Below are 138,715 nucleotides of genomic sequence, written 5' to 3' on the forward strand. Positions count from 1 at the left end.
AACCCTCCAGAGATGGAGAACTCACAACTTCCATCAGTAGACTATCCCACTGTTGGACAGATTCCTTACATTTCATTGAAATCTAGGTATCTGTAACTTACACCCATTATTTCAGATCCTAATTTCTGTGGCTGTGGAGAATAGTTCTTGGCTGTTTTCCCTGCGGCAGCGTTTGAAGTACCTGAACTCGGCTTACAAGTGACGTAGTATCGCATTTTGGGGGTGCTTCTGTGAAATCTCACAGATTTCACAGAGAAATCTGTGTTTCACAAAACAGACAGTCAGTAAATGAATGCAGTAGAATCTTTTGCCCGGTCGTGTGCTTTTTCACTCTGTAAGGAGTTCCTTAAATGTGCAACGTTCAAAAATGAAACCTACTGCAGTCCGTTCTGCCACTACCCTTCTTTGCAGGAATAAAGGCTTGGGTGTCTGCCTCTCTGCCATCTGTAATGTTTCCTATAATAAACTTTCGGGTATATCCTTTGCCGATGGCCGGCCTGTTCTAACGTCGTTTCTTACTGTGATCAACCTATAAATGAACTTTTAAGAGCCATGTAAAAGCTGGACGCTGACGGTTTCCCACTTTTATACACACATAAATATTGGCCCCATTCAGAAGACACCTTAAACCATGGCTTTAACCACGGTGTTTAAGCCAGAAATCCGGGCTGTGTTCGGAAGACACCTTTAACCATGGTGAATAAAACAAAAAAGCCTTACCACGGTTCACGCCGTGGTTTAAGATGTCTTCTGAACACAGCCTGGCTTTCTGGCTTAACCAGCCATGGTTGAAGATGTCTTCTGAATGGGCCCAATGCCAGCTTTGTGAGATGTGGCTACCTTAAAATCCACCCTCAGGAACAGGTGTAGCAACGTTACAGCCGGGTTAATGGGGCCACGTTTTTTCCACAGGTTTACCTAAAGAGTTGTGTAAGGCTTTACTTCGTAGCTCCGGAAGAGTCCGCTGCAAGAATATTTGCCTTGCAGAAAATATTTACTCTCCAGAGATTTAAGGGCCCAAGGAAAGGGGAATTGTTCTAGGTTAAAGACAGGCATAGAAAACCAATTATCCGACAACGGATTGTTCAAAGAAGGCTACAGCTGCTGCAATTTATGGGGTGGGGGTGGGGGACTGTATGCTACATGGTGCCTCCGTGTCCATGTGTGCCAGCATCAACATCCGTGTGCATTACAGACGATGCATCCATTCCCCACTCAGGTATTGAACTGAACCAGGGTAATCAGGAGTCTGGAAACAAAGCCCTATGAAGAGAGACTGAAAGAACTGGGCAGGTTTAGCCTGGAGAAGAGAAGATTGAGGGGGGACATGATAGCACTCTTCAAATACTTAAAAGGTTGTCACACAGAGGAGGGCCAGGATCTCTTCTCAATCCTCCCAGAGTGCAGGACACGGAATAACGGGCTGAAGTTAAAGGAAGCCAGATTCTGACTGGACATCAGGAAAAACTTCCTGACTGTTAGAGCAGTACGACAATGGAATCGGTTACCTAGGGAGGTGGTGAGTTCTCCCACACTCGAGGCAGCTGGACGACCATCTGTCAGGGATGCTTTGAGGTGGATTCCTGCATTGAGAAGGGGGTTGGACTCTATGGCCTTTAGGCCCCTTCCAACTCTACTATGACTCTATGAACTGAACATCTCCCAGATGTAAGGCCATGCCTTTGAATTCCCATGAACGGTGCTTGAACAGCTGTACCCCACTTTCCAATCCCATCAAGATGCTAGTCCACACCTTTTCATCCTCAACAAAGCATCTCACCTGTGAGCTAACGTTTCCTCTCGAACTCAGAATGGGCCCTGGACCGTGCAAAAGAAGCCAACCCCCAGGCTGTGATTTTCCAAGTTGCTTCTGAAGTAGGGATAATGTAAATAAATTCAGCGTTGGGCTCTGAGCCCCAAATCACGTATTTGCTCCTGCAGAGAGCAATAAAAGACCTATTTCACAGAGCAAAGGCGGTGCTCAGAGGGAAGGAGGCTGTCCCCTGTTGGGAACAGGAGGCTAGGCTAAATGAACCTTGAATCTGATACAGCAGGCTGTCGACCCCTGACCTAACAAGCCATGCACCATGTCTGTTTGAGAAACTGCAATCGCCTGCAGGTTTACTTGGAAGTAACCTCAAGCCTCATTCACAGGGGTTGCAGTAAAAGGGAACCAGAAGCCAAGTTTATTTTCTCTCATATATTTTAATTAACACAAACCAGGAATAGATGAATTTATTTTTTAAAAAACCCTTCGCTACCGAAAGGCAAAAAGACAACAGGTTGAAAAGGTGTGGAGCTTTGCCAAACCGTGTTTCCAGTTCTCCATCTCTCTATATCGGGGGAATATATTCTCCCAAAATGCAACAGGGCTTGATTTCAAAACGAACGTGGTAAAAGACAACGCAAACAGACCCCCCAAATATCTGGATGCCGGTGGTGTTATTTGACAAAAGGATGTCGAATTCTTTTCAAGCAATCGCGCCTTCACTTCGCCGACGCGTCTTTTCGCGGGAGCCCGGAAGCGATCCAGAAGCGACTCTTGTTGGTGTCGGCCAGAACCCCGCCAGAGGAAGGCGAGCGTCCCCTTCACCGGCAGCCGCACTCGTCCACCACCATGTCCTCGTAATGCCGCAGCACCACGTTGTCGTTGTTGTCGTAATACAAGATGGAAATGGGCGAGAGGCGCACGGGGACGCAGCAGGGCTGCGGCGTCCCCTCGGGGTCGAGGGAGTGCACGATGGTTTGCAGGACGGCGTGGTTGGTGCTGTTGAGCTCTACCGTCAGAGGGAAAGGGCATTCCCCCAAGCAATAGTTGGCCATGTATCCTTGAGGGGCGATGATCCAGTTCTCCCAACCCACGTCGCTGAAGCTGATGTAGAGTTGACGCGGCTTGCAGACGTTGCTGACGGCTTCGGGCACGAAGTAGGGGCTGCGCTTCGGCCGGGTGCTTTTGCACTGTCCCGGGACGAGGGAGACCACCAGCAGGGAGGTCTCAAGGAAGGAGCCGGAGCAGAGGGTCCCGTTGGGCGAAGCTGGGGCGCTGATCTCCAGGATCAGGCCAGGATTCCCGTCGGGGCCCCGCCACTCGTTAGCCAACTCCGTCACCTCGAAGAGGAAGGACTCGTGGAAGTGGGTGAAGGGTTGTTCCACCAAGACCTGGCGGCCGGACCCGTGGCCGGACACCCCCCGCAAGGCTATCTGGGGTGCTCTGTAGAGGCTCAGAACGTAGGGGCGAGCTGGGCCTGAGGCCTGGTACAGATTGTGGCTGAATTTGATCTCCAGTTGGGCCATCGTCGGCACTTCTTCTTCGTCCAGGGCGGAGAGGTTAAAATACAGCCGCTTTTGGAGACATAACCAGCTCTGGGTCTCCTCTCCATGAATATCGCCACCTAGAAGGGAAGCGGAAATGAACAACGGTAAACGTTTCATATCTTCATGGGTCGCGAGTTATTGAAACAATTTGCAATGTTTTATTTCCGACCCAGCAATGCGAGCTGGTCGAGGCGGATATATCAGCTTGCTTGGAGGCTCGGTGAGGGCAGCTGGCTAGGCAGAGTAGCCGCGTTAGAACATCTTGCTGACTGACCCAGGAAAGCACATTCTGCCATCCAGTCTGGGGGTGGGGATGAAGTCAATCATGGGCATGTGCTGCCAGCTAGCAGATGCCAGGCAATTGATTAATTACCAATTTATTTAAATAGTTTCAGAACAGGGACAGCACAATCCATGACCCTGTTCAGACAACACGCTAAACCATGTTGATTAAGCATTTTGAGCTAAACATTAGGGCTTAGCATGTCATGTGAACCGTGACTTAGCGTGTCGTGTGAACCATTCCTAACCACAGTTTAAACATGCTCACTAACCAAATTTTATCAATATTTATTATTTATTACATTTTTAAGCCCACTCTTTCACTGAGAGTTGAGGGAGGGAGTCCGACCCCTATCTCATATTATCTTCACGGCAACCCTCTGAGGTAGGCCAGTCAGAAAGAAAGTTCTCAGTCCAAGGCCACCGAGTGATCTTCGTTGCTGAGTGGAGATTTGAATCCAGGCCTCCCGGTTTTAGTTTGGTGCACTAATCAGCCTCTTGGCATGCTAGCTTTCTACATGCAGGGAGCTGCACACATTGCTGTCTGCACTTAGGAGTTAACTTAGCATGGCCTCTGATTACTAGCAGTCCTGAAAGACAGGTGGACTGAAAAAATCTCTAGATTTACAATTAGATCGCTGAATTAATTTCCCCTAGCCCATGACTCCCAATTATTTCACAATAACAGCCACAAAATTAATCTCCCCACACACACCCCTGGCCTCTCTTGCCCTAAACTATCCTGCTGAAATGAAGAAAACTTCAAACAACCAGGACTGGATCTTTTCATAGAAATTCTTGTGAGACTCATTCCTTTCTGGCACTGTAAACAATTCCCCGGGCTCAAAATGCTTTTTTTTCCCCAAGCGTGGGTCTTTTGCACTCGTCTCTGGTTGGTGGATCTTGGAGTTCTAATAAAAACACCCACAACATCCAAAACAAAATCTCTCTCATCCATGATCTGATTGTGGATGAGGGGGCTGACCTGGTATGCATTACTGAGACCTGGGTGGGGGAACTGGGAGGGGTTGCTCTCACCCAGCTCTGCCCTCCTGGGTACTCGGTGCAGCACCAGCACAGACTCGAGGGCCGGGGAGGGGGGTTTGCCGTGGTCTATAGGAATACAATCTCCCTCACTAGGCTTCCTGTTCAGTCGAGTGCTGGTCTTGAGTGTCTGTACTGTGTGTTGGGTACTCGAGACAGATTAGGGATTCTGCTGGTGTACCGTCCACCCCGCTGCCCCACAGTCTCCCTGCCTGAGCTGACGGAGGTTGTCTCGGACCTGGTGTTGAGAACCCCCAGGATGGTGGTTCTGGGGGATCTCAACTTCCATGCCGAGGCTGCTGTATCCGGAGCGGCTCAGGACTTCATGGCTGCCATGACAACCATGGGGCTGTCTCAACATGTCATCGGCCCAACACATGCAAAGGGACACACGCTTGACTTGGTTTTCTCGACTGGGCAGGAGGATGGTGATCTGGAAGTGGGGGAACTAACATCTACCCCCTTGTCATGGTCGGATCACTTCCTACTGAGGTTTAGACTCTCGGCGGCCTTTCCCCTCTGCAAGGGTGGGGGGCCTATTAAAATGGTCCGCCCCGGGAGGCTAATGGACTCCGATGGATTCCAGAGGGCTCTGGGGGATTTTCCTGCTGATATGGCCGGTGCTCCTGTCGAAGCCCAGGTCGCTCTGTGGAATGCAGAGATGACTCGGGCGGTTGACACGATCGCACCCAAGCGTCCTCTCCCTCTGAGCAGAGCCCGGTCAGCTCCTTGGTATACACCTGAGCTGAGGGCAATGAAGCAAGTGGGGAGACGGCTAGAACGCAGGTGGAGGAAAACTCGTGCTGGGTCTGATCGAACACGGGCTAGAGCTCACTATCGAGCCTACTCTGTGGCGGTGAGGGTGGCAAAGAGGCAGTTCTTTTCCACCAGCATTGCGTCTTCTCAGTGTCGTCCGGCGGAGCTTTTCCGAGTGGTTCGCGGCCTGTTACACTCTGGGCCAGGGCGAGAGATGGTGGAACCCTCGGTAGCACGCTGTGACGAGTTTGCACGGCACTTTGAAGATAAAGTCGCTCAGATTCGTCATGAATTGGACACCACACTTAATGCAGCACCACTAGTAGAGGCATTCAGAGCGCCGTCCGGTTCAGTTTTATTGGATGAGTTTCAGTTTTTGAGGCCCGAGGATGTGGACAAGGTGCTTGGCCAAGTCCGGTCGACCACCTGTGTGCTTGACCCTTGCCCCTCGTGGCTCATTACATCAAATAAGGAGGGGATCGCCGGCTGGGTCCAGGAGGTTGTAAATGCCTCCTTGAGAGAGGGAGTGGTGCCGGCCTCTTTAAAAGAGGCGGCAATTAGACCACTCCTGAAGAAGCCTAATCTGGACCCGGAAGATGTTAACAACTACAGGCCGGTGGCTAATATCCCTTTCCTGGGCAAGGTGCTTGAGCGGGTGGTTGCAGGACAACTCCAGGCACTCTTGAATGAAACGGATTATCTAGATCCATTTCAATCGGGTTTCAGGCCCGGTTTTGGAACGGAAACTGCCTTGGTCGCCCTGTGGGATGACCTCTGTCGGGAGAGAGACAGGGGGAGTGCGACCCTGTTGGTTCTCCTGGACCTCTCAGCGGCCTTCGATACCATCGACCATGGTATCCTTCTGGATAGATTGTCTGAGCTGGGAGTTGGAGGTACTGCGTTGCAGTGGTTCCGCTCCTACTTGGATGGCCGATTCCAGAAGGTGGTGCTGGGGGATTATTGCTCTGTGCCGTGGCACCTAAGCCACGGGGTTCCACAGGGCTCTGTCTTATCCCCCATGCTGTTTAACATATACATGAAGCCGCTGGGGGAGGTTATCCGGAGATGTGGACTGAGGTGTCATCAATATGCGGATGATACCCAGCTCTACATTTCCTTTTCATCAAACCCAGGTGAGGCAGTGGCTGTTCTGAACCAGTGCCTGGGCACGGTAATGGACTGGATGAGGGCTAATAAACTGAAACTCAATCCAGACAAGACGGAGGTACTGTTAGCGGGTGGTTCTTCTGTCCGGCGAGGTGATGTTTGCCCTGTCCTGGACGGGGTTGCACTCCCCCTAAAGGATCGGGTCCGTAGTTTGGGGGTGCTCTTGGATCCAGAACTGTCACTTGAGGCACAGGTGAACTCAGTGGCAAAGAGCACCTTTTATCAGCTCAGGCTGATATACCAGCTGCGCCCTTATCTGGACAGAGATAGCTTAGCTACAGTTATCCATGCTCTGATAACCTCTCGTTTGGATTACTGCAATGCGTTATACGTGGGGCTGCCTTTGAAAACGGTCCGGAAACTTCAACTGGTGCAAAACAGGGCAGCAAGGTTATTAACAGGGACTGGCCGGCGAGATCACATTACGCCAGTCCTTTTACAACTTCATTGGCTGCCAGTCCAGGTCCGGGCCCAATTCAAAGTGCTGGTATTGACATTTAAAGCCCTAAACGGTTTGGGGCCAGGTTATCTGAAGGAACGCCTCCTCCCATATGTACCTACCCGGACCTTAAGATCATCTACAGGGGCCCTTCTCCGTGAGCCCCTGCCAAAGGAAGTGAGGCAGGTGGCTACTAGGAGGAGGGCTTTCTCCGCTGTGGCACCCCGGTTGTGGAACGAGCTCCCCAGAGAGGTCCGCCTGGCGCCTACACTGTACTGCTTTCGTCGCCAGCTGAAGACCTTTTTATTCACTCAGTATTTTAACACTTAATTTTAACTTAAATTTAAATTTTACTGTTTTAACTCTGTATTTTAATCTTATATCAACTTTGCTGTGTGGTTTTATCCTGGTTGCGCTTTTTATATTGTATTTCATAATTGTGTTTTAACCTGTTGGGTGTTTTACTGTGGTTTTAATTTTTGTGAACCGCCCAGAGAGCTTCGGCTATTGGGCGGTATAAAAATGTAATAAATAAATAAATAAATAAATAAATAAACTTTTAATTTTTGTGAACCGCCCAGAGAGCTTCGGCTATTGGGCGGTTTAAAAATGAAATGAAATAAATAAACTACCCAAAAGCAGATATTGCAACATCTGCTTCCCCCTGCTCTAAGCAGAGAATTTCATCTATTTTGTTTCTTTAAAGCATTTCTCGGCCACCTTTCAGGGTAGAAGCCCTCTTACAACAATAAAACACATAAAAGTTAAAATATTCAAAGCCATAAAAACATAATCACAATCAAATTGCAATTAAAAGCAATAAAACTGACCATAAAACCAAGAACAAGAACAATATCAAGGGAAGGCCACGGCAAAATAAAATGTTTTTAAGGCTGCCTTGAAAGCCTGCAAGGATGGTGCATGGCAGCCCTCCGATGGAAGTTTCTTGCAGAGGTTTGGGGCCACCCCAGAGAAGGCCCTCTCCCGTGTTGACACCCACCCAATTGCTCTCAGAGGTGGGTAAATCTGAAGGGCCTCTCTTTCTGATCTTAAAGTGAGGGCAGGCTGATATGCGTGAAGCCAATCCTTCAAAAGTAACTAGGTCCCAAATGACTTTGTCTAGTCCTGTTCTCCCAAACCCCCTTTTTAACTGGAGATTAAACCCGGCATGTAAACTATGCATTCCGCTCACTGAGTTTGGGCCCTGTCTATGCACTGCAGCCAGGCCTTTAAAAACAGCTTGATTTACAGACGTTTAGCAAGCGATAATGCAGCTCAACAGGGGAATGAGAAATCCCACCATTCTGTCTCCATGGGCCAAGCTACTTAAAAGCTCAGGAGCAGTCCAGCATGTTTTTACCTTTTCAGTTGGCAATCTTTTCTATGTGTATTCCACCAGGCTAGACAGATGGAATGAGGCGATAACAGACTTGTGTGCTTTTGCATCTGGGATGGGGCAAGCCCTAGTTAATGGATGGCCAAAATACCAGTGAGGGTAAAAGCATCTTTTATTTATTCAAACAGGAAAAACCCAGACAATTTGCAGAGGGGGGCTCTTTTCCCTTGCAAAGGTCTCCATATCTCACCAAAGATCTGCATGCTTAAAACCTTTTAATTTGAAGCATTTGGGGGGGGGGCATAAAAATATTTGAAAGCACAGGAATGAAATACATAAGTAGGTTAATAAATGCACAGAGAGTTAAATTCATACATTAGTAAATCGGAAAGAGGGAGAAATTAGTAAAAAGATTGGTGTATCGATCCATCAGCAAAACAGTGCCAAAAACTATTGTAAGAAGAGCTAAAAAGTAGGAAAAGGAAGATTTGCAGGTAACCCTCGACGGTCTACTCAGAAGTAAGTTCCACTGAGTTCAATTGGACTTTCTCCCAGGTAAGTTTGCATAGGATAGCAGCTTTAATAGAACACCAGGTAAAAGATTAATAAAATAATTGGTTCTAATAAAGAGAAGAGAAATTCTTAAGACATTTTGCTTGGCGTTTCAATACTCTCGCTGAAGCATTCCTGAGAAGTTCCCCAAATTTATTAAAGCACGTCTCCCCACACCCCGCAAATACACACAGGTGTGTCTTTTTAAAAAGGGGGGGAGGGGGAACAGGAACTTTAAAAGAAAAGTCAGCTTGCAAAAGCAGAAACTGGCAAGTGTAACACGATGCTGAAATTTAGCCAGGAGGTACAACCTTATACATGTCTACTCAAAAGTAAACCTTGTTGAGTTCAATAGGGCTTACTCCCAGGTAAGTGGGTACAGGATTGCAGCCTTAACAGTTCCAGGAAACTCTCAAAGAAAGAAATACTCCAGAATCTAATTTAATCCAATCAATCAATCACAATTGTGCCAAATCTGGTTGCTTTAATCAGCTGGAAACAGAATTATGGGCATGTAGCATGCATTTCAATTCCCCATCACACACACACTGTTGTTTTTTATATTGTCGTTTGTAAACGCCTTGGGGCAGAGATCTTTCATTTATTTATTTATTTCGCTTGTGAACTCTGCAAAACCACGATATACCCTTAACACATCCTGATCATCTTTCTTCTTGCCCATATTTTCCACACTCATGGTAACATCACCTGGGGTTGTCCCGTTACATCCACACGCCTGCCTAACTTACGTACCATTCATTCCAATGGATCTACTCTACGTAGAGCCAATTGGATAAAGTCCTACGCATCTATAAATTACAAATTCAGCTCAAGAGTAAAACCCGTCGAATGGCACTTATGAACCGGATTGTACTACTTATTCATTTGCTGCAATTAGTTTTATTGCAGTTTTATCGTTACCTTATCTTTGCTTGCTTGTTTTTAAATGTGGCTTTAATGGTTTTACTGGTCTCATTTTGTAAGCTGCTTCAAGGGCTTTGGTTGAAGAGACCTAATAAATCGATTCTACCAAATTTGTTCCCTTGGGGTTGTATACAGCGTGATCCTCTGAAGCCCCATTCATTCCAATGGGTCTACTTACATAGTACCAACTTTGGATGCAAACGATCCTTCGTCGCTGGAACTAATTAACTTTTAATTCTCATTTTTCCCATCTTATAACGTTTTTAAAAACCACCACAACACACCAATCAAATGCATTTGTGAAATTAAAGGATGAAGAAACAAGCAAAATTTTCCCACGTCAGAAATAAGACTGCTCCCCCAAAACTTTTCACCGTACCTTGATCCGGGAAGACACGAACAATATTTCCAGGTACATTAAATTCTTCGACCCAGCACCGTCCCTTGGACTCTTTAGCAGAAGGCCCAGGGTTGGTTCTCTTTTGGAACATTTTCCACAGTAGCGGAGGAACCGGGCCAGGAGATTTGGGACTCGGCTTGGCCCTGAACCCCAGAGATTTTAAAAGCAACGATTCCTGCGATTTCACATCCAGGCCTCCTTCCACCAAGACCCAAAACATCCCAGTGTAGAAGATGAGAGAGAGATGCAAAAGTCCCATTTTCCTTTGGGGGGGGTGTGTGTGTCAAATAAATAAATAAATTGGAGGCGCTTGAGAGGGGGGGAAATCTCCCCTTGCGAACAAAAGAGAGACCCACTCTGCTCAGTTCCTGGAAGAGGAAGAGGAAGATTGACTGGGGTGTGCTTTTTAACCAGCAAGGGAAGAAAGGGTGGAGGAGAACTCCTGATAAGGCTTGATTGGGTGATGAGTCTCTTTTGATCTTTGGGAGCTCACATAACATGGCCAGAAACCCATTCTTTGATGGCTGGGTGATAGGCCAAACCAGTTAACCCTTCCTTCCCCAGGACTGAGGCCGATTCCAAAACTACGTGGCCCCCAGTGCGTGGCTGCTGGAAAGCAGGCAAACCCCACGTTAGGAATAATTAGGAAAAGGACTGTGAGTAAAACTGGCGGTATCATACCACCTTTGTGCAAATCTAGGGTGCGACTACACTGAGAATATACTGTGTACCGTTCTGGTCACCAGAACTAAAAAGTATATATGGTACAGCTGGAAAAATCGCAGAAAAGGGCAACTCAAATGATGACGGGGCAGGAGCCTCTCCCCTAAGAGGGAAGGTGACAAAAAAGGTGGACAAAAAAAGGATGCCTAATGAGGAGAAGGTGGATCTAGGGGGACATTTCTCTGCCGTGATACTAGCCTCCCATGAAGCTGATGGGTGGGCGATCCATGTCAAATAAAAGGAAGGGCTTCTTTATTTTATTTATTATTGCATTTATGCCCCACCTTTTCCCCTCCAGGGAACCCAAGGCGGCGTACATAATCCTCTCCAGTTTATCCTCACAACAACAACCCTGCGAGGTGGGTTGAGTTGAGAGTCTGTGATTGGCCCAAAGTCACCCAGTGGGTTTTCATGGCCGAGTGGGGACTTGAACCTGGATCTCCCAACTCCTAGTCCAACACTTCAGCCACTATGCCACACTGGCACAGAGTTATTATTATTATTATTATTATTATTATTATTTATTTATATAGCACCATCAATGTACATGGTGCTGTATAAGTTCACACAGCACAGAGTTAAACTATGGAACTCCCTACCACAAGATGTAGTGATGGCCACCAAATTTGGACGGCTTTCAAAGGGGGTTGGATCAATTCCTGGAGGAGAAGGCTATCCATGGCTACTAGCCCTGATGGCTAAATGCTACCTCCAGTATCTGGGGCATTAAGCCTGTGTGCACCAGTTTCTGGGGAACATGGGTGGGAGAGTGCTGTTGCATTGTGTACTGCTTTGTGGGTCCCTGGTCAACAGCTGGTTGGCCACACTGGTACAGAGTTCACACAGCGCAGAGTTAAACTATGGAATTCACTACCACAAGATGTAGAGATGGTCACCAATTTGGATGGCTTTCAAAGGGGGTTGGATCAATTCCTGGAGGAGGAGGAGGAGGCGATCAAGGGCTGCTAGCCTTGACGGCTCTGTGGTAGTTCCATTACCAGAGGCAGCAAGACCGTATACACCAGTTGCTGGGGAACATGGGCAGGAGGGTGCTGTTGCACCATGTCCTGCTTGTGGGTCGACAGCTGGTTGGCTGCTGTGTGAACCGAGTGCTGGACTAGATGGACCCTTGGTCTGATCCAGCCTCAGGGCTCTTCTGATGTTTTTATGTTCAAGCATGATCTGCCTAGCGCAGCATTTGGGGAGAGGTCTGGTCTACACCAGGCTGTGAGAAAGACATTTGAACAGGGACCCTTTCCCGAGGGAGTATCTGTGTGAGTCTATTGCAGCAAGGACCACAAAGCGTCCTGTGGCACTTTGAAAGAGGGACATGTTTATTCCGGCAAAAGCTTTTGTGGGCTGCGTCACCTCATCCAGCTGCCTGGGGTGTTACAGGGAGTTTCAGGTTTATAGACACCGGGCCAAGAGGGCAGGAATTTTTGTGAACCGCCCAGGGAGCTATTAGACGGTATAAAAATGCAATAAATGAATGAATAAATAGGAAACGATTAAACAGACAGAAATCTGACATCAGGAATGGCAAAATCATCATCATCATCATCCAGCACAGCACTTCAGCCTCACAGGTGTAGCTGACCTTAAAGTGGCCCGTTGTGAATCAAATAAACTTCAACGGTAGATTTGCAGTGAGACCGCTGGATTAGAATTCATCAGCGAGTTCAGTTCAATCGCCAGAGGCTTGAATCAAGATAAAGGGTGGTGGTTGTTTTTAATCACATTGCATCCGTTAGTGGGCTCACCCAAATTGTGTTTGGGTTATCAGCAGGAATTGCACTGTGAATGACTGCTGTTGGTAATGTGATTGTCACTGCCAAGGTCTCTCTGCAATACTCCAGATGTAATCTGATGTCCGCGAAAGCTTACCCTGCGATAAACGTGTTCGTCTTTTAGATGCTGCAAGACTCTAAAATGTGGTTTTAATGGTTCTGGCTTATTCTATTGCTATTAAGGATGGAAAATGTATGTTCCTCCAGATGTTGTTGGACTGCAACCGGGAGTAGTTCTCACCTCCAATTTACACCCTGCCTTTTCTCCAAGACAGCACATGTGGTTGTTACCTCTTGTGATGAAGAGGGGATTCCACCAGGTTCTCCATATATGCAAAGGACACCTGCTGAAATTCCCTTTTCTATGCAACTGGTAAAGATACAGGAGCCCGGTCCTCCTTTTCATAGGGTCACCCTAACTACCACAAGATGTGGTGATGGCCACCAATTTGGATGGCTTTCAAAGGGGGCTGGGTCAATAGCATGGTGTAGTAGTTAAGAGTATTGGAGTAGGGATGGGTGTGACCTCTCTTGAGAAGCGTTTGTCCGTTGTATTCCTGTATGAGTCTTTGTTCCAATTTGGCCTTCCAATCAGAGGCTGGCCCAGATCAAAGATCCAGAAATATCAATGCCCTATTTGTAACTTCAGCCATTTTGCCTTTACGCATTCTGGCTTGTGAAATCATCTTCGGCGCCAAAAGGTACTCTGCATATGGTCAAGCACATTTCCCCCCTACGTCTTTCATCATACTTTCCCAGCAGTAATCCAGTTAAAAGCAAGCTGTGGCTGAAAACAGCCCTCCTTGGTTTTCTCTTAGCTCCTCTGTGCAGGGCGTGGTGGGGCATGTTGCAAGCTCCATTTCGATCTGCTTGGAGTTGAAAGAGGAGCCGTGCCGGAAATAAAAGTTGGCAACTACAAATGACATTGTTCAAAATTTTGCAGCCGTGTGGGTGAGTGTCTTTTAATGTCTTTGCTTAATGTGTTTCATTGTAGTTCTTATGTTACAAAGTGCCCAAAGCACACTACCACAACACGATATATAGAGAGGGATAGATGGTGATCATTAACCTTATTTATTTGCAAATATACCTGATGCATCACCTGCACGGTCACAGATGGCAACCTCTTCCCTAGCAAAACGGTGCATTCAATTTACTCATGAGACAATCATCTTTTTACAATAAATACTTTCTGATACGCAATATACATACGTATAACACAGTCGCAGTTTTTAGATGCAGTCAAGTGCTGGTAATGACATCAACGTAGTACTGTTTCAACTATATTTATAGGACAGGATTGTGTTTATTATTTTCTTGATTCTTATCAGCATTATGAACTTGACAGGTCTCCGGTTTTATGATCCTGCTTACGCTGTCGCTTCAACAGAAAAAACACTGTGACTGTGGTATATGTATATTGTGTTTCAGAAAGTATTTATTGTAAAAAGATGATTGTCTCATGAGTAAATTGAATGCACCGTTTTGCTAGGGAAGAGGGTGCCATCTGTGACCGTGCAGGTGATGCATCCGGTATATTTGTAAATAAATAAGGTTAATGATCACCATCTATCCCTGTATATATATCGTGTGGTAGTAGTGTGCTTTGGCCACTTTGTAACATTAGATTGTTCATACTACTGCCTTCCTTTTTTTGAATGAAATCATTGTCATTCTTAAACATGTGTAGTCCGCCTTGGAACCTGCTAATCGAATCAATACATTCAAAATGGCGTAGCCCATATTACCTTGCTGCCATAGGCTGCATCTCCTCTGTAAGGAAAGCCATGTGGCTGGTTGGCCCCATTTGTACGGCGCTTTATTTTTGCAGTGTTTTTTAAGGCGAAGTATATACTGGAGCTGGAGGCTCCATTGAAGTTGCTATCTTGGCTAACCTCATCTCACGCCTTTTTAAAGAAACCTCAGGCGATCGGCCACGATGAATCCTGTAGCAGGGAGTTCCGCAAGCACATTATCAACCGCCCAGAGACCTTGAGAGAGAGAGAAACATTTTAAATAATAATATTCTGGGGTGAGGAGGGAGGGGAAGTATTCCTTTGACTGCTCTGAAGTTTCTGTCCCAATAAACCTCCTTGGGCGATCCCCGTTCTGCCCCTAGTATTATGAGAGGGACAAACCCGGGACTACCTTTCAAGTTCAACCTGGATGGGCAACTTCACGCGGGCAGTGAATTTGACAAACGTATTTCACTCATTCTCGCTGCCACCATCTTCTGTTTCTGGAAGCAATTCAGTGTCTTTGTTCTGGCTGACACAACGTTACACGCCTTGGAATCCACCCTCCTCCCTTATGTACCTACTACTTCTCGCGCCTGAAGATGATTTATGGGGTTTGCTGTCTCCCAAGTTCCCCCTCGTAATACGCGGGGCCTTTTCAGCTGTGACCCCTCAGCCTTTCGAAACCAGGCGGAGGCCTTTCGGTTCTTCCGAACCCTTTCCAGGCATTTGAAGATCATGCGGTTTTAACCTTCGGGGCCTCGGTAGCGGATTTCACTTCTGTGTTGGCTGTCTGTCTTTAAACTCCTGTGATTTGCGGCAGCGTTCTTTGTTGTTAGTATTGTGAAAGTTTTACCACTGCTCATGCACTGGACTTTGATTTATTTATTTAAAAAAAGACTGTTTGATTTTTAAAATGGTATTATGACATTTTAATCTATTTAATCCGATATGTAGAGAACCTATTTTTAAGGTGTCTAAACCCAGGGATGAACAGACCGTGGTGCATGATATGCTGGCTGGTATTTCAGTGATTCGTAAAATACCAGCAAGGCTTTCTGACTTTCGCAGAAGCAACAAGAGGGTTCCAATCCCCACTGCTAAAGTGAGCTGTTAGAACCTCTGATCTGTAGCTACTCAGCTGTAAACGTGTAAGGAAGTCGTCCCATGGATACTTTCCCAGTTACCTTTCATTTACATCTTACTCGAAACACAATTTTGCATTTGGCTTCAATTGGTGGATGTTCTTATAGTTCTAGTAAAACACACGCACACAATCTTGACACAGCAAAGATCTCTCCCTGTCTAGGTTAGGCTATTTGGACTGATTCAACAGAACACACATTCATATGAAAGGAATTGCACTTTGTACGTGGTCAGAGGTAAGGACACTCCAGACATGCCCATGGGAGGCCTGCTCCTGCTCAAATTGAGCCCTGCATGTGCAGTGGAAGAATCCCATGGGGCAATGAACCCCACCCAGATGGGTCCATCCACCAATACTGCACAAGATGTGCCTTGAGGACTAGACCCTTGTTTCTTTTTGAACAGCATGATGGGATTGTGTGTGGCTGTAGGGATCTTTAGGAATCCGGCCAGGTTTTAGACCATTTGGGGGCACAGGGAGGGGGGGGGGAGACATTGAAAACTCCAGTAAATCTCTTACAAGTGGTTTTGGGTTGTGGTTGTTTTAATGAGAGTTCTTTCATGAAAAGGTTGGCATTGAAATAACACAACAAACAGGTACATGGACGGAATACCTCATCTGGTTCACGTGCGGTGCAACGCCCCAAAGCAGCGAGGCCCGGAGCAAAAGAAAACCGGTGTTAAGGCAGCGTGAGGTGTACACCAAACTAAACCAGGGGATGGATCAGGTCAATGTTGTCCACCCACCAAATGAGGATATTGTATGCTTGTGTGTGAATGCGGAGATTTGTAAGAACCAAAACCGGAATTCCCGTTAAGGTAGACCTCCTCAAACTGGCACCTGCCCGATATTTTGGACTTCAACTCCCATCCCGCCTCAGGCTGCACGGCCAAGGGTCAGGAATCCTAGAACATGTCGCCGAAAACACTGGGAAGGCATCCGGTCGGAGATGCCATCTTTCAAGGGAAGAAATCGCGTGTGGTTTAACTCCGTCCGTCCCCTCAATTTGGTACTGAAGCTAGAAAAAGATAATCTGCCATTTGGCCACTCTGCTTTTACATCACGCCCCACATTAGGGGCGGGGGGGGGGATTTCACACACTTACGAAGGGGGTCAGTTTCTGCCCAACCCATGTTAAGTTTTTGCCTGGGTTAAAACCAAAGCAAGAGCCAACTGCAAAGCTCACATTTCCATAAGCATCCCTTCCCTGTGCAGAATCTGGTGTGGCTGCTGAAGCTTGCACATTAAAAACAAAAATACTCTATAATTTTTTTTAAAAAAGTATTATTCTACAACCGTATTTTCCTTTTTTAGGGTGAGTTTGACATGGCTCAATCGGCAGACATATGCAAAATCCCATGGGTCCCTGAAGCTAACCAGGAAACAATTCTCGCTCCTGGGTGCAGGCCGCAATTTAGCAGCACCGGGGGGATGCGCAGCGCAAATCTGGTTGCAGAATCTGGCTTGCCGCGAACCTCGGCCCAAGGTCCTGGCCCTCATGAACGCAAAGATAAGCTTGGATGTGCGCATGTGCTGCCTTGCTTGCTAACATCTCGGAGGAGGCGGGGGAAGGCATGCAGCAAATACTTCCAGTGGTGGAGGGTGTTTCATGCTCTGCATGACTACAAAACCCGGAATTATGCAGGTTGCAGAATCTAACGCAGAATCTTAAAACGACGCCCATAGGTGACGCGGGAGAGGTGCCTTTTTGAACCTAACAACTGTGTAATCAACTTTTTTTGAGGGGGGAGGGACATGACATCGTAAGTGAAGAAGAGCGCTACACCACGGTCACACAGGAACACGCGTCTCTGGCGGCACGGATTCCACAGCTGCCTCTAGTTTCTTGAGCACCCTGGGAGTGAGGCAGCAATAGGTCTACTCCATCTTTGGCACGGCAGCCCTTCCGATATTTTAAGCCTGCCGTCATGCCTGCCTTTCATCTTCGCAGAGCGAAACAGACCCAGTTCTTCAAACCGTGCCTTCCAAGGCCTTGGGTCCTTTCGAAATCCTTCGCCCTCCTGTTCTACTCTCCTTGGAACCAGCTCCAAGAACATAACATCAGAATAGCCATTGATAGCCTTCTCCTCCAGGAATGTATCCAGTTTGCCCATGTCGGCTGTGAAATGCTAAAAACCTGCACTGAGGGGGAAGAATGCGCATTTGCAGGACAAATGCCCAGCCCTTGAACTCCCACCAGAGCTCTTAACATAAATCGCAAATGCAAAGCGGTTTAACGCCTCCAGAACCTTGACAGGGCCACCACCAGCCTGCGGCCACTGCCACAGAGGATCCTGGGGGGTCTTTTGAAGGCTGTGTCTTCAGTTCAGAGCCTCCCCCCATGCTGTCACCTCAGCATGAACGCGCCCAACGCTGCCCACACCTCTTCAGCTGTGCTCTACGGAAGGAGAGAGCCATCAACAAACTCATCCTCTGAGCACCTTAACACGTTTCAAAGTCCCTCAGCTCCATCCTCCTGACATCCACACACCAGCCCTGTAAGGTAGTACACATCATTCTCCTCATTTCACAGACAAGAAGGGCGAGAGGTGGCCCTGATCCGTGGCAGAGATGTGATTCCAATGAAGAGACACCATTCTGGTCAGTTTTCTTTGCCGTTTTGTTGTTTCCATTACTGATCTCCTAACCCATCTAGACTTCCTCAATGCTCCAGATGCTTTGGACTACAACACCCATCAGAAGTGCCCTGATGCTGGATTAGACCAAGGGTCCATCTAGTCCAGCACTCTGTCCACACAGGGGCCAACCAGCCATCGGCCTGGGATGAACAAGCAGGACACGGTGCAACAGCACCCTCCCGCCCATGTTCCCCAGCAACTGGTGCACACAGGCTGACTGCCTCGGATACTGGAGGAAGCGCAGAACCATCAGGGCTAGTAGCCATGGATAGCCTCCAACCCCCTTTTGAAGCCATCCAAGTTGGTGGCCATCTCTACATCTTGCGATAGTGAGTTCCACAGTTTAACTCTGCATTGTGTGAAGAAGTCCTTCCTTTTATCTGCCTGAATCTCCCATCACTCAGCCCGTTGGGGTCTGGTATTACGGGAGAGGGAGAAAAATGTCTCCCTGACCACCTTCCCCACACCAGGCATCATTTGCAATGTGCCCATCATTGCAGCAGCCAGAGCGCCGGATCAGGGCCAGGGAGAAGCCAATTCAAAATCTCCACTTCCACGCAGCTTTTCCTCCCTCCTAGGAGAAAACTGGGGAGGGGAAAAACTTTGTACATTGCTCCAACCTTGTTAGATAAAAAATATAATGAATGCCATTGATAATCCCAACGCACGGCACCCTACTTCCTCAAAGAACGGGTCTTTCGGTCAGGGAGTGTGTGGGAGATGAGCGAACCTAAATTTTGGGTCGTTTTTCAACCCAATGTCCACGGGGGTTCATGAAGGCACCTCTCTGCGGGGGAAATATCAGCCGACTGACACTTTAAACAGCACCCTACTAAATCAGCCAGCTCTTTCACAGGCCCTCTCATCCTCACTTTCCTGTTGCATGGGGCAGGTAGACTGCATCCCAGGAAGGAGGTTCTACTCTGCCGTTCGCTTCGAGAGCCATTGACGGGCTGAGCGCCACCGAGAGACACGTCTGATCACAACTATATATAAACAGACAATGGGGATTATCTGCCTCAATTGCTTTCCCCAACCCTGTCTGCTTTCTTCTTCTTTTTCTGTTTAAAACATTTTTGAAAAAAAAGCTTTAAAATAAGCCTCTTTTTGGAGCAAATTCAAGACAAGGTCGCCATCCCTGTACTTAACACAATTCAAGGCTCGCTTCACATATAACGCATCGGGGGGGGGGATTCATATCCTGAGACAAGAGAGACGTCACCCCTTTCCCCAACCATCCTATCCAGAAATATATTTAAATAAGGGTCAGCGCCCGGGGAACAGCGTTAAAGTACCACATTGTGGGATCCTCGTCCTCAGCCCCCGCCACCCACAGGGCTGAAAATGTCATCGATTCGCACATGTGCTTTTTTCCTCTCCCCTTCCGCTGATTGGCTGCCTGGCGCTTCGACGGGACGCCCTCGCGTTTCACCGAACCAATCAGGGCTCCGGAGACGAGAGCCAATTGGGGTGTGGAGCCGTTCCGCCCTCTCGGGCCCATCCTGAAAAAGGCCCTGAGCGGGGGAGGGACTGGCTGAGGCCAACGGAGTGGACACGGGGAGAGGAGATATTTCCCCCCCACCATCCGTTGTGTGGGTCTTTTTCTGCCGGGCCCACTGAATCGCCGAAGGCGCTGTCGTCTGTTCCAGACAGAGAAAACGCTGCTCCTCAGCCTCCCAACAGTTCCAAACACACCGGATCATGTCAGTGGAACCCTGATTCGAACCCCAAGACCCCATGAGTCTCCAACCAATACTCCCCCCTCCCACCAGCTCTAGATTTCAACGTTGGGAGTCGCGGGGTAGAGGTGTGTGCCAGCTGTCTTTCCGTGGCTGTCCAAGCAGGCAGTGGTTCGAATGGCGGGCGTCCTGGCGGGTCCCACGAGATCCCTGTGGCCGTGGTCCGGCGGGAGCTGTTTATAACCGTTTGTCTTTCACAAGGCCGTTCTTCAAATGTTTACTACGGGGGGGAGAGAGAGACAGAGAGAGAGATGATTGTCAATATGAAAGGAGAGAGTCACACCATTCCATCACATTCCAGCATGAGGAACACCCTCTTAAACTCTGAGGATGGCAACAAGGCAGAGGGACTTTTCAGTGGTGGCCCCTCAATTCTGGAAGAACTGGGCAGATTTAGCCTGGAGAAGAGAAGATGGAGGGGAGACATGAGAGCACTCTTCAAGGACTTGAAAGGTTGTTCCACAGAGGAGGGCCAGGATCTCTTCTCGATCCTCCCAGAGTGCAGGACACGGAATAACGGGCTCAAGTTAAAGGAAGCCAGATTCTGGCTGGACATCAGGAAAAACGTCCTGACTGTTAGAGCAGTACGACAAAGGAACCAGTGACCTAGGGAAGTGGTGGGCTCTCCCACACTAGAGGCCTTCAAGAGGCAGCTGGACGACCATCTGTCAGGGATGCTTTAGGGTGGATTCCTGCATTGAGCAGGGGGTTGGACTTGATGGCCTTGTAGGCCCCTTCCATCTCTGCTATTCTATGATTCTATGACCCTGTGGCTATTCTTGCCTGCCCTAAGACAAGTGTTGGATTCAATGTGTTGTTTATATTTTGAATCTTTCAAGTATTTAAAAATGCAAGCCGTATATATCTACTATCAAGGTGCGTTCCACATGCCAAATGTGTTGGTGTTGAAATCTGCACCAGGTGAGTTCAAATACACCTGATCTTTGAATCACAACAAACCTGTTTCTATAGCTATTGGAGTGTCTTCTACCTTTTACAGTGTGGGTTCTCTGCTGCGAAATATAAAGTATTCATTGCCTACAACAAAACGATATATTTAATGTGAACCGCCCAGAGAGCTTCGGCTATTGGGCGGTATAGAAACGTAATAAGTAAATAAATAAATAAATAAATAAAATAATATAGGAGAGTTTTAAAAGGCACTTTTCGAATCCCCCCCCCCTAAATATGGACATTCCTATCAAAGCGTTAATCAAATGATAGGGTTAAACTGCTTTTGGGTGTGTGTGGATGTATATAAGCACAGAGGCCAATGTCTTCAAAATGGAAAGACTTTTGATCACAGTCATTTTTGAAACAGCCGGTTTTGTGTGACTTCATATCAACCCTTCTTTTGGGTCGTGTAGAAGTATTTCTCCGTAATACTGTACATCTACTACCACTACGCTGAGTTTCTTTTGGCTGAGCTCGTTTTTGTACCTGCAATGGAAACCGCCCAGAGAGCTTCGGCTATGGGGCGGCATATAAACGTAATAAATAAATAAATAAATGGAAAGTGCCAGGTTAGTAAAGGTTATTTCACTAATGTTTATGCATGCTGAGTTAGGTCAAATGACTTATGTATTTTTAAATGCAAAAATAAATAAATACATTTTAAAAAACTGTCCCGCTTTTGAGGATTCAGAATATGGCAACCCTAAGGGCCGTGCCTTCATTAAAATTGTAAGCCTGCGGGGGCAGAGACCATCTCGTTCCACATGTAAGCTGCTCTGGGAGGCTTTTTGGCTGAGGAGCAGACTATAAAAAGAAACAAATAGGCATGACAGCTAAAGAGGGGCACCTGTGCTTTATCCCAAACTACCACTTTGTTGGGGGGTAAAAAAAGAAGAGGCCTGTCGAATTCAAGCCCCATTTGTTAAGCTTCCGAGAAGCAGCTGGCTGCCCGCTGCCGGAAACAGGGAACTGGGTCTGTCGGCCCGGAAACAAATCCTTCTTTTCTCCTTCCCGCTCCTCCTCGGCATCATTACCCCTCCTTCCAGGCGCTGGGGATGCAAAGCGCCCGGTCTTTCTCCTTGGACCCTGCGTCGATATCGTATTCCCTGACGTCGTTCACTTCTCGCACTTGACCCAACACGACCTTTGCCACGAAGATGATGATGTACTGTGGAGAGGAAAGCGAGTCAGCTCACTGGGTCACACATTTCCAATCAGGGGGCACTTGACTTCCCCTCATGTCTTTAACCCCCCCCCCCCGCCCTGTCCAGGCACAGTAAGAGCTTTAAGCTACGAGATGCTGGTTTTTCAGGCCCTGCCCCTTTCACCTTTGGCCACGCCCACTACTGGAACGTGGCCCCCGAGGGATTCTCGGAAATCGAACTCGGCACATGGGCTCAAAGAGGTTCGCCACCTGTGCTTTAGGTAGATTGCTTGCCTGCGTACTGCTAACAAGAGGAACAAGGCTGAGAGCAAATTGGCCAAAATTTCAGGGTGCCATCCTACGCATGTTTAAACAGGAACATGCTGGGAGTTGTGGGACTTTCCTCCTGTCAAAATGTGCATGGGATGTCGTCCTGGGTGAGCTCACCACAGAGGTGAGAATTCGAACTAGGAGCTTTCCAAGATCTCTCCCTCTTTCTCTCCATCTCTCCCTCTTTCTAAAATGCTAGGGTGATGTGTGGAAACCCATGGCACAAAACGTTGTGCGCTGGAGTTTTCTGAGGTAGGAGAAGAACTTTGTACGCTGGAGGTTCCGAGCTACGAGAAGAACTTTGTACGCTGGAGGTTCTGAGCTACGAGAAGAACTTTGTACGCTGGAGGTTCTGAGCTACGAGAAGAAATTTGTACGCTGGAGGTTCCAAGCTACGAGAAGAACTTTGTGTTGTTAAGCAATAGGATACATAAACACAGTTAATACAGTTGGCATTGAAACATATCACTGCAGAACCAGCAAGGTGTGGGGAGCAACTGGGGGGGGGGGGGGGAGCCCAGAGAGGAGGCTGGGTGGCTACTGAACAATATGGTAGCGCATGGGTGGTTTGCATGAGTCAAGGTAGTTTATATATAGACCATGAAGTTTACAGAGACTATCCACACCATTCTGAAGCTGAGGACGCTGGGTAGAATCAAAAGCGCACGTCCCTGAAATCCTGGAGGAAGCCTTGTTGTGTAATTTCGTGGGTCAATTGCTTTTTTAAAAAGCAAAACGTTTAATTAGCTAAAATTAAATAAGAAGTGGGTTCAAATCCTCACTGAACCATGAATCTCACTCCAGACCAGTTGCTCCCACCCTTGCTCCTCCTAACGCACCTGCCGCACCTACCTCACTTCAGCGGGACTTACTCCTGAGAGAGGCAGTGTGGTGTAGCGGTTAGAGTGTTGGCCTGAGACCCGGGTTCAAATCCCCACTTGGCCATGAAACTCACCGGGAGACTTTGGGCCAGTCATGGACTCTCAGCCTAACCTACCTCACAGGGTTGCGGTGCGAAAAGCACAGATAAAGAAATGTCCCAATGCGTAACAAAAAGAGACAACATGTACTGTGTTTTCAACTTTGTATACCGCATTGTAATGTTTTTATTTAATCCTTGTAAACCGCCCAGAGAGTTTTTGGTTGTGGGGCGGTAGACTATAAAGGTTATTAATTAAGGGGAGCAGAGCCATGAATCTTGGACGAAGAAAAGGGTGACGATCTGTACTGAATAAATAAATGGGAATGCTTTTGGCTTTGGAAGTATTGGCTTTATCCACAAAGCAATTTCACGGAGGCTGAAACTGACGGTTCAATCAGTGAGAAATGACTAAGATTCGTACGACCGATTGACCGATTTAAAAAAGAACCGAAAGGACATTTCGGTCCCCGTATTGATCGGTATTGGGTCCCCGTATAGGCCGGATGTACTTGGATCAGGGGGAAATTGAGGTTATGCTGACGGATCACGGCCACTTACCAGAAACCAGTAGATATTCATCAGCAGGAGAATCAATAGCAAAGCGTTGAAGAAGAAGTAAAAAGGAATGTTTGGGACGGACTGCAAGCTGGTGTGACACGTGGCATAGAGGACTTTGAGGGGAAACCAGTAGAGGCGGAACCAGAACCTGGAAGCAGGAGAGGGAAGATGGGAAATGGAATTGCAGTGTGGTCCATCAGAAGAGCCCTCCTGGATCAGACCGAGGGTCCATCTAGTCATAAGAACATCAGAAGAGCCCTCCTGGATCAGACCGAGGGTCCATCTAGTCATAAGAACATCAGAAGAGCCCTCCTGGATCAGACCGAGGGTCCATCTAGTCATAAGAACATCAGAAGAGCCCTCCTGGATCAGACCGAGGGTCCATCTAGTCATAAGAACATCAGAAGAGCCCTCCTGGATCAGACCGAGGGTCCATCTAGTCATAAGAACATCAGAAGAGCCCTCCTGGATCAGACCGAGGGTCCATCTAGTCATAAGAACATCAGAAGAGCCCTCCTGGATCAGACCAAGGGTCCATCTAGTCATAAGAACATCAGAAGAGCCCTCCTGGATCAGACCGAGGGTCCATCTAGTCATAAGAACATCAGAAGAGCCCTCCTGGATCAGACCGAGGGTCCATCTAGTCCAGGACTCTGTTCACACAGTGGCCAACCAGCCATCGGCCAGGGATGAACAAGCAGGACATGGTGCAACAGCACCCTCCCACCCATGTTCCCCAGCAACTGGTGCACACAGGCTTATTGCCTCGAATACTGGAGGTAGCACATAGCCATCAGGGCTAGTAGCCATTGATAGCCTTTGCCTCCTCCTCCAGGAATTTATCCAACCCCCTTTGGAAGACATCCGAATTGGTGGCCGTCACCACATCTTGTGGTAGGGAGTCCCATAATTTAACTCTGCGCTGTGTGAAGAAGTCCTTCCTTTGATCTGTCCTGAATCTCCCACCCATCATCGCCATGGGATGACTACCTTTGGGTTCTAGTATTACGGAAGAGGGAGAAAAAGGTCTCCCTATATCCACCTTCTCCACACCAGGCATGGTTTTGTCCACCTCTAATCATGTCTCCCTTTAGCCTCCATTTTTCCAAGCTGAATAATGCCGGCTATTGTCACTAGGGCTGTACACCAGCCCCCCGAACCACTTCGTAGCCCAATCCAGAACTTTCAGATTGGGCCCGAACCGGTTTGCGCTGATCCGACCCTCCCCTGACCCGCTCCGGATCGGATCCCGGAGGCAGGTAAGTGGGGAAGGGGGTACAAAATGGGGGCAAATAAGTCCCCCTCCCCCCTTACCTGGCTCAGCCATTTGCCGCAGCTTGCTCTTCCGGTTCGAGGCCTGGCCCTCAGCTGAAGCCGGTGCCGGACCGCGACGAATGCAGTTAAACACCCCTGCTCCCTTACCTGGCTCTGTTGCCGTCGCCAGGTAAGCCCCCCTCCCCCCACACTTAACTGTCTTCGGAGCTCCGGATCGAGGCAAAGAGATCCGCTTTGTCTCGTTCCACAGCTCGCCCGACCCGATCCAGCTCCGCCTTTGGCGAAGGCAAATTGGGCTGCTCCACTATCGCTTCTATGAAGCGAAGCGGAGCACAGCCCTAGTTGTCACCTTCCTTCCTAGGAGAGATGCTCCAGCCCCTGAGTCATTTGAGTTGCACTTTTCCGCACTCTGTGACTATTCAGCCTTGCTTAACTCTGCTCTATGACCCACCACGGGGACTTCAATTTAAGAAAATTTCTGCCACGTTAAAAATAATTACCATTTTAAAGCGCATCGCCTCATCAGAGACTTCCTTAGTTTTCTTCCATCTCTTAATCTAGCTCAGGGGTGCCTCACCTTTCGGCCTCGGTGGGCACATTGGACATTTCGAGAGGGAGTCCTGAGCGACCTTCACAGAATGGCTGCCATGGGGAGGGGCTTGGCTAGGGAGACCCTATGGAAAGGAGGACCGCGCTCCTGTATCTTTAACAGTTGCATAGAAAAGGGGGATTTCAGCAGGTGCCGTTTGTATATATGGGGAACCTGGAGAAATTCCCTCTTCATCACCACAGTGAAAGCTGCAGGAGCCCTGCCTAGCATGACTAGATACAAGAGGGCAGGGCTCCTGAAACTTTAACTGTGGTGATGAAGAGGGGATTTCACCAGGTTCCCCATATATACAAACGGCACCTGCTGAAATCCCCCTTTTCAATGCAAATGTGAAAGCTACAGGAGCCCGGTCCTCCTTTCCATAGGGTCACCCTAGGCTTGGCCAATCATAAGGCAAACTGGAAACGCAATAAGAAAAGTAAGGTGCCCAAGAACCTGCTTAGGAGGCAGAGGCAGAGTTGGTGGGCGGTGGTTACCTGGAGCTGTTGGTTACTCGCCCCCGGCGAGCATCTTCCCAAACAACTCCCAGCGTCCCTCACCATCGGCCAGAAGAAGAAATGATGCGGGACGGGCAAACTCACCAGCTGACGCTGAAGGAGATGCAGCCGGCGTTGGAGATGATGTCGTTGAGGCGGTGGAAGGTCCCGCCGCGGTTCTTGAAGTAGACGTTGAGCTTGGTGAACTCCAGCTGCACGTCGCTGATGTCGTGGAGGAACAGCACGAGAATCCCCACGTTGTGGTACCTGCGGCGCAAGGCGGGGCAGAACGTGGCAAAGGGGGGGACCTCAACGGCCTCCGGTTCGATCCCCACCACCTCCAGTTGAACCAAGGGTCAGGCACTAGGGGACGGAAACCGCTCTTCTCGGCCGGAGGTGAGGACTGGGTTCACGCCGCACGACAAGCCATGCTCGAGCAGCCCTGTGGGTTGTCGCTATATCTGAACCCCGCATGACGGGTTAAGTGTGGCCCGTCACGCGGGGTTCAGATATAGCGAACTGACATCTGGGGAACTGATGAGGTGGGTTGTCCCAACAGCCTGTGCTGCTCTTCCTAAGGGGTCTGTATGTCTTGCCTGGAACCCACGGTAATCGAACCTGTCACCTTCTAACCTACACCACAAAAACCACGTTCTTATTAACAACACCTGCTGAGCCCAAATTCTAACAATCTGGCAATATATCAGGACTTGCGATTTTAAATCTCTTTAAACTAATAGCCGGGAAATTAGGATTTCATGAAGAGAAAGCCAACACTCGTACAAGTAAAAACTGCAGAGACTAATTTTAAAATGCGGATGTTCTAATCCTGTATTATGGGTATCCAGCGTCAATTTTAAAGCTTTGGAAGAAATCTGAGTGCCTAATACATTCTTTGCGGTGATGGTAGTATTTGTAATACGTTTCACCAAAAATAATGGAATAAAACGTAATCGTATGTAGGTATACATCCTTTTAAATATAACTCAGGGGTATAAGTGTTTCAGAGTAACTGTTTTTAACTTTTGTAAACCGCCCAGAGAGCTTCAGCTATGGGCCGGGATATAAATGCAATAAATAAATAAATGGCTTGTTATTGGGCTGTGAGTTGTTTAAAACCGTGGGTTGTTCTGATGTGTGAACCCAGCACAATGGGTTAAGTGTGGATTGTTAACCATGAACAAATGGTAAGAACGTAAGGAGATAAGAGCCCTGATGCTGGATCAGACCAAGGGTCCATCTAGTCCAGTGGTCTGTTCACATGGTGGCTGACCAGCCATCGGCCAGGGATGAACAAGCAGGACATGGTGCAACAGCACCCTCCCGCCCATGTTCCCCAGCAACTGGTGCACACAGGCTTACTGCCTCGGATACTGGAGGTAGCACACAGCCTTCAGGGCTAGTAGCCCTGGATAGCCTTCGCCTCCAGGAATTGATCCAACCCCCTTTTGAAGCCATCTAAAGTGGTGCCCATCACTATTTTCTTTTCTTTAAATTTATTTATTTAAAACATTTGTATCCTGCCCTATATCATTAAGCTCTCAGGGCAGCGTACAGATAAAAGCATACGGTACGAAACAATAAATATACACAGCTAAAACCAAGTTAAAACCATAAATATAATTTAAAAACAGTTAAAACAATGTGCCATCTTCGTGCCTTTGCTGTAACGATTTCCAGGGGTGTGTGTGGCCCACCTCTCTCTCTCCGCCCACCGCCAGCGCAATGGCATTTGTGGACATTCCGTGGCATCCCAGGAGGCTCAGCCCATGAAGACGGAGGGGAAAGGGAGGCCCAGAGGGGACGCACCTGAATATGTAGGAGAAGGCGATGAGCATCAGAGTGACCACGTGGTGGATGAGCATGACCACGGAGTCCTTCCGCCACGCGTCCATGTAGAGGGTGGCATAGATGGAGTGGCCGTAGAAGCTGCACTGCATCAGGTAGGCCGCCGCGATATCCACCGGCACCTCCATGCCTTTCTTCCAGTCTGGAGAGGCGGTCGGGAAGAGACAGGCCGCGTCAACCCAACAGAGCCAAAGCCCTTCCAGAACGGGTGGGGGTGGGGGTGGGGGTGGCTGTGGTTCAACACCTCCCCCTGCACTAAGCTGGCTTCAAGAGCCCAGATATCCCAAGTGGGCATTCCCAGCTGTGGCCACTAGGCAGCACTGCTGCAGTGGCATGAAAAAAAACCCTCGATATCCACCCTTGGGCAATGGTTGGATTTGGGAACCAACCCAAATCCCACTGAACTGCACAAGCTTCCGAGTCCCCCAGGACTCCTCATCAGGCCAGGTCGAGTTGGTGGCCCTTCAGACGTTTGGGACTGCAACTCCCAGCATTGGCTGAGGCTGATGGCCCACCAAAAGTCCAGAAATTAGGATAGATGTTGTGCAAGTCAGTCCCAAACCCAAAGATGGAGATTTCAGATTGTGGCTGTTATCAGGTAATACCTTGGATTCATTTCTGAAAACATTCATACGCATCCAAGATGCAGGGTTTGGGCGGTTTTTGTTTTTAAGACTTCCCCAACCTGATGCTCTTCAGATGTGTTGTACTACAATTACTATCAGCCCCAGCCAGAATGGCAGTAAAGACTCCCACCCAGCTAGCTATCCCATGACCAGGACTGATACCGTTTGCAGGACACGGATTTCCTTACGTTTATGTTTTGCGCAGTACGTATTATCGTTGAATACGTTCTAATTATAATCCTACAAACTCAATCACAGCTTTTAAAACTCAGCTAAAAACTTTTCTTTTCCCTATAGCTTTTAAATATTGAGTTTGTTCTAACTCCATACTGTTAGCTTCACCCTACCCGGTGCCTGTTTGCATTCTCCTTCCCTCTTTATTGTTTACTACAACTTTATTAGATTGTAAGCCTATGCGGCAGGGTCTTGCTATTTACTGTGTTATCTGTACAGCACCATGTACATTGATGGTGCTATATAAATAAATAATAATAATAATAATAATAATTATAATAGTAATAATAATAAAAAAGTAGGGCTGTGTACCGCCTCGGGCTGAAACCCCGAATCCAAGGCGAGGCGGGATGATTTAGCCTGCCTTGGCCTGAATACGAGGTGGTACTGGTCAGCCCGAAGCGCCCCGAGGCAAAGCAAATCAGTCTTGAAGACCTCGGGCCAATTTGGGGGTGGGTGGGCTGATCCCCCTACCAACCTGGAAAAGCCGGCATGATGCTTAGCATGAGGTCATTGGACTCACCAGACAAACCTCCCCCATCACACCTCAAATCTGCTGCCGCCACTCCCAGGACTTACCTTTGCCAAGCATCTTCCTCCCTAGAAGCAGTGATTTAAAATTAAGATGGGGGCTCACGTTTTCTCATAGATCTATAGTTGCACACTAGGGAAATGGCCCTTTACGGCTGCCGTACTTTGGGGCCATAGATCTATTAAAACAAAAGAGAGCCCCAATCTTACCTTCAAATCGCAGCTCTAAGGGAGGAAGATATATGGAAAAGCTAAGTCCCAGCGTAAGTCTACTTCTTCTTCAGGCTCTGAGTCCGATTCGGGATACACACCGGGGAGACCGGGCCTCATCCTGACACCACGTCTCTTCCAAGGCTCAGTTACTGGAGCTTTCAAGTCCAAATGGGCTGGTATTTTTTGACCCCGCCCCTTTTGCCTTAGCCCCATCCACCACCGGAATGGGTCTCCCGAGAGCTTCTCCGGAACGGAACCCGGCCCTCGGGCTGAAAGAAGTGCCATGGAATAAACTCCCCAAATGGCAAGATGTTCTCCAAAATAAAGCCCTCTCTGCCGCTGCCACCACCCTCATCACGTACAGACAGCTCAGCTCACCGTAAAACACCGAAGGAGGGTCATAGAAAAATGGGTAGCCGGCAAAGAAGAGCAGGTAGGTGCCGTAGGACCAGGAGATGGTGTAGAAAGCCAGCTTCCAGGCGCTCTCTGGCATCTTGGCAGCATCCCTGGGGAGGAGTTGACACCAGGCAGCGAAAGGCTACGAGAGACAGAAGGTTGAGAAGTTCCACAGAGGCGTCTGGCATATTTTAAGACCTCCCCCTGCTGCGAAACTCCACAACAGGGGTGTATCTGCGTATGCACACAGGGCTACGATGTAGCCGCTGTGGGTCCTGCAACAAAATGCTGCAGCGCATAGGGCTCCTGGTCAGGGTTCCAGCTCGTGATTGTTTGCTGGTCCTTTACATGATGCTGTCAACCTCCAGAACATCCTCCTGCATTTCCCCCCTTTGATCCTGCCTTTTTTTTTTTTTTTTTTTTTTTTGCATATCGATTTTTTAAAATTGTTTCATAAATATACATGACATAAAAGCATTACATAGAGACATTACATCTAAGGAAAATGAAAACAAGAGAAAGATAAAAGAAGAAAGATAAGGAAAAGGAAAGCAGAAGAAAACAGAAAAAGAAAAAAACACAAAGACTAAGGTTAAGGTGCATTTTCAGCACTCTATCCCGCTTTCAAAAAGATCGGAGATAACACTGTAATAAAAGTTAATCGAATCGGCAGTGTGAAACACCCGTGTTGCGCTACAATTCAGCCACCAGATGGCGTTGATTCATTGCACCTACAGAGCAATGCCAAGAAGGGAAGTTTTCAATTCCAAATCACCCTCTAAAAAAGCCCATCGTAAACCTGGAACGCCTCTGGAAGAAGAAAGCCTAATAAGGGTGTGGGATTTTTGCTTAATGCAGAGAAGCTCTAAACTTGCCTCTGGGTCTGAAAGAGATTCAGTACCCCTGGTCTAAGTGATACAATATTGCATCCCTAATTATGATGGCCAATATTTGTTGAGCCAGTTGGCGAAACCTTTTTTTTATTATTTGTTGAACAACCAACCCCACGTCACCATCTGGGCCACCATTAACACCCCCAAAGCTAGGCATGTTTTATTTATTTCCCCTCCCTCAGCCAAATATATAGTATGTCTGGCTACTAGCCCTGATGGCTATATGCCACCAACAGTATCACAGGCAGTATGCCTATGTTCTCCAGTTGCTGGGGAACATGGGTGGGAGGGTGGTGTTGCACTCATGTCCTGCTTGTGGGTCCCTGGTCAACAGCTGGCTGGCCACTGTGTGAACAGAACCCTGGACCGGATGGACACTTGGTCTGATGCAGCATCAGGGCGTTTCTTCTCTTCTTACAGTAATTTCAACACTTTGAAACAAACAGATTATCTTTCCCCAACCAGCTGCCCTCCAGATGGACAGAAGGGGAAGATGGGAGTTGTAGGCCAACACACCTAGGGAAGGCTGAAACGGATTCTCTGTTCCCGCCGCCTTCCCATCTGCAGAACTGATCTCCCACGACGGGATTTTGCGACAAAAGGTGAAACGTTTCCGGGCCCCGGAAGGGCAGAGGGAAACTTGAGCTGGAAATAAAAAACCAACTGTGGAAGCGAAGGGTGTGCTCAGCAAATTCTTCCCTCGGCTCCCCTCCGGGATGCTATATTAAGACCCCAGCAGCTGCTGTAGCCGGGGGATGACCGGTTCAAAGCCGGGGCCCTGAAAACTCCGTCCGGTTTGTTTATTTATTTATTTATTTATTGCATTTCTATACCACCCAATAGCCGGTTCACAAAAATCAAAGCCCCAAAGACAATTCAAAATATAAAACAAGCCATAGTATAAAAACACCACATAGAAGCCCAAACCGGGAATAAAACTGAGCAGCAATGTAAATTTTAATACAGATTTAAAATAGAGGTTTTAAACAGTGAAGTTGCAAGATTAAGATGGCAAGCTGTTAAAATACTGGAGAAATAAAAAGCTCTGGCATGGGGGGGGGGAAGTATAACGTTGGTGGCATGCTGAATCTTTCTAGGGAGCTCCTTCCACAGCCAGGGTGCCACAGCGGAGAAGGCCCTGCTCCTGGTAGCCCCCTGCCTCCCTTCCTTCGGCAGGGGCTCACAGAGAAGGACCCCTGAGGATGATCTTAAGGTCCGGGCAGGTACATAGGGGAGGAGGCGTTACTTCAGATAACCCGGCCTCAAGCTGTTTAGGGCTTTGAATGTTAATACCAGCACTTTGAATTGGGCCTGAACCTGGACTGGCAGCCAGTGAAGCTGGAAAGGGACTGACGTGAGATGACAGCAGGCCACGTTGTGCTCCACTCTGCCGTTTCAAGGCTGCACTAAGCCCAATCTAGGCAGCCAACAGAGGAGGGTGTCTTGCTGTCTCTCTGTATGATGCATACGGGTCTTGATTTCGCCACCTTGCAGGGCAGCTCTTTCAGCCGCGTTCGGAGGGATTGAACGACCCAAACTGCACAGGTGTGAAAGACCCGCTCGCCTGTCGAGGAGGTTGCCCCGCTGCCTCCCTGCATGAGTCCTTGCTCTCTGGCCACGCCCCACCCCTCGAGGCAACTTCTTTGTAAGTCAACCCCACGAAGATGGGTGCCTGTGCGGTGCAGCAGATAGCAGGCCAGGCACAAATTGGGGGAGAGCTGCTTTCAAGTCCCCGATCGGGCAAGGCGCTCGCTGCGCGGCCCCGGGAAGCTTTATTGTACATTCTCTCTCAACCTTACCTACCTCTCAGGGTTGCTGGGAGGAGAAAATGGGGCGAGGGGAAACCACACAAGGCGGGATCTGAATACCATGAAGAAATCAGGCCGCCTATTCAGGGAAGAAAAAAATGGGGACCCGCAGTGAACCCTGCAGGAGTTGGTCAAGAGGGCTTCCTGGCGTGAATACTTCTGGAATGGACTTTGGTTCTCCTCCACATCGCTCTCAGTCCCCTGTGTTGCCTGGGAGCACAGTGACCTGTTAGCCGGACCATTGAGACTTTGCTTTCTACATGGGCTGGCTACCTTGGACTCTTGAACTCAGAACTGCTAGGCTCAGACGCTGGAAACGTGGCAGCACTACCCTCGCTCAAAATACTAGAACCCAACGGGGGTCATCCCACGAAGATGATGGGTGGGAGATTCAGGACAGATCAATGGAAGGATTTCTTCACACAGCGCAGTTAAACTATGGAACTCACCGCCACAAGATGTGGTGATGGCCACCCATTTGGATGGCTTTCAAAGGGGGTTGGATCAATTCCTGTAGGAGAAGGCGATCACTAGCGCTGATGGCTATGTGCCACCTCCAGTATCAGAGGCAGTAAGCCTGTGTGCACTAGTTGCTGGGGAACATGGGTGCGAGGGTGCTGTTGCACCACATCCTCCCTTGTTAGTCCCTGGCTGGCCACTGTGTGAACACAGTGGTGGACTAGATGGACTCTCAGTCTGATCCAGCAGGACCCTTCTGATGGTCTTACCTTCACAGGTGCAACAACGTCAATTTTTTGTGGGTTTAGTTTTAGCTGTCTGAAATCTTGGAAAATCACATCCAGAGGGGCAGCTCTACAGGCGCTCCCAACACCAACCCACCTTTCTCCTGGGCTAGAGAAGCAGAGCCACTAGACGGCAAGTCCTGACACCAATTTGGGGGAAGCAGGGCCGCCCCAAGACGTTTTGCCGCCTGAGGCAAAGACCAAGACGGCACCCTCTCCCCTTCCATGTACGAAAGCTGACCGGATTGCTTGTTCAACAGTAATAGCAGAACAGCGTTTTATTTATTTAAGAACATCAGAAGTGCCCTGCTGCATCAGACCGAGGGTCCATCTAATCCAGCCCTGTGTTCACACAGTTTTATTTTTGGTTTTATTCTGGTTGAACTTTTGTATCGCGGTTTTAAGCTTTCGTCTCAGATTTTACGTTGTACTGAAGATTTTAGTTTTTGTAAACCGCCCAGAGAAATTCAGCTATTGGGCGGTATAGAAATGAAATAAATAAAATTAACCCTGGGTTGCATCCAATGGTAGTCTAAGTTGCCCCATTCATTTCAATGGGTCTACTCTTAGTAGGACTAACCTTGGCTACAGCTGATTATCTGTGACATGCTGGGAGGCATGGAATTAAGGGTGTGTGATCGTAGGCACACTTTCCTGGAAGCAATTTCCTAGCACAAGTACATTGTTGGTGCTCCATGTTAGGACACGGAATAACAGGCTCAAGTGACAGGAAGCCAGATTCCAGCTGAACATCAGGAAAAACTTCCTGACTGTTAGAGCAGTACGACAATGGAATCAGTTACCTAGGGAGGTTGTGGGCTCTCCCACACTAGAGGCCTTCAAGAGGCAGCTGGACAAGCATCTGTCAGGGATGCTTTAGGGTGGATTCCTGCATTGAGCAGGGGGTTGGACTCGATGGCCTTGTAGGTCCCTTCCAACTCTGCTATTCTATGATTCGAAGGAGGAGGAGGAGGAGGAGGAGGAGGAGGAGGAGGAGGAGGAGGAGAAGAAGAAGAAGAAGAAGAAGAAGAAGAAGAAGAAGAAGAAGAAGAAGAAGAAGAAGAAGAAGAAGAAGAAGAAGAAGAAGAATTTACACACAGCTCGTTACACAATTCCTTTCTTCCAGCAGGCTAAATAACGAAACCACCAACGTTTGGGTCTGAGCAGAAGAGAACAGGAAAAGGAACTTTACGCCCTGAACTGACCCTTGCCGGCACGAACTCTGTTTCCTTGGGAAGCATCCCAGAATATCATTGTTCTTGCCTTCCGAAGAACGGCCAAGCAAAACCGGGCTAAAGCACTTCTTGGCCTGCTGCCTTTCCTGTAAGCGAACTATTATTAACTATTAATGTGGTTAATAACAATAATAAATTTATTTCTTACCCACCTCTCCATTTTGATTGAGGTGGAGAACAACAGCAAGTATAAAATACAGAAAATCATTTCGGGGTTCTCTCCGTCAGCTATGTTTTGTGGTTTTTGTTTTTAGCGTCATGTTTATCAATAGATATACACTAGCTGATATACCCAGTGTTGCCTGGACCCTTAGGGCAGCGGATCTCAGTGGATGTGGGGGTCTCCATTCAAGGCATCCTGGGATGTCCGAGATCTTCAAAATGCCTACACCTCCCAGCGTGCCTTCAGTGGCTGGGAATTGTATGTATGTATGTATTTATTTATTTATTACATTTTTATACCGCTCAGTAGCCGAAGCACGTCGGTACAAGAGCGTGGCCGGAAACTCTTAGGATTCATTAGCCCAATTGGGTTGAGAGATCTATTAAATGTTCAGCTTTATGTAACCAAGCCTAAAACAACCAACGCTCTGCACAAAGGTAAACCAAGTATTGGACCAAGGGAATGCAAGACCGATTTCGCTGAAATTAAAAATCCTTCATCCCGCCATCCTGACCGTTAGGAATTTATCTCCCGCTCTTTGACGATTCGGTTTGTTTTTACAACCCTCCCGGTACGAAACGACTTCCTCGCTGGGGCTGAAATCTTGCAGTCAGAAGCATCCTCATCCACTGCAGTCCTGGTTGCCCTGGCAACAGAGGCCTTCCTGTGCCGTCGCTACGGCAACCGCTGCAGCCAGCCAGCCAGGGGTATCCTCTGCTGTCATTGCATTTCCTGCAACGGAGCCTCTCCAAGGAGATGGAGGAGAAATGACCCCCCCTCCCTGAATTTAGGGTCTGCCTCCCCCAGGGAAGGCGGAAGTTTTGTTTGGCTTATTCTGCAATGTGGGAATGGGGGGCTTTTATAAAGCACCCAGAAAGCTTCGGCTATGGGGCGGTATATAAATGTAATAAAAGAAAGAAAGAAAGAAAGAAAGAAAGAAAGAAAGAAAGAAAGAAAGAAGCCAGCGCAGGAAGAATAACGTCCAGGCAAGAAATTGCCTCTTTCCCGCCCCCAATTCTCCAGAGTTTTCCTGTTCTGTTGCCGTTGCAACTTCTGCTGACTGAACAGAGGTGGTTACTCTCCTCTCTGTGCGTCCATTTTAGACAAATCCTCTTTGTAAATTGTAGGATGACACGACAAGCCTGGAATTCCTCATGACAGAAAACTGTCTTTGGGATTAAGGGTTTGGCCATCGCAGCCTCTTTATCTCAGTATTGTCTATTGTCTCGGAGCAGTGCGTCCTGTTTAACTTCCAGATTAACCCGGGAACAAACATGATGAGAAAGCTAGCTTGGCACACAAAGGTGATAAGGAAAGTTGATTCAGCACGCAAACAGGACAATGGAAGTTGACTCAGCAGAAGAGGAGGGGGGGAAGAAAAAGGGTACGGGGATGACTATATAAACTCTCTGTGTGTTCATAATAAAGGATGATTATCATTATCACCTTCTGCCTCTCACATCGGTGCGAGTTTCCTTCAGAGAATGTTCTTGAGGACTAGAAACCCTTGTGGGTTTACTTCCTCTCTCTCTCTCTCTCTCTCTCTCTCTCTCTCTCTCTCTCTCTCTCTCTCTCCAAGCTATATATCCTTGCAGTATTCCTCTGGGGCCACCACCAAAAAGTCCCCAAACACCTCTCACTCTCCGCCCTTTTCCTCGTTGGTCGACTGGGCCTCACAATGCCCCAGAAATCTGCTCCCTCAAACGACTCCAACCACTCTCCCTTGCTGCCCCTTCTCCTCGGAGCCCCTTCTCAGAGTCCCATAAGTACCCTGGCTCCTTTAAATGCCATTTCATGCCTTTCGTTCCTATACCGCCCAACGGCCAACATTACAGCCCCCAAAACACAACGGAATAAAAACCTAACAATAACCCTGCCTTTGCGGCCTCTCGGGATACTTCTCCATCTTCTCCCCTTTGAACCCTTCCTGAAAAATCTAGTTTCCACCTCACCGCTGAGCTCCGGGGAACTAGAATTCACAGGCCTGGTCTCTTCCGACATGACTTTGTGAGGTGAAAAGAGCGTTGAAAAGATTTCAAGGCCTTGACATGTAGCTATCTGGAATTACAATGATTACAAGACCTAGCTTTGCAGTGTCAGCCAGAAAACTGCTCTCTTCGTGCTTCTGCGTGATATGAAGAACGGGCCACTGTGATAAACTTGTTTCATTTTTTGTTCCGACATCTACATATAGGAAATAGAAACCAAAGGCACAGTTACAAGAGGGGGGATACTTGGCTCAGCAATACTACAAACGAGAAGGATCTTGGAATTGTTGTAGATCACAAGCTGAATATGAGCCAACAGTGCGATATGGCTGCAAGAAAGGCAAATGCTATTTCGGGCTGCATTCATATAAGTATAGCTTCCAAATCAGGTGAGGTACTGGTTCCTCTCTATTCGGCCCTGGTTAGGCATCATCTAGAGTATTGCGTCCAGTTCTGGGCTCCACAATTCAAGAAGGACGCAGACAAGCTGGAGCGTGTTCAGAGGAGGGCAACCAGGATGATCAAGGGTCTGGAAACAAAGCCCTATGAAGGGAGACTGAAAGAACTGGGCATGTTTAGCCTGGAGAAGAGAAGATGGAGGGGAGACATGATAGCACTCTTCAAATACTTAAAAGGTTGTCCCACAGAGGAGGGCCAGGATCTCTTCTCGATCCTCCCAGAGTGCAGGACACGGAATAACGGGCTCAAGTTAAAGGAAGCCAGATTCCAGCTGGACATCAGGAAAAACTTCTTGACTCTTAGAGCAGTACGACAATGGAACCAGTGACCTAGGGAGGTTGTGGGCTCTCCCACACTAGAGGCCTTCAAGAGGAAGCTGGACAGCCACCTGTCAGGGATGCTTTAGGGTGGATTCCTGCATTGAGCAGGGGGTTGGACTCGATGGCCTTGTAGGCCCCTTCCAGCTCTGCTATTCTATGATTCTATGATCTATCCAACCAACGCCTTGAGTTTTGATTGGGGAGAACTCTGTACGTGGGCAGAGCAGCTCCATCACTGGCCAAATAAAGCTTTCGGCATACGTTCTCAACCCGAAACTTACAAGCAGACAAGATTTGCTTCCATGGCCCACAACTAAAATGGAGCAGAGGGCATGGCATTAGCTCTCTGCTCCTTCCGTTTTCACCACCCCTGAAATATAGATTTGCACCGTGTACATCAGCAAGCTATGAGGGGACGGGGCGTTGAGCTACCAACGGAGCCTCTCTCTCTTCCGACCTCAGTCTTTCCCTTCTTAGAAATGGGCATAAATTGCACTTGATCTATTTTTTTCCATAGGGCTGTTGCAAGCATTACAGCAAGATTCATCAGGTTGACGTAAAAGGTAACGGCTTCGACGCATTTAGAATGTTATCTGTCACTTGCCTGTGTTCAAACCTTTAAACTAGTATTAAATAATCAATCGTGATATTTCAGAATTATTAATATACTAATTTAATATTCAATAACATCACTGCAAAGGCGTTTTTTCTTAACAGGGAAAAATGATGGATAGAAGTATAAAATGTTATTCATGGTGTGGATAAGAGCAACATAAAAGCAGAAATCCGGAGATTCAGGACAGACAAGAGAGACAAGGTGGTGTAGTGGTTAGAGCGTTGGAATGGGGAGATCCAAGTTCTTGCCGCTACTCAGCCATGAAGCTCAGAGGGTGTCTTTGAGCCTGTCACTGACTCTCAGACTAACCTACCTCACAGGGTTGTTGTTATGAGGATAAAATGAAAGGAACAGGGTTTTATTTATTTATTTATTTATTTCATTTTTATACCGCCCAATCGCCGACGCTCTCATTTAAGCTGCCTTGGGATCTTTGGAGGAAAGGTGAGATCTAAACGTAACAAATAAGTAATGAATTAAAGGAAGGACGTCTTCACACAGCGCATCGTTAATCTATGGAACTCACTGCATCAAGATGTGGAAATGGCCACAGGTTTAGATCGAGAAGGAATTAGAATGGCTAAATGGAGTTTCCAGTTGCCTCCCAGATACCAGTTTCTGGGGAGCCACAGTAGGAGATGGCTACGACCACTGAGTCTTGTTCGTGGGCTTCCCAGGGGTCTCTATTTGGCTACTGTGAGAACAGAACACTAGTCTAGGTGGACCTCTCGCTAAGATCCAGCATGGCTCTTCTGTAATCCAAGTAGCCATTCGCTGGAGGGTGTGGGTAGGTGGTCAGAGATGGGGTCACAGAAAGATTGCCATTTATCTGTTGAAAAATGTCCCCGGCAGAAATAGTGCATAAATGTCTGTGTGAGCATGTATTTAGATACATACACACACAGCACATCAGTAGTTTGCACCAAAATTGAAAAGAAATCTTTGATAGAAGCAGGGGTGCTGACATCATGTGCCTCCACCCCGGGTTTCCTTGTTCCCTCTGAGATTAGCTGCAATCCTCACTGTAGCTGGAGGCGGATGCATTTTCCCAGCAAAAATAAAGAAGGTGCAACGAGAGAGAAAGGACGGAAAATAGGGCCATTCCCCCAGCTCTGCTGAAAGTCTTACTTAATTTTTTTCTCCTCCTCCCTCATCGTTCGTTCCTTCGGTGCCATGTCTTTTTTTTAAAAAAAAACTTTGTAAGCCTGCAGCAAGGGGCAGTCTTGTTTTACATCCTGTAAAAAGGGTCCCTGTTTTGAAACTCCGCACACTTGATTTATTTATTCGTTTTATTAAAACATTTGTGTCCCGCTCGATCTCAGGGCAGCGTACAGAAGGAGGAGGGAAAAAATCAATTCAGACAGTTGTAGCTCTTGCAGGTAAATCACGGATGCTTTGACCGACTTTTATTTCGATGAACAACAGGAATGTGAGGCTTAAAAGGGCAGAACGCTGGGTGAGTGTGGGGCACTCAATGTATTATCTTGCACTGCTGAAAGGATAGATCTCCCTGCCCTGTTTCTCCGGGCTGAGAACGCTGCTGTAGTCCGACTCACCTGGGGGACGTCAGGTTGTGGGAAGCAGAGTGCAATGCAGCCACCTGGACAATGTGAAAACCGCCACCCGGCTTCACTTTACAGTTTCTGGCCTTCTCACACCTTTGGCCGTAGACGCATGGGAGCCAAGCGCTATCAGATTCTTTTTTCCATGGGCTGCGTTGGATCTGGTCGCAGGCCTCGCCGGTAAGGACACACGGTCCCCGCCGTAGCCACGGAAAGTCCGTTTCCATCCCCCTCTGGATCACCTCCGCAGCCCGTCAATCGGGGAACGCCGACTCTGTGCTGAAAACGCACAGTTAAACCATGGAACTCACTTCCACAAGGTGGAGGGATGGCTTTAAAAAGGGACCGCGCCTACGCATAGCGACCTGCCTGTGCCTTCAGCTTTGGTAAGAGAAGTTCATCGTGGTGGCACAGAGCCTTAAATCACCCAGCCACAACAAAATACTTTGTGTCGCTACCACAGTAGCTCCCCACGATATTTATTTATGTATTTATTGATTGCTGGAGCTGTTTACATACAGTCTGTAAAACAAGACTTGCTGCAGGCTTACAAAGTTAAAAGAAAGAAAGAAAGAAAGAAAGAAAGAAAGAAAGACACAGCACCGAAGAAATGAGCGATGAGGAGGGAGGAGGGGAAAAAATTAAGAAAGATTTTCAGTAGGGCTGGGGGAATGACCCTATTTCCCTTCCTTTCTACCTCGTTCCACCTTTTTTATTGTTGCTGGGAAAATGCATCCTCCTGCAGCTACAGTGAGGATTGCAGCTAATCTCAGAGGGAACAAGGAAGCCCGGATAGACAGATGATGTCAGCACCCCTGCTCCTAGAAAAAAAGCTTGAGGCCTGCGCTCGCCACTGACACCAACACTGTATTCTTTTAGGCATCCAGTTCAGACGTCTTCTATTTGCCTGGGTGTTCTAAAACCGATCAGGGCGTAGAGTTCAGCCCATTGATGAGTTCTGTTTTAATTCCTCTCTGTTTTGGCGGACCGGATGCGCGATTTGTGTTTTTCATTACACCGCACGTGTCACGTTGACATTCGCACCCTGCTCGGGGAGGGGGACCTACTTCGGTGCGGGGGAAAGGCACTCTAGAAATCCTTAAAATTAAACCAATACAAAATAAAATAAAAAAATTAAAGACCTCCATGTTTCAGGGCAGTCTATCTTGAGGACTAGCTGCTTGGGAAATAAATGGCAGAGAAGGGCTGGTGCCCGTGGAAACCGCGGAGCAGGACATGAGGACATCTGTTGAGCCTATTTATTTATTTATTGCGTTTATATACCGCCCACATAGCCGAAACTCTGGGCAGTTTACAAGCTAAAACAGGCGTATTGAACGTTTTTCACCCCGAGGGCCGCGTTGCATTCCAGAGAAGCTCTTGTCCCAATACTGGGCAGAGCCAGAGGCAAAAACGGGTGTGGCCAGCCTATTGTAGCTTAAAGCTCTTACGGCCAAGAACTCAGCCAAAGGACAGGCACCATTTATCAGAGGCAGAAAGCCTGTGTGCACCAGCTGCTGGGGAACATGGGCGGGAGAGTGCTGTTGCACCGTGACCTGCTCGTGGGTCCCCAGTCAACAGCGGCTTGGCCACTGTGTGAACAGAGTGCTGGACTATTAGGGTGACCCTATGGAAAAGAGGACAGGGCTCCAGTATCATTTAACAGATGTACAGAAAAGGGCATTTCAGCAGGTGTCCTTTGTATACATGCAGCACCTGGTGAAATGCCCTCTGCATCACAACAGTTAAAGCTGCAGGAGCTGTACTAGAGTGACCAGATGCAAAAGAGGGCAGGGCTCTTGCGGCTTCAACTGTTGTGATGAAGAGGGGATTTCACCAGGTGCTGCACGCCTACAAAGGACACCTGCTGAAATCCCCTTTTCTGTACAACTGTTAAAGCTACAGGAGCCCTGCCCTACACCACCCTACACTAGATGGACTCTTGGTCAGATCCAGCAGGGCTCTTCTGATGTTCTTATTTCAAACTTTCAGAACTCCCAAAAGCAGGAAAACACCCAAATGAGGGACTTGCACATCATCTTGGGACGGGTGCATCTTCTCGTCCTTCTCGGATGCTCCCGCACCCCAGGCAGGAAGCAGGGCTGACCGATGAAACATCTCCTTTGCGTGGTTGGGGTGAGGGAATAGCATCCAGAGAGGCGCGTCTCAGCCATGCAGTGCAACGGAGAATTAATTTCACTTTGCAAGCTTTTTGCAGTCATTACGAGGCTAGAGGAAGGGAAAACTGAAAGCAAGCCACTCCAACACTTTGCCGTTCAGAAGCCACGTTTTATCGCCTTACACGGTAACCGCAGGGCCACGGAAGGTGACCTTCTCCCAAATCAACCAAGGAGCAATCAATAAAGCCAGCGCTCAAAAGCAACCTCAGCTGGTCCCAGAGGGGGATTCCCCCCCCCCCACAGGCCACTGGATAGGCAAAGTCTTACAATTTATTTATTTGTTTCAAAATGAGGAGGGACGCAAGTTCCTAGTCCTCATGCAGAGGTGAATTTCAAAACCAGTGATGGGGAAGATTCCCTGCAAAAGGGTCGCCAACTGAAGCTAGAGCTGCAATACCTTTCATAGTTCTGTAGAGCCTAGTCATAGTAAGGAACAGCCTCTAGGACAACTGCAGAAAACAGAGAAATAAAAGCCAAACAAATAAGAAATAAAAGCCAAACAATGAGGACTTGAAACTTAAAACTTCTTGGCTTTGTCCCTGACAGCTGGGATTAACAAAGGAAAAGAAACAGGTTTTTGCTCTAGTGGTAGCTGGCCTAGTAAATTTCACTTTGTAAGTTTCATTCCCCCCCCCCCGCCCTTTCAGGATGGGAGAGGTTATTTCTAAACTTGTAAAACGTAATTTCTAGTTGTGCAGCCTCCTCGCAAACCTCCCTTTCGCCGCTCTTGCCAGGGATCTTTGTAGCTGGTGAGAAAAGTGAACTCAATGCAACGAAACTCAACACAACACAACACGCAACGGTTGTGCAAGAACTCTGCTCTGGCGCAGCGAAACTTTGCTTGTTCGCCCCAAATCATCCAAATTGTCTCTGTCGCATCTTTAGAAGGAAGTTGGAGTCCTCCCAAGCCTCTTCTACACCCCAGTAAGAAAGGGTGGAATGGATATTCTTTTATGCTCCCCATATGCCTGGGTAAATCATACCGAAACAGAGGTGGAGTAGAAGGCAAGAGAAGAGAAAGCAGGTCATTGCAAAGCTTATGTGAAGAGAATTTATCTATTTATTTCATTTCTATACCGCCCAATAGCTGAAGCTCTTAAAATGCATGCTGATTTAGGGAAGGAAAATGGCTCCACAACCCACGCTAAACTTCGCTCTTCTGTTTTGCTACAAGGCCCCTTCAAAAGCCCACCTCCAGAGACAACTAAGACCAGCCGGAGGGGAAAGAGTGTGAGTGAGTTGTGTTCGAATCCTGGCTCGGGCGTAAAGCTCTCCAGCCGGGCCTAGGATGGAGATTTTGTTCCATCTACCTTCCGCAGGGAACACAAGAGCTCTTTCAGGATGCAAAAGGCCAGACAACAGTGCGCAGTCCAACGTGTATAATGTTCGTACAACGGTTTGAAATTGCAAACTTAGGTAAGTTCATTGCCCTGCGCTGACTGCGGTAGACTCTGGGCACAGGGCTAAACAAGGAACAAGGCAATGAAGCCTGCAGATTTTTGAGCATGCAGGCTTCTCTCCAACGCAGCTTAGGCAGGAGTGTTCACGATAACAGGCAGAGGTCAAAACACAGTCACGCAGTCAGATACGTTACACAGTCCAGAAGAAGAGTCAAGAGGGAGGCAAGGGTCAGGAGTACAAAGCATCAATCACAGGGCAAGATCTGGGAGGCAAGGTAGGAGGCAGACACAGAAGACGTTTAACACCAGCCCCTGCTGAGCCCCACCCAGGGCTCAGCTGCAGTACAGCACAGCTCTCTGGTCCGTGCCCTGCTCACAAGGAGTTGCTTTCTCCTGAGGAGTCCTTCTTTGCAAGCGAGAACTTCTTCTCACTGGCCTGTCGCTTGAGGCAGCAGTGCTCCTGGGGGCCAGGGTGTTGCTCAGGAACAGGCCCCCACAAAGTTCGGCACGACAGCCAACAGCACAGAAGACAACTGGGGCAGCAACGCAGTTTCTGGGCGGCCATCCGGGTCCCAGAACCAGCTCTTCCCATCTTCCAGGTGGAAGGCGGCCAATCGCTGTTCGCCTCCCACCAGGCTCCACCCCCAGGTCAGTGTTGATGTCGCTCCCTTTGAAAGAATTGGGATAAATCCCCGACTTTTTCAAACCAGACCTGCGGTGGCTGTAAACCTGTGTCTGCGTCGTCTAACCGACGGGGCGCAGATCCACACCCACCGCGGGGCTTTCCCCACATGTAAGCAACCCCTGGGACAGAGATAAATACAAATCCCTGTGTTTTGGTACAGAGTCAACGTAAAAACAACTTTAAGCAATCAACCCTAAGAACCAATCCGGGATTTTGATGAAAAACAATCTCAAGAAATAAAATTAAAATCTGGAGAGGCAGAGGTGGGTCAAGAAAAGCCCTGGATATAATAATACATTTATTTCTTACCCACCTCTCCATTCTGATCAAGGCAGGGAACAACAATAAAAGATAAAATACATAAAACTGAATTAAAACATAATATACATTGTTAAAAACATCCTAAAAACATCTTAAAATTCCACTGGATAGGCCTGCTGGAACAGACCAGTCTTGATAGCTTTCTTGAATGGCAAAAGACTGTCAAGCTGACGAATCTTGTCCGGCAGGCCATTCCACAGTCTGGGAGCAGCAGAAGAGAAGGTCCTCTGGGTAATACCTGTCAGCCTAATTTTGGCAGACCGAAGGAGATTCTTCCCAGAGGACCTGAGTGTGCAGGGAGGATTGTATGGGAGAAGGCGATCCCGCAGGTAGCCTGGACCCAAACCATGTAGGGCTTTAAAGGTGATAACCAACACTTTGTACTTCGCTCGGAAACCCATTGGCAGCCAGTGGAGTGATGTTAATGTTGGGGTAATATGCTCACCCCTAGATGTACCGGTGACCAACCTGGCTGCCATATTTTGAACTAGTTGAAGTTTCCAGACCAGGCACAACGGTAGCCCTATGTAGAACGCCTTGCAGAAGCCGAGCCTCGAAGTTCCCAGCGCATGCACGACCGTCTTTAGGTCTTCCGCCTCTAGGTAGGGGCGCAGCTGGCATAGCAGCCGAATCTAGGCACACCTGGCCGTCGCATCTATCTGGGCTGTCATTTGGAGCAACGGATCCAGAAGCACCCCCATGCTGCGAACACAGTCTTTCAGGGGGAGTGTAACCCCATCCAGAACCAGTTGACACACCTCTAAACTCGGGTTGTGGCCTTTGACCACAAGTACCTCCGTCTTGTCTGGATTCAGCTCCAGTTTGTTTTTCCTCATCCAGCCCATTACCAACTCTAAGCATTCATTCAGAGGAGACACGCTGTCCTTAGCTGACGCTGTTGTCGAAGGCAGAGAGAAATATATTTGGGTGTCATCAGCATACTGAAGGCACCCCGCCCCATGCCTCCGCATGATCTCTCCCAGCGGTTTCATGTAAATATTAAATAGCATTGGGGAAAGGATGGCACCTTGCGGTACACCGCACAGCAGCTCCTTCTTTGAGGAGCAGCTGTCCCCAAGCATCACCGTCTGGAACCTGCCCGAGAGGTAGGACCGGGACCACCGAAGCACAGCGCCCCCAATTCTCAATCCCCTCAGCTGTTCCAGAAGGATACCATGATCCCAGAGTGCAGGACACGGAATAACAGGCTCAAGTTAAAGGAAGCCAGATTCCAGCTGGACATCAGGAAAAACTTCCTGACTGTTAGAGCAGTACGACAATGGAGCCAGTGACCTAGGGAGGTTGTGGGTTCTCCCACACTAGAGACCTTCAAGAGGCAGCTGGACAACCACCTGTCAGGGATGCTTTAGGGTGGATTCCTGCATTGAGCAGGTTGGACTGGATGGCCTTGTAGGCCCCTTCCAACTCTACTATTCTATGATTCTATGAAAAGCTGCTGAGAGGTCCAAGGGTACCAGCAGGGAGGGACGCACTCCCCCCTGTCAATACTCAGGCGTAGATCATCTACTAAGACGACCGTATCGGTCTCAATTCCGTATCCTGGGCAGGATCTACTCTACTGCTTTAAAATGCTTTAAAGTGCTTTATAACAGTTTTAACAACTGTTGGGGCCCAGGACACACTGCATGTGCAGTTGTCAAAACTGTTATAAAGCACTTTAAAGCAGTAGTGTAGATCCGGCCCTGCTCTGAAGCCGGCTTGAAATGGGTCTAGAAAATCTGTGTCATCCAAAACTGTTTGGAGTTGGTTTGCAACCGCCCTCTTGATCAAATGGTAGATTTGATATTGGTCTATAGCTATTAAGATCCAGGGGGTCCAGGGAGGGCTTTTTTTAGAAGCGGCCGTACCACCGCCTCTTTTAAGCATGCTGGAAAAGTCTCCTCCCTGAGAGATGCGTTAATCATATGTTGCAATTGCAATCTAACCGCTTCACCTCCCTGGCCGACCAGCCAAGAAGGAAAGGAATCGAGAGAACAAGCCATCTTTTTCACTTGGACAAGCTGCTCACTAACTGAACCTGGTCCAGTGTAATCCATTGGACGCTCCATTGTCGGCTTCTGCTGTAATGAGCACGTCTACGTTGGCTCTTATCCAAGAGATTTTATCTGTGAAATGATCGTTAACGGCATCACAGCGAACATATATTTGCGTTTTTAATCCAGGCGTCCTCTTTTGAAACAAACAAAACCCATCCATGTTACAAGGAACTTCTAAGAACTATTGTCATGGCTAAGGTACTCGCAAAGTTGTTACAACGTCTTGAAAAACGCCACGACAACTGGTTGAAAGATGACCTGATCGCATCCTTGTTTTAAAAGTAACACACGCACCCAAATATCTATCCCCCCCCCCAACTGGTTGATTGTTTAAAGTTGTTTTTTAGATATATGTTGTCTCAGCATCTTGTCTGCTTTGTGTGTTTTCACGTGAATGTTTTTTTTTAAAACTTTGTATACTGTATTTTTAATGGTTTTTAATCTTTGTAAACTGTCCAGCGAACTTCAGCTCTGGGGAGGTATAGATATGTTAATAATAACACCGCTTTGCCTTCTGGGAAACGGGAGCCCTGTGACTGGCTGCACCCACCACGGCAGCCATTTTACAAACAGGCCAGCCCCCACCACAGTAACCATTTTGTGAGAGTGCCCACGGCCCCCTGTCTAAACCGCAAAAGTGCCCACCAACGCAAAAACACACACATTGGGAACTCTTGGTGTGCCTGTGTGCATATAACTGAAACGCATCACTGAGTTTTGACCCGTAACAACGTCCATTTCCCTCACTTTTCCCCTAGGAAAATATCGTTCTAGATGTGAACCCCAAACACCTGATCTTAGATTAAATCCCCCCAGCCCATAATGCAACAAAACAGACCACCCACTCCACAATACTTTATTCTTTTCCCTCTCCGCAACGTTTACGCAATAGCAGGCTGGAATGGATACAAAGCCCTATTTCAACGCCCATGAATGTAACGCCACTCCACATTTTCCTCCACAGCAACACCGGATCTGATTTTTACCCAGCAGAAAGGCGACCTTGTAGCGACCGGGGCGGCAACAGTATCTTCCACGCGTCCAAGGCTAGGCAATGGCAAAGAAGGACCCAATGTCACCCCACCTCCGGACAATGCAATATAACGTGATGCGCCTCAGTGACCATGGCCACCCCATGCAAGGGTCAGGTCAGGCCATCACCGCAGCGTCATGCAGGTTTTCACCCTCTACTAAACAATGACCCACTTTACTCTCCCCCCACTCATTCCTCCCTCTCTGACCTACAAGCCTCCCCCCACCACCAACATCCGTCTTCCTGTGACCTATTTCAGTTGCTTGCCCATGCAATGCAAGTCCAGATTTTGAAGTACACCCGGCCCTCTTGGTGTATAAGGCAATAAGGAGCCGCCTTTACACACGCACGCACTAATTCGTTAGCAAATTTAGCTCCCTCACACGCAAACGCCTATGCACCAGATCACTCCCCTCTTGCAATGCAACGACATAGGCCCAATTTTTCTTGTTTGGGTTTGGGGGGCAGATTTCAATGTAAGGCCAAATTCTTCCCTCCAAAAGGCAATTCAATGACGAAACCCTCACCCCATATCTCTGTCTTTGTCACACACACAGATAGACACCGGATCACCCACAAAGGCCATGGAATGACCAATTATACACGCACCCCTTCCACTCAAAGCTAGATTCCGCCTTCCCCCAATGCATGGGCCCGTTTTAACACACACACACACCCCGCAATCCAAAGCCAAATGTATACAACAGCGCCCCCCCCCAAAAAAAACACACACAAGTGAGGCAAAGCGAAGCCATGACTAATTTCAGGGGGGGGGTGGATTATGATTTATTATATAATGACGTTATACCCTCTTGCAACGCAAAGCCCATTTATAGCCCCCCCCCTTGTAACGCAAAATAATAGCAGTGCAAAGCCACGAGCGGCGTTGTGCCCTCTTGATGTTACAACAAATAATGCAAGAACGTTATGCCCTCGTGCGATGCAAAACGGCAGCCCAGAGCAACCTGCGACGTTCCGCGCCTTTCGCACCCCTTACGATCACGGCAGCAGCAGCAGCAGCAGCAACCTAAGGCTCGCTTGCGCTCCCCTTGCGACCCTTCTAGCCCTCTAGCAGCAGCCCGAGGCAACGAAGGACACGTCCCGTTTGGATTCCTTCTCGCGCGCACAGTGCGGAACCGCAGCCCTGCGCCGCGCCCGGGGGCTTTTGCGGGGCCAAACTGCCGCCCGAGCCCGGCTCCCTCCTCCTCCTCCTCCCCCTCCTCCCCCCCCCGAGGAGGAGGACGCCCCTTCGCGGGCGCCCTGCGAAGCCCCCTTCCGGCTCGTGCCGCGGAGGGGGGAGGAGGGGAGCGCCGCGCTGCCGCTTGGCCGCGGGACGCGCCCGGGCTCCCTGAGGGAGGACGGAGGATGCTGCGCGCCCCTGCCCCCCCGCCCGATCTCCCGCCCCTCCCCTCCGCGGTCCCGGGCTCCCGGCTCCCGGCTCCCGGCACTGACCCGAAAGAGGCGGCGGGTGGCGGCGCGCCGGGCGGCGGTCCAGGCGAGGGCGGCGAGCAGGCAGAGCAGCGCCTCGCCCCAGGCCAGCCGCGCGCTCTCGGCCCACGTCCGCCGGGCCAGCTCCCAGCCGCAGCCGCCGCAGCCCCGCGCCGCCTCGGCCAGGCTGCCGTAGCCGCGCCGCGCCAGCTCCGCGTAGCTCGGCAGCGGCGCCGGCCCCGGCCCCGGCCCCGGCCCCGGCCCCGGCATCCTCCGGGCGCCCCGCGCGCTGCTCTGCCTGCGGCCGGGGAAGGGGCGGCGCGGGCGGGGGCCGTCGCGGTCAACGCTGCTGCTGCCGTCGCCGCCGCCGCCGCTGCCGCAGCCGCGCCGCGCCAGCGGTTTTGCAGCTGGAGCCGCCCCCGCGCCGGCTCGCTCTGCGCAGGCGCGCGGCCCGGGGAAACGCGGGGGGGGGTCCCCCGCAGGCGTCGGACGGGGAGGCCGCGGCGAAGCGCCCCGAGGCCACGGCCGCGAAAGCAGGAGCCCTTCCCGCAGCCCGCAGGGGAGCGGCCGGCCCCTCTCGCAGCCCGCAGGAAAGGCCGCCGGCTCGGCTGCCTTTACGCCCGGGGAAAAGCCACGCGTGGAGGATCGCAGCCCCGCCACCACCACCCCACCGCTCCCTTGAGCCCAAGGAGGGAAGTGGGGTACACGGGGAGGTGGCCTCCGCCCAAGCTGGGAGCCTCCGGATGGCCTGACTGCAAGTCCCAGCATCCCCCAGCAGGCACAGGTGCATTTACTCCCGGGTAAAACCTACGGGTTGAGGCTTGCAGCCCCCCTGCTCCGCTGAACCCAAGTAACCGCCCAGAGAGCTCCGGCTATTGGGCGGTATAGAAATGTAATAAATAAATAAATAAGTAGGGAAATGGGGTACATGGGAGGCCTTCGCCCAAGCTGGGGGCCACCGGATGGCCTGACTGCAAGTCCCAGCAGCATTTACTCCCGGGTAAAACCCACGCGTTGAGGAACACCACTCCTGTTCCGTTGAACCCAAGGAAGGAAATGGGGTACACAGGAGGCCTTCTCCCAAGTTAGGGACCTCCGGATGGTTTGACTGCAAGGCCCAGCATCCCCCAGCAGGCACAGGTGCATTTACTCCCAGGTAAAACCCACGCGTTGAGGATTGCAGCGCCCCTGCTCCGCTGAACCCAAGTAGGGAAATGGGGTACATGGGAGGCCTTCACCCAAGCTGGGGACCTCTGGGCTTGACTTCAACTCCCAGCATCCCCAGCCAGCAGCACAGATTTATTTCATTTTATTACGATGTTTCTGTGTCACCATTTCCCCCTCTTCCACCACACCTTACGCTGTCCGTCCTCTGCTCCATTTTATCCTCACAGCAACCCTGTGAGGTAGGTTAGGCTGAGAGTCTGTAACTGGCCCAAAGTCAGTCACAACCACACTGTCCAATCACCCGTGTATTTACTCAGGAGTAACTCCCCTGAAGTGAAGGGGGCTTACTTCCAAGCAAACGCCGCACACCCCAATTGCAGAAGTAAGCCTCTTTGAATTCTACACAGAAGTAAGCCTCTTTGAATTCTAGAGGGCTTGGGTTGGATTGGGACTTAGTCACACTTAAGAGTAGACCTACTGACATCAAAGAGACTTGGGTCACTCGTGGCGCACTTGCGCCCTCGGTGCTAAGGAGTCTGCCCCAACTCTGGATCTGGCCTGTGCAAATCGCAGATACGCAGCCCACGCCACGATCATTTGCTCTCCCGTTGTGCACCGTTCAATGGAACGCTGCTCCGAAGTAAGCACACATGCACGGAATCGTGGACCGGCAGCTCAGTCTGGACCGGAGCGGCACCGACGTGAGATCCATTCACTTCAACTAAATCACTTAGGATCCTGGTAGTCTTATGGCCCCATCTTGTGCCTGCTTCCTCAGGAGTCAGTTCCATTGAATTCAGTGGTGTTGATCACCAAGCGAAAGGTGCCAGCCACTGCAGCCTTTGGCAATTTTCAGCCTTCCGCAACTGCGGCCTCCGCCCTTTTTCAGCCTTCCGCAACTGCGGCCTCCGCCCTTTTTCAGCCTTCCGCAACTGCGGCCTCCGCCCTTTTTCAGCCTTTTGCAACTGCGCCCTTTCGCAACTACGGCCTCGGCCCTTTTTCAGCCTTTCCCAACTGCGGCCTCCGCCCTTTTTCAGCCTTCCGCAACTGCGGCCTCCGCCCCTTTTCAGCCTTTCCCAACTGCGGCCTCGGCCCTTTCTCAGCCTTCTGCAACTGCGCCTTTCGCCCTTTCTCAGCCTTCCGCAACTGCGCCCTTCGCCCTTTTTCACCGCTGCAGACTCTTTCTCTCCCCCGCCCTCCGCATTTACTAGTGCCTGGTTGAAGAGCTCTGTGGGAATTCAAAAGCTTGCCCACTTTTGTGGAATTTCAGCCTGCCCAGGGCTATCCAGCTCGCCCCCTTCCCTTAACCCCACCCACTGATATCTCGGTATTTAACACACGCACCCCAATATTCTAAAAGACTAAAATTCCTCTTCTAAGGCTTCGTTAGTGGCAGTCACCACTTTGAGCTAAAATAGGCTGTTATTTTGACTCCGCCCATTCTGCCTTCAGCTCTGCCTACTTGTTAATATACAAGTATTTCCCAACTATAAATCCCGCTTTCTGCTTTCCTAGTGAAATCAAGAGGATTGGGCTCTAAACTAGGGTGACCCTATGGAAAGGAGGACCGGGCTCCTGTATCTTGAACAGCGGCATAGAAAAGGGGATTTCAACAGGTGTCATTGTTATGCATGCAGCACCTGGTGAAATTCCCTCTTCATCCCAACCGTTAAAGCTGTCCTCTTTTGCATCTGGTCACTCTAGTATAGCTCCTGCAGCTTTCACAGCTGTGACGAAGAGGGCATTTCCCCAGGTGCTGCGTGCATAACAATGACACCTGCTGAAAGTCCCTTTTAAAGATGCAGGAGCCCTGTTCTTCTTTCCATAGGGTCACCCTATCGAAATGCAGCAGCCCACACCGTACAAGGGCCCAGCGACGGTGCAGGCAGGGGCAGCTGAGCCAGGTGCCACCTTGCTAAGGATTCACTTCCAGCTCTGCAAAGTGCGCACAAAGAACAAACTCGTCAACAGGCCCTCAGGCCTAGACCAGCACACACACACCACCAACCTAGTGGGGGGGACGGGACGGGACACCACTGGCCCCATCACCATTGTCTGGGCCTTTAAAAGTCTATTCATTCCACACAGCCCATCAACCCGGGGCCAGAAGCCCTGAGAGACACAAGCACACACAGGGCTCCTCTTGTAGGTCTCCCACCGGCCGCCAAACAAAGGGGACTTTCAGTTCTCGTCGGGACCTGCTAACATCCCCCCCTACGCTGCCTGGCCTGCCAATGGGCCTCGGGGTTATGACAATGGGCCCATTGAGGAACGCTGCAGAGTGAGGGGGATACAAAGGCATTACAGCTGGGGGGGGGGGGAGCACACAGGGGGGACTTTAAATCTCCCCCCCACATACACACAACCCAACTCCCCCTCTCCCCGAACCTTGATTTAATGCAGCAACAAGAAAAGGGGGGGGTCCCCATGCCCCCCTCGCTGCCTGAAGAACGATTCAGGGAAAAGTCAAGCTTGGGGAGCGGCGTGGATGTGGACTTTGTCAAGAACTTTGTCAGGAGCCCGGGCTCCGGGGAGGGGCAGATCGGATTTGGAGTGGAGCCCGGGGCCTCTCTCTCCAACTTCAGTACGTTTCAAAGACGAAGGATACGTCTGAGGCATGAAGAAGGACGTGCATGGGCTGGGTTGGGTGGAGAGAAGTTGGGCGCAAGGCAGGCAGAGGAAAGCCCCGGGCAAAATCCGGCACCCGGAAGCTTTCCGTGTGGCTCCTAGCGGTTTCGCCCCCGCACTGTTAACCAACTTTCCCAAGCTAAGGCAGAAGTAAATGGGTGGCCGGGGGTGGGCGGGGGATGCAGCAAAGGACTCATCCACTCATTCCGTCCCTCCACTGTGAATAGCAAAGGGCTCTTCCACCCCATCTCCTGGAGGGGCAAAAGGCTCTGCCTCCCACTGTGGGTAGCTAAAGGACCTTTAGAGGACCCAAAGGGCTCTTCTTCTCCATCTTCTGTAAAGGTCGGTTGGCAAAGGGCTCCTCCGCCCCTCATTTTTTGATTGGGTAACCTCCCTTGTGGATTGCGGGAATGCTGTGGACGTCATATATCTTGTTGTTTAACATTTACACGAAGCCGCTGGGTGCCGTCATCTGGAGCTTCCGAGTGTGCTTTCATCAGTATGCTGACGACACGCAGCTCCATTTCTCCTTTTCATCTTCAGCAGGAGAGGCTGCGGATGTGTTGAACCGGTGCCTGGCTGCGACAATGGACTGGATGAGGGCTAATAAACTGAGACTCAATCCAGACAAGACTGAGATGCTGTTAGTAGGTGAATCCGCTGACAGGATGGGGTGTGTTCTACTGGTTCTGGATGGGATTGCACTCACCCTGAAGGAGCAGGTTCGTAGCTTGGGGGTTCTTTTAGATCCATCATTGTCACTTGAGGCCCCTTCCAACTCTACTATTCCATGATTCTATGTCAGAACCTGCAAGAGCTGCTGGATCAAAAGGACCGCTACGAAGGACAAATCCCCAAATACTCAACACCCGACCGGGTTTCGCGCCCGCTGACTGTTCACAGGCCAAACGTCGCGGCCCTGCTTTTAAACGGGACCTGCCCTTTCCAGGCTGCAAGAGGAGAACAAAAAGGTAACCCCATTTCTGGGAATGTCAGGGGGAAATAAATAAAGCCAGAAATCACCTTTTCACTCTAAAGGAGCCTCCTGTATAACCCTGTACTCGTTACAAATGGCAACCAGGGTGTGTGTTTAATTTTATTATGTTAAACTCTCAAGGTAGCTGAGGGACCCAGTGCTTTCTCCAGAGCCATGAGGACTGGAATCTTAGTTTTGTCTTTAAAAGAAGGGCCAGAGCCCTTTGGTAGGGCAGTGGTGTCGCACGCGGAAGGCAGTTCATACGTTCAACGATCAGAAATAGGTAGATAAACCTAGCGGGGGCTTTATTGGGAATGTTGAAACGGGGGAAACTGAGAAGTCTCTATTCCCCGCTGGGTTCTCTCATAACAGGAGGTTCGAAAGACATCGCAGCGGGAAAGAACCGAATTTCTACAGCGCCTGTAGCCGGCGCGCGTCAGGGAACCCCAGCTGAGGTTCGCTCTACGGGAGAGGCGCCGATTCCTGGGGGCCGCCAGCGCGGAATCCCACTCCGCAGGGACGTCGCCGGCCGAGGGATCTGTCCAGCAACCCTCAAGCGCAGGGAGCAAACTGCACGGCCAGCCGATCAAATTCGTTCTCCTTCAAACGAAAACACACCAGAGTCAGTTTTAATTTTAAGGGGAAAGAACAAAAAACAAACACCTTTGATTGAATCGGATCCGGCGAGAGCGTGAGGCTCACGCAGTGATCGCCAACGGGCTGCAAGAAATCAAATCATAACAGAAGCTTCTCAGGATGGAGCTGCCTGTTGTGTCTCTGCATCACTTGCTGCTCCAGCCTTCCTTTCTGCCACAGGGCGGTGTGAGACTGGACCACTCGATTGCTTCTGATGCAGCTACACAGTAGGATTACCTACCCTTAAAAGGGGGCTGCCCGTCGCCTCTCTGTACACATTACACCCAGATCAGAGACTCACACAGAATCTCAGGGCAAGTGCCGCGAACAGCAGGCAGTTATTTTCTCTATTTATATGTCACCTCTCACTTCCATATCAGCATCAATTATAAATGCTATACCACCATTCGTCAGCACCTGTCAGTGGTTAGCATATGGTTTTAGAGAGACGCAAAGGGTTACAGTGTCCATCATTTGCAGCAGAATCATAGAATAGCAGAGTTGGAAGGGGCCTACAAGGCCATCGAGTCCCACCCCCTGCTCAATGCAGGAATCCACCCTAAAGCATCCCCGGCAGATGGTTGTCCAGCTGCCTCTTGAAGGCCTCCAGTGTGGGAGAGCCCACACCCTCCCTAGGGAACTGATTTCATTGTCGTACTGCTCTAACAGTCAGGCAGTTTTTCCTGCTGTCCAGCTGGAATCTGGCTTCCTTTAACTTGAGCCCGTTATTCCGTGTCCTGCACTCTGGGAGGATCGAGAAGAGATCCTGGCCCTCCTCTGTGTGACAACCTTTTAAGTATTTGAAGAGTGCTCTCATGTCTCCCCTCAGTCTTCTCTTCTTCAGGCTGAACATGCCCAATTCTTTCAGTCTCTCTTCATAGGGCTTTGTTTCCAGACCCCTGATCGTCCTGGTTGCCCTCCTTTGAACACGCTCTAGCTTGGCTGCCCTCTGAACAGAGGCTCCATTCAGACGACACCTTAAACCATGGCTTTAAGCATGGTGGTGAAGACAGAAAGCCAGGCGAGGCTGTGTTCAGAAGACACCTTTAACCACAGTGAATAAAGCAAAAAGTCTTATTCACGGTGGTGAAAGCTGTGGTTTAAGGTGTCTTCTGAACACGGCCTGGCTAGTGGGATACCATCGAGAGGCCCGGGGCAGGAGAGAAGGGAGAGGAACTGTCTATCAGTTGGATTTTACTCAACTTCACGGGAGCCCACAGTCACGCAACGGCGCAGTTAGAACAATCGAAGCAGCAGCCTCGACGGAGGGGGGAAGGAAGGAAGGAGACACCTTACCTTGGCCTGGTACTCCTTGACGAACGGGTGGTTTCGGTGGGCGTCTTTCAGTTGCGAGAGGTACCGGTTGGTCACCTTAAAAAGGGTGAGGAGGATGGAGGGCAGAAATAGGGGGTAGGGTGAACACAGTGCGTGTGCATGCGGGGGGGGGGGGAAGCAGAGAAAGAGGGAGAGAAAGCAGAAGAGAAAAGGGGGCGGCAGAGAGCGGAAGTTACAGGTTTTACAACGAAGAACCCTATTTAATAAAACCCAAGGGGAGGGTTGTTTTAGCTTCCCCAAAAGGATGGAGATCAGCAAGGACAGGGAAAAGTGGGGAAGACAAATGATACGCCCCATAAAAGCTTGCTGTTTCAGCAAGGGGACCAACCACGGCCATGTCCGCCTTGGGCCTCTTTCCCCTGGCGCAGGGAATCCCGATTCGTGTTATCACGGGAGCGGAGGACTTCAGGAAAGCCGCCCAGGAACACCCCAGCTATTCTGGCTGAAAGTACCCAGAGTCGGGTGGGCTGACTGAAAACAGACCCCCCCCCCTCGCTTTGCCCTTCCAACCGCCCCCTGCCCCGTCTTTCGGCAGAAGGAAAAGTCAGCCTCACCTCCGGGGGCTTGCCCAGGTGTTGCGAGAGGACCACGAAGTTGATCAGGGTCTCAGGGTGGCTGCTGTCCTGTAGGAAACGAGGAGGCGGACCGAAAGAGGTCCGGAAGTGGGGTCAAGCAAGATGACCTCTGGGGTCCCTTAAAACTCGTATGGTTCTGGGATGCCTGCCTTATACCAGACTATTCCTGCCCTTAGCCCACAATGGTCTATGCTGACCTGCAGCTGCTCTCCAGGGTCTTTCCCAGTGAAATCTCTTCACTGGCTGCCGATTAGTTTCCGAGCGAAGCACAAAGTGTTGGTGATCAGCTTTAAAGCCCTACACGGTTTGGGTCCAGGCTACCTGCGGGGTCGCCTCCTCCCGTACAATCCACCTCTGGGAAGAATCTACTCCAGCCAACAAAACCAAGGCTGACAACTATTTCCCAGAGGACCTTCTCTTCTGCCGCTCCCAGATTACAGAATGACCTGCTGGAAGAGATTCGTCAACTTAACCGTCTTCCGGATTTTAAGAAAGCTATAAAGACTGATCTCTTCTGGCAGGCCTACCCAGCTGAATTTTTAAAATGTTTTTTTGGATGTTTTTTAGGATGTTTTTACAACGTATATTACGTTTTAATTGAGTATTATGTATTTTATCGTTTATTGTTGCTCCCTGCCTCGATCAGAATGGAGAGGTGGGTAAGAATTATTATTATTATTATTATTATTATTATTATTATTATTATTATTATTATTATTATTATTATTTCACAGCAAAACAGGTGCCCTACGGCCAAACGGCAGCTTCTCCCCTAAAAATGAAAGGAGGTTCCAGTCTGCATGGTTCCAGTCCACTGGTCCCCAGCTGTCTCGAGAAGAGCCAGGCTGGACTGCAGAAACCGGACCGGGCCATACGTGCAGTCCAGGGAGGGGCTGAAGCATCACCCCACGAGCCGGGGGGCGGTGGCTGCGCTGACACCCACCTTGTCGAGGGCCTCCTGGAGCACGGCTTCGGCGTCTTCCCACTTCCCCTGGGCCATGTAGCAGGCGGCCTGGCCGTTCAGGAGCAGCAGGGTGGGCGACCACTTCTCCGCCATCTCCTGGAAGATGTAATAGGCGTCCTGCAATTTCTCGCCCCCCTGAAAGAAGGAAAGAAAAAGGCGGGGTGCGGGATCAGAAGAGGAGAAGCAAAGCCACGGCGGGAAGGCGCGCTCTGCTCATCGTGGTTTGGGGAGGGGGCGTTATTGATTCATTCGAAGCATTTCTACTCCGCCTTTCACCCAAAACGGCTCCCGAGGCTGCTTACGGAGGAAAGAAACGAGACAGTCCCTGCTCTCAGGCTTACCATCGAAACGACACGACATAAAAGGAAAGGGAGACTAGGAGGGAGGAGGAAAAAACAGGCCCAGGCACCACAAAAAAAGGAACTTCCAGGTCATAGCCCAGATCTCCAGTTAAGGAAGGGAAAAAAAGGATCGGGTAGCAAGTGATTAATGTTTCAGGTTCTGGTACGAGTTTATAAAGCCCAGATTTATGAATGTATATCCCACCTATCCATCAAAGAGGTCAACAGTCTCCTCCACTTTATACTCACAACAACCCTGCAGAGTAGGATAGGCAGAGAGAAGGTAATCACGACATGTGCTTGGGCGAGCAGGGATTTGAACCTGGCATTTCTCCCCAGTTCTTGTCTGGTACCCACAGGGCACCCTCCCAGTGTTTGGGATTCCAAGTCCCATCAGCCCCAGCGATGGGAGCTGTAAACCATCGGGACTACCGGTTGCCAACCCCGGCTCTAACCATTACGCCAAGCTGGCTCTCGCCTTCAGTCTAGTGGTGGATGATGGGAACTGTAGTCCAAGCTGCTCGGGGGGAGGCTGTGGGAAACCAGCCCCTCCGCTTTTCAAACGCTAGATTTGTCTTCGCCCTTCGCCCCACGATTGCGGGAGGCGGTACCCACCATGGCCAGGTTCACCCAGGCGGTAGCCAGCTGGGTCAGGGTGGCGTCTTCGTCCTGCTCCTGCATCTTCTTCAGCTCCTTTCTAAAGAGGCAGAGAAAGAGAGGGAGAGGGAACGAGAACGCGTGAGCGAAAGCAGCGCAGAGACCTCTGGGTTTTGGAGGAGACAGGAATTTGCCTCCATTGATAGGGCTCCATCCCTAGGTACGCAGGAATCGGCTTTATCCCGTGTCCAAAGGCCTGTGCAGCACTTTTCACTAGGGTGCGCACCCAGGGAATTTTATTCATTTTTAAGACGCCGCGCTTTCCGGAGTGCTTGGGCACATCCGGCACATCCCATATGCACGCCTGTGTCTGTGACAACGGACTTTCCCCATCACCTGGGACTGAATTCTTACAAGTGGAAATCCCGGGATTTGAACTGGAGCCCTTGGACAAGAAGAGCAAAAGAAGAGCAAAACCCGCCCTGCGAAGGAGGAAGCCCCTGAGAGCGCGGCCCTTTCGAGACCGCTCCCCCGGGGCCGCTGTGGCAAAACGGTGAGCAGGAATGACGCTTCCCCATTCAAAGGGCGAGGCTCCCCCGACCCCACGGAGGACCTTTAGTCCAGGTTTGGACTCTGAGCCTCCCAAATGGCACGGATTACTTTCCGTCCTCCAAACTCGTGGACACTCTCGGTTCAGTTTGACAATCCATTTTAAAGTGTTCACAAGGGGGCACCCTCCACAATAAAACGCGGTAGCGTATCCCTACCCCTACAATGGACAAGAGAACAGTGGCCGCCCCCATCCACTCAATTAAGCAAAGTCGCCTCCCCTTCTCCTCAAACTGTTTCCATTCCAGCTGGTCGCTAAAATAACTTTGTACCTAAGGACCCGTGCTGTGGTTTGCTCCTTTCCTCCTCCCTCCCCATCCTTTTTCCTCTTCTGCCATGTCTTTTTAGATTGTAAGCCTGTAAGCCGCTCAGAGAGCCTGTTTCGGAGGACAAGCGGGGTGCAAACGCTTTCAAGCCAGGGGTAGGAAAGGTATCGCCTCCCAGATGGTGTTGGGACTTCCATTGGCCATATCCCTGGGGCTGATGGGCATTCAAGTCCAGCAATAGCGGCAGCACGAACATTTTCCGGAACCCTCCCATGGATGGGGAAAGCCGGTCTTGCGGGACACTTTCCCGGCCTATCAGAAAATGGCTCATTGTTTTTAAATCAACCCCTTGGACTCCCCGCTGCATGAGAGGACCTGTTTGAGAACTGAGGCCGCGGACCGTGCGGCTACAAATCGGAGCGGCACCGCCTTCAGCGAAATGAGGCATTCTGCGGCCACGTTGGTACAAGCGCGTGCAGGCAACCCCGAGGACTAGGAGGAGACGGACCAGATGTCAGACAGGTGGGGGAACTCACCGGGCCAAATCCAGACGGTCCAGTTTCAGCAAGATCTGGATGGTCATCGCCATGCTGGAGCAAACGAGAACAAAAACAGAGAGGTTTAGGACCGCCATCCGTGGACGCAGGAGTGGATTTCTGGGGCTGGAGTAGATGGCCTTCTAACTCGAAGGTGCCAGGGATTCTGGTTTGTGGCCCTCTGGCCTGAACCAGTGAGGTTCATCGCTGCTCAGGACTCCCGGGGTCTCAAAGTGAAGACTGTGACGGCAAAACCCCACAAGCTCTTCCGGCCAGTAACTCTGCCTTAGGAGAAGTATTTCCAACTTCTAGAATGGGGAAGAAGCTGTTCTAAAGGCAGGAAAAAGTAAACCCTTCGTGATGGGGGGTGGGGGGCATCTGGAAAACCCTGGCCCTGAGGTCTGCATCCCTGGAATAATTCCTGCATTCCTTAAGATGGAGGAGAGACATGATAGCACCCTTCAAGGGCTTGAAAGGTTGTCACATAGAGGAGGGCCGGGATCTCTTCTCAATCATCCCAGAGTGCAGGACATGGAATCGGGCTCAAATGACAGGAAGCCGGATTCCATCTGGACATCAGGAAAAACTTCCTAACTGTTCGAGCGGTACAACAAAACGTCAGGAAAAACACCCTGACTGTTCGAGCAGTACGACAAAGGAACCAATGACCTATGGAGATCCTGGGCTCTCCCACACTAGAGGCTTTCAAGATGTAACTGGAGAACCATCTGTCAGGGTTGCTTTAAGGTGGATTCCTGCATTGAGCAGGGGGTTGGACTTGATGACCTTCAAGGTCCCTCCTATCTCTACTATTCAATGATTCTATGAAACCAATATTTTAAACTGTGAACCACCTCGAGTGCCTTGGCAGAAAAGTGGCACGCAGACGCTGGCTTTCCCGAAAACGAGAAAATAAATACATTTGGAGTTCTCTTCCCTGGGGGAGCCCTGCCAATGACGGGTTCTCCAACCTGAGCTCTTCAGTTGGGGTGGACTCAAAGATCCATTCAATACGTAAGGAGTCTCTAAGGGCAACGGCCTCTCCCCCCACCCCCTCTTTCGGGGTAGAAGATACTCCACAGCCAAGGCTGGGATGGGGTGATGTTGATGGACACTGGTTGATTGACAGCATGCCCGAGAAAAACGGGTACAGATCCACTCACCACTCCCAGCTCTCCCCCTGGCGCAAGGTCCGAAGCGCCGCATCCGGGTTTTGGTCGTGGAAGTAGACCGACGCCGCCATCACCAGGAAGGCCGTGTTGGTGACGTCCACGCTTTTGGCCATCTTCTTGTCCAGTTCGGCCACAATTGCATCCCTTCAAAGGAGGGAAGGGGAACCCCGCAACGTCAGGAAACGGAAACAGCCCGGAACCGTCCGGCTAGCAACTCCCCAGAGGCTGACTACTGTCTCCTCCAGGAGTCTCCAAACATTTTTTCCGGTCGGCGGTTTGGAATATCGAAAGTGTCGCGGGCGCACTCACAAAATGGCTGCCCTGAAGGGAACACTCTCCCCCCCTCCCCTATTCCTAAAAACGGCTGCCACAGTACGGCTGGTCACAGAACACTCATCTCCCAAGCCAACCTGGTGAGACTAAAAGAAAATTAATTTGCCCCGGTGCCTAAGTCTAGGCAGGGCTGTGTGTGTGTCTGAGGTCCAAAATGCAAAACCTCTCTTTAATTGGATTAAAAGGATCCTCCGTTTAACCCAATTAAAAATGGTTGCTGCTGATGGCCAGCCTCTCCTTGCGAAAGGGGCAATGTTTCTCCTGCCTCTTTCGCCGGGAGGGGGAGAATTTTCTCCTTGGGGAGAGGGGACAGGTTTTCCACATACCTTTTTTAAATTTGGGAAGGGACTGAAGGATCTTCTTTCTATATTATTTATTTATTATTTATTTAATAAATATTATTTAATATTTATTTATTATTATTTATTTGGGGGGAAAATGCCCCCAGCAGGAGACGTTTAACAAGAGAGGCACCTGGAGCCCAGCAGCACGACTCAAACTCCCATGAGAACAGGGGGTCTCGCCCTTCTCCTACAGGTGCTCAGGAAGAATTTCCGGGCTACAGAAGCTTTGCAAAGAGGCCTGGTCTGTTCCAAAGCAAGAACAAATAGGACCTTTGGGGGTGTGGGGTGTGGATGGAAGCTCTTATTTTGTTTGCTCTATGTTGCTTCTCGATCCTTCTCGATCCTCCCAGAGTGCAGGACAAGGAATAACGGGCTCAAGTTAAAGAAAGCCAGATTCCAGCTGGACGTCAGGAAAAACTTCCTGCCTGTTAGAGTGGTATGTCAATGGAATCAGTGACCTAGGGAGGTTGTGGTGTCTCCCACACTAGAGGCCTTCGAGAGGCAGCTGGACAACCCTCTGTCAGGGATGCTTTAGGGGTGGATTCCTGCATTGAGCAGGGGGTTGGACTGGATGGCCTTGTAGGCCCCTTCCAACTCTGCTATTCTATGATTCTATGCTGCAAGGAAGAAAAGAATGTTTCTAAAACACTAAAATCCCGTTCGCTCTTGCTTTCCAGAGCTTCTGCAGCCTGGGAGGTCTTCCTGAAGGCCTATAGGAGACGGTGCATTCATGTGATCTCCCGGAATTCAAAAACATTGAGCAGGCTGCTGCAAATGCAAGGGGGGGGGTCACTTTTAAAGAAAAATAGAAAGAATTTCCTCAGCCACCACCTACGCTTAAAAAGATAAGGGGAAATCCCGCCTTCTTCCAGAAGGAGAAAATCACTTGAAACGCAGGATATATTTTTGAATAATTCATCTGTATTATTAGGGAAGTGGTTTCTCGAAGAACTCCAAAGAGGAGAACAGCATCGATTTAACAATCCCCGTTGGTACTTTTGCGGTAATAAGTTCTTTAAAGTAGCCCAGACGTCTCGAGCCGCTTTTCAAGGCTTGCTGGAAAAGAAACGGCCCTTTCCGGTTTGAAACCTGCAGGGATTTATTCCACCGGGTCTCTGCCGCAGGATGGCGGACCTTGGGGTTTGAGTAAAAAAACTAAGTAGATCCCAGCTAGACAAACTGAGACCTAAAACAAGCCGGTCAGCACTGCAGTTGTTTTAATATTGGGGCAGAATGGCCCTCCTCGCCAAACTCAGCCAGAAGGTAGGCTGGCTTTCGAACGGACTCCCAGGTTTGCCCATGTGTAGAGGCCATGAGGATTTTAAAGGCTGGCAATTATGATATAACCCAGACTCCTGAGCCTTGGCAAACATCAGTGCCATCTTGAGGCCAATAGGACCCTACCCCGTACACTACGCTCGACGTCCTAGCTCCTTCTCTGGGTGCCTACGCTGAGGTAGACCCAGAGGACGGCAACAAAGGAGAGGGCCTTCTCAGTGGTGGCCTCGCAATTGTGGAATCATCTCCCAGACGAGGCCCGCCTGGCACCAACGTTGCTATCTTTTCGGCGCCAGGTCAAGACTTTTCTCTTCTCCCAGGCATTGAGAAGAATGTGATAAGGCCGCCTTGAGGCCCATCATTGGGCAAAAGGCGGGATACAAATAAATATAATTAATAATAATAATAATAGTAATAATTAATAATAATAATAATGATAATAATAACCCGACAGAGAGGTGACGAGAGCCCCACTCACCTTCGGTTCTCACTGGAAAGGTATTCTGCAAACATCCGTACAGCCTGGAGCTCTGGACAGGCGCTGGGCTTGATTTCGTCAAGCACCACGCCGTATTTTCGCTGTCCACAAAAGAGGGGGGAAAAGAGACTCCATTTCTACTCATCTTAAACCCGGGTTCAACCTGTTCTGAAACTGGGCTGTGGTGTTAACTGCCAAGGGTCACAAGAGACTGGCTTAAACATCTCCATGTATACACCCACAAACTTGTGTATTATTTATATTCTGGTGGCTATGTGCTACCTCCAGTATCCAAAGCAATAAGACTATATACACCAATTGCTGGGGAACATGGGCAGGAGGGTGGCTGAGGAATGCCAACTACCTGCCTTTAAAAAATTGTGCGGATTTTAGTCGTAAATTACTCTGGGAGCCAAACCTGGTGGAAAATTAGGGTACAGGGATCTTAAATAAAGAAACTACGCAGTTCCAAAACTCAGCCCAGTCACATTTCAGGCTCAGGAGCAGCAGAGGCCTGGATGCTGCCATCGCCGCCACGTTTTCTTGAACGGATCCGTTAACCTTACCTGGGCGATGTAAGCCCGATACAAGAACAGGTCTCTCTCCACTTCTTTTTCAGGACTTGACGGCTAGAAGGATGAGAAAAGAGAATCACTTCCGTAGCAGCAAAAAACATAACTGGGACAAAACTCCCCACTGCAGAACGCTGTTATAAATTCTCCGGGACTTCAGACCCCAGCTTCATTCATCGGCCAGAGACCTATGGGTCACTGGGAGGCAGCACCCTCCTGCCTCTCAGAGCGGCCACCCCCTCTCCCATGGCGTTCAACGAAACTTGCCCCAAGGTAAGCGGGTCTAGGATTGCAGCCTACATCCAATGCGCGTTTAGACAGAAAACGATTCGCGGCATTCCTCGGCCAGCCGTATGGTTTTAAGTGAATTTAAAATGCAAAAATGTACGGAGTAGTGAAAAGCATTTGTGCACGTGCGTTTGTATTTCGCGTAGTTGGCTGGGAAAAGCTGGGAGTTATAGGACACTTTTTCTATTATTATTATTATTATTTATTTATTTATTTATATAGCACCATCAATGTACATGGTGCTGTACAGAGTAAAACAGTAAATAGCAAGACCCTGCCGCATAGGTTTACAATCTAATAAAATCATAGTAAAACAATAAGGAGGGGAAGAGAATGCAAACAGGCACAGGGTAGGGTAAGCAGGCACAGGGTAGGGTAAAACTAACAGTATAAAGTCTGCGCAACATCAAGTTTTAAAAGCTTTAGGAAAAAGAAAAGTTTTTAGTTGAGCTTTAAAAGCTGTGATTGAACTTGTAGTTCTCAAATGTTCTGGAAGAGCGTTCCAGGCGTAAGGGGCAGCAGAAGAAAATGGACGGAGGCGAGGGGTTGTTGGGAATTACAGGCCTTTCCCCCACCCTTTGCCGGCCAGGGAATGCTGCGAGTTGTAAGGCCCCCTGTCTAAACATGTAATTAAATTATGGAACTCACTACCACAAGCTGTAGTGGTGGCCACCAATCTAGATGGCTTTGAAAGGGAGTTGGATCAATCCCTGGAGGAGGAGAAGGCGATCCAGGACTACTAGCCCTGATGGTTGTGTGCTGCCTCCAGTATTGCTGGGGAACATGGGTGGGAGGGTGCTGTTGCATTCGTTCGTCCCAGGCCGAGGGCTGGTCGGCCGTTGTGTGAACGGAGCGCTGGACTAGATGGACCCTGGGTCTGATCCAGTATCAGGGCTCTTCTGGTGTTCTTATGACTGTTAGAGCAGTACGACAATGGAACCAGTGACCTGGGGAGGTTGTGGGCTCCCCCACACTGGACAACCCTCTGTCAGGGATGCTTTAGGGTGGATTCCTGCATTGAGCAGGGGGATGGACTGGATGGCCTTGCAGGCCCCTTCCAACTCTGCTATTCTATGATTCTATGAAACATCTGGGCATGTTTAGCCTGGAGAAGAGAAGATTGAGGGGAGACATGATAGCACAAATACTTAAAAGGTTGTCACACAGAGGAGGGCCAGGATCTCTTCTCGATCCTCCCAGAGTGCAGGACACAGAAAGTCAGATTCTGGCTGGACATCAGGAAAAACGTCCTGACTGTTAGAGCAGTGCGACAATGGAATCGGTTACCTAGGGAGGTGGTGGGCTCTCCCACACTCGAGGCCTTCGAGAGGCAGCTGGACAACCCTCTGTCAGGGATGCTTTAGGGGGGATTCCTGCACTGAGCAGGGGGTTGGACTGGATGGCCTTGCAGGCCCCTTCCAACTCCGCTGTTCTATGATTCAATGCATAGGGTTGCACCTGAAGCCTTTCAACAGGGCTGGTGGAACAGCTCTCTTTCTCTCCATCACCCTCAGCACAGCCTGCCCCACCGATGACAGGCAGTGATTCAACAGGTGTTGCCTCCCCCGCCCCCAGAGGAGGAGGGTGAGAAACGCCTGCTGAATCTCTGCCTGTCCCCAGGCCTCTGCTCTCTCAGCCTCCCAACCCGCCCTCAGGACGCTCCTCGGGGCAGGGACCCCCTCGGGGGCGTGGCCAAGCCCCCTGGCAGCCGGGGAGGGCGTGGCTTGCCCGGGCCCCGCCCCGCCGGCCTCACCTTGACGCGCTGCGCCTCGTTGATGGCGGCCTGCGAGGCGCCGATGTAGAAGTGGTTCCTGACGTCGAAGAGCTCGTCGGCCTCGCTCGCTGCCGCCCCCGCCGCGGCCGCCATCGCCATCGCCATCGCCGCCCGGACCTGACACGTCTGCGCCTGCCCTGCCGCGCAGGCGCCGGCGCGAGGCCTGCCGGGAGGCGCCCATTGGACGGCGTCGGCCAATCAGAAGCCGAAGAGGCGAAGGGCTTGCTGGGAGTTGTGGTTTTCCGCGGGACGCGCCGTAGAGATAGGAAAGGGAGAGTGGCCACCTGGCCCGGTGCTCGCGGGGCTTCGCTTTTATCTACCGTAGTTCTTCGATTCTAAGACGCCATCAATTGTAAGACGCACACTGATTTCAGTACCACCAACAGAAAAAAAAGCTTTGATTCTAAGAAATAATAAATGACCTGCGATTCTAAGACGCACCCCGTTTTTAGAGATGTTTATATGGGGGGAAAAGTGCGTCTTAGAATCGAAGAAATGTATTTATTTGAAGCATTTATTTATTTATTTATTTATAAATAGCATCTATTTATTTATTTATTTGAAGCATTTTTTTTCTAGCGCCGCCTCAGCGTTTCTGGCATCGAGGCGCTTTACAATCACATATTATACAACAATAACATTAGAACTCTCAACCCTCATTAAGACAATTCCATTAAAATTCCTCTGATGGTTGTTGAGCGCCATCTGAAGGAGAAAGGCTTTTTTTAAAAAAAAATATTTAAAATAATAATAACAACAACAACAACAACAACAACAAAGGTCTGAACTTTGGGTTTTGACATTTCCCTCCTGTTGTTGATGTTTCTAAAAGCGAACCCCGGGATTTGGATCCCTCGCATGGGTCTACTTTCACAACTCTAGAGTCGCGCCTCTTTCTCTGGGGAATAAAGCGGCCGTTGGACGCTCAGATGCCGGCAGCGGCACCGCTAAGGATGCTGGGAGTCGTAGTCAGCCAAAGAAGCACCCGGGAGTGACGTCACGGCAACTGCCCCATGGAAGCGCAGGGGAGGGTGACGCGTAATTGGCGCGCCTTAGCCGCGGTGCATTTTGGGATTGATTCCATCCCCTCCCCCCTTCCTTTTCTTTCCCAGCGGCGTGAGAGGAGCTCGGCGACGCCTCTCTCGCTCTGGTCATGGCCGCCTTCCGCGCGCTGGGTTTGGCGCCCTGGCTGGCGGCGCAGGCGGAGCAGCTGGGCCTGGCTAGGCCCACCCCGGTGCAAGAGGCCTGTATCCCCCCCGCGCTCCAAGGTAAGCTCGCCCGCTGGGCTTCCTCGCACGCCACCGGCTCTCCAAGCCCCGCCCACTCCCCTGCCACCGGCTCTCCGAGCCCCGCCCACACCCCGCCCGCGGCTCTCCAAGTCCCGCCCACACATCCCCACTGCTCTCCAAGCCACGCCCACACCCCCGCCAACGGCTCTCCAAGCCGCGCCCACCTCCCAACGTTTTGTTGCTCTGAAGCCGCGCCCCCTGCCGTCCTTGAGGCCACGCCCTCACAGCGGCCTTCCCAAAGGCCCCGCCTCTCAGTAGCGCCTTAAGCCGCGCCCACATGAAAGCTGCACCCATCAAACCCCTTCAGTGGGGTCTTTGAGGCCACGCCTCACAAAGCCCCGCCCCGCAGTGGTCCTTGAGTCCACGCCCACTTCCCTACTACCTGCCTTTCAGCAAGTTCTTTAAGCCACACCCACATCCCTGATAGACAAGCCCCTCCCACCCCCAGCTCTTTAAAGCATCCTCTGCTTCTTTACTGAAAAAGGCTTCTGGGTGTAAGTTTTATGATGTAGAAAAGTCTGCACATGAAAGGAAAAGTGGACAAGGAGGGAAGAGGAGGAAAAACCGGAGCACGGTTGGTGGAATGGACGGCCCTGCTTCTTCCCCCCATAGGAAGATCGAACGCTGCCTTGTACCGAGTCAGGCCTTGGGTCTGTCTAGCCCAGCGTTGTCAGCACTGACAGGCAGCGACGGCTCTCCAAGGTTTGAGACAGGAATTTCCCCAGCCCTACCTGGAGATGCTGCCAGGAATCGAACCTGGGACCTTCTGCATGGCGAGCGGGGGCTCCACTGCCCTCCCTCAGCTGCAGCCTGCTGGAACCTGCGCCTCTCCATGGTTCTTCAGGCCTTGCCTCGCGAATTTGACTGCTCCGCAGGCAGCTATGTCAAACCTTGCCTGCTTGAAGCCTCCCCTCTCCTAAGAATATCAGAACATCCGAAGAGCCACGATGCTGGATCAGACCAAGGGGCCATCTAGTCCAGCCCTCTGTTCACACAGTGGCCGGCTGTCAGAAGCCCACATGCAGGACAAGAGCGCAACAGCACCCTCCCACCCATGTTCCCCAGCGGTGGCACACAGCCATCAGGGCTAGTAGCCACGGAGAGCTGTCTCCTCCAGGAATTGATCCAACTCCCTTTGAGAGCCATCCACATTGGCAGCCGCCACTACCTCCTGTGGCAGTGAGTTCCATAGTTTAACTCTGCGCTGTGTGAAGAAGCCCTTCCTTTTCTTTGCCCTGAATCCCCCGCCCGTCAGCTTCATGGGATAATGACCCCCTTGGGTTCTAGTATTATGGGAGAGTTTTCAGCTTGACTGTTCAAGCCTCATTTATCAGTATCCTCCAAAGCTCCACCACTCAACAGTCTTCCTTGAATCTGTTGCCCAAAGCCTCGTTCTTGCCTTGTTCCTCCAGTGGGTTTTTGCTCGTTCTTCCACTTTACGGCACGAGTTGCCCATAAAGATCACCTCTGGGCACTGGCAAATGCCACCCTCTGTTTTCTCCCCGCTAATACAAAGACGTTGTTAGCTGCTTCCCCGTTCTGGAACGAAGGAATGGGTTTTATTTATTTGGCTGGCGTAGCAATGCATGCTCCATTTTGTTTTCGCAGGCCGTGACTGCATGGGTTGTGCCAAGACCGGAAGTGGCAAGACGGCCGCCTTTGTCCTGCCCATCCTCCAGAAACTTTCTGAAGACCCTTACGGCGTCTTCTGCCTCGTTCTGACGCCAACGAGGTAAGGGCGCGTCCGTTCATAAGTACATCAGAAGAGCCCTGCTGGCTCAGACCGAACTCTGTTCACACAGGGGCCAACCAGCTGTCGAACAGGGATCCACAAGGCAACAGCACCCTCCCACCCATGTTCCCCAGCAACCAGTGTATACAGGCTGACTGCCTCTGATACTGGAGGTAGCACACAACCATCAGTTCTCCTCCTCCTCCAGGAATTGATCCAACCCCCTTTGAGAGCCATCCAAATGGGTGGCCATCACCACATCTTGTGGCAGTGAGTTCCATAGTTTAACTCTGCGCTGTGTGAGTTAAACTTCCTTTTCTCTGTCCTGAATCTCCCACCCATCAGCTTCATTGGATGACCCCACTGAGTTCTGGTATTATGAGAGATGGAGAAAAATGTCCGGAAATGTCTCCCCCTCAGCCTCCTTTTCCCCCAAGTTAAACACTCCCTGCTGTTTCAACCTTCCTTCATAGGGGAGATGCTCCAGCCCCTGGATAATGTTTGTTGCCTTTGTCTGCGCCTTTCCCAGCTCTATAATACCTTTTTTGGGTGTGTTCGTTGCCCCTCAACCAGGGGTTAAAGGCTCGCTACCCTGGGGTGTTAGTAGCCAATCAAACACACGAGGCTGGAGAATGCTCTTAATCTATTTACTTCCGATACCGCATTACTGGGGTGCTTTCCAGTTCTACAAAATGGAGGCACCAGAGAAAAAAGGAATCTCAGTCTATATATGCCCTGATTACACAGGGGGTGTTACTTTCTTCCTAAACCCTTGATTGCTCAGGACGGGGTTAGCAAGTTAAGTTACATTCAATTTTCAAGTTAAGGTGCACAATCTCAATGAGTCATCGGTTACATTCGAAGCTCCGTTGGTTGAAAGTTTTCTTCTTTGTCTGCTAGCACATGATGTCCACCGTTAAGGACTGCAAATCTGGCATGTAGCCACTCTTTGGCAGAGAAGCCATCTTCTTCCCTTAGCACATTACATTCTTAGGCAAGGTGACATCTCTCCCTGGCTCTTATCATGTTGACCGGAACAATATTCTAAGTCCTTTCAGGTTCTGCTACTCAAAAAGGCCTGCTTTGTTCTCAAGAGATAGATCGTGTGGGTGGGCATGTGATCGCAAATAAGCAATGCAAAGCCATTTGAGGCTCAATCCAGACAAGGCGGAGGTACTGTTAGCGGGTGGTTCATCTGTCCAGCGAGGTGATGTTTGCCCTGTCCTGGACGGGGCTGCACTCCCCCTGAAGGGTCGGGTCCATAGTTTGGGGGTGCTCTTGGATCCAGAACTGTCACTTGAGGCACAGGTGAACTCAGTGGCAAAGAGCACCTTTTATCAGCTTAGGCTGATATACCAACTGCGCCCTTATCTGGACGGAGATAGCTTAGCTACAGTGATCCATGCTGTGATAACCTCTCATTTGGATTACTGCAATGCGTTATACGTGGGGCTGCCTTTGAAAACGGTCCGGAAGCTTCAACTGGTACAAAACAGGGCAGCCCGTTTACGAACAGGGACTGGCCGACGAGACCACATCACGCCAGTCCTTTTCCAGCTTCATTGGCTGCCAATCCAGGTCCGGGCCCGATTCAAAGTGCTGGTATTAACATTTAAAGCCCTAAACGGCTTGGGGCCAGGCTATCTGAAGGAACGCCTCCTCCTGTATGTACCTGCCCGGACCCTAAGCATCCTCAGGGGTCCTTCTCCGTGAGCCCCTGCCAAAGGAAGTGAGGCAGGTGGCTACCAGGAGCAGGGCCTTTTCTGCTGTGGCACCCCGGCTGTGGAATGAGCTCCCTAAGGAGGTTCGCTTGGCACCTACGTTATATGCCTTTAGACGCCAGGTGAAGACCTTTTGATTCTCCCAGCATTTTAACAGTCTATCAATAAATTTTAACTTGGTGTTTTAAATTTGTAATTTTACATGGCTGCTGTTTTTATCTGGTTGAGCTTTTATATTGTATTTTATATTATGGTTTTATACTGTTGTTTTATACTTTGAATGTTTTTAATTTTTGTGAACCGCCCAGAGAGCTCCGGCTACTGGGCAGTATAGAAATGTAATTAATAAATAAATAAATAATAAATAAATTATTACTATTTTACGAAAAAGCATTTGTTAATCATTTCCTCTTTTGTCCCGCTCTATTTTCGCACAGGGAACTCGCCTACCAGATCGCCGAGCAGTTCCGTGTCCTGGGGAAGCCGCTGGGCTTAAAAGATTGCATCGTCGTTGGTGGAATGGGTGCGTAAACTGCATTTGAGAATATAAGAACGTCATTGGAGCCCTGCTAGATCAGGTCGAGGGCCCATCTAGTCCAGCGCTCTGTTCACACAGTGGCCAAACAGCTGCTGACCTGGGAAAACCCACTAGCAGGACATGAATACAACAGCACCCTCCCACCCATGTTCCCCAGCACCCGGCGCACACAGGCTTACTGTCTTGGATACTAGAGGGAGCACATAGACTTCAAGGCTGGTAACCATGGGTAGTCTTCTCCCGGAATTGATCCAATCCCCCCACTCCCCGGTTAAGAAGGCCTGCTTGGAACCCTATCAGGCAGCTTAAAAAGAATTTCCCCTTGGCAAATCCGCTCACGCTGGGGTGGGAACGTGTGACTCTTTTGCAGCTGCCCCTTTTGAGAGTTGCTGAGGGTCTCCCCTTTCTCTGCTTTGGTTGCGTCTCAGATATGGTCGCTCAGGCTCTGGAGCTATCCCGAAAGCCTCACGTCGTCGTCGCGACCCCGGGCCGGCTGGCTGACCACCTCCGGAGCTCCAACACCTTCAGCCTCCAAAAGATCAAGTTTCTGGTGAGGCCGCTGTGCGTACGCTTGCCTTAATTTTCGAAAGAGAGGCATCGAGCAGTGCTTTCGTGTAGGCGATCCCCGGTTCAAGTATTAGCATTTCCAGGTAAAGGTGTGGTGGGTAGTGAGGCTGGGAAAGGCATCTGTCTACCTGAAAGAAGTGCTGGATTTAGGAACAAACCAAGTAAGCCATGGCTCAGGGCCTCATATTATGAAGGGCCTCTAAACATGTAGGAGATAACTAAAATATAAGGTAACCAAGATGAAATCGCTTTGGATGAAATATGTTGGAAAATCTGGTGTGACTTACAGCGGAGTTGCTTTAGATAGAGAAAAGTGTGGCAATGCAGCATTTAGTATTGGAGGCAATAAGCACAGACTAGAGCCATCTTTAAAAAAAAGTTCAAAACAATTTTATTAGCACCTTTATGCACGACTACAGAAAAGGCTATCTAATGTTGTTTAGCTATTACAATATTTTTTGGCCGCTGTTTTGAAACAGCCTTCGCCAAGTTTGTGAACCCGCAGTTATATTTGACTGCAACTTTCAGCATTTCTAGCCAACATGGAATGATAGGAGTAGCGGTCCAATGCATCTATGAGCACCTGGTTGTTGAAGACTTAAAAACTCCGCATGCTTCTGGACACTACAGGGCAATAGAGAATGCCCTGTAGCTTGCGACCAGTTCCTATTTCCTGTTCTCTCCTTTCCCCCTTGCTCTTGCCTGTGCAACAATGACTATGTGGTCCCCGGAGCGGGAACAAGGAGCCATATTCCATGCTTTCGCTCATTTATACTCATACGCTCAGTTTTAGGGGGCGGTTGTAGTTAAAAGGCGTTAGATAGCATTCTTCGATGATGCGGATAATGAAGTATGTTGATTAGAACTTCTTTAAAATGAGCTCTAGCCTCTGCTGTGTTGCCACGCTTGCGCCATATAAAGCAACTCTGCTCTAAGTCACACTAGACATTCTAACAAGGACGAAAACTGCTGCTAAGTCTTAACAGGACAAAACGCTTCCCTAATTACTGTCAAAGACAAAAAAACAGTTTGGCTGTAAGGAAACTCTGTTTCACTGAGCGTCATACAGCCGCAGGGAGAGAGTCCTACAGACAAAGAACTATTCAACTGGTGGTGTGAAAAGCCGGTCTGTTTATACACAGCCGCATCTTAACCAGTCAGCACTTGGCAAAGTTCTAAAGCAAAACAAAGACAGGGCAAAGAAAACTTCTGCAGTATACCTTATCTACAGACGTCCCATGACTCTTCTGGCCATGTCAGATGGATCTGGACGGCCAGTCCTCCTTATCAAGCGAGCTTATTTGTCTTCTCCTATATCAAAAGGCCTTGACAGTTAGAAATTCCAATTAAGCATTTCCTTCCAAATAAGAAGTTTCAGCACTACAAGCCCATTCAGGCACATAGAATCATAGAATAGCAGAGTTGGAAGGGGCCTATAAGGCCATCGAGTCCAACCCCCTGCTCGATGCAGGAATCCATCCTAAAGCATCCCTGACAGATGGTTGTCCAGCTGCCTCTAGTGTGGGAGGGCCCACCACCTCCCTAGATCACTGGTTCCATTGTCGTACTGCTCTAACAGTCAGGAAGTTTTTCCTGATGTCCAGCCGGAGTCTGGCTTCCTTTAACTTGAGCCCGTTATTCCGTGTCCTGCACTCTGGGAGGATCGAGAAGAGATCCTGGCCCTCCTCTGTGTGACAACCTTTCAAGTATTTGAAGAGTGCTCTCATGTCTCCCCTCAACCTTCTCTTCAAGCTAAACCTGCCCAGTTCTTTCAGTCTCTCTTCACAGGGCTTTGTTTCCAGAGCCCAAATCATCCTGGTTGCCTTCCTCTGAACACGCTCCGTACACCATTCCGATCCCATCCTGCAGTCCACTTGCAGGAACCAAACTACATACAGGAGCCTACAATACAGAGCAGGTTGATCAAGGCTTCTGGCCTTGTTTTCCCAATACTCACCCCCCAAACACAGTGGGATTATCTTCTGAGCACACGGTGGCATTGTAAGTTTTCTAAGCCGTGGGGTGAGACAGACGCCTTGGCTTCTCTGCGGGGGTCACTACAGTGAGGGATCTCTTCCAGGCTGCCTGCCACCGGTCGGTCCTTATTCCTTGTCTGTCCTCGGCAGTTCCGTCGTGACTCCCTTTCCCCTGCCTTTTCGCTTTGGCTCAGGTCCTGGACGAAGCCGACCGGCTCCTGGAGCAGGGCTGCACCGACTTCACCCAAGACCTGGAAGTGATCTTGACGGCGGTGCCAGCCGGCCGGCAAACAATGCTTTTCAGCGCCACGCTGACGGACACCTTGAACGACCTCAAGCGGATCGCCATGAACCGCCCTTTCTTCTGGGAGTCAGCCTCGGAGTGAGTGTTTCGGATTTCTCCCTACCACCCCTTCCCAGACAGGGAAAGGCGAATCTGTTTTCGGGGGGGGGGGGGGGGCGTTTAGATTAGGAAAAGGGTGGCTAAGGGGCCGGGGCGAATAAAATTAGGCCTGGGGCGCAGATTAATTTTCTTAACGTGCATGTGAGTGCTGCAGGGAACGTTTCGGGACCTCGTGGACTTTTAGAGGGTGAGGCGAGGGAGACGGCTTTCCTGGATGGCCATGAGGCCTCCGTCAAGCTGCACGCGGCCATCAAGGGAGAAAATTCCATGCATCTGTTCAGGGCCGATGACAGGTCTTTACAGGGGCCGATTCTCCGGGGCTTTCTGCCTTCAGCAAGAAAAGGATGGTCTGGATTTTGGGTTAGGAGCCAAGGTGGCGGCCGCAGCATCGTGGCTAAGGGATTTTGCCCTGGGCCAGTGTCCTTTTGTGGGGTTTTCCTCCCACTCGTTCCACAGTCAAATACTGCGGGCTCGTCATCTTCCCCTGGAGGAGGCCCTATTAAGTTTGGGGTCCGTTTTCTTACGCAGCGGTAGAGTTCTTCTGGAGCGTCAGCCTAGGCCTGTTTCGAATCTCGCCAGTCACTGGGAGAGCGTCTCAGCCTGAGCTACCTCCCGGGGCTGTCATGAGGGTAAACTGTAGGGCTGTGCAAGGTTCAGCTTCAGCTTTGAAACTGCGAAGCACAGAGGCCGTTTTAGCACGCATCTGCCGTTTCCTCGCACAGCTCTAGGCCCGTGTGCAGCCTACAACTCCCAGAATGCAGTGTATTTACCAGGGCCTAGGAACAGAGGGCAGACGTGTCTACACTGCCACCATCACCTCTTCCACCGCGTGATCGCCGGCCTTGCATCCCCGCGAGATCACGGGGAAGGGGACGCGGCGATGGCGCGGAGGACGCTTGGCGGAAGCGATGGTGGCTCTGTTCCTAGGCCCCAGTAAGTGCAGCCCTCTGGGAGTTGTGGGCTGCACGGGGGCCTATTGCTGTGTGAGGAAATGGCGGGCCCGTCATAAAATGGCCTCCATGCTTCCCATTTTTGAAGCTGAACTCTGCACAGCCCTAGCTGGGGTGCGGATGGGAGAACCCCCGTACACCACTCTGAGCTCCTGGCAGGGAGGGCCGGATAAAAATAGAGCTCATAAATAACATTTTCTGCCTCCCTTCTCTGCATTAGATACGGAAGTGACGTTCTTAATTCTGTTAATATGAATCCTTTACCGCGTCACTCATAATTGATTTGGCATGTATAATCAGTTTAAATATCTCCGATTAAAACCAATTTCTGTCCTCCTCCACTTCGACGAATTCATTCTGTATATTTAATACCCCCCCCCCCCCAATTCTATTTCTATTTAATGAATTGCTTGGGACACATTAGGGTTTGAATATCTTGGCCCTTGAAATGAATGTGCCACATCCGATTTGTTTTTTTCTTTCTTGATTGAGCCTGTCGTGAGTTTATTAGCGAGCGGAAATACGGACGTCACAGAGTTCCAAAATGCTGCTAAGAGACCCGTGTAGCCTGAGTCGGATTTTAGCAGGCTTCAGCTGACAAGAGCAGGCCTCATTTGCTGCAAGGGCCTCTTTATAGTTATGCCTTTCCTCATCGAGTCTTATCTGCGGAGGAGCTGGGAGTTTTGCACTCCTAACCAGGACAGTTAGTTTCCCAAGCTGAGATGCTTTGCGGAGCTGGAAGAGGCAGCCCCCGTGCTGCATCTAAGAGGGGGAAAGGATGCAGCCTGTCAGCTCCTGAGAGGGAGGCAGGCAGGCAGGCATCTAGCAGAGGAGCCTATAAGATCCAACGCACAGGCTTTGTGCTTTGGTCTCGCTCCAGGAGGAACCGCGCAACCGGTCCGGACCCTAAGGTCATCCTCAGGGGTCCTCCTCCACGAGCCCCTGCCAAAGGAAGGGAGGCAGGTGGCTACCAGGAGCAGGGCCTTCTCTGCTGTGGCACCCCGCTGTGGAATGAGCTCCCCAGAGAGGTCCGCCTGGCGCCTACACTGTACTCCTTTCGTCGCCAGCTGAAGACCTTTTTATTCTCTCAGTACCCAACACTCAATTTTAACTTAAATTTAAATTTTACTATTCTAATTCTGTATTTTAATCTTATATCAATTTCTGCTGCGTGGTTTTATCCTGGTTGTGTTTTTTATACTGTATTTTGTATTTGTGTGTTTAGACTGTTGGTTGTTTTGTTATGGTTTTAATTTTTGTGAACCGCCCAGAGAGCTTCGGCTATTGGGCGGTATAAAAATGTAATAAATAAATAAATAACCTGATGAATGGTGTGGACCTGGCAGAACCACAACCCAACTCAGCGCAGGGCCCTAAATAACTAGCCATGTGTATGGTGGCTGGACGGCTTGGCTCTGCTGGCGTCCGTTAGAAGCTTCCAGCAGCTGGTCTGAGTTCCCTTTCTCTCTGCCGTCACTGTTCCTTTAAGAAAGCGGCCCTGCGTGTTAGGCATTGACGCTAGAAGGAGCCGTAAGGTGGCGAGTGTTGTCACGGGCTAGGCCTGCCTTCCGTCAGCTTGGCTCCCTCCAGATGCGTTCGGGCAAAGGCTCCATCCTGGTGTAAGGCAGCTTTTGTGGTTCCCAAATCCTTCAGTAATTCCGCTTGGGTTTCTTCCCCCGCTAGAGTGCAGACCGTCGAGCAACTCGACCAACGTTACCTGCTGGTGCCGGAGAAGGTGAAGGATGCCTACCTCGTCCACCTGGTCCAGACGTTCCAGGACGAACACGAAGACTGGTCTGTCATCATTTTCACCAACACCTGCAAGTAAGTCCGGCGTCAGCCTGAAGCCTCTGCCCATCTGAATCTAAGAACGTCAGGAGAACCCTGCCAGATCAGACCAGGGGTCCATCTAGTCCAGCACTCTGTTCACACGGTGGCCAACCAGGGACCCACAAGCAGGACATGAGCAGAACAGCACCCTCCCACCCATGTTCCCCAGCAACTGGGGCACACAGGCTTACTGCCTCTGAGACCAGAGGTAGCACAGAGCCATCAGGGCTAGTAGCCATGGCAAGCCTTCTCCTCCTCCAGGAATTGATGCAACCCCCTTTGAAAGCCATCTAGATTGGTAGCCGTCACCACAGCTTGCAGTAGTGAATTCCCCCATTTAACTCTGTGCTGTGAGTGAAGAAGTCCTTCCTTTGATCTGCCCTGAATCTCCCATGAATCGGCTTCATGGGATGATCCCGTTGGGTTCTGGTATTTTGAGAGGGTCACTGTCTGGGCCACCATCAACACACCCAAAGCTAGGCAATTTTGGTTTATTTCTCCTCCCTTAGCCAAACTTATAGAAACACCAATTTTAAAATCTCTTCACTGGCTGCCAATGAGTTTCCGGGCGAAGTGGTAAAGTGTTGGTTATCACCTTTAAATCCGTACAGGGTTTGGGTCCAGGCTACCTGCGGGGTCGCCTTCTCCCCCGTACAAGCCACCCTGCGCACTCAGGTCCTCTGGGAAGAATCTCCTTCAGTCAGCAAAGACTAGGCTGAACACCATTACCCAGAGGACCTTCTCTTCTGCTGCTCCCAGCCTGCCGGAGGAGACTCGTCAGCTTGACAGTCTGTCAGCATTTTAAAAAGCTATAAAAAGTTTTCTCTTCCGGCAGGCCTATCAAGGGGGATTTTAGGATGTTTTTAAAATGATTTTAGGATGTTTTAACAATGTATATTATGTTTTAATTCAGTTTTATGTATTTTGTATTTATTGTTTCCCCCCGCCTCGATCAGAACGGAGAGGCGGGTAAGAAATAAAATGATGATGATGATGATGATGATGATGGCGGAGATATGCCACCACCAGTATCAGAGGCGGTATGCCTATGTGCACTAGTTGCTGGGGAATGTGGGCTGGGGCGAGTGCTGTTGCACTCCGTCCTGCTTGTGGGTTTTCCGTAGGCAGCTGGTTGGTCCACTGTGTGAGCAGAGTGCTGGGCTAGATGGACCCTTGGCCTGATCCAGCCACAGGGCTCTTGCGTTCCCAAGCTCCGAAGCAATCTTCCCTGCTCTTAATCGGTAGACTAGAAATAGCCTGGCAGCCATAAAAACATTGTTCTCGGGCGAGGGAAAGCGGGTCAGGATAGAGACCTCTCCTGCCAATCTCATTTATATCTCGGGGCTGGGGGTGCTATATTTGCCAGCTTGTACAACAAATGTTGATGCTGAGGCCCGGCCCTTCTGTGAGGCAGCGTGGAGCTGTCGCCTCAGGCGGCGCTTGCTGGGAGGTGGCAGCAAAGTGCTGGAGGAGAGGTCCCTGTGCCGCTCGGCCTGCTCCGTGGAGCAATAAGGGTGTTCCTGAGCGGCCGCAGAGCTCCTCCTCCCTGCCCCAGATGTCCCCGTCGGGTTGGCTTTCTCCCGCTCCGGACTGTGACGGAAAGGCTTCCTTTCGGGTTTTGCAGGAACTGCCAGATCCTGAATATGATGCTTCAGAAGTTCAACTTCCCCTCGGTGGCCTTGCACTCCAACATGAAGCAGGTAGGCCAAATCGAGCAAGGCGCCTTGCTGCCAGCGTGAGGCGAGATCTCCCTCGTGCCAAGGGCCCCACCCTGGGCCTCCCCCCTCCGCGAGAGGCATCGCAGGACCCGCCTGCCCCCCGCGCTTCTCCGAGTTCCCGCTGCGCCCTGCTTTGACCCCTTCTTCGCCCCCTCCCCTTGCTCTCATTGGCAGAAACAACGCTTTGCCGCTCTGGCCAAATTCAAATCCAGCGTCTTCAAGATCCTCATCGCCACAGACGTGGCTGCCAGGTGGGCAAGGGCTGGCCGTGGCAGTTTCCAACGTGGACTTCTGGGTGGGGGGAATGTTTTCTGCTACACAATGACTTTTGGGCAGAGGGGTGACGCGGCCAGCCCTCCGCACCTAACCCCCTGTCCTCTGTGTCTTCTTTTTGGATTTAGGGGGCTCGACATCCCTACAGTCCAAGTGGTCATCAACCACAACACCCCAGGACTCCCAAAAATCTACGTCCACCGGGTGGGCCGGACAGCCCGGGCAGGTAAGAGTGGCTCTGTCATTGCTGCCAGTACAGACCTGCGTTCCCCAGCTTGCAGCTCTGTTGAACTACCCTGTCATTCCCAGTCATCCTGCTCTGATACCATCCTAGAGTTGTAAATTCTGTAATGGTAATAGATTCCAGTCGGGAGAGGTACTGGTTCCCCTGTATTCGGCCATGGGCAGGCCTCATCTTGAGTACTGAATCCAGTTCTGGGTGCCACATTTCAAGAAGGAGGCAGGGAAGCTGGAGCGTGTTCAGAGGAGAACAATGAAGATGATCAGGGGTCTGGAAACAAAGCCTTATGAGGAGAGACTGAAAGAACTGGGCCTGTTTAGCCTGGAGAAGAGAAGATTGAGGGGAGACATGATAGCACTCTTCAAATACTTAAAAGGTTGTCACACAGAGGAGGGCCAGGATCTCTTCTCGATCCTCCCAGAGTGCAGGACACGGAATAACGGGCTCAAGTGACAGGACGCCAGATTCCGGCTGGACATCAGGAAAAACTTCCTGACTGTTAGAGCAGTATGACAAAACATCAGGAAAAACGTCCTGACTGTTAGAGCAGTACGACGATGGAACCAGTGACCTAGGGAGGTGGTGGGCTCTCCCACACTAGGGGCCTTCAGGAGGCAGCTGGACAGCCATCTGTCAGGGATGCTTGAAGGTGGATTCCTGCATTATTAAAAATGATCATAATTTATTTCTTACCCGCCTTTCCACTTGGATCGAGGTGGGAAACAACAATGAATATAAAACACATTAAAAACTGATTAAAAACATAGCACACATGATTAAAACATCCTTAAAAACATTCAAAATTTTCACTGGACAGGCCTTGAGCAGGGGGTTGGACTCGATGGCCTTGGGGGCCCCTTCCAACTCTACTAACCTGTGATTCTACGACTTCCACCCCCTGCCTGAGAATGGGCCTCTTCCGTGGTTAACGCCCCGTCCTTTGGGCAACCCGAGCTTGTCTCGGAGGCCTCGCCTTCTGGACGTTTAAGCACCGTCTTATTTGCCCTGGTTTTTTTTGGGTCTTTTGTTTTGATGTGAGTCGACTCTGCTGCACGTGAAAAAGACCTTCTGTCCCGAACTCGTGGCTGCTTGGCGTTGTGGGGGGTGAGGGGGTGTCCCCAGAGGGAGGGGCACGCGCACGCCCCCTGATGTCCCTTTTGCTCCCCTTGCCAGGGCGGCACGGCATCGCCCTCACGCTGGTGACGCAGTATGACATCCACCTGGTCCACGCCATTGAGGAGCAGATCCGTAAGTGGGGAACGGGAGGTTGGGGGGGGGGGGAAGTCCGTTTGCACAACTCTTGCGGGGCTCTTTCCACCATGACAGCGATCTGGAACGTGGTGTAGCCTTAGTCTCAGGCAGCCTTCTCCAACCGGTTGTTCTTCAGAGGTGTTAGACTGCAATACCCATCCGTCACACCCAGCAGGGCCTTTGGGAATGATGGGTACTGCAGTTCAACACGTCTGGAGAACGCCCGGCTGCAGAAAACGGGTCCGAGAGATCTGGACTAGGGCTCTGCACTGCCTCTGGCCAAAGCCCCAAATACAGCCCCAATACGAGGCAGTAGCGGGTCGGCCCGAGGCCCCTCCAGAAGCAGCAGGCTGTTTCGAAGGCCAAAGGCAGGGGTGGGCTGCTCCCTGCGCCCACCCGGGAAAGCCAGCGCGAGGCTGACCCTGAGTCCATTGGACTTGCCAGACTCCTCCCTCTCCCTGCCTGGTCACCCACCCACCCCAACCTCCCCACTGCTGGGCTCAATAGCCCTTGGCCGTGCATCTTCCTCCCTTAGAGCTGCAATTTGAAGGTGAGATGGGGGCTCTCTCTTTTTCATAGATCTATGGCCGCAAACAAGGGAAATGGCCCTTTATAGTCACCGTAGTTTGCTGCCCTAGATCTGTGAAAAAGAGAGAAGCCTTCATCTTACCTTCAAATCTCAGCCCCAAGATTACTGTAACTGTTGTGACGAAGAGGGCGTTTCACCAGGTGCTGCATGCATACAAATGAGACCTGCTGAAATCCCCTTTACTCTACAACTGTTAGAGGTACAGGAGCCCGGTCCTCCTTTCCATACGGTCACCCTAGTCAAGACGATTCCTCAGATCATTAGCTGGCCCTATTCCAAGGTTGAGATTCGTTGGTGTGTCTGTGGGAGTGGGTTGAGGAGGGGATGGGGGGGCCTTCCCGGTAGCTGTAAATCGACGCTTCTAGTCCTCAAGATCCCACCTGTTCCTCTGTGCTCCAGGGATGAAGCTTCAGGAGTTCTCTGTGGAAGAGCGAACCGTGTTGAACATCCTCACCCAAGTGAACGTGGTGCGCCGAGAATGCGAAATCGTAAGTGTTGCCGGGGCGGGGAGAGCCCGAGGCAGGGAAGGATTGGTCCCTGGTCACCCACTGAACGTGGCGAGGCTGGCGGGGATTTGAACCTGGATCTGCCTGGCCCTGGCCCAAATGCTTTGTTTGTGCCCCCCTGGGGTTCTCGTTCCTCGTCAAGGAATAAAAACTTCCCAAAGGCTTCATGGTACTTTTCTTCCCCACCCCAGAGACTGGAGGGAACCGATTTTGACGAGAAGAAGGAGATAAACAAACGGAAGCAGATGATCCTGGAAGGAAAGGTGCGGGGCTTTCGACCGGGGTGGGGGAGGAGGAGCCCTCTGCCCTTACACTTGCCCCAACCCGAAGTTACACTTTGTTACACTTGCCCCGACCCAAAGCGGTTGCCCCAGGCAGAGCCCCTAGGCACACTGGGTTTGCTCCTCGCTGTTCCAGCCTCCCTCCCTTCCTTTGCCAGGATCCGGAACTGGAGGCCCGACGGAAGGCCGAACTGGACAAGATCAAGAAAAAAAACGTTGAGTTCCACAGCCGAGTCCAGCAGACGCTGCAGGAGAAGCAGCAACGGCAGCTGCGGAGGAAGGCGCGGAAGCGAGCGCGGCGGAAGCAGACGGTGGCGGTGGCGGCGAAGTGACCGCAGAGACTCGGCCTCCAGCCCGGGGTGGGGCGAGTGCCGCTGTCAATCCGGAGGCAGAGGCGTTTCCACCGCTGCTTAGCCCCCAGCTGGGAAGGAAAAGCCTCGCAAACGGACTGCAGAAGCCATGCTTGGAGCAGAGCGGGGAGGCTCCCAGGCCTTCCCGCAACCTGGCGGCAAGGGAGGCGCTCGTGAAGGCTGCTGTTTCGAGGGGCGAGACAGGGAATTGCTCGCCGGGTCAGCTGTTCCCAACCTGCTGCTCCCCCAGATGAGTTGGGCTGCACCTGGCTGGGGGGTGATGGGTTTTGCAATCCAACGCATCCGGAGGGTACGAGGGCAGAGAAGGGTGTTCCAGAAGGTCCCTCTTTCACAACTCTGTTGGGTACATTTTTGCCCTGACACCCCCGACACACACACACACACACACACACACACACTTGCGCCCTCAATAAATTCTCCACTGATGGGGAGGGGAAAAATTGTTGTTTGGGAGTTTGTTCAATCTTGATCTCTCGCTCAGTGGGGCTGAAAGCTTTTCCTTATGTTTTATCGCGCACCTAGAAAACTCCGATTCTGCAACCTTTCATGCAAACCCTTGACACGTGCTCAGAGTTCTAGGTTGGGTGACATAATTGGACGAGGAGGTGCAGGGAACGCTGATCACATTTGCAGATGACACAAAATGGGGTGGGATAGCTAATACCCTGGAAGACAGAAACAAACTTCGAAGTGATTTTGGTAGGCTGGAGTTCTGGGCTGAAAACAACAGAATGAAATTTAATAGGAATAAATGCCAAGTTCTATATCTTGGAAATAGAAACCAAAGGCACAGTTATAAGATGGGGGATGCTTGGCTTAGCAATACTACAAACGAGAAGGATCTTGGAATTGTTGTAGATCACAAGCTGAATAGGAGCCATCAGTGTGATATGGCTGCAGGAAAGGCAAGTGCTATTTTGGGCTGCATGAATAGAAGTGTAGCTTCCAAATCGCGAGAGGTCCTGGTTCCTCTCTATTTGGCCCTGGTTAGGCCTCATCTTGAGCATTGCGTCCAGTTCTATGCTCCACAATTCAAGGAGGATACTTAAAAGGTTGTCACAGAGAGGAGGGCCAGGATCTCTTCTCGATCCTCCCAGAGTGCAGGACATGGAATAACGGGCTCAAGTTACAGGAAGCCAGATTCCGGCGGGACATCAGGAAAAACTTCCTGACTGTTAGAACAGTACGACAATGGGACCAGTGGCCTAGGGAGGTGGTGGGCTCTCCCACACCGGAGGCCTTCTAGAGGCAGCTGGACAACCATCTGTCAGGAACGCTTAAGGGTGGATAAGGCCATCCAGTCCAACCCCCTGCTCAAGGCAGGAATCCACCCTAAAGCATCCTTGACAGAGGGTTGTCCAGCTGCCTCTTGAAGGCCTCTAGTGTGGGAGAGCCCACAACCTCCCTAGGCAACTGGTTCCAGTGTCGTACTGCTCTAACAGTCAGGAAGTTTTTCCTGATGTCCAGCCGGAATCTGGCTTCCTGTCACTTGAGCCCGCTATTCCGTGTCCTGCACTCTGGGAGGATTGAGAAGAGATCCCGGCCCTCCTCTGTGTGACGACCTTCCAAGTCCTTGAAGAGTGCTCTCGCTTATGGGCTGCCCATCCAGCAGGGCTGTTCTCTTATGGGCTGACGTATGTGCCTGGCCTTCCGCACCCTTCTTTGCTTTAAAATCATAGAATAGTTGAATTGGAAGAGGCCTAAACGGCCCTTGAGAGCCAGTGTGGTGCCGCCGCCTCTGCATTCCAGCCTTGGCGGTTGAGACAGGCATTGTCTCTGAGAGCCATTCGTGAATCTTATATCTGAGAGCCATTCGTGAATCTTATATCTGAGAGCCATTCGTGAATCGCCATCCATCCTATCCTCGCATTACCCTGGGACCAGAGATGCGCCACCACGCTGCCAGCGAAATAACCACTCCAGTATTTTCACCTGGCATAGCAATAGCAGACATGCCCACAGGCGTCCTTAAAAGAGTGACTCAGCTGCCAGCAGCATTCTCAGGCCACGCAGACAGAGGCCTAGCTGGCACCCTCCCCATCACGCCAGCGCACCTGCAACACGCAAGCAACACGGATGGTTCTGGGATTCCGGGAAGAGGACGGTTAGCGATGTGCTGTGCTCAAGTCCCCGTGTGTGTTGTGAGGCTAGGCTGTTTTGTGCAAAGTGCGCTTCCTCCAGTTTCCCCATGTGAGATCTAAGTGTCCATGACGCAGGGACAGAAGGGTGCAGCCACATCCTATGTGAGGGTTCCCCTGCGTGGGGTGGGGTGATACGATTGGGAGCGGAGTTACTCAGGTCTGTGGTAGTACAAAGTTGCATTGTTGAGAGGGACGTAGCCATGGACAGGAGGAGCATATAAGATCCATGAATGTTTCCTCCTGTTTGAGGCCTACATCCTGCTCACAACTCCATCCTGAGGACCAAACTACACATTACTTAGAAGATATCCAACTCTAGCACTCTAACCACTACACCACATTGGCTCTTTCTGTACATTGCTTCAGGCAAGAGTATAGAGAAAATCTATATTGCGCGGTGTTCTTCACGACAGGCTGCTATTTCCCCAAAAGCAAACCATGGTTGTCTCCAGTTCAGGCTGCTATTCTCCTAGCATGGCCCACTGTTTAACCCGTCCCATTCCTGTCCCTTGGAACAAACGTCAGCAGGCGCTGTTCTCCATGCTGTGAAAAGTTTCACCTGCTGATTTCTGTGAAGGCCTAAATGCATTGAGAGGCCTCTTCCTTCTTCATCTCCAACCCCACGGTAAACAGGTCCTTGAGTATGAAAGTGGATGTCCTTGCTGAGCTTTCTAAAAATTTTTTTTAAGAAGAACCTTGTCACCCATCTAGCTGAAATACCACCCCTGCCACAGGGTCTTTGCAACTAGAGCTGAAACTGAAATGAAAAAAAGATATGCAGAAAAAAAGACCATCTTTGCTGCTGAAAGCCTCTCATTTCCTGTATATTGACTAAACAAAAATGGCACATGGAATACAGCAAACTGTACCAAATATCAAATTTATAGGGGATACTGAAGGGTTTGCCGGAACTGCAAGATGGGAAATATACTGCAAGATGGGAAATGGTTTGAAAGCACTTCGAAATGATCCCAGGAGAACAAGTCGATATAATTTAGGATTTATTTTTACTAGTCCATTTAGAGCACAATAGTAACCCCCCCCACAATGCTGAGGGCTGGAGGTGTTCGGATGCACTTTGCTGGAAGATGGTTTTCACTGTGGCAGAGGGCCTTGCTGTGTCTGCGAAGGGAGCTGCCACCAACAGTGGCAAGCAGAAAGCCCAGAAACGTGGCCTTCTGTGGGTGGGGAAGACAGCTTGGGATCCCGTCCACTTGAAAATACACAGATCCACTGGGCTGAACAGCCTGTAAAAACTGCCCCACCTCCTAACTCCACCATGGCTAGCATGAACTGGCAAGGCAGGAAAAAAGGAATGCTTGGTGAAGCCTGACGCCCTTTCTAAATGATGGGTGAAACACAGGCCAGTATCCAACTGTGACATTCCAGCAGCGCTAGTTAGAAAGGAGATTCTGAGCTATGTGCAAGAGGAGAATCCGCCTAAGGTTACATTTGCACAAGCAAGCGGCTGTGCATTACGCTTGCACAACCTGTTACGCTAACCTCCTGCTCAATGCACAAACAGTGGCCCTCGCTCGAGCCGGCTAGCCCACACAGCATGGCGGTCTTGACGCTGGGCCAGGCCACTCCGGGCCTGTCCTCTGGTGCTGCAGGAGCAAAGAAGCTGGATCTGGCCAGGGATCCTTGCGGCCAACGCAGGTCTTTCCCCCTCCAGAAGCCTGGAGGGAGGAGTCGGAGCCGACGCCATGGGTGGCCGTCCAGCACCCAACGAGAAACTCCCAGGCAGGGCCGGCGTGCGATGGGACGGAGCAGCTCCTGGGTCTTGGGCCACCCTCCGCTGGACGCAGCCTCCCAGTTCCTCAGGGGTGGTCCTGGTTCACTCGGCGGTTGCTGCAAAACAAGCGAGAGCTCTCAGTGGGGCAGGGTGTGTGTGTGGGGGACGCCCACTGCTGCTGCCAGGCAGAAGCAAGGAGAGGCTCCAGGGGGGGACGGCAGCCTTGCCCGCCTCCAGAAACGTAAGAAGCTGCCTTCTACCGAATCCGACCCTGGGTCCATCTGGCCCAGTGTTGTCAGCACTGGCTGGCAGCGGCAGCTCTCCAAGGAGGAGTCTTGCCTAACCCTGGAGAAATCGGGAGATGCTGCCGTGGGGGAATTGAACCCGGGGCCCTGCAACGCAGAGGCGCCTCCTCCCGCCGAGCTGCAGGCAGACTCGGCAGCCCTTCTTGCGCAACAGAAACTTTCCACACCCGCATCGAATCTTTTGACCGAGTTGCCTGTCAAAAAACTCCCTGGCTGATAAGGAACATCAGTCGGAATTTATCTTTCTTAGTTGACCGCATTGTCTACTCCGGGGCTGGGCAATGTGCGTGCTCTCCGCCCACTCCCGATGTTTCGACCTACAACTCCCATGGTATCTATGCTGGCTAGGGCTGATGGAAGTTGTAGTCCATGGCCTACTCTTGATGGGCGTGTGTGTGTGTGTGTGTCTCTGCCAGCGCAGGTATCGGACCTTTTGAAAGCAGGCCGTGCCGCAGACCGGGATGGCATTCACAAACCCTCTCCATGTACCCCTAAGACATGAGGGGCTTCATTGGCATGGCATCGGACCCGCCTTGCCAGATGCCCTGCACTTGCTTGAAGGTGGAGGCGGCAGCGGCCTCCGATCCTCATTCCCCCCCTGCCCTCTCCCTTGTGGGTATCCATCCAAGCGGCCACAACAAAGGGGAGTGGGCCCCTCTGGGCGATTCTGCACTTAGCTAATAAAATGCGAGGCATTCTCTAAGACCGGGGGGGGGGGGTGGCCAGAAGGGAGGCCAGCCTCTCCTGAGAGATCCGCGGGTGATTTTTCTGACCACCAGTCGTTTCACAACAGCCGCAACAAAACAAATGCTCCCTACCTAAATCCGGCTGCTGGAATGAAGGAAGTGTGGAGTGTGGAAAGGGCTATGAGCTCAGTTCGGTTCTGGCGCTGAAAAACTCCTAGGCTTTCACTCTTTAGTGTATGTCTTTTTGTACCTGGCTTTGCCTGATGGATCTTGGGATCCTAGGAAAAAATGAAGTGGACCCCACATGCCTGATGCCTTCTCTCCCTTGCCCTGTGATGCTTTCCTGCTCCATGCATTGTTGTCCCTCAAATAAAGAATGCTTGGAATGCGGATATTCTCTCTCTCTCTCCCTCAACTGTCTCGATGTCAAGATGCAAAAAGATGTCGTCAAGATGCAAGCAGGACATTCGGCAGTCGCCTCCCCAAAGTCACCAGGGCAGTGGGGGAGAAGAGTCCGGCCCGCTGCTGAAGGGGGCACGCCCTACCTAAAAGCTCCACCTAAAAGGGCAGCCGTGAAATGTCAGCACACACCTTGCTGACCAAGCCAAGTTAGCTCCAAAAGGAGGTCTGGCAAAGCACACGTGGCTTGTAAAATGGGGATTTAAACTCCAATCTCCAAACTAAGTCAGTGGTAGACCACAATGAACCGGGCCCTGGGACTCACTGCTGGTGGCTACTGGGCAAGGAGTCTGAGAGACACCCTAGTGCACACTCCCCGCTGAGGGAGGACTGCATGGAACTCTTCAGCTGCTCCTATACAGGTTATAGACTCTTCTTCAGTCCTTGCAATTGTAAGGTTTAAAGTTCCCATCCCTGGTGTCTGGACACAAAGCTGCAAACGGGTTCCAGCCACGGCAGAGTCAGCATCAAAGTTTGCTGTCCAGATCAGCACCCTAGAGGGACCCACAGCCAACTCGTGTTAAATATTATTGTCAGAACTGGACTCGGCGAGAAATAGCTCATGTGAGCAGTTGCACAAGTTCTGAGGCGCCTGCACTGTACTCCTTTCGTCGCCAGCTGAAGACCTTTTGATTCTCTCAGTATTTTAACACTTAATTTTAACTTACATTTTACTGTTCTAACTCTGTATTTTAATCTTATATCAATTTCGCTGCGTGGTTTTATCCTGGTTGTGCTTTTTATACTGTGTTTTGTATTTGTGCTTTTAACCTGTTGGTTGTTTTATTATGGTTTTAATTTTTGTGAACCGCCCAGAGAGCTTCGGCTATTGGGCGGTATAAAAAAGTAATAAATAAATAAATAAATAAAATCTACCACACTGCAAGGCTTTGCAGAAATAAGCCTTCGGTGCTAGCTAGAGAAGCCTTACCTGGGCTTTGCCCCAGGGCCTGAGCACCGCTGTTCTGGGGATGAGGATGAGGCCCCAAAAGGAACTTCCTCTGCCTGTAGGCGGCCATGTTTGAGGCCCGCCTGGAGAAAGGCTGATACTTTCTGGGGAAGACTTTCCTCTTCGCCTCCGTCAGCTGCGGGAATCTCTGGATGATCTCCTTCAAAAGCTGCACTTTGTCCTTGGGAAAGAGCTTCCCATTGGGGCACAGGCCGGTCATTTTGGAGGTCGCGCACTTGAGCCGCGGGTTGATGGTGCCCAGGACCTGCATGCGGCGCTGGGCGGTGATCCTCTGGTTGAGGCTGCCGATGTAGCGGATGAGGCGCCACGTCCACTCCCGGAGCTCCATGGCGTCCACCGCCTCTTCCGTCTCTATCGCCTCCTCGGCCATCTCGTAGAGGGTCATGGCAGGGCCCAGCATTTCCAACAGCTCTTCCTGCAGCCCCCACAGGGGCCGTTCCGTGGCCCGCAGCTCCTTGACCTCTTGGGCGCTCAGCAAGAGGGTGATGTCCGTGTTGAGGCAAGGGACCTCGGACATCCGGTTGGGCAGGGCTGGCAGGGGGCAGGCGGACAGAAGCTGCCTCCGCATCTGCTTACTCATGATGGCCTGGCACTGCATCCAGTACTGCACCACGGGCTCTCGCGGCGTCCATCTCTGCAGGGGAGCGTCAGGAATGCCGGCGGCCGTTTCTGCGGGGGAGCCTCTCCTCTTGGGCGCCCCCTCGTCCTCATCTTCTTTTCCTCCCCTTTCACAACTCCCCAGGTCTGCTTCCTCGGGGTCCCATCCCCTCGTGAAAAGCGTGGGCTGGCTCCATTGTTGCTGGCCTCCATTGGAACTCTGTGGCCTATTGGAGCTCCCCGCTCGGCTCAAGACCTGCTCAAGGCCGCCCCACCGGCTTCTGCCCTGATTCACCTGGCCCTGCTCCGAATCGAAACGCCTCGGGCTCCCAGAGCACTCCTGCCCCTCTCCCTGCGTGGGGCTGCCCCAGGCCCTTAGCTCCCTGGGGGGGCTCTCTTGCCTCCTGCATCCGACAGGGCTGCCCCAAGTCCTTTTCCCCAGGGCAGGGCTCTGGCGATCGCCTCTCCTTCCCTTGAGGATGATCCTCTCCTTCCCCTGGAACCGCTCCATAGCAGGTAATCCCCGGCTCTTGGGGCCTTCGGTGTCACCCCAGTCCCTGGAATCACCGCTGGGGCCAGGCTGCCTCCTGCGGGGCAGTGGCTGCTGCTCCCCTCCTCTCTTCTCAGGGCTGCTCCACCTGCCTCCGCTTCCACTGCGATTCCCCTGTCTCTGATCCCAGCCCGGGTCGCCATTGGGGCTCTCCTGCCTCCTCCTCCTCCTCCCCTCAGGGACGCCGGGTCCCGTTTGCCACCTGCCAGAGGCCTGATGGCGCTGCTCGCTTCCCTGTCTCTCAAGGCTGCTCCATCGGCCGCCCCGCAGGTCCTGCTCTCTCTGGGGGCTGCCCCAGCCCTTGGTCTCTCCGCTGGGGCCCTGAGGCCTCCTTGTTCTCTGGGGGCTGCTGCCCCACCGGCCGCCCCGCAGGTCCTGTGAGGGGTCCTGCTCTCTCTGGTCGCCATTAGGGCCCTGAACCCTCCTCGTTCTCTGGGGGCTGCTGCCCCACCGGTCCTGTGAGGGGTCCTGCTCTCTCTGGTCGCCATTAGGGCCCTGAGGCCTCCTCGTTCTCTGGGGGCTGCTGCCCCACCGGTCCTGTGAGGGGTCCTGCTCTCTCTGGTCGCCATTAGGGCCCTGAACCCTCCTCGTTCTCTGGGGGCTGCTGCCCCACCGGTCCTGTGAGGGGTTCTGCTCTCTCTGGTCGCCATTAGGGCCCTGAGGCCTCCTCGTTCTCTGGGGGCTGCTGCTCCACCGGCCTCCCCGCAGGTCCTGTGAGGGGTCCTGCTCTCTCTGGTCGCCATTAGGGCCCTGAACCCTCCTTGTTCTCTGGGGGCTGCTGCCCCACCGGTCCTGTGAGGGGTCCTGCTCTCTCTGGGGGCTGCCCCAGCCCCTGGCTTCTCCACTGGGGCCCTGAGGCCTCCTCGTTCTCTGGGGGCTGCTGCCCCACCGGCCTCCCCGCCGGTCCTGTGAGGGGTCCTGCTCCAAGGCCTCCCTCTGGGGGCTGCTGCTGCTCCACCGGCCTCCCCGGAGGCTCGGCGGGGGCTGGGCCCCGGGGCTCTTGCGTTTCCGGCTTGGGGGGCTCCCCGGCCTGTCCCACCAGCCTTGCCGGGGGGCGCTGCCCTCCGGGGGCGGCCTGGCCACCGCCCGACCCCGAGGAGGCGGAGAACGCGAGGGCGGGGGCGGGCAGAGCTGGGCCCCGTCGCCCCCCGGCCAGGCCCCGTCGTCGTTGCCCCACCGGGCTCTCGGGGGCTCGGGCGAGCGGCGGCTGCGCCAGCCCTCCGCCCAAGGCCTCGGCTCCGCGTCGGGCAGCGGGGGGCGGCGGCGCTTGAGGAGGAGGCGCCGCCGGGCCGCGTCGCCCGGGAAGAACTGCTGGGCCGAGCTGGACGCCGCCATCTTCCTCGGCCTTCTCTTCTTCGGCCACTTCCTGCCTGGACCGGAAGCCGTCGCTCCCGGAGGGCTGCCGCGGCAACCGCCCAGCGCTTTCTGGTCGCGTCCTTATGACGAAGCGCTCCGAGGCCACGACGGCCAGAGCGACGCAGCCTCGTTGCCACGGAAACCGCCTTTACGCTTCCTGGTCTGGGTCCTGCGGAGGGCAAGGCCATAGAGGGCGCGGCTAGAGCGACGCGGCCTCTAGTCCTCCTCCTCTGCTATTTATTAGATAATTGTGGGACATCCCCATTGAAATCAATATACAGCATTTAACAACGTTAAGTTTGTTTTTAATGGACCCCAGAATTGTTGTTTTTAAATGGATACTGTTGTTTTTATACTGTTTTTGATGGTTTTTAAATTTTGTATACTTTTAATGTTTACTATTTTTAATTGTTGTAAACCGCCCAGAGAGCTTCGGCTGTGGGGCGGTATATAAATGTGATAAAATAAATAAATAAACAAATAAATAAATATACCTGAACACCTGATGTCCATCAACAGTTAAGCACCCAAAAAAGCAGGCTGAACAGCGTCCCACATGATGATAAACATCCACTGCCGGCCTGCCAGTTCCGGCTGCATTGCTTATAGCCCTCATAAGAGAAAGAAAAACGTCACAAAAGTAAAATCAGATGAATAAATAAATAAATAAATGGCTCAAAGAAAACGACTGGCCATTCAGAACGGCATCCCCTAATTCCCCTGAAGCTCAAAATCTTTTGGAGGGGTGTGGGTGTGCATTTGCACTCTTTTGGTGATTTGTTAGTGAGTGACCTAGGTGAGGGTGATGTGTCCTTGTCAAAACCCCTTGGGAGAGTCAGGGTTTGTTTCCAGGGAGGGGAATAATGGGATGAATCCCTCCATAACCATCATCCCCTCCTCTGAAGGTCTGAAAGGTCATCGCTGCCATCACAAAGAGGGGGCACAGTCTCCCCACACCTGTCAGACCGGACCAGGATGAGCAGAGCCTGTGATGGTGCCAACAGGAACGTTCTTGGACAAGGTGATGAAGTGGGTGTTATTTATTTATTTATGTTATTTTTATCTCCCTCCTCAGGCTCTGAGGGGCTTACATATGATCTGAAAAGCAAGACAGGTCTCTGCCCCTGAAGGCTTACAATCTTAAAAGTCACGACGCACGAGGAAAACCGGATGGGGAGAGATCTGTAAAGCAAGTCAGGTCTCTGCCCCTGAAGGCTTACAATCTCAAAAGTCACGACGCGCGAGGAAAACCGGATGGGGAGGGATCTGTAAAGCAAGTCAGGTCTCTGCCCCTGCAGGCTTACAATCTTAAAAGACACGACACACGAGGAAAACCGGATGGGGAGAGATCTGTAAAGCAAGTCAGGTCTCTGCCCCTGAAGGCTTACAATCTCAAAAGTCACGACGCGCGAGGAAAACCGGATGGGGAGGGATCTGTAAAGCAAGTCAGGTCTCTGCCCCTGCAGGCTTACAATCTTAAAAGACACGACACACGAGGAAAACCGGATGGGGAGAGATCTGTAAAGCAAGTCAGGTCTCTGCCCCTGAAGGCTTACAATCTCAAAAGTCACGACGCGCGAGGAAAACCGGATGGGGAGGGATCTGTAAAGCAAGTCAGGTCTCTGCCCCTGCAGGCTTACAATCTTAAAAGACACGACACACGAGGAAAACCGAATGGGGAGGGATCTGTAAAGCAAGTCAGGTCTCTGCCCCTGAAGGCTTACAATCTTAAAAGTCACGACACGCGAGGAAAACCGAATGGGGAGGGATCTGTAAAGCAAGTCAGGTCTCTGCTCCTGAAAGCTTACAATCTTAAAAGTCACAACACGCGAGGAAAACCGAATGAGGAGGGATCTGTAAAGCAAGACAGGTCTCTGCCCCTGCAGGCTTACAATCTTAAAAGACACGACACACGAGGAAAACCGGATGGGGAGGGAAAAGGAAAAAAAAATCCAGTCTTTCAGCTGGGTTGGTAAACAGCTCTGCTTCCCTCTCTCATCTCCCTCAGCACAGCCTGCTGCATCTCTTCAAAAGTATTATTATTGCAGGAAGAACTGTGGAGGCTGCAATCACTTGCATGTTTAGACAGAAAAAAACGTCCTGCTTGCTGGGAATTGTAGGACTTGTTTCTCTCTAAATATGCAGAATTAACCCAAACCCAATCTGAGTCTTTAAAAAGAAAAGTAATAATAAAAATATACTATAAAGAGAATGATCGCAGCTATTACTGTTACCGTATTGATATTAATAATAACCGTTAGTTTATGTGAGGGAATGATAGCAGTAATAAAGTACAACTAAAAAGAACACAGACAATAATATGTTTTATGTTGATTTATCCTGGTGTGTTTGGTTGTGTTTTTATTACTAATTTGGTGGTTTATTTTGCCTTGCTAGTCTTATCATTATTATTATTAGTAGTGGTAGTAACAGTAGAAGATATTATCATTATATTTATTATTGAAACTGTGCTTATTAGTAGTATTTCATTTTTAAGTTTTATTATTATTTTAAAGTATTATATTAAGTGTTATTAGAGAGAATTACTAATAGTAATAGTAATGAACTAATAATGATAAAACACTGCTAATCAAAACAAATAGTGTGATATAAAAAGAATGGTAATAGTATTTTGATTTTTCTTTACTGTTGACAGCTTGGGAAACTTTATTATTATTATTATTATTATTATTATTATTATTATTATTTATTGCATTTTTATACTGTCCAATAGCCGAAGCTTCCTGGGCGGTTCACAAAGACTAAAACAATTCAAAGTATAAAGCAAACAGTATAAAAACATGATATAAAATACACATTAAAACGGATTAAAACATAGCATACATGATTAAAACATCCTTAAAACATTCTAAAATTCCACTGGATAGGCCTGCTGGAATAGATCAGTTTTTATTGCTTTTTTAAATGCTAAAGGACTAGTCAAGTTGACGAGTCTCCTCCGGCAGGCCATTCCACAGTCTGGGAGCGGCAGAAGAGAAGGTCCTCTGGGTAACAGTTGTTAATCTAGTTTTTGCTAGCTGAAGGAGATTCTTCCCAGAGGACCTGAGTGTGGGGGCGGATTGTACGGGAGAAGGCGACCCCGCAGGTAGCCTGGACCCAAACCATACAGGGCTTTAAAGGTGATAACCAACACTTTATACTTTGCCCGGAAACTAATTGGCAGCCAGTGAAGGGATTTTAAAACTGATGTAATGTGTTAGATATAGAGCAGGGCATAAATTATATAGAGTAGGGTGACCCTATGAAAAGGAGGACAGGGCTCCTGTATCTTTAATAGTTGCATAGAAAAGAGAATTTCAGCAAGTATCATTTGTATATATGGAGAACCTGGTGAAATTCCCTCTTCGTCACAGCAGTTAAAGCTGCAGGAGCTATACTAGAGTGACCAGATTTAAAAGAGGGCAGGGCTCCTGCAACTTTAACTGTTGTGATGAAGAGAGAATTTCACCAGGTTCCCCGTATATACAAACGACACCTGCTGAAATTCCCTTTTCAATACAACTGTTAAAGATACAGGAGCACCGTCCTCCTTTTCATAGGGTCACCCTAATATAGAGCAGTATATACATTTTGTAAAAGAAAACTAGATGCTTAAATCATATCAATTGCTTTTAATCACCATTATGAATATTAAGGACTTGTGTTATTTAATGGGAACAACAGCAATGGAAATATTTAAAACCTGCTGCTGATATTAATATGAGTAATACAAATAACATATATGATGATGATGATGATAATAATAATAATAATAATAACAACTGCAAGAACAGCTTATCTGGTGTGATGGCATGGGAGGCTGCAACCTTGATGAAGCTAAGCGGGTCTAGCCCTGGTCAGTTTCTGGAAGGGTGACTACCTTGGGAACCCCGTGTGCATTGATTCCTGCATTGAGCCAGGGGGTTGGACTCGATGGCCTTAATGGCCCCTTCCAACTCTGTGATTCGAACACAGGGCAACTTGTATGTAAATAAGGACCGGTACACCTCTGTCCCTTACTCGTTAGAGGGCGCTACCTCTATGTCGTGTCTGCGCATGCTCTCGTTCAGACGGCCCTGGGGCGGCTGGAACAAGAGCCTTGAGCGGGACGATGGCGCGCATGCGTAGTGCCTATACTCCGGGGCGGGGTGGGGAAAGGAGAGGGGCCGGCCGCTAAGCGCTCGCCTCGGCTCCGCCCACTAGAGGGTCCGAGCGGGCGCGCCGTGCGCCTGCGCGGCGAGGCCCCGCCCCCTCCCGCCCTGTGCGCATGCTCCGTGGCGCCCCGCGCGGCTCCTAAGCGACCGGGCAGAGCGGCGTTTGCCCGTCGTTGGCGCGGCGCATTGTGGGAGTGATTAAGGAAGTAAAATGGCGGACCTGGCCAACGAAGGTAGGCGGCCGGGGCTGAGGCGGGGGTCGCGGCGGGCGGAGGGGCCGGGGGGCCGCGGCCAGGGGGCAGCCCCCGGCCCGAGCCAGGCCGGGCCCGAGCCCCCCGCGCGGCCGCCCCCCGGGCCCCGAGGGCCGCCCAGCCGGGGCTGCGGCCGGGCCGGACAAAGGGAGCGGCCCCCTGGGCGGCCGAGGCGCGGGCGCCTCTGAGCATGGGCAGAGGGCCCGCCCGAGGGGGCAGCCCCCGCTGCCTGCGGCGAGAGTGCTTCCGAGCAGGGGCTGGCGGCGGGATGCACGGGGGGGGGGGGGAGAAGGGCGAGCGAGGGTGCCTCTGAGCGCAGGTGGAGTGCATGGCAGGGAGAGCCAGTGCCGGGCGGGGCTCCGCTCTGGCAGCCCTGCCCTTATTTATATATGTATGTATGTAATGTTTGGCTGTGATTTCCCCCAAGGCTGCTGTGGAATAGGTAGAATAGAAGAGTTTCTCTGAACATGGGCAGAGAGCCGGGGGGCGGGATCAGCACCTGGTAGGCAAAGGTTCAGCACTGGGGCTTCCTCCTTCTCCCTCCATGAGTTGCCAATAGAATAAATGATGGGAGGACGAAGGTGCCTCTGAGCACGGGTGGAGTGCACGGCCGAATGAGGAGGAGGAGGGCAGCCAGTTGGGTTTTCAGCTCTGGGCAGCTTCTCTCCCCGCCTTTCTTTCCTCGGTTTCCTGCATACAATATTGATGCTGACTTTTTCCAAGGCTGCTGCAGAATAGATTGAATAGGAGAGTTCCTCTGAGCATGGGCAGAGGGCACGAGGAGAACAGCATCTGTCAGGCAAAGCCCAGCCCAGGGACATCTCTGTTCTACCCCACAGGTTGACAGTGGAATAAATGGTGATGGATGAGAGTGCCTTTGAGCATGGGCAGAGGGCGTGGCTAAAAAGAACTCGCTCCAGTTGACACTGACTTTCCTTAAATTTCCATGTGTTTTGGACTTCAATTCCCATCAGCCCCAGCCAGCATGGTCCATGGTCAGGAGCTGTGAGAGCTGTAGCCTGAAACATCTGGAAGGCATCCCTTTTTGGGGGTAGGCTGATTTAATTAATCCAGGTAGCCCATCTCTCTTTTTCACAGTAGGGGAATAGATAAACGGTGAAGGGTGCCTCTGAGCACGATCAGAGTGCACGCTGAGAGGAAACAGCGCCAACCTGTTAGGATTCAGCTTCTGGCTGCTCCCCTCTGCCTCAAGATTGTTGGCTTGTTTTTTTCTGCTCCCCAAGCAGCCCTGAAATAAGGCCAAAAAGGAGAATTCCTCTGTGCATGGGCAGAGGGCTGGCTAAGGGAAAGGAAAGGGTTGAGAAATGGCTTGAGGCGTGCAGGAATATTGTCCAGGCGTGATAGCCGAGCCTTGAATGTGTGAATATGTCCCTGTGAGCCTGTGCAAAGCTCTTAGCTCTTCTCTCGCGTCTGAGACAAGGAGAAAGCTTTGAGGCACCTTTACTAGGAAAGCCAGAGAGAGAGGAGACCCATTGGGGGTGGGCTTCACCCCCCACCCCACATCCCCCCTGCTGATTCCTAGATGGAAGACGAAAGCGTTGGGCTAGCTTGGAGTCTGTGAACTTGTAATAAAAGCTGACTTTCCACGGAGTACGTGCAGAGGGCAGAGGGAATCCCCGGTTCGAAACTGCGCTTCAAAACTTAGCCTGAGGAGGTGTGTCGGTGGCCAAAAGGACACATGTTTGTTTATTTCCTTTTCAACGGCAAGGCAGCCTTAAAAAACTGGATGGACAAACCTCTTCAGGGACTGGTTTACGGATGGGCAAACTGGCGGGGCGTTTGCCATCCTTTGAGATGCAGGCTTGGGGCGCTGCTGGCAAATGCCCAAACCAGTCCTAGAAAGGCTGCGTCAGAAATCGAAGTCCAGAGCATCATCGTAGGAGACCCCTGGGCTGATTCTGAAGGAGGGGTGAGAGCATGTGCGTTTTTTAAGCCTGCAGGGCCTTGATCAGGGCCGGTTGCTGCGCTGAGACCCTCGTGCCCCTGAGGGCTGGCGCTTTGCAGCTGATCTCTGCGTGATTCCTTCCCACAGCCTGTCATGTGACTGCCCGAATTATGACGCGGCAAGTCGCCCCTCGGAGAAGTATGAATGAGAGCTGTTGATTAACCTGAGTTTTACCCAGCTCCGTCAGGAGGATTTTCTAGGGTTAATCCTCCCTGACCCAATTTGACCAGCCTTGTTAGATCGTCGACACGGCTTAGTCCAAATTGCTCTGATTTGGGACAGTTGGATAGAGCGGTTAATAAAACTTCCTTTGCGGCAAAGGCCCCGATTCGGTCTGGGGTGACTCGAAATAGGTTTCCCCATTGAGATTTAAGGAGTTTAAAGGCAGGGTTTGGGGTTGTTTTTTTTTAAGCACAGTAAAGGCTTAAATCTGTCTTCTGCAACCTGGCGCCACCCAAATGCGTTGGCCTATATAGCCCCCGTCATTCTCCAAGACAGTATTCAGACTACTTCCGGAGTGGTTTTTTTACTTCATTTCATGCACGAGAACATGTTTAAACAGCCCTTCATCATAAGAACACCATAGGAACTTGTTGGATCAGACCGAGGATCGGTCTAGTCCAGCGCTCTGTTCACATAGTGGCCGTCCAGCTGTCGACCAGGGACCCACAAAGCAGGACACGGTGCAACAGCACACCCACCCACCCATGTTCCCCAGCAACTGGTGCACACAGGCTTACTGCCTCGGATACTGGAGCTAGCACACAACCATCAGGGCTAGTAGCCATTAATAGCCTTCTCCTCCAGGAATTTATCTAGTTTGCCCATGTTGGCCGTGAAATGCTAAAAACCGGCACGGAGGGAGAAGAAGACCGGCTGTCGACCAGGGACGCACAAGCAGGAGAAGAATGCAACAGCACCCTCCCACCCATGTTCCCCAGCAACTGCTTACTGCCTCTGTTACTGGAGTTAGTATATAGCCATCAGGGCTAGTAGCCATGGATAGCTTTGCCTCCCGGAATTGATCCAGCCCTCTTTGAAAGCCATCCAAATGGGTGGCCATCACTACATCTTGTGGCAGTGAGTTCCATAGTTTAACTCTGCGCCATGTGAAGAAGCCCTTCTTTTTATTTGTCCTGAATCTCCCACCCATCAGCTTCATGGGAGGACCTTTACGGATGACGGAACAGTGTACAAATATAATACAAGACATAAAAAAACCCCTCACAGAAACTGCATCTGTCGTCCTCGTGATCAAAGGAAGGATGCTGCCAATACAACAATGCAGATGAAATCAGCCGATGAAATGGGTTTGAGCCGGCACCAAAACCATTTTATTTATTTATTGCATTTCTACATGGCCCAATAGCCGAAGTTTTTGCAGAGTTGGATCACCAGTTGCACCTCCGTGGTGGGGGTGTTCTGTCGTCCGGGTGCCACAACAGAGAAGGCTCTGTCCCTTGTCAACACACGATATACCCAAGGTACTTGGAGAAACGCTCCCAAGTCACGGGCAGACGGGGATAGGGTGGTTTCCGTGAATAGGTCACCTTTAAGGCGACCCATTCATAAGAGGAACATACGGGACTGCCAGCCTGTCTCTCAACACAGGGCTTCCATACACCGCCGCAGGTAGGTCTTGACTCCTGCATGAATTTACCCAGACCCCCTTTTAAAGCCGTCTAAATGAGCGGCTGCATGGAAGCCTTTAAAACAGCCTTCCTCAACCTGGGGCGCTCCAGCTGTGTTGGACTGCATCTCCCAGAATGCCCCAGCCAGGCTGGGGCATTCTGGGAGTTGTAGTCCAACACGTCTGGAGCGCTCCAGGTTGAGGAAGGCTGCTTTAAAAGGAAGCAAATTCTGGCCGTTTTGAAAGAGCCCCTGAGCATACCACCTTCTCAGAAGCAGTTCCTGCCTTATTCCTCTCTGGCTGCACATCCGAGCGTCCCCAGTGGATTGCACCCTTTGCTAACGTATTCGGCTCCGCTGCCCGGAGGAGAAACAGATGTTGTTTGAAGGCTCTTTAAATGTCTGTGCAAAGTGCGTTGGACTCTGGCATTGTAAATAGGCGGGCGGGTACAGGATAAGACCTTCGATACCTGGGAAAGTGGGGGCATCCTTATTTTAAAATTGGGTTCTAATGCTGTAATGACTTAGCTCAGACAACGTGCAGGGAAGTCAGGTGAAACGCTTTTATTTATTCCAGCGATTTGCATGGTACTTTTCAGGGTCAAGCGACATTCACCAAACGAAAGGAGTAACGGAACCTTTAGGCAGGGTATGCAAGCGTGAGACGGAGGCGGCTAAAACACACACGCGAGAAGGATGGCTTTGGATGGCTCCGTTTCCTTTCGGGAGGGCTGGAGAACACGTGTCCTGCAAGCTGCACGGGGCCCCCAAGGTGTTCCTTGGGACCCCACCGCTGCGTTTGCTGGAGCGGTGGCTAAACCCCGTGTGATTTTGTCTGGAAGGCAGAATCGTGGTCCCGGGAGCCTCCTAGGCTACGATTCTGGTTATAAGCCAGCGCTGTGCTTCCCACGCCCCTTTCTCCTTATTTCAGAGGTGGCAATTGTGGCCCCCCTCCTGTGGAACTCCCTGCCTCTGGAGGTCAGGCAGGCACCAGCTTTGCAGTCCTTGCAGCGCCTCCTGGAAACGTCGTTCCAGGAAGCCCTTCCCTTCCCTTAAGGGACAGGCCACGGCTTATTTTGCACTTTGTTTCTTTTAAAAATGTACTTTTAATGTGTTTTTATTTTATCTTGTCTACTGCTCTGAAATTCTGAATGCGGAGCGGTATATAAATGTTGTAAATACATGTGACACACGGAGGTTGGCCTTGAGGAACACAGTAGTAAAAAGAGAACGTTTTAAAGGCCTTGAATACTAGTCAACCAGAAGAGAGTTCCGCTATAAATGGATATTGTGGTTTATACTTTTTTATATTTTTGATGGTTTTAAATTTTGTATACTTTTTTTTTTTTAATGTTCGCTGTTTTTAACTTTTGTAAACCGCCCAGAGAGCTTCAGCTATGGGGCGGTATATAAATTTAATAAATAAATAAATAAACTGGGGGGCCGCCACTGAGAAGGCCCTTCTCATATTTTTGCCAGCATAACTGCCCCTAAACGTTCCTGCCTCCGAGAACATTTTCTCTGTCCGCGACCGAAAGAATAGAGGCAGGATCGTTTACTCAGAGACGCTCGTTTCCGAATACGTGAAAAGAGAAACCGGCGCGCGCCTCTGCGTGTATGTATGTGTCTCGATATTCGTTCATGCCGGTTTCTTTCCTTGCTCTCTTTCCAGAAAAGCCCGCCATTGCGCCTCCCGTCTTTGTGTTTCAGAAGGATAAAGCGCAGAAGGTAAGGAAGGCCCTTTGCGCCGCTAGCTGCAGACGGCAGACAGTGGGTAACTCTGGCTTAGACGTTGGGGTCGAAGGGCGTGGAACTTGTTTCATGCCTCGGCGGGAGAGACTGGGAATGGGTTTCTCGGCTTCCTTCCTGCTGCGGGTGGCTTCCATGTTGGTTCATCTGCTGAGGACCCTGGGAGGGTTCAGAGAGTTCACACGCCCAGGTCTGGTAGCGCCCCCCCCCCCAAATTGCACCCACCTTTCCTCTGTGCCTGCACCTTAGAAGTGTCACTGGGTGGACGGGAGAGCGTATCCATCCTTCTCACCGAAGAAACACCCCGGCCGTCCAAGGACCCTCCGCAGAACTCTTCCCAGCTTGTAAAACAACCAGGATAGACCCTGGGTGAGGAGCTGTTAGAAGGAAGATGGCTAGAAAGGAGAGATCATTTGCACAACGCTTTAATGTGTTCATTTATTAATACGCAGGGGCCCTGCCTTTCCATAACATCCATCTGGGCGCTTTACAGACAGCAAACGAAATGAGAGAGGGTTGCGCTGACGACAAAAAAGTTGCTGTCGGACGTTGAATCAATCCATGAGTTAGATCAGTCCGTGTAAAACAAATCACATGAGGTCCTGGTTCCTCTCTATTCGGCCCTGGTTAGGCCTCATCTAGAGTATTGCGTCCAGTTCTGGGCTCCACAATTCAAGAAGGACACAGACAAACTGGAGCGTGTTCAGAGGAGGGCAACCAGGATGATCAGGGGTCTGGAAACAAAGCCCTATGAGGAGAGACTGAAAGAACTGGGCAGGTTTAGCCTGGAGAAAAGAGAAGATGGAAGGGAGACATGACAGCACTCTTCAAATACTTAAAAGGTTGTCACACAGCGGAGGGCCAGGATCTCTTCTCGATCCTCCCAGAGTGCAGGACACGGAATAACAGGCTCAAGTTAAAGGAAGCCAGATTCCGGCTGGACATCAGGAAAAACTTCCTGACTGTTATAGCAGGACGACAATGGAACCAGTTACCTAGGGAGGTGGTGGACTCTCCCACCCTAGAGGCCTTCAAGAGGCAGCTTGACAACCATCTGTCAGGGATGCTTTAGGGTGGATTCCTGCATTGAGCAGGGGGTTGGACTGGATGGCCTTGCAGGCCCCTTCCAACTCTGCTATTCTATGATTCTAAGATGAAAAGCCTTTAGGGGGATTCTTCATCCCCAATGAGTCAGTATTGGTCTATAGCTGGAGTGGGCAACTTGTAGCCCAGCAGATGGTTTTGCCTACAACTCCCATCATCCTGGGTCAGTGGTTGGGTTTGATGGGAGTTGTGCCCTTCCGGGTGTTCTGGCCTGTGATCAGGTCCTATAATCCATTCCAGCGATCCTCAAACCTGGTACCGCCCAGATGTGTAGGACTACAATTCCCAGCATGGCTGGCTGGAAGGGGATACTGGGAGTTGTAGTCCCAAGACATATGGAGGCCCCCTGAGTTGGGGAATGCTGGCATAGTCTCTTCAGAGACTGGCAGAAGTTTTTCCCCAGAGCGCCCCATTGATATGGAAGCAGATGATTTTTTAAAAGAGTATTATGCTATTAGCACACTTCTGTCATGTTTATATATATTTATGCAAAACTGAATCCGGTCCGCCACCTTTTCCAGAACGATTCCTTTTTTTTTACCCAGAAAGCTCATTTGACCAAGAGAGCAGTCAGTTTATCGAGAAACTCATATGATGAATCAATTAAAATTTATTTAACTGGGTTGCAGCTCTGGGTTGTTGGTTTTTTTAATTGACTCGGCTTACAGGTCTTATTTCCCGGTGCCACTACATCGATTGAAACGTTGTGTTTTGTGCAGCTTTGCGGAAATGGCGGGGTGGCCGGCCTGAGCCTGGCCGCCACGCGTTGCCTTTGTCGCGATGGGAAGGAAATACGTCCCTGTGCTTGAGATTGATTCCAACTTCCCCTTGGGTTCGGGTCTGATGCCATCTTGGGTGGTGCAATGGAAGCGAAAAGCCAGTGTGACACACGCCGAAATTTTAAAATGCAGGGGCCACTTGTCAAGTTTTCTGCCGTTTGTCGAACTGTGTGCTGGTTCTTGTCGTTTTAACGTCATTTGGGGAGGAGAAAGGGAAAGTTGGGGGCCTTTTGTGTTAGTAATTGTGGGTGAGGGTGATGAATGAACCACAGAGAAGGAACCTTCTTCTCTGTCATGTTGCAAACGGTTACCTGTGGTCGTGCAAAAGCAGCGTTCCCCAGTCCCTAGGAGAAACTGAAAGAACGGGGCCTGTTTAGCCTGGAGAAGAGAAGACTGAGGGGAGACATGAGAGCACTCTTCAAATACTTAAAAGGTTGTCCCACAGAGGAAGGCCAGGATCTCTTCTCCATCCTCCCAGAGTGCAGGACACGGAATAACGGGCTCAAGTTAAAGGAAGCCAGATTCCACCTGGACATCAGGAAAAATGTCCTGACTGTTAGAGCAGTACAACAATGGAACCAGTGACCTAGGGAGGTTGTGGGCTCTCCCACACTAGAGGCCTTCAAGAGGCAGCTGGACAAGCACCTATCAGGGGTGCTTTAGGGTGGATTCCTGTGTTGAGCAGGGGGTTGGACTCGATGGCCTTGTAGGCCCCTTCCAACTCTGCTATTCTATGATTCTAATCCGCCTCCCTCCAGGTGTGCATGACTACAGCTCCCATCACCCCTGCCCTCTGCCATGCTGTGGGTGATGGGAGTTGTAGTCTGAAATATCTGGAGGGTTCCAGGCTGGGGAAGGGTGCTGCTAAACCTCCCTTTGGACGGCGGTGGTGCAGTCCAGGCAAAGAGCGATAGATGGTAAAGCACCAGTATGGCCTGATCCCGTGAGCGTCTCCTCAGAAGTAAATCCCATTTATAGACAGATAGATCTGGAGTGGTGGCCTCCCACCTTCCCTCGTATCGTTCAAGGCAGCCCGGGAGAAAGAATAAAACGCAGTGCAGTGAAAGCCGCTTGTAAAAACGCCGGTCCTGCAGTGCAGCCCAAAGGGCTTAATTGATGGGGCGGGGAACTCTGTTCTCCGATCGAGTGGCGGGGAGGTTTTATAGGGTGTTGCAGTGACTGTTGCCAAAGGCAAAACGCACCGAATTCCCCCCCACTTTCTCCGGAGCTCTCAAATAGTGAGAACGGAGACGCTTTGGATAGCCCAGCTGGGAGTTTGGCTACTGTAAGTTGGACGAGAATTCATCTTCCTCCTTTGAGGCTGTACCTGTGGGGCGTGTGGGACACGGCAGTCTGTGTGTGGGGAGGTGGGCGAGGCGCTGGTGCGCGTCTGTTTGCATGGCTCTTCTAACGCACTTACGACTGGGCTGGGGAAAGGGTGGCAGAACTGGCTAGCAGGAACCGAATCCCCCGAGCAAAATGTCAACTCTGGGGGAGTTGCAGAAGAGCCCCCTCCCTCCCCTAAAGCTGCGGAAGACTCAAATCACTCATGGTTTGCAAGCGTCTGTGGCGTGGGCTGCAGGGAGCCTCTGTTTGCAACGCGCGCCCCATTCCAAGCAGGCCGCTTGACCGCTGGGCAGAAGCCTTTGCTTTTTAATCCCCGGGGGCTGCTGTTTCAAAGCCCTGGTTTAAGGACCGACCTGGCAAAGCCAGCCCTGTCCAGGAGCCATGAGGCAGTTCAGCTTGTGTCTGGGAGTCGGCTTCGTCAAGGAGGTGAATGGTAGGGGGGTGTAGTTAAAACCTGAGAGGATTCCCAGGTAGACTTCTTGACAGTAGACCAGTTCCCTGCTTGGTTACCCTGGAGCGTGCAGGGTTCCGGCCCGCGTGCACGGGCTGCCTGCCCGTTTCTGAGGTGATGGTTGTGCCCGGGACCACAGTAGGCATCTCTTAGAATCCTAGAATAGCAGAGTTGGAAGGGGCCTCTAAGGCCATCGAGTCCAACCCCCTGCCCAATGCAGGAATCTTGGCTCAAGCCTTCCCACTGCCCTACAATCAACGCCTGATGCTCTCCTCCAAGGAGATTTGGAGAATGCCAACGAGGGAGAGGTCCTTTTCCGTGCTGCCCCCCCCCCCCCAATTGAGGAACACTCTCCCCAACCAGGCACCGACCTTGTCATCTTTTCGGTGCCAGGCTAACGCTTTCCTCTGCTCCCAGGCGTTTGACGGCACACGAGGGGCTCTTCGACGCGTCCGTCGCATCGCGTGTGGCCAGTTGTTCCGCAGGGCGGCTGTGTTTGAATGGATTGTTGTTGCCGCTGTTTTAAAACGGGGGATGTTTTAATTCTGTTGCCGGTCCCCTCGGAGCCCTTTTTTCCTGTTTTGAGAACGGCATCGAAGGCATTTAATAACTCGTCCTATTCGTGGGCTGGTGCCCAAGAGTCTTGGGGGAAGGTGGTAGGAAAAGGGGCAAACCCAGGCTGTGAGCCCCAGGCCCGGGCTGCCACAGTTAGGGAGACAGACGCCCCCCGACCTCCCGCTCCCCCGGCCGGACACTGCTCCACCCTTTGGCTGCCTGGCACTGAAGGGCTGTTGTTCTCCTTTGCTCCCAGGCCCTTGCAGAGCCAAAAGGGGTGTCGGATCCGGGCGAGGACCCTCGGGGAGCAGCAGAGCCTCCTCACCGGGCTGTGGGTCGCCCCCAATCACCGGGGCGGTGCGGCTTTGAGGCGCCAGCCCCCCTGCTTGCTTGCGCCTGGGCGGCTTCCCGTTTTGCTCTGGTTCAACCCGAACTGGCAGGGGTAAGTCGGGACCTACCACGGACTTCTGGTGGGGGCTTGGGGGCTTCGCTTTCTTCCCGTCCCCGTTGCCAGCGTGCCTGCCCTCCCCTCCCCTTCCAGTTAGCGGCACGCAAGCGGCTGCTTGATGTCAAAGGCGAAAAGCTCTGGGGAAGCTGAGAAGGTCTGTGCCTGCTACTGGAAAGACGTCTGCGTCGGGGGCAGGCGAGCGTTCGAGGGGAAGATCCCCACCCCCCCCACCCCCGAAAGGACCTCACGCCAGTACCACCCACTGCACGTCCCATGCTGGGAGAATCGTGTAGAGACAGGCAGGCCAGCCTGACGGCCTTTGGCCTGTCTCGTCACAAAAGCTGCCGGCCTCAGACGTCCTTCCCCTCGGCCTCAGCTTCGTCGAGCACAGCGGCTCCACGCCTTGCATTTCGCAGAACTGAAAAAGGAATCGCTGTCTGCTCAAAGCGAGCAAACCTGGTGCCCTCCATACATAAGAGCGTGAGAACATCAAAAGCCCCGGGCTGGAGAAGACCAAGGGCCCATCCGGTCCAGCACTCTGTTCCCACGGTGGCCAAGCAGCTGCCGACCCACAGGTGCAGCAGCACCCCCCTGCCCATGTTCCCCAGCAACGGGGGCACACAGGCCTCGGATACTGGAGGCGGCACCGTAGCTTTCTCCTCCTCCATGAATTTATCCAACCCCCTTTTAAAGCCATCTGCGCTGGCGGCCATCACCACATCTTGCAGAAGTGAGTTCCACGGTCCAGTTCTGCGCTGTGTGAACGAGCCCTTCCTTCGCCCTGCCCTGAATCTCCCGCCCATCAGCTTCATGGGATAATGGCCCCCCATTTGGGTTCTGTTATTTTGAGAGAGGGAGAAAAATGGGTTGGGCTGCAGTTCTCATCAGCCCCAGGGTTGGCCACGGATGTTTTAAGGGGAGCCTCGGAGGTTCTGTTGGCCTGGGCAATCCTGCGGAAAGGAGTTTGAGCTGTGAAGCGGCGGCCGTGGGCTTCTCCCCTTCCACGGGGCCCTTCTTTTGCACGTGGCTCATCAGCCCTTCCTTGCGAGTTGCGGGGTGCGGTGGGCAGAGGCTTGTTTACTCATGATAGGTCACCGGACCAAGGCCTGTTTAGCCTCTCTGGAAATTGGGGAGAACCTTTAAACCACAGCTTGTCTGCTCTTTGCAGAGGAGTTCACTGTTTCCGTGAGTGGAGGTCGCCTTGCTCGCTTCACACGAGGCGGACCCTTGCGTGGAGAGTCTGTGCAACGCGCTGCACGTATATTGTGTAGTATCTCTGTAAGATGTGGGGCAGTGCGTTCCCCCAGCCCCGTAGCTGCAGAATTCCAGAAGGGGCGGCTGTTCCTTGGAGTCCATGGGGCAGCTCTTGCCCCCAGAGATAGTGGGATGGCACCGCTGCCTCTTCTTTGGGAGGGGGCAGAGAAAAGGGGGCGCTTCTCCAGAGCAACCTTCCCCAGCCTGGCGCCCTCCAGATCTTCCGGACTCCAAACACCAGCAACTTCTAGTCAGTCATGGGTTCGGGAGGGTTGTGTGTGGAATCTGGGCGTTGGGGGGGGGGCGTTACGGGTTGTGAAACCAGGGTGGGGGTTAAATAGCATTTCTGGAATAGGGCTGGTGGAAAGCATGTCTTACATGCGAGGGAAAGACAGCACTATGGGGGTGAAGGCAGGGCTTTGGGGCAGCAGGCCTAAAGGGTGGGGTAGAAAGATGGTCCCAAGCGTCAATGCCGCACCCGTTGGCTCTCTCCAAAAGAGCGATTTCTATTTGGGATGGGCGTCCCGCTTCCGAAATGTGGGCCTATGCCGCCTCCCTCAGCGTGACGGTTTTCAGGTGTGCTGGACGTCCAACGCATCTGAGAAGTCCTACATGGAGAGAGGCTGTAGTGTTAGCCTGCCTGCCCCACATCTGGTCACCTGGAGGCAACCAGGGCTCGCCCCAGGCGGCCAGGCAAGAGGGTGATAACATTGGAGTGCTGAAAGGCACCTTCCGGGCCCCGGCAGAAATCTCTCGTGCCCCAGAAACCCTTCACCCGTAGGCCGCTGGCTGCGTCAAAACGGACGTAAGCCGCCATCTTTGCCTGGGTGTCTCTCGCTGCTCCTTGTATCTTCTCCGCAGCCCAGACATTCTCCCTTCTCCTGTGTTGTGGGGCCTCCTGGGTCCCCTTGGTTTCTGCGGCGCTTAGGGTGAGGCCTAAGCAGCGTCCGGCGTTATTCGGAGGGAGAGCTCGCACGTCGCGCTGAACCACGGCGTCCCGTAGCCTTCCCCAACCTGGGGCCATCCAGACGCGTTGGACGACGTCTCCACCCTTCCCCAGCTAAGGGGATTCTGGGAGCTGTAGTCCCAACACGTCTAGGGAAGGCCAGTCCAGCAGTATATGCAGAAAGGAGCCGGGGGGGACGGGGACACACCACTGGTTCCCACGTTCGTCCTCCTCGCTGAGTAAAGGAGGCGTCTTTTCCGGTTCTCTCAATTCCTAACTTGTGGTTTGTGGGCAAACCAGGAGCCGCGGTGTCAAAGGCGCTCTTGCGCATTTCTACGCCAGCCAGGAACAAGCCCGGGGTTATATTTCTCCGGCTGACTTCGCCAGCGAGGGTTTTCTTTTCAACGAAGCCTTCTCAGCTCGCGCACAGGCAGGATTCGGCCAGGGCAAGAATCCTGGGCGGGTGTGTTTCCTTTCCCCCGGGGCGAAATCCTGGCGCTGCGTGCGAATGCCGCCAGCGTGCCTGAGAGAACTTAAATGATGGCAGGACAAAACCTGGATCCTGCTTGTGGAGCGGGGACGGGGTGGGGTGGGGCTGCGTGACCCTTTTCTGTTTCTTTCGCTGAGTTTGGGGGAGCTTTCGCTGCCTTCCTGCTGATCTCTGCACGGCCTTCTGCTTTTGTACCTCCGCCCTCCCGTCTCTCTCTCTCTCTCGCTGCCGTGCCGTGCGGAATCTGGGCCTCTTTCTCCCTTGTGGCTGGGAAGAGATCCGCTCCCTCCTGGCCTCTCTCTCCCATATGGTGGAGCTGCTGGCCAGTTTTTAAATAAATAAATCTCCGTTGATTCATCGTATGAGTTTCGGTTGACGGATTGGCCTAGGAAAACGCCGGCCCGTGCAGGAAGGTGACGCAGGCCCGGCCCCGGAGGTCGGTGTGGTGGGGCCGCTGTCGAGGGGCCACATCACACCAGGGGCCCACCACAAGACCCCCCTGGAGTTCCTCCTCGTCTTTTCCCCATGGCAGCCTGTTTATCCCCCTGCCTCTCGCTCCGGCCCGGACAACGGGGGTGGCGAGAAGTAGGAGCAGCAGACGCTGCGGCCTGTTTGCTCCCTGGCTCTCTGCCAGTCAAGCCAGCAAGCGGCGGCCATGATGAGGAAGAGGAGGAGGAGGAAGAAGACTCACCAAGGAAGGGAGCCTATCAGCAGGTGTCTTGGGAGAAGCATTATTTATTTTATTTATTTAGAGTATTTTTGTCCTGCACCTCAGCCGAAAAGGCTCCCGGAGCGTCTTTCAACTGATCGGTAAAGATCCCTGCCCTCAGGCTTATGTTCTAAAAAAAAAAAAGACACGACACACAAGGAAAAGGCAACGGGGAGGGAAGAGGAAGAAAATAAAAAGAAATTAAGTAGGATGTTCAGGCTGGTGGGAAGGCTCTGCTCCGCCCTCTCATCTCCCAATGGAGGGGCAGACCCACAGCTCCTTCTTCTTCCCACAGGGTCAAGATGACAGTTTCCCCACACACACACATCTCACACGCACACAGCAGGGAGCGCCTCTTTTAAGTTCTCTCCCGATGTCCCGTCTACGGATTAAAACAAAGCCAATTTTTTGTTGCCGCATGAATTGGGGGGGGGGGGGCGCGCGCTCCAATTTCGTCAGTCCCCACATTCTTAATGGACTTATGTGACCCTTTTCTTGACTTCGGTGTCATTGCCCCCTGGGGCTGTGAAGGGCTTCTCTTCATTTCCTCCCTTTCTCTCGGGGGTTTTGTGATCACCATTTAAGAAGCCACGCTGCGCCCCAAGAGTTTTCTGTCCCTCTTGCCGTGGGCGTCGGCATTTCAAAGCAGGCTTTACGGCGGTAGCCCTCCAGATGTTCGGGGCTTCAGCTCTGGTCGGCTCCACCCAGCACGGCCGGGGATCGGGGGCGCGGTGGGTCTTTGTGCAGAAACACCTGGAGAGCAGCATCAGGCCCAGCAAAGGCTCTTTCGGATCTTCTGAGTCTCCTGGCGAGGGCTGGTTCTCCTTCAAAGTAGGCGCAGAGAACGGGTGAAAAGTGTTGGGGGTTTTGTGTGCCTGATGGAATCTAATTTTTTTTAATGCGTATATATATATATATTTGTTGCAGAGGTCAGCAGATGGGTCAAGTCCGGAAGACGGGGAAGGTGAGGGAGTCCGTTTCCTCCGCCTAGAGCGTCCTGAGACAGCCTGAATGAGAGTTTTTGTCCTTGGGAACTCCGTTCCATGACGGGATGTGGAATGTTTGCGCCCTCGCCGGGGTGGTGTGTGTGTGTCTGCGTGTGAATGAGCGTTTCCTTCGCCCAGTAATTCCAGCAATAGTCCTGCCTTCCACTTGTACGGACCAGAAAGAGCCCTAAATCTCCACCCTGGTCCCCTCCGGCGGTGTTGGACTGTAACTCCCATCATTCCCAGCTGGCTGGGAATGATGGGAGCTGCAGTCCAACACCGCCGGAGGGGACCAGGGTGGAGAACGCTGATCTAGCCCAGTAGACTGTTCCTGGCAGAGGACAGCCAAATCCATAGCTTTGGAGGCAGTTCCCCTTTCCTGGTCTTCCCCAGCCGTGAGAGATTCCGACGACGAGGTCCCGTTGAGCCAGCCACGTAGAACCTCGTGACCGTGGGCCAAATCCAGACCTCCTGGGGTCTCACCCTGGCCCACGGAGGTTACCCATATGGCCACACGCCCTTTCCTCCAGGCCCACCCTCTTCCCTACCAACCAACCATTATTCAAGGGTTTCTCAGCTTTTTCCCCTCCATCCCAAAAGGTTGAAACGCCTCGCTAAGGCTTAGTCGACTGGCAGGAAGAGCCAGTAATTTCGGCCCTGCCCCTTTTGCCTCTGGCTCCGCCCACCACAGGGAGGTGGGGGGCCCCAAGAGCTCTGAAACAGAATTCGGCGGAAAGGGGTTCCTGCCCCACCCCCCTGCATTTTGCCCTCCTTCCTCCCCTACGAATGTATCTGACCTCCTTCGAAAGGTACCTAAATTCAGGGCCGAGACTGCCTCTTGTGGCAGCTGAGTCCCCTCAGTTATAGCCCTGGATTGCCGGAAAGGGGGGCACTCTTTTATCCACCCTAAAGTGGGTCACGCCGACAGCCACACTGCCCTTGAAAGGCTTGCGGCGGGGGAGCTAGAAGCAAAGCACCCGACCAACCCACAGAGAGAGGGTCAGGGAGGACGGAGAGGGGAGCTCCGGAACTGGCATTTTGGCACTGCCACTCCCCCTCCTCACCTGCCCGAAAGTCCCTCCCTCCAGCCTAAACGGCCTTTCAAGTGGGTTGCAGGTTTGGGCCTGAGACTCTCGGCCCTGGATGGGGGTGTCTGCGTGGACAGAGAGCTGCTTGAAAGACCGCTCCCTTACCTTCTCTTCTCTCCTTCCCTGCAGAGTCCGACCGAGAAGATGGGAGCTACTGTCCTCCCGTGAAGCGCGAAAGGACCTCCTCGCTCACCCAGTTCCCTCCTTCGCAGCCAGGTAAAGGGGAACCGCCGCTCTGTGTTTCCCTTGGAATGTTGGGAGTTGAAGTCCAGAATACCTGGAGGGCTGCAGACCTGGGGAAGGCCGTATAGGGATGGGGCTGAATAAACCATTAACGATGACGGAGGGGGCTGGGCCACTGCTGGGCCTTGGACGGGTTCCTCGGGGGGAGAACGGAGGGAGGCACTCCCTGCAACACGTGCTCTCCTCGCTCATTCATGCCCTCCTCCTTTCGTTCTCTCTCTCTCTCTCTCTCTCTCTCTCTCTCTCTCTCCCTCTCTGCTCGGTCGCAGTGACAAAGAACAATGTCTTCATGCCCTCAAGCTTCTGCGAACCTTCTGCAGGAAACTCTGACTCGGAACCCGGTAAGCCTCAGGTGGTGGTGACAGGGCATTTGCCTGCCTGCCCCCCACGGGGAGCCCCTTCCCAGGCGGAAACGGCCAAGTTCTCTGCTCATTCCCGTTTTTCACTGCCGCCTCAAAACTGTGGCCTGGTTTGCACATAACGCTAACCCACGGGATGGGTTGTTGAATTCTGGGTTGTCCAGACGTCCAAACCCGGCCCCGCGCTGACAAACCTCGGTTGGTTAAACACGGGTCAGCCCAGAAAGGGAAGCCGTGGCTTGTTGTCAGGTTGTGAACTCTGGGTTGTTTAAATCGTTTTTGTCATTGGGTGGTGCGTAGGACACAGCGACCCCGTGTTCAGACGACACGCTAAGCCACGGGGGGTTAAGCAAATAGGATGGAGCTCACGGGAGGCAGCTTTTGATGCTGGGAGCCCCGCCTGGCGGGCCTGACCCCGCCCGGCGATCTCACGTCGCGTTTTTGAATTCCAGAGGAAAAATGCACCGGATTCAGGTTAAAGCCGCCCACTCTGATCCACGGCCAGGCGCCCAGCGCAGGTGAGCAACACCTTCCTCGGCTCGGATCCGTCCTCCGTCGGAACCTTTTGCGCAGCGGTCCGGCCGCAGATGAAATCAGCCCTCCGCCATCAAGCGCTGCTGCTCAGGCCTTCTCTACAACCGTACATTTTGAGCCCGTTCACTCCTGCTCTGAGCGGGCGTTGAGAAGGCGCCGTGGGAGAGCCTGAGCCCCTCCATAAAGCCACGGGGGGCGTCCCTGCAGGCTGACGCCGCCTTCACTACCAGCCCTTCACAGCCTTCTCCAACCTGTGCTGGACTGCAGCTCCGGGCGTTCTCGCCCTCCCTGCCATTCACGAAGTCCTTAGGAGAGGCGTTTCTGCCTTTTAAAACCGGGGGGCGGGGCGGGGGGGGGATCAGGATCAGGGGAAGGGGGATGAGGCTAGGAGGTACGGTGATTAGGGGAACTCCAGGAGGGGAGGGGATTTGCACCTCTGGCGTCCAGGGATTTGGGCCGCGTGGGCGCAGGGAGCCCCGCCGTCTCCCGGATCGACATGGCAGAGAAAACCCCTCCTTTCCCTTTCCCTTTCCAGGGGTGCCGAGCCAGAAGCCGAAGGAGCAGCAGCGTAGTGTCTTGCGCCCGGCGGTCTTGCAGCCCCCCCAACCAAAGGCTTTCTCGCAAGCAGGCAAGTGAAACCCCACAATCCACGCGCTCGGCACGCGGAAGGGGAGCAGCCAGACTCCTGTCCCGTCCCCCCCGAGTGCCTAAAACGCCTTTTCCTTCCTTCGCCTTTCTTTAATCAGTGCTGGCGCAAGCTACGGATATTGCTCAGGGGTCCAAGCCCGAAGTCTCCCCTCCGCCTAAGTGCTTCTGCTGTCGGAATAGACCCTGCTAGGCCAGAGAGACTGAGTGGTCTTGCTATGTACAGGGCAGCTTCCCTTCCTGGGTTTATCAGGAGCCCTCCGTGACAGAGCGGCCGCTTTGGGGTCTTCTGCGTGCCGTTGGGTCCCCAGGGAAAACTTTCCAGCCAGAAACAGGAACCAGCACCACCAGGCTGGACGGACTGATAATCTGGTGCATCAGAAAGCGACTCCATATTTATTAAGTGTACAGTGGGCCTGTGAGGCGGCTCGCAAAACTGTCCGAAATGCCAGCTTGTAAATATCTGCCTGGTCACCTGTGGCGAATATAACTGGCCTCCCAAGTGACCAGGCTGGGGGATTCTACCAAAGCAGTGTGTGTGTGTGTGTGTTAGGGTTAGTGCACAGAAGACTGATATAAATATCAATGGCCCAGTAAACTTTTTGGGGGGGGGGCTAGTACGTTTTGTGGGTTTAGTGTTTTGAGTGTCGTTAGCTGCTTTGTCATAGACTTCTGCTTGCAGAAGGACAGAAGTGTTTGTGCTGTGGGTGGAAAACGCGGCCTGGCTCCAATGCCAGACGCTGAAGCTGAGGGGGTAGAATTTGGCCGGAGGAAGAGAACAGGGAATCGCTTGGTTTGTCATGGAGCTGTTTATTATTAATTAATTAATTTATTTAAAGCATTTATATCCCGCCCTATATCGTTAAGATCTCTGGGCGGCATACAGATAAAAGCATACAGTATAAAACAAATATGCACAGTTAAAAACAAATTAAACCATGAACCAAGTTAAAACAATACATGATTTAAAAGCTAAAACAGTTTAAACAATGTGCCATCTTAGTGGATTTGACCATCAAAGGCTTTGTTAAAAAGTCATGTTTTTACTTGGCGTCGAAATGAAATCAGCGTTGGCACCAATCGGGCCTCCGAGGGGAGGGCGTTCCACAGTCGGGGGGCCACCACAGAGAAGGCCCTCTCCCTTGTCCCATCATAGCGTATATGTTGCGTTGGTGGGATGCGGAGAAGGGCTCCTCCAACGGATCTCAAGTTTCGGGCAGGCATATATAAGGAGAGGCGCTCCCTCAAGTATCGAGGTCCCAAGCCGTTTAGGGCTTTAAACGTCATTTCCATCACCTTGAATTCTGACCAGAAGCGAATAGGCAGCCAGTGCAGTTCCTTTAAGACCGGTGTTATGTGGTCTCTGTTTTGCACTAGCTGCAACTTCTGCGTCGTCTTCAAGGGCAGCCCCATGTAAAGTGCATTGCGGTAGTCTAATCGGGAAGTTACCAGTGCGTGCACTACTGTGGCTAGGTTGTCCCTGTCCAGGAAAGGCCGTAGCTGGCGGATCAGCCGTAGCTGATGTTGAGGGGGTGGTCCAGCCCCTTCTCTTCGAAGGACTGCTGAGAGCACCTCCCTGTTTTGAGAGCGCTCTGCCCATGGCTTGCCGTTTCTTCTCGCAGTTCCAAGCAGCGGAACCAACGGCGTCAGCGTCCCTCCAGATTCGTCGGCGTCCGAGTCCACAATTAACACAACACCGCAAAGTCCTGATTCAGAGGAGAAGGTGAGTCTGGCCGGGCGTTTTGAGGAATCTTTGGGGGCCGGGAAAGAGGTTGGTGGGTGTCCTCTTCTGCAGTAGATGCGGCAAAAACACAGACCACAGTGGCGTTGAGCATAGCGCATTAAAAAAAGAAAGAAAAGAACTTAGTGGAATGAAAGTTGGGGGGGGGGAATTGAGTTTGTATGTTGTAGGGAGAGAAAACCACTTTCCCCGTTGTCTTCATTGCAGTAAAAGTCTTGTAACCTGACAGCAGGAGGAACAGAACAGCGCATAGTTGAACTCTGGAACTCACTGCCACAAGATGTAGTGATGGCTACCAATTTGGATGGCTTTAAAAGGGGGTTGGATACATTCCTGGAGGAGGAGGCTATCGATGGCTACTAGCCCTGATGGCTAAGTGCCACCTCCAGTATCCAAGGCAGTAAGCCTGTGTGCCCCAGTTGCAGGGGAACATGGGTGGGAGGGTGCCCTCGCACCATGTCCTGCCTTGTGGGTCACTGGTCAGCCGCTGGTTGGCCGCTGTGTGGACAGAGTGCTGGACTGGACGGACCCTTGGTCTGATCCAGCATCAGGGCTCTTCTGACGTGCTTCTGTGGTGGTATTAAGTGTCCTTCTCTTACGATTGGGGGTCTGTGTCTGTGTGTGTTTTCCCACCTTCTCTCTCGCTCAGGAGAAGCCGTGTCAGCAAAATGAAGCCAACAACACGTCGGAGGCCGACAGATGTGAAAAACCGGATCCGAGCGCACAACAGTCCTTTGTCTTTGGGCAAAACCTACGAGACCGAGTGAAGGTACCTATCCGGGGTGGCTCGTCACCCTGGCCCTGAGGGCTGATTGTGAAAGGGACGGACCCCCGCGGTCCGCGGGAGAGCACGTTGGCTTTGGCAGGCGCAAAGTCCTGGGTCCGATTCCCCCACTACCTCCCAAGGAAAGCCGGATCATCTCCGCGATTCATTTACTCCTGCGTGGCAACCTGCCTTTTAAGAACCCACAGAAAAGGGCCCTCCGTCCTGGGCAGGGGAGGCCCAGCACCGAGCGCAGTGGAGTGCCGCGACAAGGCGGGACAGGGCAGCTCCCTCTGTTTCTCCCCGTCTAGCCTCGCTGGGGCCGTGCCACTCCCTGTGTCTCAGCCCCCTCCCTCTTCTCCCAGCTCGGAGACGAAGGGGACGACTCCGTCGACGTGCAGAACGCCCGGCTGCCCAGCTCCGAGACGCCCTCGGCGACCAACTACTTCCTGCAGTACATCAGCTCCAGGTGGGGGAGACCGCCGGCAGCCTCTCCGCAGCCTCGGAAGGGCCCCTCCCCGCCTCTTTCCCTCAAGGCCGCGTGCGTGAACGCGCCGCCGCCCTTTCCCGCTGAGCTGAAACAGAGCGTTCCTTTCTCTCCAGCATAGAAAACTCTGCGCACAGTGCCGACCCTTCCAGTAACAAATTTGTGTTTGGGCAGAACATGAGCGAGAGAGTCTTGGTAAGTGGCGGGGAGTTTCATTCCTTGCCGTTCTCCCTGGCTCCTTCCGCGAAAAACCCCACGTCCAGGCCGCTGGGCGCAGCAGAGGCAGGCTACCGGAATGTGGAGGGCAGCTCACGCCGTCGTTATAAAAGGCGCGAGTCCAGGGTGGCGCGCGGGGGTACCCGGCAGACGAACGAACGGGCCCGCCTGTCGCGGTGGGTTGCGTCCACTCCATTCCTCCTTTCGGCAGAGCCCGCCCAAATCCAGCGAGGCCAACACGGACAGCAACAAGGAAAACGCCGCCGCCGATTCCGGGTCCGAATCGTCGTCGCAGGAAGCCACGCCGGAAAAAGGTAAAAGAAAGGAACAGGAGCGTCTCTCTTTCTCTGATCTCCCGGGGCCTGAAAACGCCAGTTCGGAGGAAATGACGTGGTTTTTAAATTCTGCTTTCGTGAGGTCTGAAAACTCAACTCGCCACCCTTGGAAAGGTTTTGGGAGCGTTGGGGGAACTTAAGGAGAGACCCCAAATCATCCTTTCGTTCTTTGCCTGGCCACGGGCAGGAAGCCATAAAACGGGGCGTCTGTAATTCCAAAGCGAAGGGTTGCGTGTACTTAGGATGCCGTCCCGTGCGTGTTCAGACAGGAAACGAAGCACCACAACCAGCCACTCAATATTTGATGTTGAAAATATATAATCTAGATTTACTGTCCCGGTGTTAGATTAGTCATAGCTAACGGTGTTCACCTGTCGCACGGAGAACTGCTTCTGTTGTTGTTTTCATAGAATCATAGAATAGCAGAGTTGGAAGGGGCCTACAAGGCCATCAGGTCCAACCCCCTGCTCAAGGCAGGAATCCACCCTAAAGCACCCCTGATAGGTGCTTGTCCAGCTGCCTCTTGAAGGCCTCTAGTGTGGGAGAGCCCACCACCTCCCTAGGTCACTGGTCCCATTGTCATACTTCTCAAACAGTATGGAAATTTTTCCTGATGTCCAGCCGGAATCTGGTTTCCTGTAACCTGAGCCCGTTATTCCGTGTCCTGCACTCTGGGAGGATCGAGAAGAGATCCCGGCCCTCCTCTGTGTGACAACCTTTGAAGTATTCGAAGAGTGCTATCATGTCTCCCCTCAATCTTCTCTTCTCCAGGCTAAACATGCCCAGTTCTTTCAGTCTCTCCTCATAGGGCTTTGTTTCCAGACCCCTGATCATCCTGGTTGCCCACCTCCTTTTCTAGATCACTTGTTGCCCAAATTTGCTAAATACGGTTTGAATTTCTGCTGTTTTGCGTTACTTTGGCTGAAATCGAGCCGGGTTTAGTTGTCTTGGTTCTTTTTATAACCAGCATACTTTTGAACACCTGGGGTTGTCTTTCGACGAGATAAGCCCGTTTGTGCACTGTTAAAATAACTACATCGGTACTACTGGACCGCCATCTGTCAGGGATGCTTTAGGGTGGATTCCTGCATTGAGCAGGGGGTTGGACTGGATGGCCTTGCAGGCCCCTTCCGACTCTGCTATTCTATGATTCCATGATTCTAATGGTAGTAGTAGAATCTGCTATCTAACACATAGTGGAATGTGGTAGTAGTTTTAATAGTTTATTGACGTTTTGGTGAGAAAAGGTTCCTTTCTCACGGTTGCCTGGTCACAGTTCACCCTCGTACCAGCTTGGGGCTGAATGAAAGGAGCAAGCCCCTACCTAAAGATGGCAGAATTGACTCAGCTCCTAACAGTTATTTATTTATTGGCCCTAAAGTCTGTATTTCCTAGCTGTGAATCTGCTTTCTGCTGCCAAATGACATCGGTTAGGTGTTTTCTTCCCCCCATCCCTGCTAAAAGGGTGTCATTTTTTCTTATTTATTTATTTATTTATTGCGTTTATATCCCGCCTTTTTCCTGTAAGGACCCCAAGGCGGTGTGTACATAATCCTCCTCCTCCCCACTTTATCCTCACAACAACAACCCTGTGAGGTTGGGTTGAGCTGAGAGTCTCTGACCGGCCCAAAGTCACCCCGTGGGTTTCCACGGCCGAGTGGGGACTTGAACCCGGACCTCCCGAGACCCAGTCTGAGACTTTTCCGCTACACCACCTTCTCTGCTGCTGCCAGGCATGGTGCAAACCCCGCAAAGTGGGGTAGCGGAGCGTTTGTGGCCTGGCTTTTCAAGAAGAAGCCCGGCTGCATGGAAAATGCCGCCTCCTCCCCAAGGGTGGCTTTACGGAATGCCGGCCTCCCTTCCCCGCGAATAAGCTCGTCCCGTTTCTGTCCAGCCAATAACATTTCCGAGTCCCTGGCCGAGTCTGCCGCAGCCTACACCAAGGCGACGGCCAGGAAGTGTCTCCTGGAGAAGGTGGAGGTGATCACGGGAGAGGAGGCGGAGAGCAACGTCCTCCAGGTGAGTGGCAGCTGCCGTGGGGAGGGCGGGTGGAGGTGTTCGCTTTCCTTTCCTTTCGCCTGTGTGTCACTGAAAGTTGGCCTCCGTGTGCCAGTTAAATGTGCTAGCCGGTGGGGTGGGGGACATGCAGTGGGAGAACTCCCCCCCACACACACCCACCCACCCCACATCCGCACTTTGGAGGCTTCCCAACCAACTCCCCAAACGCACCACAGAAAACCTCTTTGCTCCACCCGCCCCTTCCCGTACAAATCCGGTCCTCCTGCAAAGCTCAGCGATTGGAGCTCCTGGTAAACTTCGCCCCGGAATGACATGTCCCTCCACGACCCCCCCACCCCCACCCACCCCCAACACTTTCAGAGAAACGAAAACGGAAGACGCGGCGGTGCTCTTATTCTTTGGTATCCTATCTGCCGGCCCCAGCTCTGAAATCTCTTGGATGTGGAGCGGTACAGAAATATGGTAGATCAAATAAAAGTCTCTGCGTCTCCCGGAACTCTGTAACAGGAGTCGCTTCCTGAAGCCTGGTCCTGGGTCAGTTCTGTGGCATTCGGAGGGACGCCCGACGTCAACGTTCCGAAACCGGGGCCTGGCCTGTTGGGGACGCTCCGAGTGCCGTTTCGGGGTTGTCGCAGGGGCAGAAGAGGGTCGGCCCAAGCCTTACGCATCCTGCGCTTGGCGGGATCTGACCCAAAGGGGCGTCCTTTCCCAGGGTCAGTCTCTCAGTTTGCTGCGTCAAACCCAAGGCCTAGCACTTGGGTTGCAGCGGTAGCCGGCCAGGTTATTCCGGCAGCAGCTCTTGCCGACACGGCTCGCTTCGTCAGGCGGAGAGCTTCACACGGGGCGTTCCCTTTGCCCCCCCGGCCGCGGGGCTTTGGATTCCCCTTCTGCAACCTGCCGGCGTTTCCGGCCCTCCTCCCTCCTTCTGCTGGCCTCGTTCAAGGAAGATCCCCGGGCGCTTTCTCTGTTGCAGATTCAGTGCAAGTTGTTTGTCTTCGATAAGAACTCCCAGTCCTGGGTGGAAAGAGGCCGAGGGCTTCTGCGGCTGAACGACATGGCGTCCACGGACGACGGGACGTTGCAGTCGCGGCTGGGTAAGCGCGCCAGGATCTGGCCTCCTCCCCCCTGGAGGCTCCAGGCTGGGGAAGGAGCTGGTCTCGGCAAAGGCCGCCTTTCCCAGCAGGGTGAGATTTGGGAAATTGGACGCCTAGCAGAGGAGAGGGCTTTTAAGGGCCCCTCCAGAGGTTGGGGCGAAGGGGGAGGCAGGGGGATGTTGGTGGGTCTCCGCCGGGGCTTTCTCGCAGGATCTCGCTCGCCGGCGTTCTCTCCGAAGGCTGCGGCCTTGCATCCATCGGACCCCTCTCTCCTCCTCTTCCCCGCCGACGTAGTGATGAGGACGCAAGGCAGCCTGCGGTTGATCCTGAACACCAAGCTGTGGGCACAGATGCAGATCGATAAAGCCAGCGAGAAAAGTATCCGCATCACAGCCATGGACACGGAGGACCAGGGCGTCAAGGTCTTCCTCATATCGGTAAGGCCGGGGTGGGTGGCTGGGTGGGGGACGCTTTCCTGCTGCGCCCCTGAGAAAGGAAGTCATCCCCGTGCGCCCTTACCTGGGAGTAAGTGCCTCTGAATGCAGGGTGCTTACTTCTGTGTAAACAATCACCCTTTAAATCTTTCCGGACTGTTTTAGTAACTTTTTTTAAAAAATGACGATTTATGGGCACAGACCGGAGTTGGCAAATAAAGTAGTAGTAGTAGTTCTTCTCCTCCTCCTCCTCCTTCTCCTCCTTCCTATATTATTATTTGTGGTGAGTGATTGGAAGGTAGTCTCTTGCTAGCACAAGCGAGACAAAACTCCAGGGGTTCCTAGGGTGTGTGTGTGTGTGTGTGTGTGTGTGTGTGTGTGCATTGTGCGTGCCGTCGCCCGCTGCATTCCTCAGGGCCAAAAGGGTTGTGCGCCCGCCCCCCGTGCAAGTGGGGCGTCAGGCCCCGTCGGCTTCTGACCCCTTGACATGGGACCCTTCTCGCTCCTCTCTGAACCCCAGGCGAGCTCTAAAGACACGGGGCAGCTGTACGCCGCTTTGCACCACCGGATCCTGGCCTTGCGGAGCCGCGTGGAGCAGGAACAAGAAGCCAAAAACGCCGCGCCGGAGCCGGAAGTGGCCCAGTCGAACGAGGAGGACAGCGACGACGACGACGATGACGTGCTCGCCCCCTCGGGGTCGCCCGGCAGCGGTGAGCGGACGCTTTCCCCGGACGCGCTTTGCCGAAGCCACGAATGGGGCTGCCTGCTTTCCCCTCCTGGACGAGCCGAATTGGCCCGAGCGGAGGGACCCAGACCGACCACGATGTCTTCTACGGCGCCGTTCAAGGCAGACGCCTGAGGAGCAGGGGAGGCCGTTGGCTCCCATGTCAGTGGAGCGGCAAATCCGCTCCGGGTTTCAGTCCCAACTCTATCAGCACCTTGGAGAGGTCTTTTAAGGTTCAGACTGAAACCCAGAGCGGATTCGCCACCCCACTGACATGGAGGCTTCTGGCCTCCAAGTTCTTGAAGAGCTTCCAGTCTGGAATTTCGCCACGAGACGGGGGTGGAGGCCGCAGGGAAGCCTTGAAAAAGCATCTTTTTGTTTCAGTTGCCTGTCCTGGGACTTCATCACAATGGAGGCAGGGGTCATAGAATCATAGAAGAGCAGAGTTGGAAGGGTCCTCTGAGGCCATCAAGTCCAACCCTCTACTCAATGCAGGAATCCGCCCTACAGCATCCCTGACAGATGCTTGTCCAGCTGCCTCTCGAAGGCCTCTAGTGTGGGAGAGCCCACAACCTCCCTACGTCACTGGTTCCATTGTCGTACTGCTCTAACAGTCAGGAAGTTTTTTCCTGACGTCCAGCCGGAATCTGGCTTCCTTTAACTTGAGCCCGTTATTCCGTGTCCTGCACTCTGGGAGGATCAAGAAGAGATCCTGGCCCTCCTCTGGGTGACAACCTTTTAAGTATTTGGAGAGTGCTATCATGTCTCCCCTCCATCCTCTCTTCTCCAGGCTAAACATGCCCAGTTCTTTCAGTCTCTCTTCATAGGGCTTTGTTTCCAGACCCCTGATCATCCTGGTTGCCCTCCTCTGAACACGCTCCAGCTTGTCTGCGTCCTTCTTGAATTGTGGAGCCCAGAACTGGATGCAATGCTCCAGATGAGGCCTAACCAGGTCCGAATAGAGAGGAACCAGTACCTCTCGCGATTTGGAAGCTATACTTCTATTAATGCAGCCCGAAATAGCATTTGCCTTTCTTGCAGCCATATTATCACACTGTTGGCTCACATTCAGCTTGTGATCTACAACAATTCCTCCCTGGACTTGCGGGGAGGAATTTGGAAGGGGCAAAGTGAGGTTATACGTTGAGGTGCCTTTGAGCATCTGTGATACCTCTGCGTCATAGCACATAGTTTTCACAGGGGGTGAAAGAGCGGGTACAGAGCCAGCTCCGTGCTGGCAGAGAGCGAATTATTATTATTATTATTATTATTATTATTATTATTATTATTATTATTCCGCTCAATTATCTAACACAGATTCCACAGCGGTGAACATAGGTATAAAACAGTAAAAGAAAGAAGATTTAAAAAGTAAATTAAAATGGTTCAATTTAAAAGAAAAGGAAGCAGGGGCTAGTTGGTTGAGGAAGGGGCTTCTCGAAACAGAGTTGTTTTCGGGAGACGCTCGAAACAGCCTAGTATTGGTGCCTGCCTGACCTCCAGGGGCAGGGAGTTCCACAGGGAAGGGGGTCACCACACTGAAGGCTCTGCTCCTGGTGGACTCCAGTCGGCCACAGGTCCATGTGGAACCACCAGGCGCATGCCTTCCGATGACCTCAGTGATCGGGCGGGTTGGTGAGGGAGAAGGCGCTCTCTCTCAGGGATCCTGGTCCCAAGGTGTTTAGGAATGGGGTGTTGTTATCTCTCTGTGCCTTTCTGCATTTGGGGTCTTACTGCGTTTGAAGCAGAGATGTGGAATCTCTTTCAGTCTGAAGGGAAGGGTGAATCAAATCGCAGAGTTAGCCTTCCAAGCCGTTGCCCGTCACCGGTTTTGTTTCAGCCAAACAGGCCCTGAAGTATTTAGTAAAATAAAAGCAGCCGGTGCGGGCAGGGGAAGAACCGTCCTTGCTTGGTCTCCAAGAGCCAACTTCCACTCGCCACGGGCGAGCGGGGATTTGCTCCGCACAGCATCCTCCTTGTTTCCTGCTGCAGGGCCCACCGACGAAGGCGACGGCCAGACGGCCAGCAGCACATAGCAGCCACGATCCGCTCCCCGTGCAAGAGCTGCGGCCGCCACGAACACCCTCCAGCAGGCCGCTCTGCGGACCTCTGCTCCGGGCCGCCACGGAGGCTCCGAGATTCAAGAACGCTGCGTCCCTGTTCTGGTTTTCCCCCCTCCCCTCCCTTCCCTTTTTCATGTGTGTGCGTGTGATGGATTTTTTGGCGGGGTGGGGGGGGGCGCTGGGGCTGGGTCACTCGATTCCACATTAAACAGGGAAAAAAGCAAAACACAGCGGACTTTGGACAAAACTGGCTGGATGTGGTTTTGGGACATTTCAACGCTCATCATATTGATGAGCAGGAAAAAGAGAAACCATTTCCTCCCCCCCTCCCCACACACACACACTTGCGATTGGGGGGGACGAGGCGGAGCGAGACTTTGCCACCGCTTGCCCAGGGGGTCTTCGCCTCCGACGCGCCCTTCCTCTCTTCCCCGCCCCACCGCCTCCGACGCCTCCGGCAGCCGGTCAGCCTCCGCCGTGGGGACTTCCAAGCCAGGATTTCTTTTGCAAGCCCACCGCCGCTTTTCCACCCGGGTGCCTGCCTCGCCCGACCCCCTTGCGGGGAAGCCGGATTCACCCGGAAGACGTTTTGCCCCGGCGGGACTTCGCAGACGGCCGCCTTGCTGGCCCGGCGGGCATCTCTTTGGGGCCGTCTCTCTCCTGTCCCGCACAGAGGCGGGAGGCGACACCTGGCCCACGGCGAAACCCGTTTGCGGAGTTTGGAAGAGACGTCACGCGCCAGAGCGGAGGGCGTTCCTTGTTTGCTAACGGCTCCTTCCTTCCTCTCTTTGGTTACTATTATTATTGTTGTTGTTGTTTTGGACTTTGACTGTGGCGATAACTTTTTTTTTATTATTTTAGTTTTGAATAAGATAACTCTCGTGTCTTGAGCAGGTGTGACCTTTCCGGTTTTGTACTGTTCTCTTTCTGTTGCTATTTAAGGGAGAGCAAAAGCCGCCGCCGCCCCCCCCCCGCCCCCCCACGCAATATAGAACAGGTGTTAATATACCAGGCTGCGTATTTTCCTTCCTCATAGCCCTTTTGTTTCCTTCTGGCCTTGGCAAAGTGTTTTAACAGCCGAGTAGGAAGCTGCTCTCTTTCTTTTGACCCCGGTGCATGGGCTGGGTGGGGGGTCTGCCCTGTGGATCCGGGCCAGCTGCCCAAACGCAGAAATTTGTCAGGAGCGTGTCCCTCTGGTCCACGCAGAACTCAAAGGAAGCTGTGCGAACAGGGGATCCGGCTGTGGCGTTGCTTAAATCTTGAACCCAAAGTGCCCCGTTTCAATTGTGGTGGGGGGGGGTCCCCTGCTAACCCCTTTTGATCAGCGGCTTTTGGTTTGCCCAGAGTTGTTGCAGCGCCTTGGGGCAAAGCTCACGTGGGGCCCGGAGGGCCGTGGGGTGACAGAACCCCGACCCGTCTTGCCGCAACGGGGAAAACCCTGCAGCAGCAGGCACGACCGTAGTTCCCTGGGCCGCCGCTCTGTTCACCCCACTTCCAAAACTGAACCCTTCGGAGCAAAGACGGTGTGCAGGACGCTGCTGGGGGGGAAGGCGGAGTCGGTTTTAGGTTTGCGCTCCACCTTGGGAGACCTCGGACCGACTTTTCCGCCCGGGGGGGGAAGGTGGCCTTGTAACGTGAACCGCCCGACAGAAATCACACCGGGTTTCATCCCCAGAATGCCCTCCTGCCTTTCATGCACAGCTGGGCACCTTGCGGCCCTCCAGCTGTTTTGGCCGACGGTTCCCATGGATGGGTGTTGCCAGCCGAAGACATCTGGAAGACGGCAAGTGGCCCCACCTTGCTATAACGGAGGGAAACTCCCTCGGCCCAGTTCCACAGGTCTGTCCTCTCATCCTTGCTGCTATGAAGGAGCGAACGGCCACCTGAATTCTCTTTGGCTCTTAATTTTTTCCTTCTTCTGCCTGCCGGCTCACTAAAGAGCTGGGGCAGAGAGGAAGCTGGCTGTTCTTCGGCCCCTGTGCGTGTGCGCGTGTGTGTCCTCTCCAGATTTTCAGCTTCACTTGTCCCTGCCTGCTTTTCTCTTGACATCCCTGCCGAGGGACAAACACAGCGCCCAGGAACGCTCAAAGCAGCTACCGAGTCACAGAGGTGTCCGACAAGACTTGTCGCCTTTGGGGCAGGCTTTTTTGGAGGGGAAGGGTTGGGTTTGGGGGCACGGGGATGGCTTCCGGCTTGCGTTAACACGGCAACCCCCCTTTTAAACCAGTTAACGAGAACGGGGCATGGGGTTCCGATCCTTGGCGTAAAAATGAGATTACTCCGGCATAGCAGGTATGTGTTGGGGGGTGGGTGTGGGTGGGGTGGTCCCTTCGGCCCCCTTCCCTCGAAGCGTCTGGAGCCTGGCAAGGGTTCCCTTTCGGTATGAGTGCGTGTGTGCGCCCGTGTGGAAGAAGGCACGTTTGTGTGAATGAGTGGCGTTTGAAGGAGGTACCAGAAAGCCGACGGGGCGGACGCTAGCTGGTTCCTCTAGAAATGTTAATGTTCAATGGAATGTTTAAACCGTTTCCCACAGAGTTCATTCTTCTTCTTTTTTAAAAAAAATTAAAAATGACATAAAACCTGGCAGCTATTTATGGATATGGCGGTTTGGATTCAGACGGCTCACCTGTGGCGAGGAGGAAGAAACGTTTTCTTCTAGAAGGGCCACAGGGCTTTGTCCCTCCTGCCACAACCGCCCGGGGGGAAATCCTCATGTCGGGTGCTTTCCGGGAGATGGAAGGTCAGGCTAGGCCAGAGACAGACTTTATAACTTTCTTTTCTGCTTCAAGTCGTTAGCCAACTAGTGACAAGTTAAAAACAAAACAAAACCAGACAACACCCGTGTGTTTTGGAAGACTTCTGTACGATTGTCATATCAGATGTATTTGGGAATTACATTAAAAAGAAAACTTGTAACAAAAGCCCTGCTTGCTTGCTGTTCTCTGACCTGGGACAAGGAGAGGAAGAAGGCACCGTTCCCTTGTTTGTGTGTGCGTGCATATATTTTTCTTTTTTAATTGACTTGTAGAACTCACTGCTGCAAGATGTGATGGCTACCTAACTTCGGTGACTTTACAAAAAGTTCAGACATTCATGGAGAAGGTCTGCCCTGGCAGCTGTTATGCGTGTGATCACGGGGTCTGGCAGCAGTTAGCAACACCTTGGTTGCTTCGCTGTTAGACTACTGCAATGCACTCTCCATGGGGCCACCCTTGGAGAGTGTCCAGCAGCTTCAGATTGTGCAAAATGCAGCAGTTGGGCTGCTGACTGGGACACCGAAGCGTGATGACAACACCCCAAGGCCTGTAGTGGTGGACAGTTGTTTTCCAGGCTCAATTCAAGGTGTTGACATTTAAAGCCTTAGACAGCTGAGGGCCTGCCTTTCTTGGGATGAGCCTGAAGCCCAGGATGCTGGGTGTTGTAGTCCAAAAGACCTGGAGTTTCATTGTGCCTCCCCTGAGTGACCAGTCAGGATTAGTTCTCTACTCCCCCTGTATGGTCTTGTATTGGTAGCTAGGGCAGTGGCATCCTATGTACATCTTGCCTGGAAACAACACACAACCATCTCACAGTCTTGCGTGACCCATATTTTATTCAAGAGCAAGGCCCAATGCATCCAGTGAACACCCCCCCCTTCCCCAGGCATGGAAGCGTCTACCCACAACAGTAGAATGAAAAGGTAGAGTCCTGCACGTGACTTTCTAATGCTTTTCCCGTAAGTGGAAAAGTAGCAGAGGAGCAACCTTCCTTTATGCTGCGCGCGCTAGCTTTCTACTTGCAGAGATTGAAGGAACTGGAAGGGCGGATTGAAAACCTTTGCCATTGCGTTGCGCCGTGGGTGTGGAGGTTAAGTCCTCGTCGGACGATGTCCTGCGCCCGGCTCACTTCGAACCCCAGCCTGGCATGCAATTTAATCTAAGCTTTGCCAGGTGGGAGGGAGGTGGGTATCCTCCTGGCCCCTACACCTTCCAGGCCGCCTTCATCATGTCCACGAAATACCCGTCGCTGTCGATGGAGGCGCTGACGCCGCTGTAGTAGTTCAGGAATTCTTCAGCCGTGATCTGCAGAGAGACGCACCTTTTTAACACGTATCCCATCTGGGAAGGGGTTCTCACCACCCCACCCTTATTCACCCCCAATTTAAGATCCTGGGGTGACTGTGAACCAGTTAACTCGGTTGGTTTTGTCTTTTTATTTTATGTATTCTATTACTTTTTAAAATAATTTATTATTATTATTGTCCTCTCTCTTTCCTCGCTCGTGGTGGTTTTTCTAGACGGATGTGATGGGTTTTGCCAAGTCCTGTTGTCTTTGACTGATTCATAAATTTCCTGACAATCGAGCCTGTTTTAAGTATGGCTGCTTTCTGGATGTATTTTGGTAAGCTCAGTTTCTGCAGGTGTTCTGTACACATATTCGATGTGGTGCTGGTGATTGATAAATTCCTGGAGGAGGAGAAGGCCATCAATGGCTTCTAGTCCTGATGTCTCTGTGCTACCTCCAATAGCAGAGGCAGGAAGCCTGTGTGCCCCAGTTGCTGGGGAACATGGGCCAGAGGGTGCTGTTGCACCCCTGTCCTGCTTTGTGGGTCCCTGGTCGAGAGCTGGTTGGCCTAGACGGACCCTCGGCTTGACCCAGCCTCAGGGCACTTAGGTTCTTATAACGGAATTATTATTATTATTTCTATATTATTACTTACATTTCCAACCAACACTCTCGGGATGTTTGACAAAACATTAAAACCAAAGCGATATACAAGATTCAAAACCATAAAAACTGCCAACCGACAGTATTCACGAAGACAACATACATCGGAAAACAACCTGGAGCAATGAGCTAAACTTAAAAAACGGATCAGGGATCCATTAAAATCTCACCACAGGCTGCTAAATGCCTGGGAAAGATGAAGATTTTATTAGCTTTCCAACACAAAAGCAACCAAACTAACAAGAAGACAAAGGAAAGGGGGGGAAAAGAAGTCAATAAATAAAAAGAAATAAATACATTAACTTTAAATCTAATTATTGACAGAGGGTAATACATTTAACATCTAATTCAGTCTTTGTATTATTGTATTTATACCCAAGACGGCTTATGTAATCCTTCCCTTCGCCATCTTCTCACAACAACCCAGAGAGGTAGGCCAGGCTGAGCGTCAGAGACTGGCCCAAAGTCACCCAGTGAGCTTCCTGGCCGAGGGAGGCCTTGAACCTGGAACTCCCGAGTCCCAGTCCAAAGCTCTAACCACTACACCACACTGGCTCACAGCTTTCGTTCCGAAGTCTGTCTTTCATCCGAGACGGCAAACCCAGCCTGCCCCCCAAAAGTGGCTGCACCTCAGATGTTTTGGACTACGATCTCCAGCAGTCCTTGTCATTGGCGATGCTGGATGGGTGTGCTAGGAGTTGTAGTCCAAAAGATCTGGATGGCCCCAGGTTGGTCCAGCTGGGCTGTTCCCCCTCGGAATTTGTCCTGAGGGCCTCCCTGCCACTCACCTTCCCATCTTTGTCATCAGGAGAGTCAAAGCTGTCCAGGAAGGCCCGGAAGACCTGGTCCTCCGTCCATTCACCACTCTTGAACTTGGGGTGAGACTGGCTGTTGTAGACGCCCCGCAGGTCCTCCACGGTCACCAGCCCATCGCCGGTGCGGTCCAGTTTCCGGAAGGCGGCTCCGATGATGTCCTTCCGGGCTTTGGACATGGGAGGCTAAATAGAGAGGTGGATGGTGGTTTTCTGCTTAGAAGTGCTCCCAAATTCTACTCCGGGTGAGATTGACCAGTGGCTATTAGCCACAACAGCCCAATGACCAGATTTCATCTCCCTCTGAGTACCAATTACTGGGGGAGGATTAGAGTTGAATCATAGAATCATAGAATAGCAGAGTTGGAAGGGGCCTACAAGGCCATCCAGTCCAACCCCCTGCTCAGTGCAGGAATCCACCCTAAAGCTTCCCTGTCAGAGGGTTGTCCAGCTGCCTCTTGAAGGCCTCTAGTGTGGGAGAGCCCACCACCTCCCTAGGTCACTGATTCCATTGTCGTACTGCTCTAACAGTCAGGAAGTTTTTCCTGATGTCCAGCCGGAATCTGGCTTCCTTTAACTTGAGCCCATTATTCTGTGTCCTGCACTCTGGGAGGATCGAGAAGAGATCCTGGCCCTCCGCTGTGTGACAACCTTTTAAGTATTTGAAGAGTGCTCTCATGTCTCTCCTCCATCTTCTCTTTTCTCCAGGCTAAACCTGCCCAGTTCTTTCAGTTTCTCTTCATAGGGCTTTGTTTCCAGACCCCTGATCATCCTGGTTGCCCTCCTCTGAACATGCTCCAGCTTGTCTGCGTCCTTCTTGTATTGTGGAGCCCAGAACTGGACGCAATTCATGCCCTGTTTAGAAGCCACCCATTGAGACATGCAGCTGTCAGAAAGAGGATGTTGGCTAGAACAGGGCTGATGACACTCAGGGGTTTAACACCCCCCTGGACTAGATGGGTGCTCAGACAGGTGCTCAGATAGGTGCTCCTATTTTTGTCTTGTTCTAGCTACATAGAGCTTCTGTGTTCTGGTGCAGTCTACCTTTCTCTACCAGATGCCGGAGAGGGGCAAGTTGCATCATGGCTTTTGCCTCACTCACCTTTCCAAGCCCTGCTTAGCCCAACCCATGGGCTCAGCCGGCCCACGCTGGCTCCACTCACCCGCAGGGCCTCCAAGAACTCATTAAAGTCCAGGGTGCCACTCCGGTTCTTATCGCACAGCTTGAAAATCTCCTCTACTTCGCCTCGTTCCAGAGGGACCCCGACATCCTGGAGACCCTTCAGAAATTCTTCCAGGTCCAAAGACTTGCTCCTGTCATCGTCCATAATGCGGAAAAACCTGCAATGAGAGAAACAGCGCGAGAAAGTGTGGAGAGAAAAGAGACTGAAGTCATTCCAGAAAATGGACGATAGCATGCATTTCTGCTTTGCTTGCTGAATTTGTCTTCCTGAGAGACTCCCGGCTTTCACTCAAAACAACAAAAGTAAGTTACTAGTCCATAGGGTGGATCATCAGTCCAGGTTGCAAAACTGAGACTGCTTCTGCAGGAGATGGAATCAAGGAGATATGGCAAAGCACAGCTGTTGAACCTGTTTCAGTCCGAGGGCCGGACTGCATTTTGGAGAAGCTCTCGTGGGCCACATTGCAGTGGTGGACGGGGACAAAATGGCAACCCAATTCTGGCTTATAGCTCTCGCCGCCTGTAGAGGCATTTCCACATTTCAGAGTGGGGAGAAAAACCACGAGAAATCTAGGAAATGCTCGTTGGCCAGGGGAAAGGTGCGGCCATCTGGGGAATCCGAGAGGGACGGATTTGTCCCTGGGCCTTCCATTCCCCACCCTGGCTGCAAAGTCTCGGGGCGTTTCTCGCACCCCTCCTACCTGGCCAGTCCCTTGATGCCGGAAGCACCTCTTTGCAAGCACTTCGCTCTGAGTTTTTCAATGGCACCAGCGCCGGCCTCCATATTTCACTCGGTAGTTCTGTGTCGAAAGGAGACTGCAGAGGAAAGCAAGCAAATCGGGTGAGGGTCCCTTATCTTTGCCTTCTGGCTCAGCTCCAAAAGGCTTCAGTTTGACGCCATTATTTTTGCTTAAACGTAACCACCGTGGCAGCACCAGAAAGCCTACCTTCTCCAGTTTGCTCACGCGGGACTTCTAACCTCACAAGAAGGCCGCTATAATTTGCTCTAGCACCCCGTTTGCAGTGGAAAGCTATGAAATTGATTAGCTCAGGACTCCCCAACTTTTTAAATATATATTTTTAGGGGCGGTGAAATTTTGAGTGAGGGTCATGGGTGCTCTCACAAAATGGCTGCCGTGACGGTGGTAGTCACCCATTCATACCACAGCTCCCACACTCAATTCCTTGAAGACCAACTGGTGAGAGGCTCAAAGGAAAATAACTCGCCCTTAAACCTAAATCCAAGGCTGATTGGGAGTCTGGATTCCAATACACTGGAGAACAGCGCTTGGTGTTGGAGCATGCCGGCCTTCTGCACTTAAAGAATAATTGCTTTTGTTTATTTTATTTATTTTAAAGTCTTTAGAAATATAAAACCAGAGGAGCAGGTGAAAAGAGCGGTGTGCATGGGCACATTGGTGGCACCATATTGGAGACCCCAGGACTCGCTTATTATATTCTGCTTTTTCAGCCCAGACTGACTTCCAAAGTGCTTAAAGTTGAAATCTGCCATGAGATACAATACAGTGAGAGCTGAGTGGATGTGTATATGGTGGAGAAAGAAAGGGGAATATTTATAGCTCACTCTTTTAGCTTCATGTGCAACATTCGGAACACGGGCATTAATTCCAGTCATCCTCTGGCTATGTGCAAAAGTTATTTCCCATTAAATATTCTCTTTGCTGCTTCTGAGGTTGTGGGGTTACCCTCTCAGTCTGTCACAGAGAAACAAGAGGTGGTTCAGCTCCCAGGTATACCCACTTACCTGGGCGCAACTCCATTAAATTCAGTGGGACTTATGTCTGAGTTTCAGTGCACAGTAGTGGTTAGAGCGTTGGACTGGGTGGAGGAACCCTGAAAAGGCAGGTTCCCTCTAATTGGGATTCGTTGAGTGGCGGCCAAAATCTCTAAGACATGGTTTCTCTCATCTTAGAAAAAGTTTATTACAAGCAGTAACAAGCAGTGCTGCAAGGTGGCAACCCTCAGAGCATCTGAAGGAGTGCCCACGAATTTCAGGCAAAGCTAACGTACTTATAGGGTAACTTCCTCAGAAACAACGGCAGAACTTCTTCATATAATAAACCAAACATAATACAGTAATAGGTAAGCTTTTCAACCAAGGACAGGCAAGGATTGATATGCATGTGCAGAGTTCTAAGGATAGGAAAAACAAGATGTTGATGGGTATTGCAATCCTGGAACATCTGTTCCTTGTGGTCACACCTTTCCTGTCCTTACCGGGAGGTTCACACTCTGACTAATGTGTCAACACTTGTTTGTTTATTTATTTATTTATTATTTATTGATTTATTGATATCGAGCAATATATTTTCAAGTTAATAATAATAATATTCGTTTGTTACCCGCATCTCCCTCTAGATCAGCCTTCCTTAACCTGGGGCGCTCCAGATGTGTTGGACTACAACTTCCAGAATGCCCCAGCCAGCTGGCTGGGGCATTCTGGGAGATGCAGTCCAACACATCTGGAGCGCCCCAGGTTGAGGAAGGCTGCTCTAGATCGAGGCGGGGTACAACACAAGTACAAACTCCATAAAATACATATAACTAATTAAAACGTTTAAAACTAATACATTATTAAAACCAGCACATTGTTAAAAAGGCATCTTAAAATTCAACTGGGTAGGCCTGCCGGAAGAGATCAGTCTTTATGGCTTTCTTTTGTGAACCACCCAGAGAGCTTCGGCGGTATAAAAATGTAATAAATAAATAAATAAAATAAAATTTCGGAAGACAGTTGACAAATCTCTCCCAGCAGGTCATTCCACAAACTGGGAGCGGCAGAAGAAAAGGTTCTCTGGGTAACGGTTGTCAGCCTTGTTTTTGTTGGCTGGAGTAAATTCTTCCCAGAGGACCTGAGTGTGCAGGGCGGATTGTACGGGAGAAAGCGATCCCACAGGTAGGCTGGACCCAAACCACGTAGGGCTTTAAAGGTGACAACCAACACGTTATACTTTGCTCGGAAACTAATTGGCAGCCAGTGAAGCGATTTTAAGACTGGTGTGATGTGGTCATTTGATGAAATTGCTGCAGAAGACTCAATTTATAAAAGAAGGGGCTTACAGCAAAATAGGGTGGGCACAGATAAAAGAGCCCACCTACTCATTTCCTCGACAACTGGGACTGGGGAGATGCGGATTCAAGTCTTCGCTTGGCCACGAAGCTCACTGGGTGACTTTGGGCCAGTCACTGACTATCAGCCTAAACCACCTCACAGGGTTGTTGTTGGAAGAGTAAACTAGAAAGGAGTACGTGAGCCGTCTTAGGTCCCTTGCAAGAGGAGGAGGATAATGATAATGATAATAATATAGATTCAGCCTAGCCTACCACACAGGGTTGTTGTGAGAACAAAATAGCTAATAAATAACCATCTAAGCATTTGATGAAGCTGGCTACAGCCCATGAAAACTTCTTCCAGAATAAATGTTACGTCTTTAAGACAGCGTCCCCCAACCTGTTAACCCATCAGATGTGTTAAGACTACAGCCTGGAGGGTCCTAAACAAGTGACTCTCGGTTGATTTGGCTGCAACAGATGAACACGTGTGTGTTCGTTTCTCTCCCTGAAATGAAAAGGGCAGGTTGGGGTTTTTGTCCCCATGCACTCCCCCACCTCCACATAACGCCTCGCCCCTGTCCAGCTGGGGTTTCCGGGTGCGGCTGGCTCCTACCTGGAATCCCTGCTTGCTCCGGCTCTCCAGAAGTGTAAATCCCAGCTCGGTTGTTGTGTTGGCACGGGATGAGCCGTCTCTATAGTAATCGCTTGCTTGTTTGCCTCCTCCCAGGCGCTGGGCCGGGCTCTGTGCTGGAAAGCACCCAAGGGAAGGCAGGCGGGGAGATCAACGTGGCAACCCCACCTGCGGCACTGCCAAGCGTCACTCGGAGAGGCGAGCAGCGACCCATGCACTCCAGGGCCTGGAGAAATGTTTCCAGTGTTGGCTAGAAACATGCATTCCAGGTTCCCGGATTCGGGTGACCGCCGGCACCTCGGCCCCGGAAAGGGGACACCCCTTCGCACGACGTTTGCACCTGAACAATTAAATGGTCCTGGTGCCCACGGAGGAATGAGCACTACCGTTTTAATTAGAAATCAAGGGAGGTGGGAAAGGCCGTCTGGGCGGGCAGCCGGTTGCGTATGCGGTTCAGGGGCTGCGAACATGAGCCGCTTAGGGATTTTAATGGATTAAGCGGGATAAAAGTATTATAAATAAAGGTCTTGATGGGGGAGAACGCCCCGAGGCAACTCCTTTTTCTGGTTGACTTTAAACCAGCTTGGACACCCTATCAAAGAGAGGACTGTCTTCTATAAAGTAGGACTCAAACGGCGCAATTCTAGGCCTGTTTAGACCGACAAAAGTCCTGCAACTCCCACCATGCTGGGAATTGCTGGGTTTTTGTCCGTCTAAACATGCCTAGGGTTGCACCCTTAATTTTTAAATCAGACAGCCCAGCAAACAGAGGTTATCTTCTGCCCATAAAGGGCTGTTCAAAATTGAGGACCGCCCTGTAGGACACCTGGCCACTGCAATGCCGATGGCTCCCCCAACCACGAATAAGAGCAACAGAATTCGCACCCAGGCCTTTTCAACATCAGGCACTCGGCAGGCCAGATTTTCCTCCATTGTGTTTTAGGGGTAAACTGTGTCTGTGCAGGGAGGCTCAATTTAGCCAGCATGGCCTCCTCAGCCTTTTAAAGCCCTCTGAACCCACCCCACATCAGGAGAACAGGTCCGGAAGTCAACGAGGCTTCGAATTCACGTTTCCTAGTCCAGCGAGTTATAATGGCTCAATATTTTTAAGGCTCATTTGCTGCCCTGCAAGATCCAGACATCTCTCTCTCCCTCTCTCCAACCAAAACAGAAATAAAATCCACACGCATCAAGCCTTTGAGTTGGCTCCAACGTGAGTCTGGCTGAAGCCCCAATGAGTCTACTCTGAGTGAGACTTTGGATCCCACCCACAACCTGCCTCGTTTCCCACCTGTAAAACAGCGCCGCTGAGTGCGTCCGCCGCCCCTTGTAGATCTGTTTTAAAAGGCGAGGCTGAACTTGTGGGCCAGGCGTTGGGACACTCTTAACCTGGAGGCTGATGCAAAATAAGCCAACTGGAAGGAAACCACAAGCAGAAAGTTGCACACAGATCGAGTATACCAAAATAGGTTTATTTAATTTATTTTTGCTTCCAGCAAGGAAAAGTCAGAGCGAGGACGCAGCATAACTGAGTCCCCGTAGGCACTTAAACCGGAGCTCCCGTCGTAACGTTTGGCAGCGGTGCCGTCCCGGCCCGTAACAAAGGTCACAGTCGTCACCGAGGGAAAAGAGACTGATCCTGCGCACTTTTACTCCGAGGGAAATCCCATCGCGGTCGTCAGGGGACCCTTCAAGATCGCCGCTCTGAAGGAGCTCTTTTAAAAAGGGGGGTTTGCAAAATTGTAAACGAAAGTTCTTCAAGAGGAGGAACGGAAGGACGGGCGGCGTCTTTGGAATCCAAACGCCCAGCCTCAGTCTGGTTTAGGGGGCGGCTCTGGGGCCGTTTGTGCTGCTACGATTTGAAGCGGCGTGAGACCCCAGACCCAACCTGATGTAGCTCCTCTGCAGAGAAATCGGGCAATCATACCTCCACCCCGCTAAGCGCCAGAACCAGGAGAGAATTCCAGACGCCTTCAGACCAGACCAGACACGCTGGAGTGACCTCTGGAGCAAAGGGGTCAGCATATAGCTGCGTTCCTGGTGCGTAGAAAGATGTTGCATTTATTCCCTTTTCCAGACTTGGGGGGGGGGGGGGGAAGAAGGAGAAAAGGGCTGGCCATGCTCCATCCTGAGTGCCACCTTTCTTCTCCAAGTGCTCGTCTCGATGTAGCCAAAAGGGCGCCCCAGCCAGGTACGAGGGAGGTATCGAGGAGGTTGGAGGACACCTGAGGTTTGCAGAAGTGCACAAATAGCTTCCGGGGAAGAAAAACCCAGCGGCGACGGGATACCCGAAAAGCAGCCCTAGAACTGGGCGTGCTCGGTGGCCACAGGCACGGGGGGGGGGAGGGGCACATGAATCTGCGACGGGGTGAGAAAGGCATGACTGACTAGGAAAGTGGTCTGAAGCACCCTGCGCGGCAACTCTTCGTTGCAGATCCTGCGTGCTAGATGTGTTATTTTTAGCGTTAAAGTGTCATTTCTCGCTTCTGACTAGAAGCGCTTTCGTAACAACAGAAAAAAATCCTATAAAAACAAATATGTAACTGAGACGGCTGGCGTCTTGGGCTCGGCTAATGACCACGGACAGCTGAATGGAAGAAAATGCCCAACTTCAGCCGGGAAACGGATCCAAGGTAACCCAAGAGGAAAACGGGGCATTATTAGTAAATTTAGGGTAGGGATTGACCTATATCTGCCATCAGAGTCATTAAGCTTCTCCCACCAACGGAAAGAGCTACTCACGGAAAAGGGCCAGGGAAGAAGGTAAACTGATCAAAGTTGCCGTCCCACACACACCCCCCCCTTTTATTAGGGGCAAAGCATCCTACACAGACTCGAGGTTGGAGAAGAAGCAACTCTAAAGACTGCAAAATGCAGACGTCGGTTGGTTTTGTGGCCCACGTGAACGGCGCTCACCTTCGAGGCTGGGAGTTCTCCACGGGTCAGGCCCCCAAAACTGTCAAGGCCCCAAAGAGAGACGCACACCCCTATCTGCAGGAAATTGAGCAGGGGGTTGGACTCGATGGCCGTAGAAGCCTCTTCTAGCTCTACCATGATTCCAGAAGTCGTGGCTGGCATCCGCCCACGGCCACTGCTGCTTTAAAGTGTCCCTAACTTACACCACGTTTTGAAGAGAGATGGGAGCTTCCAAAATGGACTCCAGAACCAGGAGGAGGCAGGACGTCTCCGGAGGAGGAGAGGCGTTCGTGTGTGTGTGTGTGGTGGAGTCCAGGATTAATCCCACAAGATTCCCTTAAGAACGTGATGCCGGTATCTAGAAACTGAAAAGACGCCATTCCTCCCGTCACCCAGATCAGGACGTTTCTGAGCCGCCCCCTGAAAAGGCAGGACCAGCTGCCGTCACGTACGCCACGGGCCTAGCTGTTTTGGGGTGGACCCAGAGACCCAAGAATTCGGCTCCGTGCTGAAGGAACTGTCATTACTCCTCCTTACAAAGTGCAGGATATAAATCTATGGGAGAAAAACTCAGCCCCCTCATGGAAACCTACTTCTCCAAGGGAACCTGCTGCCCCCCAGATGTGCTGGACAGCAGCTGCCATCCTATCCCGGCCAGCAGGACTGGCTGCTGTTTTTCTCTGCCCTCTTCTTCCCTTTTTTTCCTTTTGTGTGGTGCCCTTTTTCGATTCTAAGTTGGCCCGGAATGACTGGCACTGCAGTCTGGAGGGCATCAGTTTGGCTGGGCGCCTCATGGTCCCCAAAACCCAATCGGGGTGGAGGGAAATGTTTGAGGCTCAGGTTATTCCTGAGCCCCAAAGGAATGGTTTGCATCAGCTAGCTAATTAAAGCTGATGAGCCTGGATCTAAAGGCCGTAATTCTCAACCCCCCCCCCCCCCGTCCCTGGCTTCGGCAAGTTGGACATCCCAGAGTATGGAAAAGGGGGTCACCCAGGAGAGGTTATCTGGGCAACGGGGCACCAGAGGGTCCCGCCTGTTCACACCGTGGTCCCGAACAGCGTCTTGTCTGAATCCTGGTCGTCGTCCGCAACGGAGAAGTCCCTGGTGTCCAAATCGAGATCAGGGAGGCAGTTTGCCTCCGGCGACGGGCTCCGGTTTGGGGAGCCCCGGCCGCTCCGGGGTGCGAGGACGGGGCTCAGCTGCTCCCCCTCGGCCATGTAGGCCAGGAGATTGTCCAGGACGGGGCGGCTGCGGCAGATCTTGGTGAGGAGGCGGCTGCGGTGGCGGAGCTGCGCGATGGCGGCGTCCTTTTCCTGGATCACGCCCAGGAGCCTCCGGCCGTTCTCCTCGGAGGACTGCAGCTTCTCCTCCAGAGTGGCGATTTCCCTGTGGGGCAGAGGAGAGGAGGGAGGAGCCAGGTGAAGGTTTCGCTTTCCAGCGCCCGAGCCAGAGGAGGAAGCCCCGTAACGGCTTTGGGGTGCTAGTCCTCATGAGCATAAGGAGACTCCCTAGGCTGGATCAGGCCAAAGCTCCATCTAGTCACACAGCGGCCAACCAGCTGTCCATCAGGGAACAGCATCCTCTTGCCCATGTTCCCCAGCCACGGGTGTATATATCCAGACTGCTTCGGATACTGGAAGTATCAATGCCAGTAGCCCTAGATGGCTTTCTCCTCCAGGAACTGATCCAACCCCACCCACCCCCTTTGAAAGCCACCCATATTGGTGGCCGTCACCACACCCTGTGGCTCTGCGCTGCATGGACGAGCCCTTGCTCTTCTCTGCCCTGAGTCCCGCACCCGCCAGCTTCCTGGGCTTGGTGCCCCCTGAGAGGACCAGTATTTTGGCTGGGGGCTTGCGAGGGCGCTAGTCCTCATGGAGTGTCCGTTTCCTCTGATGGCAGCGGCGTGGGGGGCAGGGAGGCAGGCAGGGAGGGAGGCGGGGCTCCCTCACCTCACCTGCCCTGGCCAGCCCTCCTCACCTGCGCGGCGCTGCTCACCTGTCCTTGCCCCGGCGCAGCCCCTGCACGGCCTGGCGCATCTCGGCGTCCTTGCGGATGAGGCTCTCGGCCTGGCCCCGCACCGTGTGCTCGGCGGCCGCCAGGCGCCGCTCCAGCTCGGCCACGCGCCCGTGCAGCGCGGCCAGGTGCGCGTTGGCCTCGCGGATCTGCACCGGCGTCGGCGGCGCGCCCGGCGCCGACGACATCATGGAGGAGCCCGCGCGGCCGCGCCCGGACAGGCCGCGCCCCCCGCCCGCGCGCCGCAGCCAATGGCGGGCCGGCGCCACGGCCCCCCCTCCTCAGCCCCCGCGCGCCGGGGCCAATCCGCGCGCTCCGAACCCGCCCGGCTTCAGCCCCCCCACTCTTCCTCCCGCGCGTCGAGGCCAATCAGAGCGCAGGCCGCGGCACCACCACCGCCAGGGAAAAGGAGAAGCCCCGCCCCCATGTACCTCCCCCACGTACCTTTCCCCCCACCCCTCCACACTCGCTCGCTGCCCCGCCTGCTCTCGCGAGGCTTTGGCCGCCGGCGTCCTTAGCGGGGTCTCGCGAGATTTGTAGCCGACGCAGCCCCCCTGCGCTGAAGCTAAGGCTAAGCTGACGCTTAATAAACACTTTATTTATTTATGTATTTATTTTAGAGTATTTCTATCCCGCCCCTCAGCCAAAAGGCTCTCGGAGCGGCTTACAATTGATCAGTAAAGATAGGCTGACCGTATTTTGGAAACCAAAAAGGAGGACCATACAGCTGCTCTCAAGGAGCCCTGCCCACCCCAACATCATGCCCCGCCCCCAAGGGGGCGTGGCCTTGGTCACATGTCTGGTTCTACAGCTCACGAGTAACACCCACCTGTTCTACAAAATACATGAATGTTAAAATCGCTGAAATGAACAAGTGAGACATTCAACGTGTCTGAAATCAACATGTATTTTTA

At 51.7% G+C, this 138,715-nt stretch overlaps 8 protein-coding genes across 11 annotated transcripts; 2 read left to right on the forward strand and 6 right to left on the reverse strand.

The window, feature by feature from the left end:
- Positions 1-2,589: 2,589 nt before the first annotated feature.
- On the reverse strand, positions 2,590-10,435 carry GDF1 (growth differentiation factor 1). The gene is made up of 2 exons (XM_063147361.1): positions 10,195-10,435; positions 2,590-3,392 (listed from the first exon to the last, which is right to left on the reverse strand). Exons 1-2 carry the CDS (start codon positions 10,433-10,435, stop codon positions 2,590-2,592), a joined length of 1,044 nt encoding a protein of 347 aa, XP_063003431.1.
- A 9,629-nt stretch (positions 10,436-20,064) lies between these two features.
- CERS1 (ceramide synthase 1) lies at positions 20,065-49,762 on the reverse strand. Its single transcript, XM_063147363.1, has 7 exons — positions 49,019-49,762; positions 30,086-30,245; positions 28,065-28,245; positions 26,361-26,522; positions 23,895-24,042; positions 21,975-22,108; positions 20,065-20,206 (listed from the first exon to the last, which is right to left on the reverse strand). Exons 1-7 carry the CDS (start codon positions 49,760-49,762, stop codon positions 20,164-20,166), a joined length of 1,572 nt encoding a protein of 523 aa, XP_063003433.1. The 3' UTR covers positions 20,065-20,163.
- A 4,283-nt stretch (positions 49,763-54,045) lies between these two features.
- On the reverse strand, positions 54,046-65,979 carry COPE (COPI coat complex subunit epsilon). Its single transcript, XM_063147063.1, has 10 exons — positions 65,843-65,979; positions 63,796-63,858; positions 63,230-63,330; positions 60,788-60,940; positions 59,625-59,678; positions 58,232-58,313; positions 57,255-57,410; positions 56,291-56,359; positions 55,698-55,772; positions 54,046-54,365 (listed from the first exon to the last, which is right to left on the reverse strand). The coding sequence occupies exons 1-10, from the start codon at positions 65,966-65,968 to the stop codon at positions 54,318-54,320; spliced, it is 927 nt and encodes a 308-aa protein (XP_063003133.1). The 5' UTR covers positions 65,969-65,979; the 3' UTR covers positions 54,046-54,317.
- A 1,000-nt stretch (positions 65,980-66,979) lies between these two features.
- On the forward strand, positions 66,980-82,539 carry DDX49 (DEAD-box helicase 49). Its single transcript, XM_063147229.1, has 13 exons — positions 66,980-67,131; positions 68,761-68,884; positions 71,043-71,128; positions 71,572-71,693; positions 73,881-74,068; positions 76,723-76,863; positions 78,494-78,569; positions 78,762-78,838; positions 78,989-79,086; positions 80,275-80,349; positions 81,341-81,429; positions 81,639-81,710; positions 81,887-82,539. The coding sequence occupies exons 1-13, from the start codon at positions 67,017-67,019 to the stop codon at positions 82,058-82,060; spliced, it is 1,437 nt and encodes a 478-aa protein (XP_063003299.1). The 5' UTR covers positions 66,980-67,016; the 3' UTR covers positions 82,061-82,539.
- Positions 82,540-85,228: 2,689 nt separating this feature from the next.
- LOC134413230 (collagen alpha-1(I) chain-like) lies at positions 85,229-90,877 on the reverse strand. Its single transcript, XM_063147364.1, has 2 exons — positions 88,357-90,877; positions 85,229-86,091 (listed from the first exon to the last, which is right to left on the reverse strand). The coding sequence occupies exons 1-2, from the start codon at positions 90,875-90,877 to the stop codon at positions 86,078-86,080; spliced, it is 2,535 nt and encodes an 844-aa protein (XP_063003434.1). The 3' UTR covers positions 85,229-86,077.
- Positions 90,878-95,203: 4,326 nt separating this feature from the next.
- Positions 95,204-125,008, forward strand: RANBP3 (RAN binding protein 3). Of its 4 annotated transcripts, none has more exons than XM_063146918.1 (18): positions 95,204-95,285; positions 100,571-100,626; positions 105,140-105,325; positions 109,658-109,694; positions 110,934-111,020; positions 111,317-111,388; positions 111,859-111,924; positions 112,476-112,568; positions 114,208-114,308; positions 114,976-115,095; positions 115,401-115,558; positions 115,693-115,771; positions 116,004-116,106; positions 118,022-118,146; positions 119,120-119,240; positions 119,535-119,677; positions 120,195-120,384; positions 122,391-125,008. In XM_063146918.1, the coding sequence occupies exons 1-18, from the start codon at positions 95,264-95,266 to the stop codon at positions 122,432-122,434; spliced, it is 1,803 nt and encodes a 600-aa protein (XP_063002988.1). In that variant the 5' UTR covers positions 95,204-95,263; the 3' UTR covers positions 122,435-125,008. The 4 variants fall into 4 exon arrangements, with proteins under 4 accessions (XP_063002988.1, XP_063002989.1, XP_063002990.1 ...); XM_063146919.1 differs by having other exon boundaries at positions 115,455-115,558; XM_063146920.1 differs by lacking the exon at positions 105,140-105,325.
- A 1,183-nt stretch (positions 125,009-126,191) lies between these two features.
- LOC134412960 (calcyphosin-like protein) lies at positions 126,192-129,976 on the reverse strand. The gene is made up of 4 exons (XM_063146953.1): positions 129,865-129,976; positions 129,144-129,321; positions 127,957-128,166; positions 126,192-126,522 (listed from the first exon to the last, which is right to left on the reverse strand). The coding sequence occupies exons 1-4, from the start codon at positions 129,945-129,947 to the stop codon at positions 126,421-126,423; spliced, it is 573 nt and encodes a 190-aa protein (XP_063003023.1). The 5' UTR covers positions 129,948-129,976; the 3' UTR covers positions 126,192-126,420.
- Positions 129,977-134,363: 4,387 nt separating this feature from the next.
- VMAC (vimentin type intermediate filament associated coiled-coil protein) lies at positions 134,364-137,989 on the reverse strand. The gene is made up of 2 exons (XM_063147365.1): positions 137,784-137,989; positions 134,364-137,171 (listed from the first exon to the last, which is right to left on the reverse strand). Exons 1-2 carry the CDS (start codon positions 137,987-137,989, stop codon positions 136,823-136,825), a joined length of 555 nt encoding a protein of 184 aa, XP_063003435.1. The 3' UTR covers positions 134,364-136,822.
- Positions 137,990-138,715: the final 726 nt, after the last annotated feature.

This window comes from Elgaria multicarinata, chromosome 23, assembly GCF_023053635.1.
Source record: "Elgaria multicarinata webbii isolate HBS135686 ecotype San Diego chromosome 23, rElgMul1.1.pri, whole genome shotgun sequence".
NCBI lineage: Eukaryota > Metazoa > Chordata > Lepidosauria > Squamata > Anguidae > Elgaria > Elgaria multicarinata.

Coding starts and splice junctions, on each gene's coding strand:
- COPE (XM_063147063.1), bottom strand. CDS start 65,968: ATGGCGATGGCGATGGCGGCCGCGGCGGGGGCGGCAGCGAGCGAGGCC. Junction 63,859..65,842: donor ACGAGGCGCAGCGCGTCAAG/GTGAGGCCGGCG, acceptor TCATCCTTCTAG/CCGTCAAGTCCTGAAAAAGA. Junction 57,411..58,231: donor CCTGGGTGAACCTGGCCATG/GTGGGTACCGCC, acceptor TCCTTCTTTCAG/GGGGGCGAGAAATTGCAGGA.
- RANBP3 (XM_063146918.1), top strand. CDS start 95,264: ATGGCGGACCTGGCCAACGAAG. Junction 111,925..112,475: donor CGGCCAGGCGCCCAGCGCAG/GTGAGCAACACC, acceptor TTCCCTTTCCAG/GGGTGCCGAGCCAGAAGCCG. Junction 119,241..119,534: donor GACGTTGCAGTCGCGGCTGG/GTAAGCGCGCCA, acceptor CCGCCGACGTAG/TGATGAGGACGCAAGGCAGC.
- LOC134413230 (XM_063147364.1), bottom strand. CDS start 90,877: ATGGCGGCGTCCAGCTCGGCCCAGCAGTTCTTCCCGGGCGACGCGGCC.
- CERS1 (XM_063147363.1), bottom strand. CDS start 49,762: ATGCTGGGACTTGCAGTCAGGCCATCCGGAGGCTCCCAGCTTGGGCGG. Junction 26,523..28,064: donor GCCTTCTCCTACATATTCAG/GTGCGTCCCCTC, acceptor CTTGCGCCGCAG/GTACCACAACGTGGGGATTC. Junction 24,043..26,360: donor ATCTCCTTCAGCGTCAGCTG/GTGAGTTTGCCC, acceptor TCCTGCTTCCAG/GTTCTGGTTCCGCCTCTACT.
- LOC134412960 (XM_063146953.1), bottom strand. CDS start 129,947: ATGGAGGCCGGCGCTGGTGCCATTGAAAAACTCAGAGCGAAGTGCTTG. Junction 129,322..129,864: donor GGCATCAAGGGACTGGCCAG/GTAGGAGGGGTG, acceptor CTCTCATTGCAG/GTTTTTCCGCATTATGGACG. Junction 128,167..129,143: donor AGTTCTTGGAGGCCCTGCGG/GTGAGTGGAGCC, acceptor CTCTCTATTTAG/CCTCCCATGTCCAAAGCCCG.
- VMAC (XM_063147365.1), bottom strand. CDS start 137,989: ATGTCGTCGGCGCCGGGCGCGCCGCCGACGCCGGTGCAGATCCGCGAG. Junction 137,172..137,783: donor CTGCGCCGGGGCAAGGACAG/GTGAGCAGCGCC, acceptor TCTGCCCCACAG/GGAAATCGCCACTCTGGAGG.
- GDF1 (XM_063147361.1), bottom strand. CDS start 10,435: ATGTTTTGGGTCTTGGTGGAAGGAGGCCTGGATGTGAAATCGCAGGAA. Junction 3,393..10,194: donor TCGTGTCTTCCCGGATCAAG/GTACGGTGAAAA, acceptor CTTCCCTTCTAG/GTGGCGATATTCATGGAGAG.
- DDX49 (XM_063147229.1), top strand. CDS start 67,017: ATGGCCGCCTTCCGCGCGCTGGGTTTGGCGCCCTGGCTGGCGGCGCAG. Junction 67,132..68,760: donor TATCCCCCCCGCGCTCCAAG/GTAAGCTCGCCC, acceptor TTGTTTTCGCAG/GCCGTGACTGCATGGGTTGT. Junction 76,864..78,493: donor ATTTTCACCAACACCTGCAA/GTAAGTCCGGCG, acceptor CGGGTTTTGCAG/GAACTGCCAGATCCTGAATA.